We start from the raw sequence: 101653 nt of genomic DNA, 5'->3' as shown, positions 1-101653 counted from the left end.
CATTGATGAGTTGCACAAATTTTCTTTGAGCCGCATCTGTTTCACATCATTTGGAGGTAACAGCTTACCCTTTTACTATTTATGCTTATGGTATGTTGCCAATGCTTATGCTTTCGCTTTACCCTACGCAACAGGTTAAGCAACATCTTAAGCAGTGTAAATTCATACATTTGGGATTCTTTTTCACATTTTTCTCCCTAAAAAGCTTCATTATAAATATCATTTTGAGCTAATTTTGGAATTCTTGAGCTTATATTGATTTAATCCTCAATTGTATAAATTTCATTAATTGAGCAATTCACACAATTTTGCCCATCTTTGCATTCATTTTAAACATTGAGGACAATGTTTCATTTGAGTTTGGGGGTGAGGGAAAAATTTTTGCAAAATTTTTAAAATTTTTATTCATTCATTTATTGCATTTCATTCATCCATATATAGATAATTCATACACTTATATATAAACCTCACACATGTCTATACCCAAATACATACATTTGCATATAGTTTTTCATATAGATTACACTTAGTTTTAATTCGATTTATGCATTCATTTTAGGATCATGCATATCATAAAAATAAATTTTTTACCTTATCCTTAGAGGATTGAGAATTGCTTTGAAGAGCAATTAAGCTTACTTTTAGAAGGGTTTGATGGATTGAAAGTTCTAGATAGGTGTAAAGTTATTAGATTCTTGCTTTGGTTTATATCTTCTTAGCCAAGGGCCACCCAATCAATTGCATTGACTTTTAGTGCTTAGAGAAAACTTTAAGGTAAGAAGTAGCTAATTGATGTCTCACCAATCCTAGAACAATCTTCCTAAACCTTTCAAGGCGAAATCATAGCATACACTTGAAAAAGAAATGATCTAGGCATTCTTTGAATTTTAAACCCATATCTTAGCCTTAGCCAACTTCACTTAAAAAATTTCGCTTTGGAACCAATTTGAGCCTACATTTATCCCTCTTATTCCTTTGGAACCCACATCAATGCCTAGCCATAAACCCAAACACTTACCTACCCTCCATGAGAATAATTCTTTGAGTGATAGATACACTTAAAAATAATAATAATAATAATAATAATAATAATAATAATAATAATAATAATAATAATAATAATAATAATAATAATAATTAGTTGGGAGAAGTGACTAAAATTAAAAAAAAAAAAAAAAGCCAGCAAATTCAATTATGGTATGTAAAGTAATTCACCACCCAAGTACACAAAGAAATGAGTTTGGGGGTGAATTGAAAGGGACAATTGTAATTCAAATTCAATATTATTTATGTAGTCCCTCTAAAAGCTTCAAAATTATATGCTAGTATTGGTGAATAGTTGTAAAGTTCCTTCTCCCAAATGATTCAAAAAAAAAAAAATTTGTGTGTCTTGATCTTTTAATAATTTGATTATTCTCATATTTTGTTACCCTTATCCTTTTCTTGTTAGCCACATTATCACCCCTTAGCCCCACTACAACCCTTGAAAGCCCTTTTGATATTTTGATGGTGTTTTGCTACATTAGTGGAGATTGGAATAGGAGAATTACCTATGGGATTGTGATATCATTAATCCATTCATTTACTTCCATCATTATTTAAGACACTTTAGTTTATGAATTACCCTATTGTCTATTTAGGCACAATTATTCCTTGTAATTGATTGGTTTGGGCCTGATGATATGGATAGTTGACCCAAGGCTAAGCGGTGATAACTTTGGTAAGGATTGAATTCTTTGCATCTTGAAAGTGGCTATATGGTTTGTTGGTGGCTAAAAGTAAGTTTGAGAGTTTGGATAAGTAATTTTCATAAGCTTAAGGTAAGGTACCCCAAATTGCAATAATTGTTTTTAATTTGCTTGAGGACAAGCAAAGGTTTGAGTTTGAGGGAATTTGTTACACTCATTTGATATAGGCATTTTAGGGTAGTTTTGCATCCATTTTGTCCTCATATTTTAGTGTATTTTATGTTTTTAGCTTTATTTTATCTTATTCATTAACTTTAGATACTTTATATTTGATTTTTGTGATTTTTGTAATTTTTGTTTTTTTGATAGGATTTTGTGGCAAATCAAAGATCAATGAGTGCAATAGGAAGTGATTTGAAGAGATTTGGAGTTCTTTAAGCATAGAGGAAAGTTAAAGAAATCAAGCCTTGAAAGAGCAAACCAGCCGAAATTTGCTTGAGGCTTTGCTTAAGATCATGCTTAGGGTAAAGCGGCAGTGCTTAAGGTGCAGTACAAGTCAAGTAGGAGCAGAAAAGTCCATTTTACTCTAAGTCTGTCGAGATTTGCTAAAGGTCTGCTTAACCTTAAGCAGACAGTGCAACTAGAGGCTGAAATTTGCTAAGAAGCTGCTTAGGGTTAAGCCGAACCCTAAGCTGCATCGCCTAACGTGAAAGATGTCACGACTTGGATAATTTTACACCTCATTTCCTATCCACTCCTTGGCTCTTATTTACTTTTAGGGCAACTTTTTGGGACGATATAAATTGATCATTTCCTTATTTTTGCCACAAAAAAAAAAAAAGAGGGAAGGGAGGAAAGACAAAAAAGGAAAGAAAATTTAATAGAGAGAGAGAGGAGACGCCATTCTCTCTTGGCGAGGAGCTGCTGCACCAGTTTTGGAGCTCCAGAAACCAGAGATTTTGGTTTTTCTACCTGGGTTTTTCTATTTTAGTCCTTTTATCATGTTTTTCTTTACTCTTCCATCAATATTTCTTGTAAATACCATTATGAGTGAGTAATCTCTTTAGATTTCAGAGTTGGAAAATATGTTTTAGATTGATTTGTGGATTTGTACTGGGTATTTCCTTATTTTAAATAAATATGAGTTTTGATTCCTTCCTTGTGTGCTTGATTTACTTGCCTAATGTTGGTACCCATTGGGTATTGTATTAATATTTGATTGAAGGACCAAAATGTGAAAGTCATTGATAGATAATCAAGGATTGGAACTTAAAATAACCTAGATTTAGAAATAAACTAGGATTTTAAGAGGAATTAATTATTGGTTACAAAACTTAATGGGTTTTAAAGTAATCAAATAACATACGAAAGTAGGTTTGGTTATTTTAGAACACACTTTGGTTTGCTTGAAAAAGATATCAAAGGAATTTAGAATCAATTTCCTTCAAACTCTATTTTTCCCTAAAATTGAAATGCCCAAGACAAATCCCAATTAATTTATGCATAAACCCCAACTTTGGAATCATTTTTACCATAATTAGACTTTCATTTAAATTACCCATTGTTAATTTAGTTTAATTGCGAACTAGAATTAGAATTTATTTGTTTGCTCCTTACCCATTTCAATTAGATTAATCAATTTACCTTGCTCATTTACATTTACCATTTATTCATTAATCATTAGCCCAAATAATCGCTTCATTCATAGTTTGGTAATCAAACAGCAAATCCTCGTGGAAACGATACTTGATTCATCACTTTATTACTTGAGACGACCCGTATACTTGCGGATTAGTCACATCAGTTATAAATAGCTTATATGTTAGATAGTATAGAGAGAGAATTCTTATATTGTTAAAATATAAAAAAGTGAAGAAATGACAAAAGTGAATATGTATAGAATTATATATATATAAATAAATATATATTATTCTATTATAGCACTTGGCACGTATATGTGTGAAATAAAATAATTATATTATTATAATTTTGGTAAATAAATTACGAACAGATGTATTTATTAACAAGTAGATATGTTTATTAATAAACAAATATTTCAATTCTTTACAAACAGTCACAATTATTTATGTAAGTATCTGTTGATTAATAAATATGTCTATTCTATACAAACAGTCACAACTATTTGCATAGGTATCTGTTAATAAACAAATATGTCATTTACATAAACAGTTGTATCAATTGGAGATGGATAGAAGTGCCTATCTAGAAAATGTGCCATAACTTTTAATTCTTTATAAATATGGATGAGGTTTTCAATCCAGTAATATACTACTTTTACTTCTTCTTCTTTTCTTATAGTCTCTTTAAATTTGGTTCGTATAAAGAGTTCTTAAGAAAAATCTTCAGGAGTTGCTGTCTATAGATTTTAGGCTTTGTTGTATCTTGGAGGTATATTGCCATAACCTTGCAGCAATCTAGTGGGGATAATTAATACCTTAAAGATAATTATTCATCACACCTCAAAATCTATTCTACACTCACTGCCTCAACATTATCTATTCCACATAGCATATTATATTTACTTGAAGTAGGTCATCATGTTGTTTATGCTGCACATGGTTAGATTATTAGTGGTGCAGTGCTCCATGATGGATCAATTAAACAGTAAGGAGAATAGAGTAGAGAGTGGAAAGAGAGAAGATAGGTTAACTAGGGTTAACTTTTTATGCCGTGTCATGTTTATAATGAAAAAGTCACATTGCACATCAGATTAGACACCATTTTCTTAATTTTAATTTTTAATTTTGAAATTTTAAATAATTAATACAAAATTATATATATATATATATGTCATGAAAAGTTTAGATTTTTTGAGTTATTAAACTTTTTTTAGTTTTATTTAATTTTATTTAAGTTAGAGTTATAATCTTACTGTTCTCTTCTATAATATCTAGCCATTGTAAATATTATAAGGTCACAATTGACCTTCTTAAAGAAACTGCAAGAAAATCTGCAATTACAAGCAACCACTTAGTGGTAATAATAATGTAATCGATCCCCATTTAGGCTTTTTCGTGGACTTATATGTAATGACCAAGAACATATATTCTATTTAAAGCAACAAAACATAAAAGTCTCTGCAATCGAAAATTAAAATCTTTAAATCAAAGATCACTTTATCCAAAGAAAACAAATTCTTATCCGGTTGATGAATTCATTCATGACGAAGCCATGGGAATGTTAGGGGATAATGCTATATTCGATCTCTCCTATATTTGTCATTATCGACAAAAATATATCCGAGCCTTCGTGTCTAACTAATCAAGCAAAAATGTAAAAGTAGAGATGCATGCCGCCCCAGCTGGTATTATACTCTATATAACTTGTAAGTGTGGTATACCCAGGTGAGTGAGTCACTTCCAAATCCCAGCTAGTCTTCCATTGCCTTTATCTCTTAAGTCATGGAGTGAGGGACAGCTCATAAACCAACTGAGCCCTTACTGGCCAGATTTATAGTCCTGTTTGAAAAACAAAGGAAATTAGGAGTTAAAATGTGGAAATTTTATTTAAATTATGTCATACCTTTCCTAAAATCATATGGATTAATCTAACAAGTCACACTCAAAGTCCTTTTCGGTTAGCATGTTTTGTCAAAAGTTGAGCATTTTGGAAATGTCTATCAACTTGAATTTAGTCAGATGTCATATGTTAAATTTTTTTTGATTCTTTTAATAAAATTTGTATTGCTTATAAAAAAACAAGTCAGACTGACAATGAAAGGATATATACATATTCTTATTATTTTAATTGGGAAAGTCTTACCTATAATTAATTGTTTTGCATTTTATCGATAAATAATTATCAAATAATATGAGTGATATATATATATATATATATATATATATATATATATATATATATATATATATATATATATATATACACACACTAACTCGTACTTGGCACTCAGCGGCGAAGCCATGTTGATCTAGGGAGGGCAATTGCCCCCTTACTTTTCTTTAAAAAAAAAAAAAATCTACCCAAAATATTAAATTTAAAAATTTCCCCTTAAAATTTAACTTAAATAAAAAAATAAAAAAATATTTTAATTTTATGTATATATCTAAGTACCTAAATTTATTTTCTCTATTCTCAATTTTAATTTTTGTTGTTAATATAATAATACATAAAAATATTGATAATTTGCATCATAATTTAAAATTTATTAATTCTAATGAGTAGGTAACTTTTTGTAATTATCATTGGTCCTTAGAATCGTTAAAATCCACATTATTAAAATTATATTATTGTTTTTTATCGAAATTTACTTTTATTGTAATTTTGGTAAATCGTTATTATTATATTTGGTTTTTATAATTATTAAAAATCATGATAATGTAATCTTATATAGATTTTTTTAGTTAGATTTTCTCTTATTATACTAACAAGAAATATTATTTATTACATTTTCATCTTATACCATTATAATTAATTTTAATTTTGAAGTAGACAAAACTGATTTTTAGTTTAACAATCAAATAATTTCACATATATATTATTGTCTCAAACCTTTGATTTAATAATCGAATAATTTAACTTTCTTATTTAGAGTATTTTAGAACATAAGGGTAAATAAATTTTAACTATGAAGTTATTCTAAACATGAGTTATATATAATTCAATTGAATTTTATATTTTAATATAAATTTTGATTATAGTAATGTGTCAAGGGGAAATAAATTTTCAATTTCTTTTAAATCAGATTAAAAAATATAAATTTAAACTGAATCTATAAATTTTTTTTTTCTTTAAAAGTTTACCCCTTACTTTTAAATCCTGGTTTCGCCATTGTTGACACTCAACTATTGATTGTTTCCATCTGGTAGACTTAAAAGAAGCAGATAAATAAAGATAGCATATATTTCATATATTCTTGTTAGATAATTGAGCTTTTACATATCGAAGTGATGGTTCACTAAAGAAAACGTACAGCAGGCTTTATATCCGAGTAGAAACTTTTGGGAGGAGCATTTTGGGGACTATAATTTAACCATTCTGATATTGGACACGGCAGCAAAATGGAACATGTTGTACTTGTTCAATGGGAGACATTATTTCAAAAACAAACTTGGGAATGTCTCTTTTTGTTCATGATTGATGGAAGCTAGGTTACCTCCCTTACAAAGTGGAGCAGTTTCATCTATATATCCACAAAACAAAACAGGATAAGAAACCCTATCTCCACTATACTGCAAGCTCCATATATGTTTCAACCAACTGTCCATTTCAATTTTTTGGCATATAATTAAGTAGCTAATGGACTGTCTTTTCATGGGTTCATATATATCACTACTAGCTAGCTTGTTATTCATGTAATTTGTTCCTGCATGGCCGGCCCCCATCAATATTGGGACCTTAGTTTACTATTGGCTGCCACTTGTTTTTCTTTCAACTACGTGACAATGCACAGGAAGACAAAAAAATTTTTTGCCCCTTTGTCTGGGAAGTAGGACGATAGGCTCCATTAACTAGCAATTAAGTTGGGCATGACTTGTAAAAATATGTTATATTCAATAAAAGATTTTTCATTATTAATTTTTATGACTTGTGATATAAGCATTTCATATAGTTATTTAGGTTAAGTTTCATAGTTATTTTATTCTTTTATTAGTCTTTTTTTAGTTAATTTTTTATAATTGTCAATTTTTGGATTAATTAGTAATTTTGTTTCAATTTGTAGATAAAATGGTATTCTTGAATGACTAAAAGGTAATTGTGCAAGTGAGAAGTAAATTTCAGATCCAAAAATGCCAAAAATGAAGCCTAAAAATTGAAAATTTTGAAGGCTGCGAAAAGTTGCATAAAGAGCTACATAGCCTACGCAATTTGTGTCCAGAAAATACAAGAAATTCTTAAGCTGTCAAAAGTTACATGGCCTAGTACATAGGCTATGCACCATCTTATGCAAGAGACCGGAGAAATATTGCAAGCCTGTCGAAATGTGCATAGCTTATCCACCTTCATAGAAGATGAACTTAAACCTGCCAAAACTTGCATATCTTCATGCATAGGTTATACAATAGCCTATGCAACTGATCAAAAAATTTTCTAGACTTGCAAAAATGTGTATAACCTTTTGCATAGCTTATGCACCTGCTTATGTACCTTCATGAAAATTCTTTGAAGCTTACCAAAATGTGCATAAAGACTTGCACGGCCGTGCAAATTTGTCTCTACTTATTTTCTCCAGTTCTAACTTTACATAAGACACTGCATGGGCACAATTCTAACTATGCACTCTCTCATGAATTGGATAACGGAACAAGATTTTGTCATACATGTATGACCTCACCACACACTATTTTTAGTTCATTTTAGGGTTTATGTCAGGGGATATAAAAGCATTATTACCTCATTTTTGCTATAAGAATAAAGATTTGGAAAGAAGGAGAGCAAGAGCCGACAACCTCGTTATTTCCATCTGAAGCTTCGATTTTTCTTCATTTTCCACCATTTTCTGCATTTTCTTCATTGGGTTTCTTTAGTTTTAGCTTTCTTTTCATTTTTTACTTCTTTTTTTGCTAGAATATTTACATTAAACATGAATAGCGAGTAGTTTTTTCTAAGATTTTGGAGTTGGGTATGTAATATTTAAGATATTTTGTGTATTTAAACTAGTTAGACCATATTTTATGGTTATTATGAAGTTTTATCCATGTTTTGTGTGTATAATGATATTCTTAGTATAGGATCCCATTAAGTTATGTTCTTAATCCTTGGTTAAAGCACCAAAAGGAGAAAACTCAGTAATAGATAATTAAGAAATCGAACTTAATTAACTTAGATCTAGAAATAGACTAAGGATTTAGAGAATTAATAAATTGATTAAAAAACTTAATAGGTCTTAGTTAATTATAAATTTCGCGAAAATATGATTTAATTAACTAAGGCACTTTTTATCTCACTCGAAAGAGTTTTCAAAAAATTTGAGAATTAATCTTCTTGAAACTTATAATTATCATATGTTTGGCTAACCAATCAAAATCACAAAATAGTTTAAATATAAAATGCAAAACTTTGGAATTACCTTTTACCATTGTTAATTGTTTTTAAGTGCTTAACACCTTTATTTTTGGCATATTTCATTTAACTCAATTTATTTCTTATAATTTTAGTGAATTTTCCTACTCAAGCAATTTCTTTATTAAATTTGTAAATATACATTTTTAATTCTCAACATTTTCATTTAATTAGTTGTTAGTCCAAATTTAGTTTAGAATAATATATTTTTATATCAAATATAACTTTTCTATACTACGTGAATGGCTCGTACACTTGCTATTGGGCCACATCAACTTGTAAAATTTTGACACGTCTCTATTTTGACTAATTTTTATATGAACTTATCATTATTTTTTAAAAATTAAAAAAAAAATCTAATTATGATTAAAACTTTATTTGCACAAAATATAATCATTAAAGTTTGAAGTCATATGTTATGAAATAGAAATATGAAAATACTAATATAGTTTATAACAAAGCTAAGGAAAATTAATCTTGCTTTTTGTTTTGAGAATGTAATTAGGAAAATTTTACTTGAAAGATTCAATTAATATGAGTTTAACTTGAATTGTTTAGTAGACAAAAGGAATTCTTTTTATCTAATTTCAAACTATTATAAATTAAAAATATAATATATATGATAGAATCCACCCATTAAATATATGGATTTCATATAATTATTATATCTTAGGTTTCTTGAATTTCCAATGACAAAAGATGTTGTAATAATTGAAGTGAAGCACGTGCATGGTTTATTAATAACAACATGTGAAAACCTAATATAAGAGAGTGAGGCTACAAACCTAGCCATCTTTGAAAAGAAAATTTGTCGTCAAAAAAATTATGGAACGCAAAGAACTAGCCATGTATAGTCCCTTGTCACAAGCAGGATGACACGCATGTGTGAGCTTTAGCTATCGCCTTGCTATTCCCTACGCTACATGAACAGACAGAAAACTCTTTCCACAGTCTATTCATTTCAAATGAATTTTAACTGGTTAGTATTCATTTGAAATGGATTTCACTATTCAATATGACAATTTAAAATGTAAAATTTATTTTAATTTTATATGGATTATGTTTCGTATAATTTCATAATTGAAATTCATTTAATTTTCACTTTCTAAATCATCCTCCATTGTAAAATTAAAAATTTATAATTTTTTTCTTCTATCAAAAAATTTAATAAATTTATAACAATTAGCAATACATATAAATAAATTAATAATAATATCATGCGAAATTCTAACCCGGAGAGTGTCAAGGACTATTGGAATAGTTGAATCTTGAATTTGAAGTTACCTCAACCAAAGTGGTTTAGCTTTCTCCCTGAATCTGATTTACAATGCAAAAATATAAAAAAAATTTTGGAGGGTTTCAGTGAAAGCTACATCTACCAACTACAAAGAATTCATTACTACCTGATATGGAATTAAGGCATATGTGACTTCGACGATTGACCATTAATTTACAAAGCTAAGCTAGGCAAGTCTTTTGAATTGAGGAGTTGTTAATTCCCTTTGGAACTTTGAAATTTTGCAATTCGTGCTTTGTATTTTATACATGATTACTTGTCCTTCTGCTGTGATGTTCCAAGATATACAAGACAGGAGATTCGTGAAACCCAAGTCAACTTTTGCACATTGTGGTATAAATCTCATAACGACACAGTCTAAAACCAAATTCAATGGCAAATATACATATAAAACATAATTAGAATTCTTTTATTTTGCAGAAAATATTTCTTAAAAAATATTTTTATATTTTCTAATATTTAGAACACTTAAAAAATAGTTAATAGAAAATATTTTCATGATCAAAGAAAAAATTAAAATATTTTTTTAGAAAATATTTTTCTCTTTTCAAAAGATTAAATTATTTTCTATATTTTGACAAGTTTATGAAAATATAAATACACTTATACATGGATAACATAAATACATATATGAATTTAACATTACAACTAAATAATAAAAAATATTTTTCATAAACAAATTTTTTTACAAGCAAAATTTTAGAAAAAACTTAACCTCTAGCACTATAACTTTTTATAGACAAATAATTTTCCACGAAATAACTGAAGTCTAATTTTCTTAATTCCAAGTCAAAAAGAATCGCTGAGCAACCTCATAAACAGTAAGCAAAGTTTGGGTCTGCGACTTGTTTCGTGAAAGAAGAAAATTGGATACTAGTAATTATGAGCGTGCAAACAAATAAGGAAATTATATCTACCTCAATTAATTAATTTCTTATATAGTCAGAGGGTGGGCATTCCAAATTTCCAATCCCAAGAAGTCATATTATTTAAAGAAAACTGTTGAAAAATTATTGATGAGAACATGCAAGCTTCGCCGCCCCACGAGCCACAAGGCCATCGCTTCCAAAATTGGCAAAAAGGAGAAGAATTCCATTTATTGTGATTCAATATTTCTGTTATGGTTTAATTGAATTGATAGATATTCCAATTTAAAAGGAGAATAGATGAAATGAAGTGGGAATTTCGGATTCAATTTGTACATATTAGGAGAGGAAACCCATCATTAATTATTTCACTTCCAAAATTAATTGACCTGTGAAATGCGTGGAACACGTAGAAGAACTTTGAAAGTTTTTTGGTTTGGCTTATATATATATATATATATATGTTGCCACGGTTGGTGAGTTGGTCAATGTTAATTGTATGGCTTGGTTTAGTCAATATCAGGAATTAATAATAATGATAATAAAGAAAGTTGGATTTTGGACTTGGCCATCTTGGAGTTCATATTTGGAAGTCAATTCCAAATGATAATTAGGCTTAGTTAATTGATAACCTATTAACCTTTATTCATTTGTTTGTGATAATAAATGTGTAAATCATTACACAGTAACACAAGAATATCAAAATCACTTGCAATACACAACCAAAACAGTATGCATAAAATTATAAGGCAAGTTATATAATGCACTGTGTTGCACTTAATGGTCTACTTTCTATGAAGTTTGTTTAATAATGCAAATTAAACAAGGCCTTAAATTAATTTAATCTAATTGATATCTGAACTCATAGTTTTATGATTCTAAAGACGTTAACAATGAACCAAATTTAGTTAATGATTTATCCTTTTACCATAGCAACACAGGGGGGTACCCGACAGAAACCAGACTATAATTAGGACCTAAGCGAAGCAATTCCATGGGAGCCAAGAAAAAAGAACAGGCTGTCTTAACGACACTAGGACAGAAACTTCATTTAGTCCTAGGTCCCATTATATTTGTCCCGGCGATGCTTGTGTCTATCCCAACATTGGTTTGGCTGTTTTCACTGCTTCACAAGGAGACAATAACCAGCTCCAGCATGCACACTTGGGTTCACTAAGTCAAAGATATCTCGTTGTGGGTAATCTGATTACTTGCATTTTGTAACAAGCAAGCAGGGCCATGCATATATTCTGCCTTTTTGCCTGTCCAATCCCCATTCCAACTGATTTTTCTGCCAATTTTGCTTCACTTAAACTTGAAAATCTAATAAGACAATCTTCACTTAAACTTGGAAATCTAACAAGACAATGACAATGCTTTCACTTAGGACTTGGGACAGGTTAATACATTCACTAGAGAAAACATCAGAAATTCTGAAAGGGGATAGGGACTGTCAGGACTTAGGACTATTAGCCTGTTCTACAATATATATATTGCAATTGGCTTAAACACTCAAATGATTGTACACATAAACTTTGATAATAATTCAATATTTTATATTATTAAATTGATTTAAATTTCTTATGGTGACTTCATTGCAATAAATCTCTTGATCGTGGATCTTGATCGTTGATGTTATCATCAAACTTGGTTAGAGATTACATTTTCCTCCTGGTGGATGATATGAAGTTGGTTGAATTATAAACATTTACTGTAGAACTAAAGAGGAAGCCCTTCGGCATTTCGCCACCAAAGAAATTGCTTTTCGCACGGAACTTGATAGCTGTTACACAAGGAGCTCAGAATCCTTCCCAGCCATGCGTCAAGCAGAAGCATCAGGCGAAATGTCTCATGCTCGACTACTTCTCTTTTGACTTGTGAACTAATGGAAAATTGAGTTGTATTCAAAGATTCCTCAACTTCAACAGCTAAACAACCTTCTGTTTCAAAAACAAAAAAAAATTACAACCCTTGATGAACTGTGAAAAAGCCTAAGTTTAGCTCAGAATATGGTTCCACGCGATGCTGCAGAGATAACAGTGAAGAATACAATTTCATGATGGGTTGGAATACAGGATGAAATGAAATCAATCGAACAAATATCCTTCGAGATTTTTGAATTACTCCAGATAGAAGCCTCAAAATTTTTGGTATACTAGTACCAATGACCTTCAGTTAAGTCAAAGAAATTAGGTAGAGAAGTCTCTTTTTTCTGCATATCAAAATTATGTAGAGAAGAGAAGTTAATTATGCCTTGACGTGGAAAACTTGGCAACCCGAGTTGTATGACTTCTTGGTTGCAGCCTGCTCTAACTTCTTAAGAGCCACTTCATTTTCTTCTAAGCTTTTCTGGATGAAGTATCATGCCCACCAAGTTGAGCTCCTCAATTTAGCCTGCAGAAATAAAAGCTTTCTGCATGTTTTCTCACAGTAAATGATTTTCAATGATATGAAAATTGATCATAGATAATTTTCCAGCAATTCCAGATGCAGGAAGGTAGGAAATCAACACAAACAAAAATCAAATTCTAGATTTCTCATCTTCGGAACTTCATGGAACTGTTGGCGTGAGTTTTCAATAGGAATAGATTGGAGAAATTATAGGATTAATCAGTGTAAATCATTTTCCTTCTTTGTATTAAGATCCCTACTTTCAGGGGTCAGCCATATTTTTTGGCCTTAGATCACGTATAGCCATAAAGTAGTTTTCCACTATCTTCTTTGTTGTACCAGAATATATGTACTCAACTCTGTAATTGTGAATATATGAAAAAAAGTACTTGTTAACATGGTATTAACATGGTATCAGAGCAGGAGATCTAGGACCTATAGACTGCTTGCTACAATTAAAAAAAAAAAAGAAAGAAGAAGGAAAAAACCAGAGAGAAACACGTGAGAATGAGTAAAGAAGGGGATCATACTCCCTTGACTCAAAACTCCTCTACTGGAGATTCCCTTGCAGACATGACATCTCGATTATCCCAGATGATGAATCAAATCCCAACCATAGTGAATCAAGAACCCCTCGCCACACCGATTGGCGTTAAGTTGGATGGCACCGACTATGCTTTATGGTCCCAAATTGTTGAGATGTATATTTCAGGCAAAGACAAATTGGGACATGTTAATGGAGATTTACCACAGCCTCAACCAACGGATTCAACATTCAAAAAATGGAGAACTGATGTTGCAATTGTGAAAGGGTGGTTGATCAACTCAATGGACCCTGCCTTGATTAGCAATTTCATTCGTTTACCAACTGCAAAAATGGTATGGGATTCCATTGCTACAACTTATTTTGATGGAACTGATACATCTCAGGGGTATGACTTACGTAGACGGGTGACTAGAATGAGACAAGCTGGGGGATCTATTGAAAAATTTTACGATGATTTTCAAGGCTTATGGAGAGAAATCGATTTCCGTCATCCAAATCCAATGGAATGTGCTGTTGATATACAAAAATATAATTCCATCATACAAGAAGATAGAGTCTATACCTTTCTCAATGGTTTGGATGATCGGCTTGACAAGGTCCGAAGTGATGTGTTGCAGCAGAAGCCATTCCCAACTGTTGAACAAGCTTATGCTCAGATCAGATGTGAAGATATTAGGCAGGCTGTAATGATAACAGGCTCAGGCTTGGAAGATACAACTGGTGTTGTTATGGCTTCTAAAGGAGTAAAATTGGGACAACAATACTCATCTTCAAAATTGGGGTCTCTCTCTATGAGTACTGGTAAACTCAATACTACACTCAAGGCTAAAGTAAAATCAGGAGGAGGATGCACTCATCGTGGAGGCAAGAAACATACCCGTGAAACTTGTTTCAAGTTACATGGATAGCCAAGCTGGTGGGATGAACTCAAAGTTCAGAAACAACAAAAAATTGCTGCATCTAATGGGGGTCTGGAAAAGGCTGCCTTGACAACTGTTGAACCTCAATTATCCTTCACTTCAGAAGTGGAATCCTCAAGTAATTCAGCAACTCTCAATGATCAAGGTAACCATGGACAAGCTTTACTTAATTCTAGCAGACAGTGATTGTGATTGGATAATCATCTCAGGGGTAACTGACCACATGACATTTGATGCAAATGATTTTTCAAAGGTCACTCAACCAAGGCGAACAACTATTGCTAATCCCAATGGTGTCACTTATCCAGTAACAGGGGCTGGAACTGTTGCTTTATCATCCTCTCTCGCCTTATCTCTTACTTTACTTGTTCCCTCTCTCTCAAATAAATTATTGTCTGTAAGCCAAGTCACTGCATAACTAAATTGTGTGGTACTCATGTATCCTACTTTTTGTTTGCTTCAGGATATTCCTACCAAGGACATCATTGGGCGTGGTACTAAGAGGGGGGGCTTATATTACATGGATGACTTGAGCCTGGGTAGAGCAAATCATGTGCATCATACAACGTGCATTAAAGAGAGGCAAATCTTGTTATGGCATTGTCATTTGGGGCATTCATCATTTGGTTATGTGAAGCACTTGTTTCCAACTTTATTTTCAGATTTGCATAACTCGGACTTCAAATGTGATACTTGCATTTTAGCCAAGAGTCCTAGGGTATCTTACCCAGTAAGCTTGAATAAAAGTGATGTTCCTTTTGCTTTAATCCATTCAGACGAATGGAGCCCGTCCCCAATTATTACTTCTTCTGGCACTCGTTGGTTTATGACATTTGTAGATGATCACACTCGAATGACATGGCTATACTTGTTAAAACATAAAGCTGATGTCTTTAATGTTTTTAAATCATTTCATGCAATGGTTCAGACTCAATATTCAGCTAAGAGTCAGATTTTCCGTTCGGGCAATGGTGGTGAATATGTCGACCAACAATTTCAAGCTTACTTCAAAAATCATGGCCTTCTACATGAAACTTCATGTCCTCAAACCCCACAGCAAAATAGTATTGTTGAGAGGAAGAATCGAAACATCTTAGAGACAGCTCGTGCACTATTAATTGGAGCGAATGTACCAAATAGGTACTGGGATGATGCAGTTGCTATAACAGTACACTTACTAAATAGGATGCCCTCAAAAGTCCTCAATTTTAAGACTCCTTTACAGGTGCTTTCTAATCATGTTTCCTTGCCTACTGTTTTGTTGATCCCTCCCCACGTTTTCGGCTGTGTTGCTTTTGTTCATTTTTAGAAAAACCAACGAACTAAGCTGGATCCGAGCGTTGTCTGTTGCAATTTTTTAGGATATGCCTTACATAAAAAAGGCTATCGTTGCTATAACCCTAGCACTAAGCGCACATATGTCACCATGGATGTTACTTTTGTTGAATCTGATAGTTTTTTTCCATCTCCAATATCCAATTCACCTCTTCATGGGGAGAGGTGGAATGAAGAGCAAAATTGGACTGATTTTAAATGGCCAAGATTTAAATATGATTTAGCACTAGGAATTTCAACACTACAAGAAATTTCAGTAGAAACCAATAATAGAAATAAAATGGTAGCTGGTGGGGAAACAATTGGTGATGTCGATGTGTCTCCAATGTCTCCAAGAGTTGATTCTATGTTATCTGAATCTGAAGAAAAATCTCCCCACTCTTCAATACCTGAAGTCCCATCTCACGAGAATATTTATGATATAAGCTCTCCCACCACTACATCCTCTCATACTAACAACTTGGAATTATCTGTTGGTTATATTCTACCCCTCAGGCATAATCGTGGCAAGCCACCAAATAGATACTCTCCTGATTTTGAGGAAAGAAGGACAAAGTATCCCATTGCAAATTATGTGTCCACTCAAAAATTGTCAGAACCTCTCAAGGCTTTTGTGCACACCTTATCCTCATGTCATGTTCCAAACAGCATACAAGAAGCTTTAATGGATGCAAAGTGGGTTAAAGCTATAAAAGAAGAAATGAAGGCTTTGCAAAAGATTAAAACATGGACATTAGTTCCATTACCAAAAGGAAAAAAGAAGGTGGGGTGCAAATGGGTGTTCACCATTAAACACAAGGCAGACGGATCCATTGACAGATACAAGGCGAGACTCGTGGCTAAGAGATATACACAGACATATGGCATTGACTATCAAGAGACCTTCTCACCAGTGGCAAAACTAAATACTGTTAAAGTTTTATTGTCTTTAGCAGCAAATTTAGACTGGCCGTTGCATCAGTTTGATGTGAAGAACGCCTTTCTTCTTGGTGATCTTGAAGAGAAAGTTTACATGGATATACCTCCAGGATACGTTACATCATCTAAGGCTCAAGTTGCGTGTAAGGTACAACAAGCACTGTATGGATTAAAACAATCCCCCCAAGCATGGTTTGGTTGATTTAGCTTGGCAATGTAAAAATATGGCTACCAACAGAGCAATTCTGATTACACTTTATTCCTAAAAAATCATTTTGGGAAAGTGACAGCTCTAATAATCTATGTAGACGACAAGATTATTACAGGGGATGACTTGAAAAAGATCTCTAAACTTCAAGAGAAATTGGCAACTGAATTCGAAATGAAGAATCTTGGAGGGCTCAAATATTTTATGGGAATTGAAGTAGCAAGATCAAGACAAGGCATATTTCTCTCTCAAAAGAAATGTGCTAGACTTACTTTCAGAAGTGGGACTTTTAGATTGTAAACCGACAAACACACCAATTGTTCTGAATCACAAACTTGGGAAATGTTCAGATCATGCACCAACAAATAAAGAGAGGTATCAAAGGTTAGTTGAAAAACTCATTTACTTATCGCATACACGCCCAAATATTGCTTATGCGGTAAATGTTGTAAGTCAATTTATGCATCGCCCTAGCAAGTTTCATATTCGGATTCTTCGTTATTTAAAATCCACTCTTGGAAAAGGGCTTATGTTCTCCAAGCATAATCATCTAAACATTGATGGTTACACAGATGCTGATTGGGTAGGGAACATTTCTGATAGGAAGTCTACTTCGATCTACTTCAATTTTGTAGGAGGAAACCTTGTTGCATAGAGAAGTAAGAAACAAAAGGTAGTAGCATTGTCCAATGTTGAAGCTCAATTTCAAGGAATGTCTAAAGGACTTTGTGAGCTACTTTGGCTTAAGAAGCTAGTAACTGAAATTGGTTTTCCTCCTAGCTCTGAGATGAACCTCTTTGGTGACAACAAGGCAGCAATTGACATTTCGCATAATCCAGTCCAACACGATCGTACCAAACACGTTGAGGTAGATCTTCATTTCATCAAACAGAATCTTGAGGCCAAGATAATTCGATTTCCATTTGTTAAATCTGAGGACCAGTTGGCAGACATACTCACACAAGCTCTCTCCAGCAAAAACTTCTACAACTCACTTGACAAGTTAGGCATTCAAGACATGCATCCATCAACTTGAGGGGGAGTGTTGGCATGAGTTCTCAATAGGAATAGATTGGAGAAATTGTGGGATTAATCAGTGTGTAAATCTATACTTTCCTTCTTTGTATTAAGATCCCTACTTTCAGGGATCAACCATATTTTTAGCCTTAGATCATGTATAGCCATAAAGTAGCTTTCCATTATCTTCTTTGCTGTACCAAAATATACGTACTCAACTCTGCAATTGTGAATATATGAAAAAGAGTACTTGTTAACAGGAACTTCCAACATTTTATTCACAAGAGGTAGGTATTGTTCCCTTGAGCTTTGTGAAATATTTACTCATGTTCCACAAAATTCCCTAAATCCATATGTTCTAAAACATGCATGGAGAAAATTTTCAATGCAATTCCAGTAACTCGGAACTTTGATGTATATATGCATCCATTCTTTCTACACAATATTTTGCAATACATCAAAAACCTATGTATCCACTATGCAAGCAGTTTCAGGCAAGGACCACTAAACTTGAATTAAAGACTTATACCGCTTTCAGTTTTCAATATGCACACCCTATATGTCACGACCCAACCTATGGGCCGGACCGGCACTAGGACCTGGGGCAGCATAAAGCCCCCGAGGCCCGTAGTAAGCCTTACTGTTCTCAAATCCATAACCAGGCCCACAATTTAGGCCCAATATGCATATAAAATAATTTAAATCAAACTGTTATAATTTCATTTCGGGCCAACTTAGCCCAGAAATTTTTTTTTCAGAAACTAAAATCAGGGGAGCTCAGCTCAACCCTGTTATCTCATTTACAAACTGTTTAAATACCATACAAATCTTCATTTATTAATCTCAAAAATTTAAATTAACACAATTTCTAACAAGGTCCACACTATTACTAACACATGCGGAGTTCTAGATTTTAAATTTAGAAAAGATAGTAAAACAATTAAATAATCAACGTTAAACCTGCGAGGAAGAAAACAGGTTGCTCTGTAAAATAACTCCTCCTGTGGCCTGGAAAAATATTGAACAGGAGTGAGCGTTCGACTCAGAGAGTAAAATATCAATTTTAACCATAATCTCTATGACTATCTAAAGCTAATGCACCCTATAGAGTGAAATGCAACATCAACAATAATTTCACATCATAACAGCAAAAAGGTAATTTGAAGCACTCACACACCCAGTAATATCAATCATAATGTATGGGAGCTGATCCCCTATACAGCTCTCTTAGATCCAACCTCTGCCAACGAAGAACTCAAGCCGGACTTTCGCTTAATAAATCAAATCGGGGTCCCAGCGAAAAACTCAAGCCGTGTCTACCCCGAAGGACCGAGTCCCAGCGAAAATCTCAAGCCGTGTCTACCCGTCCTATCCATAGCCAACACCACATCACACGCACGTCAACGCACGCACACTGCTCCAAATTACCACAACAATATCCATGACACTTTAACAGTTATGAATGCAACATAAATCGTGCCTAGAGTTTAACTACATAGATATATGCATATAAGTGATGCATGAGCATGCTTGAATATATAATAATATCGAAATTACAATTAAAATAAATATTTTACTCACAGTACACCGATGACTATTGTGGCTGCTGGATGCAGAAAAATAGCTGATCTCGATCACCTAATAGTTAAATTATAAATTTATTAGTACTAAATTAAGATAAAACTCTAAAGAGGCAATAAACAGCCTAATTCATGCCGAAAATCCGGCAGAGTTTCCCCTATACCTAGGACCTACCCAACCTGCAAAAAGGCTCAAATAACACTTCTAAATTCAACTCATATCTCATTATCATTATATGGCCCCTCCTGGGCCCTCCAAACTAAGCAATACTCAAAATCTTAAAAATTACGTTTTAGTCCCTATAATTGACATTTTATAAAAATCTACTCAAATAAGCTCTAAAAATTCTAAAATTTTGTCCCGTGGTCCTTAATAATATTATAAGACTATTGCAAAATGAATTAAAATTTTCTAATCACCCATGAATATTTTATTCAAGAATATTACTCAATTCTATAAGTTTCCAACAGCTAACATATTCTTAATTCAACTCAATTCAATATTCACATTTTTAAACCTCCATCCTCAAGCTTCAACCAATTATATAAAATTTAAATATCTTAATTTCAAATAATTTTATATGCCCATATGCTAAAAATCTAACTAAAATCCATCTATATTTTTCAAAAATATTCTACAATCACTCAAAAATTCAACAAACACCATAGAACATCTCCAAATAATTTTACTTTCATCATATATTTTTCTTAGAATTTTTCTCCAATTTTTCCTGTTTAAGAAACACTGTATTTATGCTCCACAGACAGAGAAATAATAAAAATTGTCTTACCCGAAGTTTATCTGTATCTCAAAAATTTCAAAAATTTATGAGGAAGCCTCTGAAAGTTGAATCATCTCCATAGTCCACCGGAGCCACCGCTGGAACCACCGCGCACGATGGCCGGCCACCGTCGCCGGCGACATTTGCCGGATCTGATCATACCACCATGTTCCTCTCCTCTTCCTCAATCCATAGGTGGTCTCGGATCGTCGATCCAACGGTCAGATCGTTCTAGATTTGACGAAAAAGCTTAAAAAACCCGAAACTTCTCTCCTCCATATCTCACTCATCCGACCTCCATTTGCTGCAAAATTGGTATAAAAAAAAAGGTCTCGGAACAAGCTTTTTAACGCCACCTGAATCGCCTCGATCGGATGTCGGATGAAGCCGGAATCGCGCTAAAAAGTCGCTGTCCGCATGCGCTCATTTTCTCTCTCTTCTCCCTCTCTTGCCGCCGTTTCTGGTGGTCTGGCCGTCGCTGAAGGGTCGCCGGCCGGCTGGGGAGCCGCTTGGGAGGTCGCCGGCCGGTCACCGGAGAAGGAAAGAAGAAGAAGAGAGGGATGGAGAGGAGAGAAGAGAAAATTGGGGGGGGGGGGGGGTCCGCCTGATTTTTTTTGAATTTTTTTTTTTTTAATAAAGTTGGCTTTGACAGTGGAAACCCACTGTCACACGCCAAAATCCTTTTTTTTTTTTTTTTTTGTTGTTACATTCTTCCTCCCTTAAGAAAAATTCGTCCTCGAATTTTCGAATAAACAAAGAAATAAGAAAAAGAAGATTATTAGAACAAGTACAATCATTACTCCTCCAGCTATGCAGAGATTGGTAAAACATTTATTCTTCAAATTACTCGTATATTATATATGACATTCTACCGCTCTCTGATTCTACTATAATGTCCTATTTGTCATCATCTCTTTCTAGAGGGCTTTTATCTTGTAACTATTCATTGACTATTTTTTTTTTTCTGACATTTCAAGTATTCGTTATACCTCACTGTTCTTGACTTAATGTCTCATAACTTCAATCAACTTTGGTGCTTACCTCACTTTTATTACGCCCCAACATGTCTTTTGGTGATTTCAGTCCTCATTCCTTTGTCTCAATAATCTATGTTTCCCCAATGACATAACTTATGTTCCTTATTCCATGGTATCCTATGAGTAGCTTTCCTGTAGCACCTAATCTAGGCATCTTGTTTGAGATCTTCACTCTTCTTATGACCTCAGTGGTCAATACCTATAAATCTTCTCACTCCAATGATACTTCAAAATTTTTTTTTTTTCTCTTTTGTGTCATTACTAAGATACTTAGACCAACCTCTATCCATCTTATGTAACTAGTCAGGTAGAGTCTCCTCCAAGGGCCAAGTGTATCATCTATCAACATTGGAAAGTAAACTGGGTCTCTCCTTCTAGGTAACAAAAGTGTTTATATTCCCTGACAACTCAACCCAATGCGACTTTATCAATTCTCACTCCTTCTCTGGAATGGAAATATCTAGACTTCTTCCTATAGCTCCTTAGTATGTGGCCTACTTCTGACACATTGGCACTCAGATCGAGGCTCTACTACTCCTTTAATCTATCATCTCATAATAACTTGTTTTAAACATCTCTTAGTGTGTTCCTAGCATACTATTCCTCCTTATCCTCATCATTATAACTAGCTCTACCGAGCTTTCTTCCTATTCTTTAGATCTTATCCACTTCCTTTTCATATTTCTGCTATTGTTGATATCTTTTCAACCTGCTGCAGTTATTCCTAAATCTTAATCCTATTTCACCCTTACACCTTTTCCTTCAAGAATGTCCATCCCATCATCAACTTTAACTTTCACTTTATTTCTTAGTCTTATCTTGATTACTAGTTCTATTACTTCGGGAATTCTAACCTTACGATTTACTCCTACCAGCACATTCTTCACCTTTTGTAACACTTATAATTAACCATAGAAAATTTTTCTTGTATCCTCTTTTCCCAACTTAACTATCAAAACATTATCATTCCCTACCAGCCTTAGTAGGAAATTGCTCATCCTGGATGAATAGGAGCCCTTGAATTATAAGTTCCATCTGAACTAACAAGGTTGTGGAAAATGTGTGCCATGCCTTAATTCTAAACAAAATACTTCATGTGTTCATTCTCCTTAATATAATCACATATACTGCCTATAGCTTTCCAAACTTCAGCCTCAACTTTTTCCATTAGAAACAATTTCATCTATTGAAACTCATCCATAAATAGTACTTCCTCTAGCTCATAATTTAAAACGGTTGCAAGCCTTAGTAGCTAACTCCATTTGACTCCTGTCACTATTCTGATCGTCCTTTCATACTTAACACTAGGTACGTACTTACTGTCATTCTCATATCAGAAAATTATGTATGAATTGGTGCCTACCAAACTCTCAAATAACTAGGTCTTCTTGACTCAGTCTCTGTTCCTTATATAACCTTCTAGAACCAAAAGCACAAACTAAACTTGAAAAGAAAGAAAAATACTCTTATATTCAACTATGCCCGATTGTTCATATAATAATGTTTAACCTATGTTTCTTGGTTTTTCTCTCCAACTTTCATTATCTTCTAGCACAATTGTGCTCTACCTATAAGGTATCATATGCATGAACCCTTTACCGTACCATTGTCCTTCCTGACATAATATTTTAAAATTTATTAACTTTACTTATACTCGACCTATGATTCATATCTATCATCATTTATATTGTGCCATTAACTTTTGTTGATTCCTGAAAGATTTCTCTCACTAATAAATTCTTCCAACACTAATTCCACCCTTATCTATGGTCATTAATTTGATCCTTGAACTTTCTAATGATTTATAACCACCCATACTTGTCACTTCTCGTTCTACCCCTACTGTTGTTCTGTCGTTATTGCTTCACTAAAAAGTAATTATGTTGGTCACACTAAAAATGTTTGCCTGACATTCATAATGAACCTCTAACTACCTTCTCACTATCTCAAAAGTCTAACTTAAAGCCTCTGTGTCATTATCTATCATTCTTTTCCTCTCATCATCCCTTTTTAATCCCTTAGATTAACTTTTATTCAACTTACTACTTACTAACTTCTTCTTCTCTGCCTAATTAGATAGTCCGCAATATCATCGCACACCCTCTAGCTTTTGCTCATTATTATTGTATTCCTCGCCTAATCTTCTTGATACTGTTAACAAGTTAAAAGAATCTTGCCCCATTGCTATCCACTTCACTTTAGAAATAGAGAATAGATAGAGTATGATCCAATCATGAAACTCCAAGCTCTATAATTTAGCCCTTGGCACTACCTCAACTACATCATACTATGAGTATCACATTACTAGATTCCATATCTCCATCACTATTCTCACTAATGTGGACCCATTTTAGGTTTTCCATCCTTGTCATTCACCTTGCCAAGAATAACACTTAGCCTACCCTATATCTTAACTTTATTCCTTTTATTATGCGCTCTTCAGGTTGTCCTTCCATTTATTTCCTTTGTCTTACCCAAAATAGAACTTGACCATTCCATCCCTGGTTCCATTCTTCTCCCTAACATGACAGCTGTACCTGCTAACTATATCTTTCAGAGTCTCTACCACGTTATTACATATCTATGCTACTCAGATTTGGTCCTTTGACCACTCTAGCTAGTACTTTCACTGACATTTAGATTATATTGCATCTGCAATCAATTGTCCAAACCTTCATCCTGCACTTTCTCTATCCATTGGCCTTCTATAATTTATCTTCGCTAATTTATTTCTCTTAACACTATTATAATTAGATTATACTATTGTTTTGAACAGTATGAAGTTAGAAAGGAACTCAGGAAATTGCAGTCATACTTTTATTGCATGATCTCTATTCTTATCCTTTAGCTTACATAATACTCTTACTACCTCAAGAACTGATTCTGCAGTAATTTTATTTATTTGTTATTATTATTATTTTCCATGTTTACTCAATTAGCCAAAACTTAAGATTCTGGGCACCCAAACCCGTCATCCAATTCAAAGGATTTACATCCATTGTGATCTGATTATATATGATTCCTATAATGAAACTTGTATCCTCTGCAGGATACCCGAACCAACTTCTCTCTACCACACTCTACAGTCCCATCTGGGGCACTATTTTGTTGGTCACCATTATTAGTAATAACTTTCGATCCCTTCTGAAAAGATAGGACTACACCCTAACTTGCAGCAACAAAGGTACTACATTTACCACCTTGCCCAAAACCATGTCAAATTAATGTCTCTTTTATCATAGCATAGCTCTGTAAATCATCAATTCCTAATTTTGACCTTCTCTAGGTAGTAGGATTGTACTTTATTCCATACTAATACACACAAGGTATACTATTCTCACTAAGCTCTAAGCAAAATGTTTGTCATACTACAAAAACCATCCAAAATTCCATACCGAAGACTAGATGGTCTTACTCTATAGGTGTCACCTTTACTTTGCCGCTAGTCCGAAACCTCTGGTCTGATGGCAACTCTTACTGTAACTCTAGCTCATGCTAGGGTAACTGAGTCACTGACTCTAGTTATCACCCAACTGTGACCTTTCAATATTCTAACTCTAGACCCCTAATCAGGACTTCTCAACTCCTCTGCAGATATAGAACTATGTTCTGGCATAACTGTACCAAAACAGAAGCCATCCGTAAACACCCTCATTATGGAGCACCACGGGGATGCACGTAGCTCTACACAATAATCTCATGTCGGTACTGTAATCTGCAGCTTACAGAGCAGACATCGAGAACATTGTATAGTTACTACGATACGTCCTGACAGACTAGGTCTCTTAATCTCTTATCTCTCTTGAATCTTCTATTATCATAAACTTATTCTGACTGGGTCATCCACTGATGACTGCCAGCAGTGGTATCCTCATCCTTATCTAGGGCAACTATACTTTCAAGACTCACTTTTATGTACTCGTGCCTTGCACGAAATGGGCAAACCATTTAAACCCATACTGACAAAAATATAGTATTTATTGTCGTACGTGTTTCCATGGTAGACCTCAATAAGTTTGCTAAATCTATTTCATGTTTCTATGTACTCCACGAAAATCAAGACACTAACTGAGGTACTCTTATATTTCCCGAGGTATAACGCAGAATCTAGAAACAAGGAATTACAGTAAAAGACGAAACAGAATCCTACACTCCGCATGTAACATCCTAACAAAACTCCTTTTACACTCCCAATTATATTATTTCTCATGAATCTAGAGCCTAGGCTCTGATTCCCCCTTTGCCACGACCCAACCTATGGGCCGGACCGGCACTAGGACCTGGGGCGGCATAAAGCCCCCGAGGCCCGTAGTAAGCCTTACTGTTCTCAAATCCATAACCAGGCCCACAATTTATGCCCAATATGCATATAAAATAATTTAAATCAAACTGTTATAATTTCATTTCCGGCCAACTTAGCCCAGAAATTTTTTTTTCAGAAACTAAAATCAGGAGAGCCCAGCTCAACCCTGTTACCTCATTTACAAGCTGTTTAAATACCATACAAATCTTCATTTATTAATCTCAAAAATTTAAATTAACACAATTTCTAACAAGGTCCACACTATTACTAACACATGCGGAGTTCTAGATTTTAAATTTAGAAAAGATAGTAAAACAATTAAATAATCGACGTTAAACCTCCGAGGAAGAAAACAGGTTGCTCTGTAAAATAACTCCTCCTGTGACCTGGAAAAATATTGAACAGGAGTGAGCGTTCGACTCAGAGAGTAAAATATCAATTTTAACCATAATCTCTATAACTATCTAAAGCTAATGCACCCTGTAGAGTGAAATGCAACATCAACAATAATTTCACATCATAACAGCAAAAAGGTAATTTGGAGCACTCACACACCCAGTAATATCAATCATAATATATGGGAGCTGATCCCCTATACAGCTCTTTTAAATCCAACCTGTGCCAGCGAAGAACTCAAGCCGGACTTTCGCTTAATAAACCAAATCGGGATCAGCGAAGAACTCAAGCCGTGTCTACCCCGAAGGACCGAGTCCCAGCGAAGATCTCAAGCCGTGTCTACCCGTCCTATCCATAGCCAACACCACATCACACGCACGCCAACGCACGCACACTGCTCCAAATTACCACAACAACATCCATGACACTTTAACAGTTATGAATGCAACATAAATCGTGCCTAGAGTTTAACTACATAGATATATGCATATAAGTAATGCATGGGCATGCTTGAATATATAATAATATTGAAATTACAATTAAAATTAATATTTTACTCACAGTACACCGATGACTATTGTGGCTGCTGGATGCAGAAAAATAGCTGATCTCGATCACCTCATAGTTAAATTATAAATTTATTAGTACTAAGTTAAGATAAAACTCTAAAGAGGCAATAAACAGCCTAATTCATGCCGAAAATCCGGCAGAATTTTCCCTATACCTGGGACCTACCCAACCTGCAAAAATGCTCAAATAACACTTCTAAATTCAACTCATATCTCATTATCATTATATGGGCCCCTCCTGGGCCCTCCAAACCAAGCAATACTCAAAACCTTAAAAATTACGTTTTAGTCCCTATAATTGACATTTTGTAAAAATCTACTCAAACAAGCTCTAAAAATTCTAAAATTTTGTCCCGTGGTCCTTAATAATATTATAAGACTATTGCAAAATAAATTAAAATTTTCTAATCACCCATGAATATTTTATTCAAGAATATTACTCAATTCCATAAGTTTCCAACAGCTAACATATTCTTAATTCAACTCAATTCAATATTCACATATTTAAACCTCCATCCTCAAGCTTCAACCAATTATATAAAATTTAAATATCTTAATTTCAAATAATTTTATATGCCCATATGCTAAAAATCTAACTAAAATCCATCTATATTTTTCAAAAATATTCTACAATCACTCAAAAATTCAACAAACACCATAGAACATCTCCAAATAATTTTACTTTCATCATATATTTTTCTTAGAATTTTTCTCCAATTTTTCCTGTTTAAGAAATACTGTATTTATGCTCCACACACAGAGAAATAATAAAAATTGTCTTACCCGAAGTTTATCTGTCTCAAAAATTTCAAAAATTTATGAGGAAGCCTCTGAAAGTTGAATCATCTCCATAGTCCACCGGAGCCACCGCCGAAACCACCACGCACGGTGGCCAACCGCACGTCGCCGGCGACATTTGCTGGATCTGATCATACCATCATGTTCCTCTCCTCTTCCTCAGTCCATAGGTGGTCTCGGATCGTCGATCCAACGGTCGGATCGTCCTAGATTTGACGAAAAAACTTGAAAAACCCGAAACTTCTCTCCTCCATATCTCACTCATCCGACCTCCATTTGCTGCAAAATTGGTATCAAAAGAAAGGTATCAAAACAAGCTTTCCAACGCCACCTGAATCGCCTCGATCGGATGTCGGATGAAGCCGGAATCGCGCCGGAAAGCCGTTTTCCTCTGTGCGCGCATTTTCTCTCTCTTCTCCCTCTCTTGCCGCCGTTTCTGGTGGTCTGACTGTCGCTGGAGGGTCGCCGGAAGGTGGGGAGCCGCTTGAGAGGTCGCCGGCCGGTCACCGGAGAAGGAAAGAAGAAGAAGAGAGGGAAGGAGAGGAGAGAAGAGAAAATTTGGGGGGGGGGGTCCCGATTTTTTTTGAATTTTTTTTTTTTTTTTAATAAAGTTGGCAGTGACAGTGGAAACCCACTGTCACACGCCAAAATCCCTTTTTTTTCTTTTTTTTTTTTTTTGGTTGTTACACTATATCACATTATAAGCTTGTATGTTCAGCCACAATTAAGTCACTTACTGCAATTCCAAACTTGGACACTTCAACAACTTAAGCTCTATGCTGACCAGGAAAGCCTGCGTGTCAAAAACAGAAAGTCATTGAGAAGTTAATACACAAAGGTTTTGATTTTATGTTCTCTATATTAATAGAGATATTATATTTGCCTGTTAACAAGACAATAGGGAACATGTGGTAAGAAAATGCAAAATTTGTCAACGCAGACTAGAGGTTGTTGTTAAATATATCTTTTCTCAATTCAATTAAAAACTTAAGTCCCTGTAGATTTAGGATCAGAATATAAAGGTACAAGTAAATATCATAACACCAGAAACTTGGTAATGAAAGCCTAATTTCTAGAATAGGGCAAGGTTTTCTCAAAGAGCCAGATGATGAAAACCAACATCCATAGTGATGCACATCATCCCATTGCAAGCAAGTGAAACTGTGAAAGTACAAAATGAGAAGTCAAATGTTGGGGGAATTATAATACAAAAGATGGAGTGCTTTTCGCAAAAAGGATATGAAAATTTAAGCGACCATTTTTTAATATTGCAATTCGCAAGAGCTACTCATGAAATGTAGACCTTCAAAAGGCAGGTAAAGATGAGTGATTAGACTCAAGCAAAGAGACAAACCGGGAAAGAGGGTGGAACAAGAATGATTTGAGTTGAAGATACAAGAAAGGATTTGTCTTTAAAACCGTCACCTGAACTATGCCCCAGACCAAGTGGAACTGATGAAAATGGTTTATGTAACCAAGTTGTGATTAGAATTTAGTTTAGAGTGAGTTGTATAAGATGTTGATCACCATCTTTTTCTTAAAAACTTTTCACCATAAAAAAAACCCAGTCCCTAACAAACTCTACAAATATGTATCACAGCTCATTCCCTTGTCCAACATTATCTGATCCTAATCTATGATGAGTAAGGGAAAATAGGGGGTTAATTGGCTAATCTTCTGAACAGGATTTCAATGAACGGAATTAAGTTTTGTTGGTCAACTCTAGCAAACAAAAGAAACCAAAAACTTGAGTGGCAAACATAAAGCTAATAATAACAAATGATTTGAAGTTGTTTTTAAGTGAGGCTAAAATATGCATGTGAAAAAACTCTAGTTAAGTAGACAGCGGAGCCTTATTTTACCTGTAAATATTACAAGTCCCTCAGTTCATACCCTTGCCAAATCTGGAAGAGTTTTGTTGAGGTATCTTGGAGACAAGTAATCCAATGTATCTGATACAATTACAAGAGAAAATGATTTTGGACTGTGAGGAGGACGAAACATGATAACAGCAACCCGCACAGTGCCCTACAGCACTAGAGCTCAGCAGTGACTATCCACATCCTCAATATCATATGGTTTCACACCCCAGGCTTCAGGTTCCTTTTCTTTCAATAATTTAGAAACTACCAAACAAGTATCAGGGCCAACATGCAAAACTTTGCGCATGCTGTCAATATAGGCCTTCTTCAAAACTGGAATCGCTCACTGAACCTCTACCGTGCATGTAAAATCACCTGCGTATACAGACAAAACCTACTCTTCAACTATAATATGCCAAGCATTTCAATCTTTAGTTGACTCAGTTCACAACCCTAGTTTTATGAGTTCAGGTGTAGACTCAACAGGGTTAACTGCTCATAATACAACAGAGTGCAGAGAAAAGCAAGAGCTTAACGAATGAAGTATTCAACCCAATTTCATATCCATCACAAGCATGTATTTTTTGCCAAAAAGAAGAAAAGAAAAGAATTTAAGTTGCATCACATGCATTAAATTTTTACCAGAGACATCATGTAATGCAGCTAAAAGATGCATTTGGTGACCCATAATAATATAAATGTCAAATGGCACCCATTAAAATTTAGAATAGCTAATAAAATCACAAAAATTGAGCATGTAAAATTAAAACTCAACCAGATTTACCTTCAATTCTACTAAAAGCCCGTTTGTCGCCACCAAATCCTCCTCTTATAAGAAAACAAAGTTATTTTCTTCTTTTGTTCGAAGATTGAATTGCATTGAGGCGAATACAAATGCCTGCTGAGCAAGGCGATTACAAGCGAAGGAAAGGTTGTATAAAAACTTGGGGCTAATGCATGTGCAACCCGGTTGCCTGTACTTTTGACATGAGAAAAAGCAACCAAATTGAACCAACTAGCTAACTGATTCATATCAAAGATGACCCTCTGAATCTCTGTTGGAACAACTTGAGAATGAATAGCTTGTATGACCATAAGTGAGTCTCCCTCCAGTTTAACTGCACTGAACCTTCTAGAAAGAGCTAACATGACAGCATCTCTGCATGCGATACTCTCCAGAACCAGGGGATGTAGAATGGAATCATAGAATTACAACACCAAATCCACTGGCTTTCCTTCCCAATTCATCGCAACCACTGCAATGGCACCTCTCCCCCTTCTTTTGTCTACGGCAGCATCAAAATTGAATTTAAGTACATTCCTTGGGGGAGGGGTCCAACCTGTAGGGGATCGACTCAACTCTTCTGGTCTCAGTTGTCGCAATGGGATTTTGCGGTCGCCTGGACGATCACTCACCGAAGTGGGAAAAAGTGAGGAGTCGCCACCTTAGTTTTGAGGGAAACTAAAGAAAACCATTTGAGAACTTAAATTAAAAATGAAACCACTTCAAAACAGAGATTCTAAGTTCGGGGTCCGTAAACGGGTGGGGAAGGTGTTAGGCACCTCACCTCGTCCCTTAATAAGGGTAAGTAGATTTAATTCTGCGTCCTTTACAAATTAGTTAGGAGGGCTTAGGCGGCAATGTTAATCCTTTTGGTAGAAGGAATATTTGATTTTTCACTAAATTTGGATCACCCAGATACATAAGTAAATGAGACAACCTCAGTGAATGGGTGTGAGAATCGGATAAGAACTCTCCTCCCATCTCTTTTAAGTTACTTATTAAAATTTTGAGGGGAGACCGGATAAGAACCCTCCTCCGATCTCCTTTAGAGTTATTTATTAAAATTTTGAGGGGAGACCAGATAAGAACCCTCCTCCGATCTCCTTTAGAGTTATTTATTAATGTTCCGAGTTGAGACCGGATAAGAACTCTCCTCCGATCCCTATTTAATGTTTATTAGAATTTTGAGTTGAGACCGGATAAGAACTCTCCTCCGATCTCTTTTAATAGTTATTAAAATTTTGGATTGAGACCGGATAAGAACTCTCCTCCGATCTCTTTTAAATTAGAATTTTGGGTTGAGACCGGATAAGAACTCTCCTCCGATCTCTTTTAAATTAGAAAGGAGCCTGAAAGGGATTTTTCCGATCTCCCGAATTTTGGTGTCCTAAGAACCTAAGGATAAGGATCCTTAAATTTAAAGAGGTTGGGGATAAGATTTCTCGATGCCTTTTGGCTAGATGGGGAAAACTAGACTCGATTTACCGACCTTCCATGTATTCATTTTACCAATGTCTATTAACATCCGATCTATGCTGTTATGTTTACTTTGGTTCTATTTCGCTTTATGACATCTTGCCGAATTGCTGTTTACGTCAGCCTAATGGTTTGGCTATCTTCCTGACGTGTTATTCATGTTCTCTCTTTTAAAAGAGACCCCTAAGTTGCAGCTACCTACGTTTACCCAACCATTTACATACTACTAGGAGTTAGAAAACTTGTTTTCAGAAATGACGGAGATCAATAAAATGAACTGATCACTAAAAAGATGATTTGAGAGTGACTTTCTTTGGGATTGCTTGTGCAGAAATGATCTTGAAGAAAATCGCAGATGTAAGAAGAACAAGGAAAATGCGGGAAATAAACGTAGACACTTAATAAAACAGTAGCATGAACTCTTACAACAACATTTTTCTTGGGTTCTCTCGTACAAAATAATCTTGAAGAAAATTGCAGATATATGAAGAACAAAGGAAGTGCAGAAAATAAACGTAAACAACAGTATGAACTCTTACCTGTGAGGAGCCGGGTCTACTAAAATAGTTACGGGGTGGCAAACAGGGATGAGACAGTAGGCTGATTAGCCTGAGGGTGGTGTTCTTCGTGAACTGGAGGGTACTTAGCTAAAGAAATGAGTGATATGAAGTTGATCTTGGGCGGTGAAAGCAGATATGATAATAGACTGAAAGTGAGAGTTTGACCAGATAATGAACAAACTGGAAATATAGAGTTCCAGTATTCAAAATCTCTTCAAGAAAACACTTCAGAAAACTAGTTTCCAAAGTCCTTTTAATCAACACTTCTAAATAGCAGAGTAACAAACTAAATGAATTTTCAGAGTTCCTCTTGCTATAATAACAGCCTCTCGTCTGTTTTTCCGTCCGTCCCTTGAACAGTTTTTATGCCGGTATTTATAGGAATCGGGTGCTCTTTGTGAAGGGTCAGGATTTATTTGAGGGAGATGGAGGGTCGAGATCTCGAAGGACATGATCGGAGGTTCAGGAATTAAAGAGAATCGAAATGAATGGTTGAGATCACTCTTCATAATATTTGTCCTTTTCCTCTTCCCATCTGACGGTCTCAAATTTCCTTGTCCGGAACGATCCGAGGGCTAAGAGTGAAAGACGCTGGTATTGTCGTCTTCTCCCTTGATCTAAGGGTTCCGGGTTTGTCCTTACAAGTGGGATCAACGGTGGAGATTGGGATGTACAGGACTGTCATGACATACCCTGGCACCTGTCAGCATTGCGGGCGATTCTTAGGCGTGCGGTGGAGATCTCGTCTGCCACGCTTTAACTACCTCGGCTCTGATTCTGACGACGGTTATTGGGATTTGTCTTATTCTTTTTGTCTTCCGATCCCTCCCCTAGCTCCTATTCCGATCTCTATTATCCCTTAATCAATCTGGATTCGGTCCAAGCATTAATTACATCTCGATTCTCGGCGTCAACCGTTTTCCTTCGACATTAAATGCCCATTTCCCCCTATATATACCCCTGTCGACGGAGACATTTTCTTCATCTGACTTTCCTCTCTTCTTTTCTTACTTTCCCTGTTCTAGCTGCTCCGGTGGAAGTTCTGGCTATAACTGTGGCTTTGATCTTTTTCCGATGAACTTCTTTACTTACCGACTGAAAATTCACGATCCCGGTGATCGAATGACCTTTACTGATGATGGTGAGAGGACTGGATTTGACCGATCTGTATTGCGGACTTTGGTTGTACCGATCTCGAGTCGCTCTACTGAGTTCATTCGGCTTCTCATCGCATTGGGTGTTCCGACAGCGTCTTTCCTCCACATTGGGTGTTCCGACAGCGGGTCGGTTTCGAGTGGTAACATCAGTGACGATGTCTCTCATCTTCATGGGAGTCATAGTCACCCCATCTGAGCTGCACATCTATCCGATGCCAACAGCCGGTCTCCTGGTCAAACACATCTTTTGATTCAGCCACAAGACTAGGCTTTGACATAGGCCTTTTAGATAGGATGTTCCACAGGTCTCTAGAGATCGCCCAAATGATGTAATCAAGAAATGTAATCAGATCTCTAGAGATTGCACAAATGATGTAGTAAGACATTAATTGTAGTCAGAACCCTAGAGATCGCCCAAATGATGTATTTTATTTTCAATGCAATCCGATCTCTAGAGATCACAGAAATGATGTGATCCAATGTTAGTGTAATCCGATCCCTAGAGATCGCCCAAATGATGTAATCCGAACTTTTGAAAATAAAGACTTTATTTTGTCGGTTATCATCTTATTATTTTTGCATTGATTATTTTCCGATCTCTAATGTGGTTATCCGATCTGGTTTTTTACCTGAATGACACTTAACTGATCCTTTATTCAAAATATTTAGCTCATTATGCCGATCTCTAATTAACCGATCTCTGAACATTCAGATATTTGAGAGAAGTGTCAGAACAGCTGTCGAGTTCCACCAATCGATGCGCTGCCTAGAACCTCGCGAGCATTAAATGCTCGGACTAGTATAAATAGGGGTGGGAGGGTTAGCCAGTTGTTCTCTCATTCCATTTTCAATCCTCTGCTCACAACTTCGAAGTTCTCTCATTTTCTCAAGTTCTTCCGACGCCGATCAGACTCCGGTAAGGGCTTTGATCCTCTTGTTAGTTTAAATTCTGTGTTTCTTTTGAAAATGAACGGTGCAGAAGGTCGGAGCGGCGAGCCCTCCTTCGATTCGATTCGTGGTCATCGTCTGAAGAAGAGGCAGTCGGGCCAAGCGTTCAACAAGAACCTCCCAGGGCCTCCGCTCCAACTCGGGGGCGGGTCATACCATCGAGGCTCGCACCTTCTTCAAGGAGAGAGACCCTTCCTATAGACGAGCTTCCGTCGGTTCTTCGAGAATCCGATCTGCAATCGTTTGTTCAAGAATACAATATTTGTCCTGATTCATATGAGTTGATCAAGTGCCATGGCGATCTTCGTGTCGATCACTCTTTTGAAGAGAATGACATGGTCATGGTGTACGAGGAACGATTAAAGGCGGTCGATGTTCCCTCTAGCCGATTTCTATAAGGAGGTCCTAAAACTTCACCGAGCATCCATTGTTCAAATCCACCCCAACTCGTGGCGGATCTTGGTAGCTTTCCGAGGTCTATGCCGAGCTAAGGGAATCAGACCTACGGCTAAGGTGTTCGCCGAGCTGCACAGACTAACTCGCCGAAAGGATGACGAACACTGGTTCTTTCAGGCGAAGCCTCATTGCGGACTCTTTTCCGATCTGCCCTCATCCCTTAAGAATTGGAAGAACCGGTTCTTCATTATGAAGAGTAAAGATCCGAAACTTTGAGGACTTTCCTCGTAGCTGGTGGTACCGAGGGCCCCTTCAAGCACATTACCCACGAGTCAAGAGGAAAGCTTAATAGTGATGGAGTGAAAAGTCGGGCCGCCACTCTAAAATATTCTGTCCAAATGCGGTGGCTGAATCGCACCATTGGACCATGCAATCGATCACCGGCGAGATCGCGAACTTCCGCTCTCGACCTCGGCATTGGTATTTTCTATATCTCGGTTCTCGGGACCTTAGCGATCTCACTAACCTCTTTTACGTGCGGTATGGCGGGTGGTGAGGTTCTAGGAAGCGGAAGAAGGAAAGAGAGATCTCCGGAAGGTAAAGGAGATGAAGCGTTCGAACGTCTTCAAACACCCGATCACGAACACAGGGAGATACAAAGAGACCGCCTCAACCTTCGGGTCCGCCGACCATTGAAGCTGTCAGATCTCCCTCCTAGATCGGAGAGCAGACCCCGCCTCTCTCAGTTATTCCAAGCACGGAAATGGAGCCTTCTCAATCTTCTGGGAGGACCTCTTCTCGTGGCGCTCGAATCGATCATCGCTTCAAGAATAACCTGATCGTTAGGGAGAACTCGATTTTGCCAAAGTCCTGAGATCTACCATCTTCTTTCAAGAGGATCGGGACAGGCTATCCCGGAATGGTCTCGATGATATCTTGACTCGAACCATGAGCTTGAAGGTGGAGTGTCTGGTGAACCAGACCATGGTTCGAGAAAAGATTCAACGTCCAGGTAAGGAGGTCGGGAAGAAAAATCAGAATTGGCTTCCCTCCGATCCCAACTCTCATCCGCCGGGATTATATATCTCAAGTCGAGGGACGGCGAAGTACCATGAAGACCGGTGGCGAAAAGTCTCGTGACTGGCGAAAGAGAACGGGCTCTCGGAGAAGTCCAGCACTTCAGCCAACGAAGCGCTCAGTCGCTCAACTTATAGAGGAGCTTAACGCGAAGGATAAGGAGCTTCTGAGAGAAAGACAAAGAGCTTAAGGAAAAGATGAAGAGATGGTGTCGGGAATAGCCGGAGCCTATGTGAATGCTCATAAGGATCTCTTGGCCGAACTCCAAAGCGCTACCTGAAGAGGACTTCTCTGGATGGATGACTGGCTCCAGGGGCGACGCGAAGATAGTGAGGAGGAACCGAAGGTGAGGGAGAGAGGAGAGTGATCCAAATGTAGATCAGTGGGGTGATCCCACGAATAACTTGTACAGATTATGACATGAAATGAAATGCCTCTTTGTTCAATGAATGATTGTGATCGGAAAATTTTAAACCATTGTTTGTCTGAGTATTTGATTGTATGAGCACAGCAAAACAAAAACTAAATGTGATTATTAATCTAAGTATGAGAGATCGGAAAGCACTTTAAGCATGAGATCGGTAGGGAAGAAATGCTGAACGGAACTTGATTGAAAATTTAACTCGAACACTTAAGATCAGAATCCTCATTAAATCGAACTAAAACTTTAGCTCTTAAAACTTGGAAAGGAGGTCGGCAATAAAGCGGTAGGAAAAGATCTAGTGCCAGTTCATTTTATTTATCAACAGAGATCAGGAATATACTTGACAGGTCCGGAAGTTCGACAACGGGTTTGAGAGGTCGGTAAATGATTTGAGAGATCGGCAAGGCTTTAATGAATATGAGGACTTGGCATTGATTCAATCCTTTGTGAGGAGAGATCGGAAATGTGACCGCCTATCAAAGAGGGATCGGAAACGTGATTAGCTGTTCAAAGAAGAATTTTTATTGATTCTAGGGGTCGGCCAAAATATGGTGTCGACAGCTGCCCCTCTTTACATAATTTCTATTAAAGGAAAATTTTCCGTATAGGAATTATGTAAAGATTCCGACTCATATTTTGGACGATTAGGTGTTTGAAGTTAAGGAACTAAAGCACACCTAAGTTAATGACCTAGAAATAGGCAAAAGAAGTTAGACCCAAATTAACTTGGATCAAAGAATCGGGAAAAATTAAAATCAACTTAGATCAAGGATCCAGAGGTTGATGACAGAAAAAGTAAATTGCAGGAAATTAAAATCAACTTAGATCAAGGAACCAGAGGTTGATAACAGAAATGCAAATTGTATGAAATTTAAAACCAGATAATGTAGATTGCATGAAATTAAAATCAACTTAGATCAAGGAACCAGAGGTTGATAACAAAAATGTAAATTGCATGAAATTAAAATCAGATAATGTAGATTGCATGAAATTTAAAATCAACTTAGATCAAGGAACCAGAGGTTGATAGCAGAAATGTAAATTGCATGAAATTAAAATCAACTTAGATCAAGGAACCAGAGGTTGATGGTGGAAATGTGAATTGCAAGAAATTTAAAATCAACTTAGATCAAGGAACCAGAGGTTGATAACAGAAATGTAAATTGCATGAAATTAAAATCAACTTAGATCAAGGAACCAGAGGTTGATAGCAGGAAATGTAAATTGCATGAAATTAAAACCAACTTAGATCAAGGAACCAGAGGTTGATGGTGGAAATGTGAATTGCAAGAAATTTAAAATCAACTTAGATCAAGGAACCAGAGGTTGATAACAGAAATGTAAATTGTATGAAATTAAAATCAACTTAGATCAAGGAACCAGAGGTTGATGGTGGAAATGTAAATCGCATGAAATTAAAATCAACTTAGATCAAGGAACCAGAGGTTGATAACAGAAATGTAAATTGCATGAAATTAAAATCAACTTAGATCAAGGAACCAGAGGTTGATGGTGGAAATGTAAATTGCATGAAATTAAAATCAACTTAGATCAAGGAACCAGAGGTTGATGGTGGAAATGTAAATTGCATGAAATTAAAATCAACTTAGATCAAGGAACCAGAGGTTGATGGTGGAAATGTAAATTGCATGAAATTAAAATCAACTTAGATCAAGGAACCAGAGGTTGATGGTGGAAATGTAAATTGCATGAAATTAAAATCAACTTAGATCAAGGAACCAGAGGTTGATAACAGAAAATTAAATTGCATGAAATTAAAATCAACTTAGATCAAGGAACCAGAGGTTGATAGCAGAAAATTAAATTGCATGAAATTAAAATCAACTTAGATCAAGGAACCAGAGGTTGATAACAGGAAATTAAATTGCATGAAATTAAAATTGCAGGAAATTAAAATCAACTTACAAGGCAAGTCTAACCCTGACACATGAAGTTCTTTCCCTGACGAAGTGTACTTAACAAGATACCGAAGGCCGACGATTAACGGAAAAGAAGTTGCAAGACTTGACCTATAACCCCATTTCTTCAAATGCCCCTCTTCTGTTCCCGATTTTCTTCTTATTCTATGGAAAGCGCCCTTGCGGGTTTTCACTTTCTTTCCGCCCATTTAACCAGAAGCGCCCTTTCGGGTTTTCACCTCTAGTTTTTTTTTTTTTTTTTTTTTTTTTTTTTTTAACGGACGATTCCCTGCAAATCTCATAATAAAGTACGTGAGGTTATCAATTTTTGAATTCAAATCTTATGGCAAAAATTTAACTAATTAATAGCACATTAAACAAGGATAGTATTAAAAGGTGAGTAAATAGGAAAACAAAAGTAGAAGGAATAAAGTATGACTTTATTATGGCTGAAAGGGAAAGTACAAGGATAAATTTCACATAATCCTTATAGTTGGTTTTGAAGTCTTTTAACTGCCATTATTTCAGGTTCTCTGAAGCCTCCTGTCGTAACGGTCTCCATCCTTGGTTTCATACCCCCTTCCTTATTTCTCCGTTTTGGTTCTTGGGATGCCCTTTCGGGTTTTCACCCCAAGTTTTTTTTTTTTTTTTTTTTTTTTTTTTGGACACCCTTTCGGGTTTTCATCCTTCACTTGTTTATGCATAATACCTCTTGTGATTATCGGCATTCACAGTCTCTCAAACTCTTCGCGTCCATTTGGGTCAAGATCAAGGCTCCTCGAAAATGCCCTTTTAACCACATAGGGTCCCTCGTATGTTGGTGACCATTTGCCGTGGATCGTTTTGGTTTGATGACAAAGACTTTCTTGAGAACTAAGTCCCGGTTTGGAATTCGCGTGGCGACCGCGTTTATCAAATGCCCTAGCCATTCTCCTCTGATATAATTGCCCATGACATGCCGCTGCTAACCTTTTCTCATCAAGCAAGTTTAACTGATCCAACCTTGACTGAATCCATTCTGACTCATCAATTCCTGACTCCTTCAGGATTCTTAGGGAAGGGATTTCAACTTCAATGGGCAATACTGCCTCCATACCGTAGACCAGCGAGTATGGAGTTGCCCCTGGCCGAAGTCCTCACTAAGTCCCAGATGCGTGAAGAGCGTAAGGGAGCATATCATGCCAATCCCTATATATGATCGTCATTTTCCGGATTATCCTCTTTAAATTTTTGTTTGCAGCTTCCACTACTCCATTCATCTGGGGACGGTACGGGGAGGAATTGAGATGCCGGATTTTGTATTGATCACATAATTCTTGAATCTTTGGACCATTCAAGTTCTTGGCATTATCAGTGACAATTTCATTCGGGAGACCATGCCGGCAGATGATGTTGCTTTTGAAGAATTTAAGGAACGTGTTCTGCGTGATGTGAGCATACGACGTTGCTTCGACCCATTTGGAGAAATAGTCGATGGCTACCAGGATGAATCTGTGCCCATTGGATGCCTTAGGATTGATGGGACCAATCACATCGATGCCCCACATTGCAAAAGGCCAAGGTGAGACGAGGTTGAATAACTTGTGAGGTGGTACATTTATCGGATCCGCATAAATTTGACACTTATGGCACTTTCGGAAGTACTCGACGCAATCCTTTTCCACTGTGGTCCAAAAATACCCACGTCGCATGATTTGCTTAGCCATCATGTGTCCATTGGCATGGGTCGCACAATTTCCCTCATGTGTCTCAAAGAGGATTCTCTTTGCTTCTTTCGCATCTACACATCTCGCATGCCGTTGGAGCTCCTCTTGTATAGGGTTTCTCCACCGGGAAGTATCCCAATGCTAATCTCCGAATCATCTTCTTTTCATTTCTCGCTGCCCCCAAAGGGAATTCTCTGGTTTTACAAGAGACCAGATGTCATGATACTGTGGCTTTCCATCGGCTCTTCTTCAATCATAACGCAATAAGTCGCTCATCCCTTGCTTTAATCCTCAATGCTTGAGTTGTCCGCCTTCTTCCATTTGGGCCATAACGGCTAGAGTAGCTAAAGCATCAAGAAATTGATTCTTGTCCCGGCTAAGATGAGTGAAAGAGATTTCCTCGAATTCCTTGATCAGCTCCAGTAAGTACTTCTGATATGGGATCAACTTGGGATCCTTAGTTTGCCATTCTCCCTTGACTTGATAAATTATCAGAGCCGAGTCTCCGTACACTTCCAACTTTCTGATTTTCATTTTAATAGCAGCTTGTAGACCCATCACACAAGCTTCATATTCTGCGACATTGTTGGTACAGTCAAACCTCAACTTGACAGCTATCGGGAAGTGCTTCCCATCCGGAGATACCAGTACAGCTCCGATTCCGTTTCCGGATAAATTGACTGCTCCATCAAAATACATTTCCCATACATCGGCGGGCCCCTCTTCTTTGCAGTCTACTTCATTAATATGCTCGTCAGGGAACTCAAAATCCAGAGCTTCATAATCCTGGATAGGATTTTCCGCTAGGAGGTCAGCGATCACGCTACCTTTCACTGCTTTTCGGGTCATGTAGACTATGTCGTACTGGGAGAGTATAACCTGCCACTTGGCTATCCTTCCTGGCACGAATGGGCTTTCAAATACATACTTGATAGGATCCATCCTGGAGATGAGCCATGTCTTGTGATTCAACATGTAGTGCTTGAGGCGATTTGCTGTCCAGGCTAACGCGCAGCAAGTCTTTTCTAAGGAAGAATACCTTGACTCACAATCGTTGAATTTCTTGCTTAGGTAATAAATGGCCCTCTCTTTTCGGCCGGTATCATCATGTTGTCCCAAAACACATCCCATTGAATTCTGCTGAACTGCCATGTACAGTATCAAAGGCCTGCCTGCCACAGGTGGAACCAATACCGGTGGATTTGACAGATACTGCTTGATTTTCTCAAAAGCCTCTTGACAAACTGAATCCCATTAAGTAGAGTTGTTTTTCCGGAGTAATCTGAAAATAGGCTCAGCTTTGGCAGTGAGATTAGAAATAAACCTCGAAATGTAGTTCACTTTCCTAAAATCTGCGCACCTCCTTTTCTTTTTGGGGATGGCATTTCTTGAATAGCTCGAACCTTGTCCGATCTACTTCTATCCCTTTCTCGCTACTATGAATCCCAACAACTTTCCGATTTAGCTCGAATATGCATTTAGCAGGTTCACTTCAAGTGGTACTTCTGAGCCTTCGAATACCCTCCTCATCACCGAACGTGGCTCTCTTCTCCTGGATTTAATGATCATATCATCCACGTACACCTCCACTTCTTTATGCATCATGTCATGGAATAATGTGACCATTGCGCTACCGTAAGTAGCCCTGCATTTTTCAACCCGAAGGGCATGACCCGATAGCGTAACACTCCCCATTGAGTGATGAAAGCGCTTTATCCTTATCTTCTTCGTCCATTGGGATCCGATTGTACCACAAGCCCCATCAATGCACGAACACCTACCCAATCCCGCAGCATTGTCAACTAGCACATCAATGTGGGGGAGAGGGAAATCGTCTTTCAAGCTAGCTTTATTAAGGTCCCTGTAGTCAACGCACACTCTGACTCTCCCGTCTTTCTTCATTACCGGAACGACGTTAGCCACCCATTGGGGATATTTGACCACTTCCAAGAATCCGGCGTCATACTGTTTCTTGACTTCATCCCGAACCTTAAGCAAAGGTGTCGATTCATTCTCCTTAGTTTCGCTTCACCGAATTGTTCCCGGATTAAGGGAATTTTGTGCATTATCCGAGGGTCCAAACCCACCATATCCTCATAGCTCCAGGAAAACACGTCGAGGAATTCCTTAAGTAGACAGATCATATCTCCCAATTCCTCACTCTCCACTACCTTAAGTTCCCTTTTTACTTCCTCCGTGCCTAAGTTTATTGTGCGCGTTTCGTTTTCACAAGGCATGAGGGAGGGTTCATGTTTTTCATCGTCTTCTTCTGTAAGGTCTTCCTCAGAATCACTTGAAGTAATGGCAGTTATGGGGATTTCAAAATTAACCAGAGGATTTTCTGAATCTATTGGATTATTAGGTGCTAATTGATGAATGGTCCTGAATGAATAAAGAATAGAACATGTTATAAGGATGGAATTTAAAAGGAAAGAAAGAGAGTGTTGGATTTTAAAAAAAATGCGCTATCAATTCATTAATAATATTAATGCCATAAGAAAAGGTCCATTTACAGTATTACACTTGTCACCATGGACAAGTGATCAAGTGTAGATAACCAGAGGTACTTTACTCGATATTGAGTACAGGGATATCCTCCGTTGTCCAGTTGTCAAGCTCCTGCCCCTCAACCACTGGCGAGACTAGGGCCTCATACAAGGAGTCCAGTTGGATGACATCGATGGATGGATCATCGGGTGATTCTTCCGACTTGCTTGATGTTGAATGACCGGTTTGGTGAAGATCTCCGTGATTCTCGGGACTACTCTCATCTTTCCCATCTTCTGGTCAAACCTCTGATCCCGAAGTATTTTCCTCATCCAGAATCGCCCATCCACGAGGGCATCCTCCTCATATCCCAAACCACTACGGCCCACCTTCTGAATAGCCGGTATGGGTTCCACGATCCCTTGTAATGTGGCGCCTAGGCCTTTACCCTCTTCATACCCGTTCTTTGACAGTACTTTGGCCACCATAGCCATAGCCCCCTCCTTCCCGGTATCCTGCAGCTCAAGGGCCTGGAAAGAACTCTCCAACGATTCCTCAGCCGCTTCCACATAGGGAAGTGATTGCGGCTTGGTGACCAGTATGGCTTCTTCGCCCCTTACAGTGATGATTTTGCCGTCCTTAATGTATTTGACCTTCTGGTGCAAAGTCGAAGGAACAGCATTCGCGGAATGGATCCATGGTCTTCCCAACAGCATAGTGTAAGCCGGCTCAATGTTCATGACCTGGAACGTGACATTGAAAGTACATGCACCAACTTGGATTGGCAAGTCAATGTCCCAAAGACTCTCTCTCTCCTGGTACCGTCAAAGGCTCTTACCACCATAGCACTCTGACGTATATATGATTGGTCGACCGGCAGCCTGGCTAAGGTAGCGCTAGGCAGTACATTGAGGGCTGATCCGTTATCGATGAGGACCTTGGCCACTATACAACCCTTGCATTTCACAGTTACATGCAGAGCTTTATTGTGCCCTAAGCCTGCGGGGTCTACCTCCTCTTCAGAAAAGGCTACAAAGCTGGATGCCTGGATTTGTTCTACTATCTTCTCAAATTGCCCCGGAGTAATGTCGGGGTTCACAAAGGCTTGATCGTGATTCTTTGTAAGGCTTGTCGGTGCACTTCCGAGCCAGATCGGTGATAATGATGAAATCCGGCGGTGTTTTTCTCAACTGCTCCACCACGTCATACTCGCTCTGTTTCATTATTTGGAGCAGCAGTTCTTCATCTTCCTTGTGCTCAATAGGCTCTGCTTCCCCTGCTTTCTCAACCTCCTCTTCCGTGTTTCTGGATGACTCTCCCATTTTTACTTTCCCTTTTCTCTTCTCTCTTTCTTCGTTCCCGTAACACCTCCCACTTCGAGTTATAAACTCGACTTCTTGCTCAGGTGGAGAGGATTTTGTTGCAATAACGGGCCGAGAACTGGTTTGGGGAGTAATGTTGCTAGCAGGTCCAGCATAAGTCATTCTGAAGTGCTCGTGAGGAGCGAAACATGGTTTTGGTGGTGCCGGAGGTGAGGCAAGACTAGGAGCGGATGTACTGCTTGACGCTTCCTGAGTGAAAACTTGGAAGTTATAGTTCCAAGGGACAGCGTGAGTATTGGTGATGGAGAGCTGAGGTGGAGTTTGGATAACTGTTACCGGCGGAGAGGCTACCGGGGGTGAGAAGGTGATTCTGGGTTTGGAGGTAGAAGCGTTCTGGCTGTATCCAGTGGTGTTCACTCCTTTTTCCGTCTTCAGCCTTGTCTGGCATCTCAGAACCCTGAGAGACAATAAGTTCCGGACTTCTTGCCTGAACCCCTCACAATCTCGCAGCTCATGGTCAGCTGCCCCTCCATGGTAAGGACACCTCGTACTCTCTTCGAATCCCGCTACCTGAGGGCAAAGGTAGCCTTCTCTTGTTGCTACAGTAAAAATCTCCTCGAAATATGGAACCAGCTCATCCACTTCTGGTGTTGATCCCTCTCCTTTAGACTCTATCATATTTACACCACTGCCCGCATTGTGGTTAGGCAGTGGGTTTGAGGTAACATTGGGGAGGGAACCATTTCCCTCGATCTTCAACCACCCGTTTCGGATTAAAGCGTGCACTCTCCTCCGAGTGCCCCGCGATTATCGATTGAATGCCCTTGTGCCCCTCCATGATACTCACAACGGGCAGTGGCATCATACCACCTGGGATATGGCGGCTGGATTGGGTCTAAGGGGACTGGTACGATTTGGTTTATACCGACAAGGTATCGGTATATTTCACTGAGAATAAGGGGAAGAGGTGGATCAGGGTTCCTTGGAGGTCTCGGGTTGTTTTGCGGTGGTCTTGGTTGAGCTGGAGGAGGAGGTGGTCTTGGTTGGAAATTTGTAGGTGGGGCGTATTGTGGGCGTGGTTGTGGATAATTAGGGAAAGAAGGTGGAATGTTTGCGATGGTCTGGCCATGAGAGGGAGGATATGGCCAGTAGTTATTTTGGGGAACTTGGGGTAATTATTCTGCGAGTGATGGAATGCACATCACTCTCCTTTTTCTTGCCGAAATTGGCGGTCTTCTTCACAGGTTCTCACCAACTCGTAGTCTTCCTATTCTCAGATTAGCTTCAATTCTCTCACCACTTGGATGATATCCGAGAAGTCGTTGGAGGTATTTCCAATCATCAAAGTTGAAGTAGGAGCCTTCAATGTTTCAATGAATACGGAGCAGAGTTCATTGTCGGTCACCGGAGGATATACATCTGCAGCCTTCTCCTCCATCGTTGGGCATACCGCTTAAAACCTTCCGGTCTTTCTGCACTGTGTTCGAGGTCACTCCTTGTGGGTGCTGCATCACAATTGAATTTGTACTGCTTAAGAAAGGTATCGGCTAAATCCTTCCAGGAGTGCAGCTTGCTCCTGTCCAATTGTATACACCATCTCAGAGCTGCTCCGGAGAGGCTCTCGTGAAAGAAGTGAATGAGAAGTCTATCGTCTTCTGTTAAGGCAGACATTTTGGCAATGTAGGTTGCCAAGTGGATGCGGGGATCTGAGTTTTCGGTGTACTTGTCGAAATCCGGAACCTTGAATTTGGGTGGTACCACCACATCTGGCACCAATCTCAGTGATGACACATCGACTGAACCATACATGTTCAGCCCTTCTATAGCTCTCAGTCTTTCTTCTAGAGCCGATAGTTTCTCATTTTCTCTCGCCCTATGTTCTCCTTCCACCGTATGATGCGCTCCTCCAACTGGGAGCTGAGGGGTGGAGTAAACTGGAGGGATCGGGATTGAAGGGTGAGGCTCGGCATTTGAGATAGCCGGGTAATAGGAAAAAGGTAGGTCATTATTTATGGTCACCGGATTGACAGTGACGGTCGGGTCCGGGATTGATGGCTGGAAAGTGAAGGAGGTTGAAGCGTAGTGAGAATCAACCGTTGTAGGAGGTGGGGGAGGTAATGGTAGGTTAGGGTCAGAAGTGGGCCTATTTTGGGACATCTCCCTCATCATCTTCATAAGTTCTGAAACACAGTCTTTTAGTTCGGACACTTGCCCTGTAGGTTCTGTACTTGTTCCTGGTCTTCCATTAGTTTTCTTGTTCGAGATCTTGTTAAGTACACTCGCTGGGGTTGAACCGTGTGCTTGGTCAGACTTGCGTTGTTAGAAGCAATATTGATTTCCTGTGTGGAGCAAAAAGAAAATTTTAAATAAACTTCGAATTTTGCAAAGAAACTAAAAGTCTGATGCAGACGAAGGATCTGATGGCATTTGAGAGCCAGTTGAAATCAGAAAAGGATAATCGCCTCACTCTATCATGGCATCGTTCGATAGTCCGATCATTGCGAATGTGATTGAATGCGCATTTATGATACCTGTTCATATGGCGCATTTCAATTTTTCACATAACCCTAGCGAGGAAGTTCCTACGGGAGTCATACTATTCATTCACAAATTTTGCTAAACAATGATCCAAAAATCACTTCATTAACTGAGTAATTTGTACATCGTATCTTTTACATTGGCCTAGGCTCTGGAAGGTTCTTTATAATAAGATGACATTTTCTGAGATACTCATATAACCTTTCTTCTTGCTTGGCGGGGTCGAATGCTTTCAGAGCGTACTCGGATTCCGGTAATAATTCTTGTTTTCCCCGTGCTATTGTTCTCTCCAGCTGGTCAACATTCTCTTTCAGTCCTTGATAGAGAGCAGCTTGCTTTTCTTTTTCTTTCCTTTCTTTAGCACACTCTTTCAAGATATCGTTGATGAGTAGTGCTTGTTCTTTCAATTCGAGCTTCTTCTTTTTGTTTTCTTGCTTATACTCTTCGATGAGTATCTCTTGGTATTTCATCTTTTCCTGAAGCTTACTATTCCGCACTTTTATTTCTTTGGTCTCATCTTGAAGAGAGTCCTTTTCCTTTTCCCACTGTACCTCTTGCTCCTCGAACCCCATCCTTTCGGCCCTTACCTCTTCCTTAAGTCTTCTTACTCTCCTTTTAAGTTTCTGCTGTTGGTCCTTCAGCTGTTTTATTTGTTCCTGTAGTTGTGAGTTCTCAGTATTAGCCTCTTGTAGTGAGTCACCCAGAAGGTCATTCGTTTCTTCTAATAGGACATCTCGGAGCGGGTTACCGTCTTCGAATTTCACAGTTGAATGTTCTCGGTCTCTGTCAGCTCTCCATTTAAGATAATCGCCCGAGGCGCTTGGGCCCTTAGGCGATCTTTCCATCAGAGTGACGTTTTCCCAAGATTTGCGAGCCTTTTTTAACCCTTCTTCTCCTTTGAGCTCGTGGTAGAAGCAACCTTGGTGGTATTCTTCAATGTTGATCACAGACTGTGTTGAGCCGAACTGCCTCATTACCAATGCCGGAGTGTAACTTGTGTATCCGGTTACTCCGATCAGGGAACACCGACTGAATACCCCCTGTACCGATCAAAACGGGTTGGCTTGGCCACGACTTCCTCCAACAAGAATCATGGCTATTGAAACTCAAAATCCGGTCCCACCATTGTTTTTCATTCTTCGGGCTGATCACTAACCGGATCATCTTCTCAATGGGAGGCTGGTCAAGGTACCAAGTCAATCCTTTTGTCTCCACAGGACACATGTGACTGATAATCCAGAGGTATAACAATTGAGAACAACACTTAAGGGATCCTCTGCCCTGATGCCTGCAGTAGGTAAGGGTTAATAAAGTCTCCGCAAGGATTGCAGGTATTGGATTAATCTGCTGTCTTTCCACCGTCCTGAACACGTCCACCGTTGCAAGTTATGATTCCCAATGGTCCCGGAATGAATCGCACCGTAGATTCCCAAAGCGAGAGCTCAAGCCCTGTCACACTGTTTCTCTTGTAGTCATTGATCTAAACGTTTCTGGAGATATGTCAAATACCAACCATGTGTTTTTCCCTTGGCAGTTTCTTTGGACTTTACTTCTTCTGTGGGAGAACCCAACATATGAGCCAACCGCTTCTGTGTTTGCCTATGCTCGAGGTGTAAGTAAATCCGGTTCTGCAATGAGTATGGGATCCCCAGCAATGCCTGATATTCTTCCATAGTGGGGACCGTATCAATGTCATTGAAAGAGAATACCCCGTACTTAGGATTCCAAACCGACAACATGGCTTTTAATGCCGGGATTTGGACCTTGACTTGCATTAAGGTTGCAATCCTCCCGTACTTCTCTTCAAAACGTACCTTGGCCTGATCGGGAAGCGACCTCCATCCGTTAGACAGACCCTCTAGGCTGTTCATTCTGACCTCTATTTTATTCAGATCTAGCGAAGGTAGCGAGCCAGCAGGTGCCTCGGAAGCATCATTTTGCGAGGGTACCGGACAATGAGCTGATTTGGACCAAAGTTTAGCATTCTGAACCTTTCCTGCCGACTGACTCGAGGATGCCATGATAAAAATGATGCCTATCCTTTTACAGACTCTTGGTTTGGTAATGCCTGTGAGGAAATTCGTTAGTAAGACAAATTAGGGTAATTTTGAATCATACTGTTGACAGAGTGACACGTACACATTTATCAAAGTAGGAAAATGTGTAGGTGTTCTAGCAGGATTCAAGATTACCCTCAAAAGAAATGAACAAAAGGAAATTAAAGCAGAATAGGGTAAGAGAAAGTATGCCCCTTTTGTCCTATAGTAGGGAGACTCCTAACACCGGGTGAGCTCTACCTACCTGGATAGTTCTATCTTATGAGGTAGTTTACTACGGCCTTCAACTATTGTGATAGTTTAGCTCAGGAACTAATTTTCTAAAAGCCACGTGTTCCCAAATTGCCCCTCATCAGAACAAGAGAGCCCATTCTACCCCCGTGATGTTATCGGAAAATTCCACGAGTATCACAAAGGATAGAGCGAGTTTCAATTTGAGCGAAGCCTTCACGGATACTAACGGGTAGAACCCACTGCACCGCTACATGACCCCCTCCTACTTTCCTAAAAGGGTAAGAAAGCCCGGGTTAGGACCATAGTGTGTGAGGACATTGTGTAAGTGTTCGGTGTGTGAAGGGACACCTTTACCTCTTCCCAATTCAGGGGGATTTTATTTTCCCATTTTTTCGTTTTTCTTCCTTTTTTGAAATGAAGAACACTGTGAGAGATAGAACATGCAAGACAAAATAGTTAGCAGCAATAATAATTAACATATAAGACATCGCCGAGTGAGCCCATCTAACTATAATTTGATCGGAAAAAAAAAAAATTAAATCTAATTTTGGACCACTAGACCGGGGTTAAGTCGGTTCGTCCCCAGCAGAGTCGCCAAGCTGTCGCAATGGGATTTTGCGGTCGCCTGGACGATCACTCACCGAAGTGGGAAAAAGTGAGGAGTCGCCACCTTAGTTTTGAGGAAAACTAAAGAAAACCATTTGAGAAGTTAAATTAAAAATGAAACCACTTCAAAACAGAGATTCTAAGTTCGGGGTCCGTAAACGGGTGGGGAAGGTGTTAGGCACCCCACCTCGTCCCTTAATAAGGGTAAGTAGATTTAATTCTGCGTCCTTTACAAATTAGTTAGGAGGGCTTAGGCGGCAATGTTAATCCTTTTGGTAGAAGGAATATTTGATTTTTCACTAAATTTGAATCACCCAGATACATAAGTAAATGAGACAACCTCAGTGAATGGGTGTGAGAATCGGATAAGAACTCTCCTCCCATCTCTTTTAAGTTACTTATTAAAATTTTGAGGGGAGACCGGATAAGAACCCTCCTCCGATCTCCTTTAGAGTTATTTATTAAAATTTTGAGGGGAGACCAGATAAGAACCCTCCTCCGATCTCCTTTAGAGTTATTTATTAATGTTCCGAGTTGAGACCGGATAAGAACTCTCCTCCGATCCCTATTTAATGTTTATTAGAATTTTGATAAGAACTCTCCTCCGATCTCTTTTAATAGTTATTAAAATTTTGGATTGAGACCGGATAAGAACTCTCCTCCGATCTCTTTTAAATTAGAATTTTGGGTTGAGACCGGATAAGAACTCTCCTCCGATCTCTTTTAAATTAGAAAGGAGCCTGAAAGGGATTTTTCCGATCTCCGAATTTTGGTGTCCTAAGAACCTAAGGATAAGGATCCTTAAATTTAAAGAGGTTGGGGATAAGATTTCGATGCCTTTTGGCTAGATGGGGAAAACTAGACTCGATTTACTGACCTTCCATGTATTAATTTTACAAATGTCTATTAACATCCGATCTATCTTGTTATGTTTACTTTGGTTCTATTTCGCTTTATGACATCTTGCCGAATTGTTTACGTCAGCCTAATGGTTTGGCTATCTTCCTGACGTGTTATTCATGTTCTCTCTTTTAAAAGAGACCCCTAAGTTGCAGCTACCTACGTTTACCCAACCATTTACATACTACTAGGAGTTAGAAAACTTGTTTTCAGAAATGACGGAGATCAATAAAATGAACTGATCACTAAAAGATGATTTGAGAGTGACTTTCTTTGGGATTGCTTGTGCAGAAATAATTTTAAAGAAAATCGCAGATGTAAGAAGAACAAGGAAAATGCGGAAAATAAACGTAGACACTTAATAAAACAGTAACATGAACTCTTACAACAACATTTTTCTTGGGTTCTCTCGTACAAAATAATCTTGAAGAAAATTGCAGATATATGAAGAACAAAGGAAGTGCAGAAAATAAACGTAAACAACAAAGATGAACTCTTACCGTGAGGAGCCGGTCTACTAAAATAGTTACTGGTGGCATACAGGGATGAGACAGTAGGCTAATTAGCCTGAGGGTGGTGTTCTTCGTGAACTGGAGGGTACTTAGCTAAAGAAATGAGTGATATGAAGTTGATCTTGGGCAGTGAAAACAGAGATGATAAAAGACAGAAAGTGAGAGTATGACCAGATAATGAACAAACTGGAAATATAGGGTTCCAGTATTCAAAATCTCTTCAAGAAAACACTTCAGAAAACTAGTTTCCAAAGTCCTTTTAATCAACACTTCTAAATAGCAGAGTAACAAACTAAATGAATTTTCAGAGTTCCTCTTGCTATAATAACAGCCTCTCGTCTGTTTTTCCGTCCGTCCCTTGAACAGTTTTTATGCCGGTATTTATAGGAATCGGGTGCTCTTTGCGAAGGGTCAGGATTTATTTGAGGGAGATGGAGGGTCGAGATCTCGAAGGACATGATCGGAGGTTCAGGAATTAAAGAGAATCGAAATGAATGATTGAGATCACTCTTCATAATATTTGTCCTTTTCCTCTTCCCATCTGACGGTCTCAAATTTCCTTGTCCGGAACGATCCGAGGGCTAAGAGTGAAAGACGCTGGTATTGTCGTCTTCTCCCTTGATCTAAGGGTTCCGGGTTTGTCCTTACAAGTGGGATCAACGGTGGAGATTGGGATGTACAGGATCACATGACATACCCTCGCACTGTCGAGATTAAGGCGATTCTTAGGCGTGCGGTGTAGATCTCGTCTGCCACGCTTTAACTACCTCGGCTCTGATTCTGACGACGGTTATTGGGATTTGTCTTATTCTTTTTGTCTTCCGATCCCTCCCCTAGCTCCTATTCCGATCTCTATTATCCCTTAATCAATCTGGATTCGGTCCAAGCATTAATTACATCTCGATTCTCGGCGTCCCGCTTTTCCTTCGACATTAAATGCCCATTTCCCCTATATATACCCACGGAGACATTTTCTTCATCCGACTTTCCTCTCTTCTTTTCTTACTTTCCTGTTCTAGCCGCTCGGTGGAAGTTCGCTATAATCGTGGCTTTGATCTTTTCCGATGAACTTCTTTACTTACCGATCGAAAATTCACGATCCGGTGATCGAATGACCTTCTTGATGATGGTGAGAGGACTGGATTTGACCGATCTGTATTGCGGACTTTGGTTGTACGATCTCGAGTCGCTCTACCGAGTTCATTCGGCTTCTCATCGCATTGGGTGTTCCGGCGTCTTTCCTCCACATTGGGTGTTCAGCTGGTCGGTTTGAGTGGTAACATCGGTGACGATGTCTCTCATCTTCATGGGAGTCATAGTCACCCCATCCGAGCCGCACATCTATCCGATGCCAACAGGCCTCTCTGGTCAAACACATCTTTTGATTCACCACAAGACTAGGCTTTGACATAGGCCTTTTAGATAGGATGTTCCACCTGGTCTCTAGAGATCGCCCAAATGATGTAATCCTCAAATGTAATCGATCTCTAGAGATTGCCCAAATAATGTAGTTAGACCTTTATTGTAGTCCGATCCCTAGAGATCGCCCAAATGATGTATTTTATTATCAATGCAATCCGATCTCTAGAGATCACATAAATGATGTGATCAAATGATAGTGTAATCCGAACCCTACAGATCGCCCAAAAGATGAAATCCGAAATATTGAAAATAATGACTTTTTGTTGCTGTTATCATCTTATTATTTTTGAATGGATTATTTTGAGATCTTTAATGTGGTTTTCCGTTCTGGTTTTACCCGAATGACACTTAATCGATCCTTTATTCAAAATATTTAGCTCATTATGCCGATCTCTAATTAACCGATCTCAACATTCGATATTTGAGAGAAGTGTCGAGCAAATGCCGAGTTCCACCAATCGATGCGCCGCTTAGAACCTCGCTAGCTTTTAATGATAGGACTAGTATAATTAGGGTTGGGAGGGTTAGCCAGTTGTTCTCTCATTCCATTTTCAATCCCCTGCTCACAACTTCGAAGTTCTCTCGTTTTCTCAAGTTCTTCTGACGCCGATCAGACTCCGGTAAGGGCTTTGATCCTCTTTTTAATTTAAATTCTTTGTTTCTTTTGAAAATGAACGGCAGAAGGTCGAGAGCGGCGAGCCCTCCTTCGATTCTCGTGGTCATCGTCAAGAAGAGGCACGGGCCAAGCGTTCAACAAGAACCTCCTGTGGCCTCCGCTCCAACTGGGGCGGGTCATACCATCGAGGCTCGCACCTTCTTCAAGGAGAGAGACCCTTCCTATAGACGAGCTTTGTCGGTTCTTCGAGAATCCGACCGCAATCGCTTGTTCAAGAATACAATATTTGTCCCGATTCATATGAGTGATCAAGTGCCATGGCGATCTTCGTGTCGATCACTCTTTTGAAGAGAATGACATGGTCATGGTGTACGAAGAACGATTAAAGGCCGGCCCGAGGTTCCCTCTAGCCGATTTCTATAAGGAGGTCCTAAAACTTCACCGAGCATCCATTGTTCAAATCCACCCCAACTCGTGGCGGATCTTGGTAGCTTTCCGAGGTCTATGCCGAGCTAAGGGAATCGGACCTACGGCTAAGGTGTTCGCCGAGCCGCATGCACTAACTCACAAAGGATGACGAACACCGGTTCTTTCAGCGTGAAGCCTCATTGCGGACTCTTTTCCGATCCGCCTCATCCCTTAAGAATTGTAAGAACCGATTCTTCATTCTCAAGAGTAAAGATCCGAGCCGCTTTGAGGACTTTCCTCGTAGTTGGTGGTACCAGGGCCCTCGCTCAAGCACATTACCACGAGTCAAGAGGAAAGCTTAATAGTGATGGAGTGAAAAGTCGTGCCGCCACTCTAAAATATTCTGTCCAAATGCGGTGGATCGCCGAATCGCACCATTGGACCATGCAATCGATCACCCGAGATCGCGAACTTCCGCTCTCGACCTCGGCATTGGTATTTTCTATATCTCGCTCGGGACCTTAGCGATCTCACTAACCTCTTTTCGTGCGGTATGGCGGGTGGTGAGGGTTCTAGGAAGCGGAAGAAGGAAAGAGAGATCTCGGAAGGTAAAGGAGATGAAGCGTTTGGAACGTCTTCAAACACCTCCACGAACACTGGGAGATACAAAGAGACCCGCCTCAACCTTCGGTCCGCCGACCATTGAAGTCGCGATCTCCTCCTAGATCGGAAGAGCACCCGCCTCTCTCGATTATTCCAAGCACGGAAATGGAGCCTTCTCAATCTTCTCGGGAGGACTCTTCTCGTGGCGCCGACATCGATCGATCGCTTGAAGAATAACCTGATCGTTAGGGAGAACTCCGATTTTGCCAAAGTCCCGGATCTACCATCTTCTTTCAAGAGGATCGGACAAGCTATCCGGAATGGTCTCGATGATATCTTGACTCAACCATGAGCTTGAATGTGGAGTGTCCGTGAACTGCACCATGGTTCGGGAAAAGATTCAACGTCCAGGTAAGGAGGTCGGGAAGAAAAATCAGAATTGGCTTCCTCCGATCCCAACTCTCATCCGCCTGGATTATATATCTCAAGTCGAGGGCGGCGAAGTACCATGAAGACCACCGCCGAAAAGTCTCGTGACTGGCCGAAGAGAACGGGCTCGTGAGAAGTCTGCACTTCGTGCCAACGGCGCTCGGTAGCTCAACTTATAGAGGAGCTTAACGCGAAGGATAAGGAGCTTACAGAGAAAGACAAAGAGCTTAAGGAAAAGATGAAGAGATGGTGTCGAGAATAGCCGAGCCTATGTGAATGCTCATAAGGATCTCTTGGCCGAACTCCCAAAGCGCTACCCTGAAGAGGACTTCTCCTGGATGGATGACCTGGCTCCCGAGGGCGACGGCGAAGATAGTGAGGAGGAACCCGAAGGTGAGGGAGAGAGGGAGAGTGATCCAAATGAATATCAGGCTGGCCGTGATCCCCCAGCCGAATAACTTGAACAGATTATCACATGAAAAGAAATGCCTCTTTGTTCAATTAATGATTGTGCTCGGAAATTTTTAAACCATTGTTTGTCTGAGTCTTTGATTGTATGAGCACAAAGAAACAAAAACTAAATGTTATTATTAATCTAATTATGATAGATCGGAAATCAATTTAAGCATGAGATCTGTAGTGAAGAAATCTTGAAGTGAACTTGATTGAAAATTTAACTCGAACACTTAAGATCGGAATCCTCATTAAATCGAACTAAAACTTTAGCTCTTAACCCTTCAGAAAGGAGGTCGGCAATAAAACTGGTAGGAAAAGATCTAGTGCCAGTTCATTTTATTTATCAACAGAGATCAGGAATATACTTGACAGGTCCGGAAGTTCGACAACGGGTTTGAGAGGTCGGTAAATGATTTGAGAGATCGGCAAGGCTTTAATGAATATGAGGACTTGGCATTGATTCAATCCTTTGTGATGAGAGATCGAAAATGTGACCGCCTATCAAAGAGGGATCGGAAACGTGATTAGCTGTTCAAAGAAGAATTTTTATTGATTCTAGGGGTCGGCCAAAATATGGTGTCGACATCAGTATAGAACTCATCAAAATGATTGAGAGCTGTTGCTAAAGTATCTTGAGGAGAGCTCTGAGAATTCCTGAATACAAACCCATTTCTACTCTTCCAAATATGCCAAAAAATAAACACCACCATCTGGATAAATTGCTTCTTATCCCTTTGATTCCGAAGGGGAGCTACTAATTCAGACCAACAATATACAATTACAAAGTTCAGCCAATGCATTTAAAATTATGCTAATTGTCAGTAAATGAAATTGTTATTTTTGTCGCTTTAAATTTTTGGATATGTTTTCATGGGTCCGAATTTGTAACTAGATCTGAAAGTTTCGCACTGCGACCCAATTGGGATAAAAAGTGAGATCTGTGGTGGTAGTATGGACCAGTAAAAATATTGTAATATTCTATCCTTTGCTGTAAAGTTGTGAGATATTCAGAAAACATACTGGGATTAGGGTTTGAGAGTTCTGATTGATTGTATCTTACTCTTTTCATCATAGTGGAACATTTTTCTCTTGTCTTGCCCGTGGAGGTAGACCTTACGGTTGAACCACGTTAAAACCTTTGTTATTCTTCTTCTCTTTTCAATACTGTGTGATTTTGCGATTTGTGTGTGTGCCTTAGATTTGCGTGCTTGTTATAACAAACTGGTATCAGAGCTTTGAGCGCAAAACCTAGGGTTTACAGATGATGTCGTCTTCAACGAAGTATGAGATGGAGAAGTTTGATGGTGGATCGAGTTTCAGTCTGTGGAAGATTAAAATTAAATCTTCTTTGATCCTACAAGGTCTATGGAAGGCAATCGAGGATAACTTTCCAGAAGATATGAAAGAGGCGGAGAAGGCTGATTTAAAGGAGAGAGCATTGAGTGCGATTTTCATGAACGTAACTGATAATGTCCTACGCGAGATTGCTGGTGAAAGCTTAGCATCTGCGGCATGGAAGAAATTAGAGGAGTTATACTCTGCCAAATCGCTGACCAACTGCCTGTATCTAAAGAAAAGACTTTACAATCTGAGAATGAGCGAAGGTACGCCCATTAAAGAACATATGTATGAATTCAATTCAATCATTATGGATCTAAAGAATATTGATATTGAGATTGATTGTGAGGATCAGGCCCTTATTGTGTTATGTTCTTTGCCACCCTCCTATGAAACTTTTGTTGATACTCTGTTGTATGGGAAAAACAGTATTTCACAAGACGATGTTAGTAATTCTCTAAAATCGAAGGAGTTGAAAAAGAAATTTCCAGATAATAGAGAAAGATTTGAGGGGGAAGGTTTGGTGAGCAAGGGAAGAACACATTCAAGGGAGAGTTCTTCCAGCAGGAAGAAATCTAAGGCCAGATCTAAGTCAAGAATGAAAAAGACCAACTGTTTTGAGTGCGGAGAGCAAAGTCACTACAGGAGAGACTGTCCCAAATTGAAAAACAAAAAGGGAAAGCAACCAGAAAGTTCTGCGAATGTGATTGATAGTTTTATTGATTCTAATGGTGATAACAGTGCTGGAGAAATTTTATCCGTGAGTTCAGATCATGGACAAAATTCCTGGATTCTTGATACTGGTGCTACTTATACAATGTGTCTACACAGAAACTGGTTTGTCACTTACAAACAGATGAGTGGCAAGGTGTTTCTGAGCAATGATCGTGCATTATCTGTTGAAGGAATTGGTAACATCAGATTGAGGATGTTTGATAGCGTTGTCAAAACTATAGAGTGTTGGCATATTCCAGGACTAGAGAGAAACCCAATTTCTCTTGGGACACTTGACTATCATGGATTCAGATACCATGCAGATAATGGAGTTCTCAAAGTGTGCAAGGGTTCTATGGTACTCATGAAGAGCAATTTGGTTTCAGGATTATATTTTCTTCAGGGCAGTACAGTTTCAAGGGAAGCTGCAGTAGCATCCGAAAGCAATAATCAAAATCAGACTCAATTGTGGCATATGCGTCTTGGTCATATGAGTGAAAGAGGATTATCTGTGTTAAGCAAGCAGGATTTGTTGGACGGGCAGAAAATAGAATTTATGGACTTTTGTGAACATTGTGTGTTTGGCAAACATACCAGGGTGAAGTTCGAAAAAAAGGCAGTGCGCATGACCAGAGGAACGGTGGATTATATCTACTCAGATCTATGAGGTCCTAACAGAATCCCTTCCAAGAGCGGTGCTAGGTACTTCATGACTTTGATTGATGATTACTCTCGGATGGTGTGGGTGTATTTTCTGAAAACAAAAGATGAGGCATTTTCAACCTTTGTAAAGTGGAAAACAATGATTAAGAAGCAGACAAAAAAGAAGGTCAAGCGTCTTAGAACTGATAACGATTGGAATTTTGCAATCGTGAGTTCGATGCATTCTGCAGCAATGAAGGTATAGTGAGACATCGCACTTGTACAAGGACACCACAACAGAATGGTATTGCAGAACGCATGAACAGAACGCTTTGTGATAAAGCACGAAGCATGCTCTCACATTCAAGATTGGGAAAGGATTTCTAGACTGAAACAATTAATATAACCTGTTTCTTGGTTAATAGATCTCCATCTATAGCTATTGAGTGCAAAACTCCTTTTGAGATTTGGTCTGATTCACTTGCTGATTACTCTCAGTTGAGAGTATTTGGTTGCCCTGCTTATGCTCATGTGAGAGGTGGTTAGCTTGAGCCGAGTGCTAGAAAATACATATTTCTAAGGTATGCATCTGGAGTGAAAGGCTACAGGTTGTGGTGCAATGATCCAAAGTCTCCAGATTAATTATCAGCAGGGATGTGACATTTAGTGAGTCTGCTTCATTGAATAGTCCGAGGGAGAAGTTAATAGCAGAATCAGATCACGATGTCAGAGAACAAGTGGAGCTTGATATTGATACATCAGCAGTTCAGTCCAGTGATTCAGAGGATGAGGTGCAAGATCTTGATCAACAAGAGGATGCACCTGAGCAACAGCAACAGGAACCATATAGCATTGCAACTGGTAGAGAGAGAAGACAGATTAGACCACCACAAAAATATGCATATGCAGATCTAGTTGCATTTTCCTTGTCAGTCGCTAAAACAGTTGATGTGCATGAACCCAGCAATTATAGAGAAGCTATTTCTTGTTCAGATGCAGATCAGTGGGTCGGTGCTATGAGTGAAGAAATTGAATCTCTTCCCAAAAATCAAACTTGAGAGCTTGTAACATTGTCTAAGGGACAAAAAGTGCTAGGTTGCAAATGGGTTCAAGAAAAAGGAAGACACTACAGGAGTTGAAGCACCTCGATATAAGGCACGGTTGGTAGCAAAAGGCTTTACTCAGAGAGAGGGGATTGACTTTAATGAACTGATTTCTCCAGTTGTGAAGCACAGCTCTATCAGAGTCTTACTTGCTATGGTTGCTCTTCATGATCTAGAGCTTGAGCAACTAGATGTGAAGACAACATTTTTGCATGGTGAGTTGGAGGAGTAAATTTATATGAGTCAGCCTGAGGGATTTGTCATTCCAGGTATGGAAAACCGTGTTTGCTTGCTTAAGAAATCTTTATATGGTCTGAAACAATCTCCTAGGCAGTGGTACAAAAGATTTGATACATTCATGATTCGTAATGGCTTTAATCGTAGTTCATATGACAGTTGTGTGTATCATAAGAAGCTTTCAGATGATTCCTTTGTTTATTTGCTGTTGTATGTGGATGACATGCTTATTGCTGCTAAAAGCATGTCACAAATTAACATTCTGAAAAAGCAGTTGAGTGATGAGTTTGAGATGAAGGATTTGGGTGCTACAAAGAAGATATTGGGAATGGAAATTACCAGGGATAGGAGTGTTGGGAAGGTTTTTTGTCTCAACAGTCAACAAGCCTATGTTAAGAAAGTGCTTAAGCGTTTCAACATGAATAATACTAAGCCTGTAACTGTTCCATTTGCTGCCCATTTCAAGTTATCTGCAGACATGTCACCAAAAACAGATGAGGAGATGAAGCACATATCTAGTGTTCCCTATTCAAGTGCTGTTGATAGCATCATGTATGCTATGGTATGCACCCGACCTGACATTTTACATACAGTTAGTGTTGTGAGTAGATACATAGCGTATCCTGGGAAAAAGCATTGGCAGGCAGTGAAATGAATTTTGAGGTATTTAAAGGGTACTACAGATGTTGGTCTGACATTTGACAAGGCCAAGATGAGTGATTCAATTGTTGGCTATGTGGATTCAGATTTTGCAGGGGACTTAGACAAGAGGAGATCTTTAACAGGTTATTTGTTTACTCTTTTTAGAAGAACTATCATTTGGAAAGCAACATTGCAAGCTACAGTTGCTTTGTCTACTACATAAGCTAAATATATGGCCTTAGCAAAGGCAATAAAAGAAGTTTTATGGTTACAAAGTTTGGTGGGTGATCTTGGGTTGATACAGTACAAGGCAACAGTGTTTTGTGACAACCAGAGTAGGGGTGTGCAAACGATCGATTCGGTTCCGAACCGAACCGAACCAGATAAAATCGAAAATCAAAAATTTTAAAAACCGAACCGAACCGATTGATAGGAGAAAACCGAACCGAATCGAACCTATAATTTTCGGTTGGGTTCGGTTTTTCAAACAAAAAAAAATTTATAAAATTTCATATTTTTAAAATTAAATCTAAATAATAACAACAATAAAACAAAAAAAATTAGAAATCAAAACTAAAAAATCTTTAGGTTCGGTTTCCTTTGATTTCTTCGATTTGGTTCGATTCAATTTGATTCGATTTTTTGATTTCCTATATATATTAATAATTTTTTTGATTTTTATGAAAATAAAATTATCAAAATTATAAACCGAACCGATAAATTTTAAAACCAAACCGATTGAACACACCCCTAAACCAGAGTGCAACACATCTCACAAAGAATCAAATGTACCATGAGCGAACTAAGCACATTGATGTCAGATATCACTTCATTCAGGACATTGTATCTCAGGGGACTGTAGTTGTGCAGAAAGTCTCTACACATAATAATCCAACAGATATGATGATCAAGGGAGTCCCAATCAACAAGTTTAGGCATTGCCTAGGCTTGGTTGGTATTTGTAGTGCTCAGTAATGCCCTTGCGAGGGCATATGGCAAGACAGAGTGTTTTTGTGGTTATTTTGTTGATGATTGAAAGAATTCAAGCCAAGGGGAATAATTATTATTTTTTGTGATTTTGAATTTTTAGATATTTTTTTTCATGGGTCCGAATTGTGACCCGACCTAAAAGTTTCGCACTGCAACCAAATTGGGATAAAAAGTGAGATCTGTGGTGTTAGCGGAGAACACGGGCCAATAGGTCCAGGCCCGAAGCCCATCACTGATTTTCTTAGGGGTGCGAGGGCAACACCCCGTGGTATAGACTAGTATAAATATTGTAATATTCTACCCTTTGCGGTAGAGTTGTGAGATATTCAGGAAACATACTGGGATTAGGGTTTGAGAGTTCTGATTGATTGTATCTTGCTCTTTTCATCACAGTGAAACATTTTTCTCTTGTCTAGCTCGTGAATGTAGACCTTACAATTGAACCACGTTAAATCTTCTATTATTCTTCTTCTTTTTTCAATACTGTGTTATTGTGCGATTTTGTGGTAGCCTTAGATCTGCGTGCTTGTTATAACAGAAATATACAGTTGCAATTGACTAGACCTTGACAGCTTGATATATATGAGCTACAGAATGAAAATGAAATTTGCAGCAAAAATTTGAACTGCCAAAACTATATTTCATGTTAGATTAAGCATAACAAGAGTAGAGATGACCAATGGCTGAGGAGAGGGAAATAATGACGTTTTGCATTTGGAAAGTTTGGATTGAGAATATCTATCTTGCTGTCGTTAATTCTAGTTCTTTACTCATCAATTGAAGTCAGCAGAGTTACTACTCTTTAGCTAGTGACATGCACAAATTTAATTGTTGAGAAACATACCAACAAAGTATAAAATATATAAACAACAAATTTGGATGTCATTTCTAGACAAGTGCACTAGTTATTACTAACTTAATATAAGGGAGAGAAATATGCTTGTTAAGAACACGAGCCTCTTAACAAATAGGCAAAAACAAGAAGTGAACCCCGAAAAGCTTCTACAAAAACTGAGATAACACATCATACTCATATCCACTGATCACCTCCAGATAATTATTTTCAAGCAACAACTTTGAAAGAGCAAAAACTCAAAAAAAAAAAAATTTGAAAGCAGTCAAAAGAAAGTAGGTAAAGAATACATTACCAGGACAATAAGAAGAACTACAAAATAGGGTGCAGTGCACAATTTGGCATCGAAGGCTAAGAAAGCGGCTCCTCCTCCCCCTCCGCTGTTTCCATATCTCCGAGAAGGGTGGTTCCCCGGCCTCCTTGACATGGCAGCAAATTTAAGACAAGCCTACAAATATACTCTGTTTCAACCGTAGAAGAGTTAGGATTTAATTTCATGAACCTGGTGAGAGTGACCGTAGAAACCTCGTACTTGGGCACCTGAGAAAAAAAGGCCTAAACAATTAAGTCCAGATCTTCTTCTTCAGCTTCTTCAGCGAGTCGTGATTCGACGTTTTTGGAAGCGAAAAATTAGAATGCGAGCCGGGAAATGAATATGGCGCGTTCAATACCAAACAGAATTCAGCAGATGGATTGGATAGAGGAAGTGCTGAACCATCGGTTAACCACGTGGTAGATTCAGGAGCGTTCGTTGAAGGAAGCCCATAACTAGTCCAGCCCAGTCCATTGTAACACACATTCTGTTAAATTACTCCAGACTTCAGTTTATTGGGCTCAACATGAAGCCTGAGCCCAACCATTTATATCAAATTTTAGGAATAATTAATTCATAAATAAACTACAATCGTTATTAAAGTTGGTGAGAACCTGTCTTCTTCGAAATTGATTATAATAATTCCTAAGAATGCTTGGTTGGGTCAAGAATGAAACTGTTGTGTATTATGTGATGGACAAAGCGATGGAAGGTGGGTCACCTTGACGTCTGCAACATACAATCATGTCCATACCCAAACCCAACTGCCCCATAATTATAAGAATTTATCTAACACATATGACAAATTAATCCATCAAATTTCCAAAAAATAATTGACTATGTATGTTAATATATGGTACAGAGAATCGGATTTTCTTTTCTTCTTTGTATATCCTTGCAAAACAAAACAATGTATGCAATGTCCAGCTCACATTGATGTCTATACTTGTGCTGCCTTCAAAATATTCTTCTACTCCACAGTAAGAGGCAGTGCCATCCTTGTTCAGAGTTTCTGTTCCATGGAAGTAGCCTATAATATTAGGGTATGTGTAAATATTTATGACAAAAACCTTACCTATACCATATTATTGAGCAGTTCTCATTTATGACATCAGGAAAAGGTTACAGTTTAAAAAACAAGGGCTTTCGATGAAATAGGGTGAGTTAAATGAAGATAATTATGCTGCCTGATTAAGACAAAACGAATTGAAAGATTCAACATATATAATCTATATGATTTGGACCTAATTCACAACTAAATAGCAAAAAGTTAATTAAAAAAATGTTTTTTTTTTTTTTTTGAATGAGTTGAAAACAAAAGAGATCAATAGAAATGCAGGTGAAGGGTGAGCTGGACTTTGTTGCATATAGTTTTTAGGTAGAAATGACCTGTATGGTTGACGGGTCTCCAATACGTTACCAGCTGTTTTGAACACACCCAACAAAAAATGGAACATGCCCCAATCAAATTAATAGATAATGTGGCAGTCCCACTCCCTCCACTTGTTTTGGTGGGACCATTACACCCCTTTATTTTTTTTCTTTTTAATTGCAAAAACGAGCAAGTGTAACAGAGGATGAATACATATACATATTTATTCCCCTTTCTTGTCAGGTTTGCCATCTTAACGATAACTGAGTAATTGACAGTTTATTTCGTTGATGGTGAATGAATCGATCACTGTCATAACTCATAAACCCTATAACCTATAAATAAAGCCCATTTACCCTTCGTCACGAAGACCTCAAAAAGTTAAATCTTTCATTGTGGCGTATGGAAATTTGCCTTTCAGCTGCTTCCCAACCATAAATGAGGCGGAAACAATCTTGAAAATGGGTTATGGGCCAGCCTCAATATCAGATAAAACAAACTACCATAGCCATGTGCATCCAATTATACTTTCAGACGTTTTTCTGTGCGCTTGGAAAGCAACTATAGTGAACAATGAACTTAACAATCTTCATAAACTCTGATCTAATGGCGATTTATGAAAAATGTTCACTACCTACCTACTACCGCATACCCATTAACTTGAAATTGTTTTGCAGGGAAATTGGAGGGAGTAAATCAGTACTCGGTTAAAGATAAGCTAATCTTATACGCATGAACATCCATTCCCATGTACCCAAACACTGAGGTTAACTCAGAACTTGAAAACGTTTTTGGGGTTTTGAATACAAGCTCACACACTTAAGAACATGAAGTAAAAAGACCACCGAGAAAACAAGAATTCCCTATAATTTGGTGTAGGTGAGGGATTAAGAGGTAAAAAGTGAGAAAGTAGCAAATTAGAGAAAATTGGAAGAAACGTAGACATCAAATTGGCACTAGAGCATATTTGCCTTCAGGATCTGGAAAAACCAAACCTGAGCTGAGATTCAATTTTTCTTGTTTTGTACATTCCTGGAAATTTAACTACAATTGAATTAACATGTCCGGAGTAATGGCAGTAATCCTGCATAAAAAATGCAACTAAAATCCCTGTTTGACGTTTTAACAGCAATTTTTTTCTTACAAAAGAATTGAAGCAAAAACAAAAGAATGAAAAAACCAAAAAGAAAAAGAAAACCCTTACACATAATCAAGAGCATTGATATTATGTAATCTTTCTCTGAATCCCAACTGCAGTCATTCTTTTGTCCACTTTTAACTCTAATCTCTTATCACATCTGGGCAGAATCGTGTATTTGGGGTTCTGGAGGGCGGAGGCCAATGACGAAAAGGAAGCATATTCTCAACCAACTAATGATCCCACAATATAAGTTTGTGTTCAGTGATGAATATTTTCATATTCGGTGTGCATCTGTGTTGCCTACACTCAACTATATATGATATAACCCCTACAATCCATCATATATCCTTTCACTGAACCTGCTCACCTATCAAATCAAGACCAACCAGCAGGAACGATATTCCTTGAAACAGCAAGAAGTAGAAATGGATCCCCTGAGCAGACAGAAGACTCCTTGCTGAAGCTGTTAAAAGCAGAAAAGCCAGCGCCAGCTCCTTCGTATATATCCTATTATGCTTTCTTTTTGGAGCCTTTTTCTCCTGCAGAAGTTCTTCTTTCATTTCTACAAGATTTGGAACTGAGGCAACTCTTTGATGATTTGGTTCTTTTTGAGCCAGGGAGACGAGATCACCCTCAGAAGAGCGACCAGACTTCTTAGTAACAACCCATTCGTAGGCACTTCCAAGCTGGAATAGACCAGAGATCATGGCATTGAACTTGGTTACTGACATAGTGTTCTCAAATAGAAGGTAAGGGACAATGAATGGGAAGGATTTTGGTGCTGGGAGGATATTGAGAAATGACATGGTGGCTGGAATGTAACAGACAACCCATGCTGGTAGCTCAGCCTCTGGTATGAACATTGTCATGGGCAAAATTATGCAGAATAGGGTGAAAGAATAAAAGGGTAGGATAAGCTTTCTGAGAAGAAAGAAGAGAAAGATCATATTGAACTTCTTCCATATGCTAATCTGCAAAAAGTCGAAAGGAACAAATTAGCAATTGGAGCCAACAAAAATGGGGAACTTGTAATCACAGATAATATAAAAGCTCCAGGAAGTATATACCTTTGATCGAATGATAGCAGGCAAACAGAGCCTAAACAACTGCATTGGTCCAGAATGCCATCTGTGCTGCTGCTTTCTATACGCCTCATATGATTCTGGCAACTCACACTGGCACTGAACATACGAAGGAACTAACAATCATTCTCATATAAATCATCAATTACTTGTATCTGTGAGATATTCACAGAAATCAATGATAAAAAATTTCACTCTGATGGATAAAAATAAAATAAAATATGTACAATTATACCTCAACGTCATTTAGGAAAATGAATTTCCAACCATGAAGATGAGCACGGACAGCAATATCCATGTCCTCAACAGTAGTTCTCTCTAGCCACCCACCAGCATCCTCCAGAGCCTTTATCCTCCACACTCCAGCAGTCCCATTGAACCCAAAGAAGTTGATGAAAACACCATTCACCTGCTGTTCTACTTCAAAATGAAATGCTAAGTTAATATTCTGCAACCTTGTTAACAGGTTCTCATCCTTGTTCACAAAGGACCATCTTGCTTGAACAAGCCCAAGCTTTTCGTTATCCTGTAAAAAGACATACAACATTCAATTCCAGTCCTTGCCTCTTTTTACTATTAAGCGTATTTACTTAACAAGAAATAAGCTGCTCTGTAAATTTAGTTGCTAGTCCATGAAATAAGAACTCCTACATAACAATAACAAAGAATCAAATACCTTAAAGTGAGGTACTGTTCTTTTTAGAAAGTCGGGCGTGGGCTGGAAATCAGCGTCGAAAATAGCAACAAATTCATAGTCTTTGACATAGCTGCAATTCATTGCAGACTTGAGATTACCAGCTTTATACCCTTCTCTGATTACTCGATGCCTATAAACAATGTGGGCACCCTCTTGCTCCCATTTGTTCACCTCTTCCTTAATCAACAATTGCGTGGTGGGATCATCAGAATCGTCAAGAACTTGAATTAGAATCTTCGATTTAGGCCAGTCCAAATTACACACAGCAGCAATCGATTGTTGATAAACCTAACACGTATTGAAAACAAAAGTGAGACGGTTAAAACCAAAATTAACTTAAAATCCTAGTAGCCAGCTAGAATTTAAGCTAAGCTCAGAATGAACAGCGACCGAGTATAATTTAATCTGAAGTTCAAAATGTGAATATGAATACCTCTTTCTCGTTGCACATGGGGATTTGGACAAGAACCATAGGGAAGAAGCCACTTTCGCCGGATTCAAGGTCGGCAATTGCGTCTTGTTTAGGAATGGGTTTTATCTTCTTGAATCGGATCCAGAAACAGCCCAAGCAGAGAATAAGCCTGTCCAGACTCTGTATAAGGAAGAGCACAATGCACACATTGGCGAGGAATTGCAAGGGAGGAGCGAGATACTCCACGCGAATCAAAACCCATCGAGAATACAAGGAATCGAAAATGTCCTTAAACCCAAACGGACTTGCTAATAGGTACTGCAATTGGAGATGCGGAGCACCAAAATGCCAGCCCTTGAAATAGGCAGCCATCTCAAACCCTAAGAGCAAAACTGAGAGCCATAGAAATACCTTGATGCAAAAGTAGAACCGACCTTTCACTGTTGGGTTCTCATTTTCCCGGCCGCCGTCCACGTCAACTTCGACGTCGGTGTCGGTGCGACCAGAACGGACACGGCGCTTAATGAGGGAGCCAAGGGAGACCATTGCTGAGGCAATGGACGTTAAACAACCGGCGGCCTTATGGGCTTTGAGGAGAAGAACCCAGGTAAGCTGCTTAGCGTTCTTGTTACGGGACTTGTCTCGGGGACGAACCAGCGAGTCGCCGATGAGGAAATCTTCCTCGGATGGACCCTCAAGCTCGACCATTGACCAGTTGGGGTTCTCCATTTTGACCACCACGGGTGTGCCTCTGTGGCCCTCCTTAGCCCACCAATCGAACGACGGTGCCATTGCCGTTAAATTTGGTATTTTGGGTCTGATCTATAAAAATAAACCAGACTCGCAACAAAAGAAAGCGAACGAAAAGCAACAAAACAAACAATCAATATTAGCTCAAAAACTCTCTCCTTTTTAATTTTGTTTTCCCACCTCCTTTATTTCGAACCTGAAAAGGCTATAACTTTGATATCATTGTCAGAAGAAACAGATAAAAATAGATGGAAAAAAAAAAAGACGCGTGGAGGATGAAGAAGAAGCAACACAACAAAAAGCAAGGGTATTCTATTTCTATCCAAGAGAGTGAGACACGGAAAGAGATCTATTCTATTTCTTCCTTCTCGAGTGAGATAAGATAAACTCAAAAATGTCAGATGGGTAAAGAGAGCGCGAGCTACAAGCAGAGAGATGAGTCCAAAAAAGCTCCCATTCAATTACAGCTTGCAATACGGGAACGGAAAGGAAGGAGGAGAAGTTATAGACAGAGACAGAGACAGAGACAGAGATGGAGAGAGAGAGGGTGGTGTACAGAGAGATTTACGAAAAGAGATGCTAACAGCTCAACACGTCCAATTTGATAGTTTATATTTTCTCAACAATAATCCATTTTTTAAAATAAAACAGAAAAATAATATATATATATATATATATATATATATATATATATATATATATATATATATTCATGCAGTCCAGGTGCACAAATGACAAAAACATAAACAGACACACACACCCCCCATGTTCTATTGTCAAAATAATCTGGAGCTTTGCTTCCAAAAAAACAAACACTCCCTTCTTTTTCTCCTTTTCAAACCAATGCTATTACAGAATTACCACTCGAGGCAATCTCTGCGGATTAATTTCCGTTTGTACATGTGGATAGAAAAACAGATCAATCATCCAATCAAATCTTCTTCATTTCACATATACAGCTCAGACCACCACACCACCTTCCTTTTTTTAAAAAAAAATTGGAAATTATATTTCACACGAGGAGCAGAGGAACTGGGTTGTCTTTCTTTTTTTTTTTTACGTGTGAAAATATTTAAAAAAAAATATTAATTTTCTCGAGTAAATGATTACACGCGACAACGCAGATCGAGAAGGATGAAACAGAAGGGACGTCTTATCTAACAAACTAAAAAACGCGTGCTGATGAGGAGGAAAAATAAAATTACTAGTATTTGTTTGGTAGTATTCAAATATTGATTCGTCTATCTCATGATTATGGAGCAGAATCATTTGGTAAATCATTTATTATTTAATTTTAATTTAAAAAAATTAAAATTATTAATTCATTTAATCATTTTGCATAATCTAATTTATTTTATAATTTTTTTTTTTTTTAAAGAAAACTGGTCAAATGAACCCGACTAGAGGAACTTGTACTACTCTGCCATGAAATCGGCTGATTTATCAAATTTGCCGCTTGAGACAAACAGCGAGCGACCTATTACACGTGATTTGAATCAAGACAGAGTTGACGTGAACGGAACGCGCTTCGGACTGCAACTACACATGTAAAGTTTTACCTTTTATTTAGTCTATTATAATGAGCTTGCATGTAAATGGTCTAAATTATCCTCTGTCCTTCTGTATAGCACCGACAAATTCCAGTCAAAAAGGGCGAACTTGGACGAGGGATAATTTTGGAATATCTCCTGGCACCAGATGAGGTAACAATTATTGTAAGGGAACTATCTTTGCGATTGTGGCTCTTACCTTCGTCTCTTGCTACTTTCACTCCAATCAATTTACTTTAGAATCTGATCCAGGATCATGATTTGTTTCCACCGTAGAGTAGTATCAGGATTCATGAGGCTTAGTAGTATATTATAGTGAACTCGATGTCACATTTCAAAATTCAAACGATAAAATTAAAAACTATATAGGGGATTAAAAAAAGACACTGCAAAAAGTGAAACAATAGGACATGTGGCGAGTTAGAGGGATAAGGGGCAAAAACGACATTTTGTTAGGGAGATACAGTTGTAATTTTCACAGAATTTTATTTTATAAAAGCGATTCCTCGGTGGACTACAAAAATGACAGCCGTGAGATCATTGAGACACGTTTGGGGTTTAGAGAAATTTTTGGGTGGGAGAGACCGCACGTGAGATGGGGGAGGTGGTATGAGAATCTGACACGTGGTGAGATTGTGGTCCCCAGATACGCGACACAATTTTTAAGTTTTGAACAGTCTAGCCTACTCATCGCAGCTGGCTATGGCGATTGTCGCGTCGTGCACTGCCCACAGGTAATAAGCGCAATCTGCGCTCCTCTGCCACATCATCACCCGTTTCTCTACAATTTTTATAAAGATAATTTTTATTTTTAATATACATGCCCATAAAAAAATTTACCAATTGGATTCATTAAAATGAGAATATTTATGAAATATAAAAAGAAAAAATAAAAATTAATAAATAATTAATATGCAAAGATAAGTTTATATGTTTAGAATATGAAATTAGTCATTTATTGATTGAATAAAATATATTTGTACAGTCAGTCAATTTTTTTAAAAAACATAAAGACCCATTTTGATTTAAAATAGATTGGGTGTATAATTGTAGATTGAGGAGCTTAGAGATTCCTAATGATAGTGTGTGGGCACTTTGTGTGGGAGATGTGTTCATGTGGGTCACTAAACACACTATTACTACACTCATATTTGCATAATACATAGCTAATTGACTTTAATGAAAGTGATAATTGGAATTTTTAAAATTATAATATAACCTGTCCAGTTGCTAAGAGGACTATATTTTATTCCGCTCTAGAGAATAATCCATGCCCATTTATTCACACACACCTAACCTTTTTATCATATATGATACAATATAATTAGGGGCCTACATATGTCATTTTATTTTCTTGTGTTTATTGGTCCCCATGAAATATCTATAATTTTCCATATAGTGAAACAATAAAAGAATATTTAAAAACTAAAAAGGTAAAGCAAACATATGGAGAGCTGTCATCCATGGTATTATTATTATTATTATTATTCTTACTTCCGCAAAATAATCCATAGTTTTCCCTTTTTTTATGTATATTTAAAAATAATTAAATTATTAAAAGGGAAAATTTTTAAAATTAAAATTATAATAATTTATAAAATATTTAAACTGCAGTTTAGATGTCACTCTTATGAATGTAAGGAGAAAACGTGCACACCTCTTTTGAGGTGTGGTTTGCATGTTTTTGGTTTCTCATATTCCAATTGTCCTTTGCTCTGTCTTGCCGCTGATGAGTCTGACTTCATAGAATCTCCAAATTCATTCACTAGGCTCCTTTCTCTTCTGGTTTATTTAATAGGAATTTCTATACTTATTTTTGTCAATTTAATTCATTTATTTTTTTTTATTATTGTTATAAATAGTTTGTATGTTAGACAGTATAGAGAGAAATAATTTTTATATTATTAAAATATAAAAAAATGAATAAATGATAATAGTAAAATATGAATAGAATTGTATATATATATATAATTTAATATATATTATTTTATTATGGCACTTGGCACGTATATGTGTGAAATAAAATAATTATCATATTGTAATTTTCATAAATAAATTACGAACAGATGTGCTTATTAACAAGTAAATGTCTGCGCATGTTAATTATATACAAACAAATAACTATTTGTATATGTGTGTTTTAATAAGCAGATATATCTATTACACAAAAAAATATCTATTGATTATAGAATGATGTGTCTATCTAGAAAATGTGCCATGACTTTTCATTCTTTATAAATATTGATGAGTTTTTCAATCCAGTCATATACTACTTATACTTCTTCTTATTTTCTCCTAATCTCTCTAAATTCGATTCGTATAAAGAGTGCTTAAGGGAAATCTTCAGGAGTTGCTGTCTGCAGATTTTGTTTGTTGTTGTGTCTTGGATATATAATTATATAACCTGCAGCCCAAGTATGTATGGCAACTAATACCTAAGAGATAGATTCATTCACACCTCAATGCCTATTCTACACCCACCTTTAAAAAAATTTTTATTTTAATAATATAAATGTGTCTTAGTTTATTTAAAAAAATAAAAAAGTTGAAACTGACTTGATTTTTTTAAACAAATAAATTATGTTCAGAAGGAAAAAAGAGTAAAAAAAAAAAAAAATGAATAAAAGTCATATTCTCAACAACTCATCAGATAGGCTATAAGATTTGTTTACCTCTGTGAAATTTCCAAAAAAAAAAATTTTTAAAATTATATAATACAATAAAAAAAAAAAAAAAAATAAATTTCTCATTATGAAATATTTTGAATTATAAATACTTGATAATATGCCTCATATTGATAGTCCATGAGTTTGTATTATTTTTTTCAAAGTTTAAGGATTGGAAAAGTGTAGTAAAAAAATCAATTATTAGAAGAAATATAATAGCATATCATACTTATAGTTTGAATTTAGAAGAAGAAATTATACTATATGCGACTTTTTTTTTTTCTTAAAAAAAAAATAAAAAATACACATTAAAAAGTTTTTTATGTGATAATTTATCTTTATGTTAATGACATGCTTATAATTAAAAGAAATATAAGGTTATATTATGATGCTAAAGCTCATGGTGAATGTGTTAAAGAAGATAATAAGATTTATGTGCATAAGTCAAAAAAACACTTTTTGTATGCATAAATCCTAATTCATATTGATTGTGTCTATCACTAACTAGGTGGGGATATTGTTAAAAATATTAGTGATAGAAAAAAAAAATTTGTCTCATTTCGAAAGAGTTATGTTTGTTTATTAAAAGGTATAAGTGAACAGATGTAATTATTCTAAGAGATACAAAGTGAACGATTGTATTTATTCTAAGAGGTATAAGTGAATGATTGTATCTATTCTAAGAGATATAAGTGAACAGTTGTATATGTTCTAAGAGGTATAAGTGAATAGATGTAATTGTTCTAATAGATAAAAAGTGAACGGTTGTATCTATTGTAAAAAGTATAAGTGAATAAATATAATTGTTCTAAGAGATACAAAATGAATGGTTGTATCTGTTATAAGAGGTATAAGTGAATGGTTGTATCTATTATAAGAGGTATAAGTGAACGGTTGTATATGTTCGAAGAGATACAAATACTTTATAAATAGTAGTCTGGAACAAAAATCTATTAACTTTTCTTTTTTGTCTCTTCTCTTCATTTTTACCTACAATTAACATTATTATTCTTTAATTTATTATTAAAAGAATTTTAAAATTGTTGTCTAGATTTATATTTTGATTATTATCCTTGAGAGATCTGCCTAAAACTACCTAGCTGTAACATAGTTGGGGTTTTACTCTTTGTCAATTTCATTATATTGAGGGAAGCAAATACTCCATATGATATTTATTATAAATTTACTGTAAATTTTGGTAGAATAATTATTCAAATTGAGTGTGCTATTGCTATTGGTAGCTTAATATATGTTATGCATTGCACTACTCCTAATATTGCTTATGCAGTATGTAAATTGTCAATATATACTAATAATCCCAGTGTGGAATATTGGAAATAAATTTCAAGGGTTTTTTGATATTTAAAAAAAGGAAGTATAAACTATAAATTATTCTGTGATAAATTTCCAATTATGCTAAAACCATATAAAGAGTTGTATCCATGCAAAGAGTTGTGTCCCTTAGCCAAAAGATGTAACTAAATAAAAAGATGCAATTCTTCTTAATAGTTACATGTATAATGAATTTATTGGCCAAAAAGTTGATACATTTTGAGTAGTAAATATAAGAGCCTTACAAGTCATTTGTAAGAAGTGACAAAAGGACAAATGAGTATGCATTTGTGTGTATATACAAGTTTAGCTTGGTTCTTTATTGTTGGATACTCTCATTTTAAATAAGTTATGGAGCAATTTATTTATGCAAATAAGGTACATATCTAGACTGTAAATTATTTATGCAGTTCATGTTATAAATATATGATTATATGGTTGATTAGTGAAACAAATATAGTGGAGATCCTAGGGTTATACAAATGCCAATTGGATAAGTAGTATTAAGGATAATAAGTCAACATTTGGTTGGGTGTCCACCTTAGGTAGATGTTATATTTCTTGGGCATTAAATAAATAAACTTGTATAACTCATTCTACGGTGGAATCCGAATTTATAACTTTGGCGAATGTTGGTAAAGAAGCAGAATGGCTGAGAAACTTGTTATCGGATATTAAGTTGTAGCCACAACTTGTGCCATCTATTTCTTTATATTGTGATAGTCAAATCATGATGGTTAAAGCTTATAGTAAAATATACAATTGAAAGTATATACATATAAGCTTAAGACATGAAAATGTAAGACATGAAAATGTAAGACAATTAGTCTCTAATGGTATTATTACCATGTTTATGTTAAATCATATAATAATCTAGCAAATTTTTTAATAAAATGGCTCTCGAGAGTTATGATCATAAGTACATCTGCTGATTATGATTTAGAATATTTGATGTGGCCCAACCGCAAGTGCACGGGTCGTACAAATAATATAGAAAAGATATCGTTCCCACGAGGAGTTGTGTTAATGATTAAATTTTTGATATAAAAGTTGACTAAATTGAACTAATTTTGAAATTAAAGCAATAAATTGATGGGTATTGGAGTATGAGATCTATATGTGCAAAATTAATAATCTATCCAATAATGTATTAATTAAACTAAAATTGCATCAAATTGAAATAAGCAAATTCAAATATGGCAAGATTTAAATTGGCAACTAATTAAATTCGATTAGAAATTGACAATGATAAAAAGGCGATTCCGGAGTTTGGGATTTCATATTCGAGCTATTTTAGGATTTTAAATTGGTTATCCAATCTTGCGGAACTTACGGGTTTTAAGGAGATTAATTCTTAAATCCTTTGAATACCCTTTCGAGTGAGACAAATAGTGCATTAATCAATCTAATCCTACTTTCGTGGAGTTATAATTAATTAAGACCCATTAGGTTCTTTAATTAATCTGTGAATCCTCTTAATCCTTAGTCTATTTCTAGATCTAAGTTAATTAAGTCCAATTCCTTGATTATCTATCACAAGGTTTTCTCCTTTCGGTGCCTCAACCATGGATTAAGAACATCACTTAATGGGATCCTACACTAAGCATGTCATTAAGCACACAAGAAATGAATAAAACTCATTAAGACCACAAAATATGGATTACCCAATCAAAATCCACAAAATATCTCAAATATTACAACCCTTACTCAAGAATCAAGATAAAACTACTCACTACCCATAATATTTACAAGATATTCTGAGTTTAAATGGAAATAAAGCTTTAATCTAAGCTAAGAAACAAAAAGCTCAACACTAGAAATGTAGGAAAAATGTCTAAATCTGGTTAAAAATGGTGTGGAAAATGATTGTGACTCTTCAGTTGCACCTGCTCCTTTTTCTCTTCTTCCTTTCTTTCCTCCTTGTCCTCCCCCTTTTAAAATGGGAAATGGGGCTATTTATAACATTTTCTGACATGGAGCCCTAAAATGGTGTGTTTGAGGAGAGATTTTCTGAGGGAATCTTCTGCCAGCTCATTAATGAAATCTTTGTGGGACTGCATAAGTCATGCAGTCCCTTATGCAATTTTCGGCTGGTTTCTGGCTCACTTATGCGAAACTACATGACCAGGCGCATAGGTTATGCACAATTTCGTGAGATTGCATAAGGGGTCGTGAATCTGCATAGGCCATGCACTCTCCTTATGCTGCACAATTCGGCAGGTATTGAAACAGTGATTCTTCTCTTTATGCAGATCTGCATGGCTTATGCGGCAAGTTATGCGCAATTTGGCCAATGCATATTTCAACTTTGAAACTTGTTTTTTGACATCTTGGTTGTAGAGATCACTCCTCAATGGCAAAATTTCTTTTTAATCCTTCCAAAACACCATTTTTCCTATAAAATAAAGTAAAAAAGTACAAATTAATCTATAATTGATAATTATGAAAAGCTAACTAATTAATTAATGAAATTAGCTAAAAGTGACTAATAATCAAATAAAATGGCTATGAAATTAAACCTAAATGATTATGCAAAATGTATGCATCAAATACCCCCAAACTCAAGCTTTTGCTTGTCCTCAAGCAAACTTTAAAATGTAATGCAAATTTTTTTAGGGGTGCCTTATCCAAAGAGCTATGAAAATCACCTATTAAAGTAACTTAACACACCTTTAGCCATACCAGCAATCCATATACCCATCCTTCAAAATGCAAAGAATCTAATGCTTATCCAAGCTTTCACCGCTTAGCCGTCAAGTCAATTATCAATCAAAATTTCCAAACCAACCAATCAAAAGAGAGAGTCTTGCTCAAAAGGAATTCTAGGACAATCAATAGGCAAAGTGTCCCTATATAGAATGATGGAATTAAATGAATGAATGGATAATTTTCCAATCCCATAGGCAAATTCCCTACTCCTATCTCCACTAATGTAGCAAGTACTATCAAGAGATCAAAGGTCTTTTTAGGGATATAATGGGGCTATGCGGTTCCAAATGAGGCTAAGAAGAAAAATGGGTAAAAATGATTCAAAGCATGAGAATATTTTCAATCTTGACAACATAAGGTACACTTCTTATTTTATTATATTATATTTTTTTTCTTTTTCTTTTTTTTTTATATATATTTATATGGGGGAGAGAAATACACAATGAGGATTGTCAAGTGCTAGCATAGTTTACAAAACACATAAAAATGGAGGGACATTTTGATACTTTAAACTTGTGTCTTGCATTTTCTTTTGATGATTGTCCCTAAAATTGCCACCCCCAAACTCATTTCTTTTAATACTTTGGGTGGATTTCTTTCGTTTTGAATGACAATAGTGAAAAGCACATATACTAGCACTTTTACAAGATGACAAGCATTTCTTCTCCCTTTTATTGAATTTTTTTCTTTTTTTTTTCTCTTTTTTTATGTACCTAATGTTATAAATAATTATTCTCATGAAAAGGGTTGGAGTGTTTGGTTCATTGGCTAGGTAACAATAAGGATTTCAAGAAAAATTAGGAATAAAAAGGCTCAAGGGGTTTGCAAGGGTCAATTTTAATTAGGAAAAGGGCCAAAAGTTTAAAATGAGAAGGTTTAAATCAAAGAATGCCTAATCATCTCTCTTTTCAAGTACAAGCTGGTATTTCGCCTTGAAAGGTTTAGAAAATTTATTCTAGGATTGGTGAGACATCATTTGACTATCTTATATCCAATAACTCCCTCTAAACATTCCAATCTCTAAAGGACTAGTTGGGTGACTTTTTGGCTAAGAAGATATAAGCAAGGGATAGACACTTCAAAACCTTGCACCTCTTAGGAAACTTTCAATCCACAAACCCAACTAAAGGTAAGTCAAATCACTCTCACAGATAACTTTTCAATACTCAAGGGATTTGGCAAAAGATTTTAATGCATGATGCATGATTCCTAAAAATGAACAATGCATTAACTAAATGGAGGAAATCTATTTGTCTATTTGTGTGCAATGTGTACAATTTCTAAGTGATGTATAATGTGTGTGTAAATGTGTTATGTATATGTATGTAAGGATGTATATGTAAAATATTTACAATATATGTAAATGGAATGGGATGAGATGTTCCTATACTCAAAATGTAAAAAAAAATGTAACAAAAATCAAAATGCACACCCCCAAACTCAAAATTAGACATTGTCCTCAATGTCTCAAGCAGTGCATTATCAAAACTCAAAGTAAAGAGCAGTTACCAGGAATTGTGAAATTTAAGAGCAAAAAGAAAGAGTTACCTGGTATAGAGCAGATGAGAATTCAAGAAATAATGGGGATGCATAAGAAGCTGCACAGGTTATACAGAGTAAAGTGCTGTCCAGAACAGGTGCATAAGGGGGGGGTGCATAAGCTGTGCGGTTCTGCATGAGTGGCAATAAGGACTGCACAGACTATGCAAAACATTTGCATAAGGGAATTCACAGCCTGTGCAGTATATTCAAAAGCTGCTGCATGATGAGTAGCAAGGAAAAATGTGCAACCACCAGTAGAAGCATCCAAATATAAACAATGTATGGACAAGTATGCACAAAAGGGCAGTAAAGGCAATGAAAATCAATGAAAAACTAATGTAATAGCCATCCAATAGAACTTCAAGAAAAACAAAATTCAAAACAAACTAAAATTGTTTGAACATATCTACAAAGAAAAACTCCTAAAAGTTTGAACAAAAGTAAAACAGAAACTAATCTAATCTATTATTTTGCCCTTGTCCAAAGATGTTGCTAAGGGGCTGGTTGGAGCTGGTTGCTGTCGAAGTGATGGTGCTGGAGGAGGTGATGGAGGTGGAGGTGGCATTCCCAGAAAAATCATGAGCTGCTTCATCATCTCCTTTAATTCTTTCTGCTTGTCTCTGGTTTCCATGACAAAATCAAAGAGTTGATCGTGACGATCCTTGAGGGTATCAAGACCAGATTCAAGCTTTCTATCCACAAAGTATATATCATCACTAAGCCTTTCAAGATAGGTAAATAAGGCTTTAGTGTTGAAGGCAGGAGGGCTGTGGATGAAGAGGGTTCTGCTGCAGAAGGTGTGGGCTGTGCAAAAGCTGCTGGGGTGTCCTGTGCAGACTGAGGAGGTGGTGTAGGTTCAACAGGGTGCTGTTGGGCTGGTGGGACAGATTGTCCCTCTGGTTGTCTGATGGGTTCGATTTACATTTGCGGTTGTGCGAGGTCAGAAGGTGGCAAGCTGAATCCAGTTTTGGATAGGTGTGTAGCATCAAAATATAGGGTGTCTACAAGTGCTGGTATTGGATGCTCTTCCGGATTAAAACCAAAATGCTTGGCTATGACAGTTATGAGCCCACCCAAGACAATGTCACCTATGGATTTGGTAGCAATATGTAATACATGCTCACAAAAGAAGTAACCAGGAGAAACCTTGACCTTGTGGAAAGCACAACATAACATGAATAATTCAGATTTCCCAACAGCACCAGAACTAGTCCCTCTGCCCAAGATAGTGCTAGCAATAAGCCTATGGATAAATCTAAGTGCAGGGTCTAGTATTTGAGAAGTTTTGGATATGCCAGCAGAAAAAGTCTGAGCTTGGTTTGTGATAATTCTCCAAAACTGAGCAGCATTCCAAATACCTTTGTTTGCTACCTCTACCCCTGTATATGGTACTCTAAATAGCCCATCAATTGCAAACCCAAGAATGCTATGAAATTGGTCCAATGATAACTCCCTATTTTGCCCCAAACATCTAAATTTCATAGTTGGCTTATAATCTACGTCATGCAATTTCAGGGTAGCAGAAAATGAGGAAATAAATTCCAAAACTAAAGCTGGATAAACTATTTCTTGCTTATGCACAAATTCCATCCAACCCATGCCATCAAGGTATGCAACCACATTATCAAATAAACCAAGTGATTGGAGAGAATCTGCAGAAATATACCTAGTGGGTTGCACCCTCCTTTCCTTAAGTCTCTTAAAGGTTGCCTTTTGAGTTGCATCAGGAAGGGGCCAAGGTAGTTTTGATATCTATGATACTGCTGACATTTGCTTTTTGCTGGAAGAGGGTGATTTGGCTTGTGTGGAGGCTGAAGTTTTGGGGTTTTTGGGTGGAGGCTCTGACATTGGGGTGGTGGGTGGTTCTTTGCGTTTTGAGAAAGGAGGTGCAGAAGCTATGGGTCGGGTGGATTTCAACCTGATTTTTCTCTTGTAAGTGGCTGTGGGAGGTGGTGGAGGGGTTTCTTGTGGAGGAGAATCTGGGTTAGGAGGCCGCATTGACAGGGGCGAAACTTGGAGAGGGGAAGTTTGAGGGGAATGAGGAGGCGATTCCATGGGTCGTCGATGGTGAGAAAGGAGGAGGTGAGGAGGAAAGTGAAAGATGCAGGGAGAAGTTAGGGCAAATGCGGCGAAAATAGGAGTGGAGAAGAAGGGGAGAGGTAATGCCGAAATAAATGGACGTGGGGGGAAAAATAAGTGAACAGGAATATCGGGAAGTGGAGGTGGGAAAATGGGTGCCGAAAACAAATTTTGATTTGAACAGGGCATGTGTTAAGGCTGCATAAGGGGAAAAGTGGGTGTGCATAACTTATGCACTCTCTTATGCAGGTTTCGGTGGAAGATAAACAGTGTGAAAAACTGATCATGCAAGAGTGTATAGCTTATGCGCTAACTTATGCAAGTTTCGGCCTGTTTTGGATTTCAGAGAAATAGGTCATGCGGAAGTGCATAAGCTATGCGCTCTCCTTATGCAGGTCTCGACAAGTTTTGAAATTCAGAGTTGGTGGTTATGCGGAAGTGCATAAGTCATGCACTCTCCTTATGCAAGTCTCGGCAGGTTTTGGTTTTTGGAGAGTGTGGCCATGCGGAAGTGCATAAGTTATGCACTCTCCTTATGCAGGTTTTGGTGGAAAGAGAAAATGCAGGATTTGAAGTCATGCAGAAGTGCATAAGTCATGCGCTCTTTTTATGCAAGTCTCGGCATATATGAAATTTGACAAAATGTGGCTATTCAGAGTTGCATAAGCTATACTCATCCCTTATGCAGTTTGCAACAGAGGTGAAAAATGGCAAGAATTGTGGTTATGCAGGATTGCATAAGCTATGCACATCCTTATGCAGTTTTTAGCAAGATGAGAAAATGGCAAAATTTGTGATCTAAAAGCTGCATAAGCTATGCAGTTGCTCATGCACAATTCAACAAGATTGAGATTATAATTGAAAATGATTTGCAAGTGTGAAAAATATCCTAAAATGAAGAAATATAATTCTATGAAGCATAAACCATGAGAAATTGTCACAAAAAACACATCAATATATACAAAATCCATCAAAATTGCATCAAACAAGCTTGTAGAAATGAATCCTGCATAAAAGGCATTTGTGAATCATGCCATTTCAACTCAAATCCTGCAAATCAACATTTAGCACATAAAGACTCAATAAAATCTGCATAAAGTTGCATCTATCCACAAATGAGAATGGACTCCCCAAGTTTTGCCAAGAAAATGCAATATGTCCACCTTGAATCTCACAACCCAAATAAGCTCAAAACTACAAAGATGACTCACTTACCACCATATTAACATTATAAGCACAAATACTTAAAAGTTACACACCCAACCTCACCCAGAAATATAAACCATGTGCTGCAGACCCTTCTTTGCTGCAAATTTCATTTTTTTCCTCTGCATAAACTAGGTAGCAAATCTGCACAGGATATGCAGCAAAAATCAATCAATTTTGGGAGAGTTGAAGGATAAAATATCAGTTAAGGGTCACTCCCCAGCAATTTACCAACCTTCCTCCATTGAAATACATCTACAAGGGACAAGATTCAACAATGTCAAAAATTGAATTTGGGGAGATTTAAGATAAAAAACAAAAGTAATGTAAATAAAAGTAAATCAACAAAAAGGAAAATAAAAGAATTTGGGATGCCTCCCAAGAGGGTTAATTTATAGTCCTTAGCTGGACTCTTCATGCACTTCACTGAAAAGAGGTGAGGGATTTGAGAGCTTGTAACAGCTTGCTCCCTTTATTGGGTCTCCAGTTATGTAATGTTTCAATCTATGCCCATTGACCTTAAAATTCCCAGATTTTTCACTCCAAATTTCAATTGCTCCATAAGGGAAAACCTTAGAAACTCTATATGGACCAGTCCACCTTGATTTAAGTTTTCCAGGGAACAATTTCAATATTGAGTTGAACAATAAAACTGAATCACCCTTTTTGAATTCTTTTTTTCTAAGATGCTTATCATGTCAAACTTTAGTTCTTTCTTTTTAAATACAGGCACTTTCATAGGCATCCATCCTCAATTCTTCAAGCTCATTAAGTTGCAATAGCCTTTTCTCACCAGCTTGCTTAAGATCAAAATTCAAGGTCTGAATGGCCCAATATGCTCTATGTTCTAACTCCACAGGCAAATGACAAGACTTACCATACACCAACCTAAAGGGAGTAGTTCCTATAGGGGTTTTGTAAGCAGTCCTATATGCCCATAAAGCATCATCTAGTTTGACAGACCAATCTTTCCGAGAATTGCTCACTGTTTTCTCCAAGATATGTTTGAGTTCTCTGTTAGAAATTTCAACTTGTCCTGAAGTTTGAGGATGGTATGGGGTAGCTATCTTGTGCACTACACCATACTTCCTCATTAAGCTCTCAAATTGCTTATTACAAAAATGTGAACCCCCATCACTAATTACAGCCCTAGGAGCTCCAAATCTACTCAAAACAAATTTCTTCAAGAATTTCACTACCACTTTAGCATCATTAGTTGGAGTTGCAATAGCTTCCACCCACTTTGACACATAGTCAACCCCAACTAGGATGTATCTATTACCATATGAAGGAGGAAATGGCCCTATAAAATCTATTCCCCAGACATCGAATAATTCCACTTCAAGAATATCATTTAGGGGCATTTGATCTCTTTTTGACAAATTTCCACTCCTTTGACATTTATCACATTCCAACACAAATTTCTTCACATCCTTAAAAAGATTTGGCCAAAAGAAATCAGCTTGCAAAATTTTACTAGCTGTTTTAGAGATTCCAAAATGTCCTCCATAATCAGAAGCATGGCAATGATGCATAATACTCTGTGTCTCCTCATCAGGAATACATATTCTTATTAAACCATCACAACATCTCCTAAAGAGTAAAGGATCATCCCATCTATAAAATTTTTCCTCATGCAAAAACTTTTTCTTTTGTTGCCATGTCATTCCTAGAGGTAAAACTCCACAAGATAGATAATTCACCAAGTCTGCATACCAAGATAGTTTAGCAACAAGAGAGAAAAGTTGTTCATCCAAGAAAAACTCATCAATAGGGATTTCATCCATTTCTTCATCATCCAATTTCAGCCTACTAAGATTATCTGCAACTACATTTTCAGCTCCCTTCTTATCTTTAATCTCCAAATCAAACTCTTATAGCATCAGAATCCACCTAATGAGCCTAGGTTTAGCCTCCTTTTTACGGAGTAAATACCTAATGGCTGTATGATCTGAAAATATAACCACCTTTGAGTCAATAATGTAAGGTCTGAACTTTTCCAATGCAAAGACAATTGCTAAGAATTCCTTTTCAGTTGTTACATAATTTGTTTGAGCCTCATCCAGTGTTCTACTAGCATAATAAATAGCATAAGCCTTTTTGTCCTTTCTTTGACCAAGAACAGCTCCAATTGCATAGTTGCTAGCATCACACATAATTTCAAAAGGTAGGCTCCAATCAGGTGGTTGCATGATTGGTGCAGTGATAAGAGCTTGCTTCAACCTGCAAAAAGCATCCAAACACTCTTGGTCAAATACAAATGGTATGTCATGACTTAACAAATTAGACAAAGGTTTGGCTATTTTAGAAAAATCCTTGATAAAGCGTCTGTAGAACTCGGTATGTCCTATAAAACTTCGAATTCCCTTGACATTGGTAAGAGGAGCCATATTCTCTATCACTTCAACCTTGGCTTTATCAACCTCTATTCCTCTGTTAGATACCAAATGTCCAAGCACTATCCCTTCTTGAACTATGAAATGACACTTTTCCCAGTTTAACACAAGGTCAGTATCTGCACATCGCTCCATTATGTCTTCAATGAAATCTGAGAAGATTGCCATCATGCACCTTTGAAAAGTGGCTGGTGCATTACACAACCCAAATGGCATCCTCCTGAGCTGAGAAGGAAGTTGCTTAAGTTCTACCTTAGGTGCATCTTCTTCCTTGAATGATGGTTGCTTAGATTCGACTTTTTCCTTTTGTGTAAGTTGAAAAACTAGGGCAGAAATGAATGGTGGACTTCCCTCTAAATGTTGAGCATATGTAGCCACATGAGGGTTGTCATAGTCTATGCCTCCTCCATGAACCAAACAATTTTCAAGTGGATCTTCTGGATATTTCTTTCTAAAGTGTTCTTCAACCAGCTCATCAATAATATCAACTCTCAAACAAGTATCAGCTTCAGAATGATGCTTCTTCATAGTGTTATTAATATTGAAAACCAATTGATCTTCACCAACTCTAAGAGTCAATTTTTCTCCCTTAACATCAATCAATGCTCCTGCTATAGCTAGAAAGGGTCTTCCCAAGATGATTGGGATATTAGAATCCTCCTCCATGTCCAAAATGACAAAGTCAACAGGTATATAGAACTTTCCAACCTTCAGAGGCACATTCTCCAAAATCCCTTCAGGATACTTAATTGATCTGTCAGCTAACTGAAGAGAAATGTGGGTTAGCTTAAGATCTCCCATGTTGAGCTTCTCATAAATGGAGAGGGGCATGAGGCTAACACTAGCCCCTAAATCACATAAAGTTTTTGTAGAACATGATTCCCCAATGTGGCATAGAATTGAAAAACTCCCTGGATCCTTGAGCTTTGGAGGAGGTTTCCTTTGGAGGATAGCACTACATTCCTCAGTTAAGGCTACAGTCTCATGGTCTTCAAGTTTCCTCTTGTTTGAGAGAATTTCTTTCAAGAATTTTGCATAAGAGGACATTTGTGAAAGGGCATCAATAAAGGGCACATTTATGTATAGCTTCTTCAAAACCTCTAAGAACTTCCAAAATTGCTTATCAAGCTTGGCTTTTTGAAATCTTTGTGGAAAGGGAAGTTGTGGCTTGTAAGGCTCTGGAGGTATATACTTCTCTTCCTTCTCTTCAATTTTCTCTTTACATTTTTCTGCACTTTCTTTCTCACTTTCTTGTTTTTTACTCTCATCAGTTTCTTTCTCATTTTCTCTCTTCTCACTATTTTCACTTTTCTCATTTTTTTACAACTTTCCCACTTCTTAAAGTAATAGCTTGACACTGCTCTCTTGGGTTTTCTGGTTGACTTGGAAGTTTTCCAAAAGACTTGGTACTTGAGAAAGATGATTGTTGTGCAATCTGATTTTCCAGCATTCTGTTATTTGTTTGCATCTGTTCTAGCCTTGCTTTCATCTCTCTCATCTCCTCATCATGCTTAGTTTGGTTAGCAAGAATCTGTTGTAATAAAGCTTCTGTAGTGGAACTTTGTTCTTACTGTTTTGGTGGAGGTGCAGGATTCATGTTTCTCTACTGAAAATTAGGCAATGGTTGCCTATTTTGCTGATATGGAATTCCTTGTTGCTGTTGTGGTTTAAAATTCTGATTTGGAACTTGACTTTGCTGATTTCCCCATGAAAAGTTGGGATGATTCCTCCAAGTTCGATTATAAGTTTGAGAGTAAGGATTCCCCATTTGCTTGTTTCCATAATTACTAACATATGCAGCTTGCTCTTCATAGTCTACTCCACAGCTGGTAGTTCCCTCTGCATAAGCAACTTGTTGTGAACTTCCAGATGATGATGATGAACTAACCAACATACTTAAATATTCCATCTTCTTAGCCAAGACATTTGTAAGTGCATCAAACTTTGCATTAATCATGTTGAATGGATCGAGGTCATACATTCCAGTAGCTTGCCTTTTTTTAGTTGGAGCTGGTCCTCTTGGACTACTCCAAAGATGAGTATTCTTTGCAATTTTCTCCAATAGCTCATAAGCTTCATCTTCATGCTTCATAATAAATTCTCCTCCTGTTTGAGCATCAATAATCCCTTGTAACACCCCTGATTTTTTATATATTATTATTTATCCTCAGTAAAATATTAATTTTAATTGTAATTTCGATATTATTATATGTTCAAGCATGCCCATGCATCACTTATATGCAAATATTTATGTAGTTAAACTCTCGATTTATGTTGCATTCATAATCATAGCATGCCATGGATGTTGTTGTGGTAATTTGATCAACTCCCATATATTATGATTGATGTTAGTGCTTCAATGCATTTCACAATTCTTTGTTTCAATTCTTTCATCACCTCATGTCTTCTAATTCTTTCTCTCAATTTCTTCTTTCTTTCTTTAGTTTCTTTACAAAATTTCTCAATTTCAGGATTGAACAATAAGGATGTGTCACTTGTGCTTCTAGCTCTTCTCATAAAAGATTAAAAGTACCTGAAAAAAAGAACAAACAAACACAAAATGAAAAGATAACAAAGATAAAACTAAAAACAACTAAAATAATCAAGAATTCAATCTTAAACAAACAACTCCCCGGCAACAGCGCCAAAAACTTGATGTGGCCCAACCGCAAGTGCACGGGTCGTACAAGTAATATAGAAAAGATATCGTTCCCACGAGGAGTTGTGTTAATGATTGAATTTTTGATATAAAAGTTGACTAAATTGAACTAATTTTGAAATTAAAGCAATAAATTGATGGGTATTGGAGTATGAGATCTATATGTGCAAAATTAATAATCTATCCAACAATGTATTAATTAAACTAAAATTGCATCAAATTGAAATAAGCAAATTCAAATATGGCAAGATTTAAATTGGCAACTAATTAAATTCGATTAGAAATTGACAATGATAAAAAGGCAATTCCGGAGTTTGTGATTTCATATTCGAGCTATTTTAGGATTTTAAATTGGTTATCCAATCTTGCGGAACTTACGGGTTTTAAGAAGATTAATTCTTAAATCCTTTGAATACCCTTTCGAGTGAGACAAAGAGTGCATTAATCAATCTAATCCTACTTTCGTGGAGTTATAATTAATTAAGACCCATTAGGTTCTTTAATTAATCTGTGAATCCTCTTAATCCTTAGTCTATTTCTAGATCTAAGTTAATTAAGTCCAATTCCTTGATTATCTATCACAAGGTTTTCTCCTTTCGGTGCCTCAACCATGGATTAAGAACATCACTTAATGGGATCCTACACTAAGCATGTCATTAAGCACACAAGAAATGAATAAAACTCATTAAGACTACAAAATATGGATTACCCAATCAAAATCCACAAAATATCTCAAATATTACAACCTTTACTCCAGAATCAAGATAAAACTACTCACTACCCATAATATTTACAAGATATTATGAGTTTAAATGGAAATAAAGCTTTAGTCTAAGCTAAGAAATAAAAAGCTCAACACTAGAAATGTAGGAAAAATGTAAGAAAAGAAAGAAATCTCCAAATCTGGTTGGAAATGGTGTGGAAAATGATTGTGACTCTTCAGCTGCTCCTGCTCATTTTTCTCTTCTTCCTTTCTTTCCTCCTTGTCCTCCCCCTTTTAAAATGGGAAATGGGGCTATTTATAACATTTTCTGACATGGAGCCCTAAAATGGTGTGTTTGAGGAGAGATTTTCTGAGGAAATCTTCCATTAATGAAATCTTTTAATGAAATCTTTGTGGGGCATAAGTGCTCACTTATCACTTATGCGAAACTACATGACCAGGCGCATAGGTTATGCACAATTCCGTGAGATTGCATAAGGGGTCGTGAATCTGCATAGGCCATGCACTCTCTTTATGCTGCACAATTCGGCAGGTATTGAAACAATGATTCTTCTCTTTATGCAGATTTGCATGACTTATGCGGCAAGTTATGCGCAATTTAGCCAATGCATATTTCAACTTTGAAACTTATTTTTTGACATCTTGGCTGTAGAGATCACTCCTCAATGGCAAAATTTCTTTTTAGTCATTCCAAAACACCATTTTTCCTACAAAACAAAGTAAAAATTACAAATTAATCTATAATTGACAATTATGAAAAACTAACTAATTAACTAATAAAATTAGCTAAAAGTGACTAATAATCAAATAAAATGGCTATAAAATTAAACCTAAATGATTATGCAAAATATATGCATCAATATTCCATTAAATTTACTACTGATGGGAACCCTACTTTATAGTATTATTACTAAATAAAGTTTAAAGGCTAACAACAAATCATTAGTAAATGTTGTAATTAAGTACTTAGTGTACTAATGTAATGGAATGAGGATGAGTATTTATATTCTTAATGAAGTTTAATATTATTACAAAAGAAACTCCACCTATATGAACATAAGAAGTGGTGCCGCTTCAACAAAAGTGAGAATAACTTTTGTAAATGCTCATGAAAACAGGAGGCAGCATAAGGTCATATTAGTGTGAACTTTTTAAGTCGAACTAATTGATTCGTGTGTGTAGTATTTTCAGTTCTATTTAATAGGAATCTAGGTTTAAGCTAAGGCCACCATGAGTCCTTTAGAACTTTGAAATACTTACACTAAGGAAAAGTTTAAATCGAAAGATATTTTTCTTTATGCATGAAATAATGGGATCTAACAATACAAACTAAGTGGAGGATTGTTATAAATAGCTTATATGTTAGACAGTATAGAGAGAAAGATTTTTATATTGTTAAAATATAAGAAAATAAAGGAATGACAATAGTGAAATATGTATAGAATTGTATATATATATAATTTAATATATATTATTCTATTATGGCACTTGGCACATATATGTGTGAAATAAAATAATTATTATATTGTAATTTTCGTAAATAAATTACGAACAGATGTGTTTATTAACAAGTAGATATCTGTTAATAGACAGACATATCAATTCTATACAAACAGTCACAATTATTTGTATATGTGTCTGTTAATAAACAGATATATCTATTCTATATAAAAAGTTATAACTATTTGTATAGGTATTTTTTAATAAATAGACATGTCTATTACACAAACAGTTATATCTATTAGAGATAAACAGATATGACTATCTAGAAAAAATGCCATGACTTTTCATTCTTTATAAATTGGATGAGTTTTTCAATCCAGACATATACTACTTCTATTTCTTCTTATTTTCTTCTAATTTCTCTAAATTCAGTTCTTATAAAGAGTTCTTAAGGGAACTCTTCAGGAATTGCTATTTGCAGATTTCAGGTTTTGTTGTATCTTGGAGGTATATTGCAATGACCTTGCAACAATCTAATAGGAGCAATTAATACCTTAAAGATAGTGATTCATCACGCTTCAAAGCCTATTCTATACCCACTATCTCAACAATTATTAAAATATTTGAGAGAAGAATTATGTGTATATTAGGAAAAAAAAGTAAAAAACTTTCATTTATTGTAAAATCTTTTTACTCAGAGGAAAGTATGGATAACAGTCGATAAAAGTCTACACATTGAGTTTATCTTAAAAAAAAAAAAAAGGAAGGTTAAAACTAATAATATAATATTGTGAATTGGGTCAAATTACTAATATACGAAATAAGAAGGGTGTAATTAAACAAATGGCAAAAGTAGGATAATAATAATAATAATAATCTAGAAGGTGACGGATGAAAACGGCTAATAATCAAATTTACCAAGTCAACTTTGTTTTGGACATTTTAAGTTAAAAATGGAAGCTTGTAATGCTTGCCAATCCAATGTTATTGACTAATGAAATTCAAGATTTGGTCTAAGTACCCAATACATCATTTGCTTGAGATTCCATTTGGCAGGCTTTAGGTGGCGATGAGCTGTGCTCCATTCTTTGCAATCAAAAGACAGTTTTACCATTTTATATTTTACCAATAAAATATTAGTTCTGTTAGTACTGTATAGAAAAAAAAATATTATTTTAAATATTATTAAAAAGTATTCTTATTAGTTTGATATTGATTATATAATTTATAATCAAATTTAAATAATGTATGTAATTGCTTTTTATTGTATTTTTATGTTGCGGTCTAAAATACAAAATTAGAAAATAGAAATTATGTGTCGGTGGCATGCTCTAAAGTTCTCATTTTTTAAAATATGAAAAGAGCCCAAGGAAACCAACAACCACACTATATCCAAATAGTCCAAATCTTTAGCGCAATCATTGGCATGTAGAACTGGAGGGTGGAGACCCTCTAGAATTTTGTTTTTTTTTTTTTTTTTGTATTTAATCTTGCAAATTCAAATATTTCTTTTTCTTATTATTTTTTGATTATTGACATCAAGCTCACATATTTATAAATTTACTCATAAAATGTATTATAATATAATTTTCTTTGCGTTGATTGATGATATGATTTAATTTGTTGGTTCATGAGAAGTTTCTTTTCTTTTTTTTTTTTTATTATAATCTGAAAAGAAATAAAGACGGACAAGCTGACTCTCGACAGCCTGCACAATAAATCACAAGTTCATGGACACCATTTTTTTTCTTTTACATGATTTGAAGATACAAAGTTTGGTTCATGAATTTGATTGTGGCAACTGACAACAGAAAAACGCAGATGCAGAGGTTAGAATATGATAAGATTAGAAAATGGATGGGCTGGGATCGACTAGGCCACAGTCACTACCCAATAGCAAATCAGGCTAAACCAGCGTCTCGGGTTATTTCATGGCCTTTTTTGCCTTAAGAAACTCATCTTATCCCGAACCCAGAAATAATTATTTGTTTTTGTGGTTGGGCAAACCTATGAGGCCCAGTGAGAGTAGCTCTGTTGACACGAAGGATGGTAACTCAGTGATCCAAGTGCGGATGTTCACTAAAGGTGGTCGACCTTCTAAGGCTACAACTATATGAGACTGACGCGCTGTTGCACAAGCCTTTGATCTTTGCTCTCAGTAGACACTACAGCCTCATTGAGAGCTTGAGAAGATCAGCAGTGTGTTGAAGAACTTGCCGATCTCTGCCCTTCCGGTTCACCTGGCCTCTCGCGTTTTTTAGTTCGCAGGCCTATGAGCTTTGTTTTATGAGTTAGGGCTGATTGGCCTCCAGATCTGTCTTTTCCTGTCTTTGTGGCCTTGGGCCTGTATTGCCATTTGCATATTAATGCATATTTATCTTATAAAAAAAAAAAAAAATGCTATGAAGCCTAGCGTACTTACGCTCATGTAAGCTTCACGTTGAGAAATTTTTATTTCATTGAAATTTGACTTGGCTATCCCAACATAAATTGCCCAACAACTGTCAAATTTAATCCACATGTAGCTGATCCAAGCGGTCTTTACAGGCTTAACTGTGGAGGAACAGAAATTCATTTAAAGTTTACAACTGTCAAATTGCCTATGTCCAGCTTGATGGAGCAATTTCTCAATGGATCCCAAGTAAGTCTGGTAGCATAAATTAGCCACATGCAGGCAAAGAGATTGAAGAGTTTTGTTCATTTCCTGACAAGTACATCACTACGATGAAACTTGACTGCTTCAATGTATAAGAATGATAAGCCCCAACATTCAAATGATGAACTGGAACTCTTTTCATAGTTAGACGTCCTATATTGGTTGTATTTGCTCTGTTAGGAAGACAAGTTATCGTTCTCCCTCTCAGGTCAGCTTCCAATTTCACTTTCAAAGTTGAAAATGCTGTATATATCACTACATATTGCCGCTGTGCTACATGAGACAGCCAATAGTATCATCACCCATGATTTTATTCTGTCATTTTTTGTTGCAATTCCGTGGGTGTCCCTACAAAGCAAACATCAATTAGAACCTGCTAAAGTAATATGCCTACATCAAGTTTAAGCAAAGCAGTGCGCATGCTATGTGTGCACATGCTTGCATTGCATCGCTCATTAGTCAATAACAACAAGGTTCTTAGTCCTGTGTAAAACAAATCATTGGAATTACTTTCTGCAATTTGTGGATATTCAGAAAAACATGAGGTCTTATGTTGATGTCCTAATGAATATCATTCAGGTTTAAGAACTAAACTATGAAAAGGACACCTGAAGATTCTCAATCAGAACCATAGGCCAGTTGGCTTCAAGTTCTTCAGTCAACTAATCTCTTAGAGGGATACTATTTTGATGATTTTCATATTTAAAATTGCTGGTTGTGATGTCAGAAAGTAATTCAAGGTATTCATATAGTTGCTCACCTTAGTGCAATGGCCGCTGGAAAGATGAAACCAACAGCGATAGCAGCTGTCGCTCCAGTAAACTGGAAAGCATCCCAGATGTTAGGCACAAAATTGGCTCCCACAAAGATAAATCCCATTAAAGCTGCAGTTATTGAGAAGAATCTCCTGTTGTCATATGCAATGGGAATGGCATATGGAAAGAGAAGACCATCCAGGTTAAGGCGAAGGGAGAAAAACACAATTGGGAAGACAAGCATCAAGTGGATGCCATAGCTCACTCTAACCACATCATCAAGCAGTGAACTATACGGAATTCCAAGGTCACCATCAAAATTGGCAAGTACATCATCCAGTGTTTGGTCACCAAAAAGAAGAACTCCAAACAAGCTGGTAGCAATATAGACAGATGAGCATAATGTGAGGGATGTCCGCACTATTGACTTCATCTGGGTGGGGTCTTTCAGTTCATTCTCTATAGGGTGAACTGCAAAATGTGTTTGAATAAGCATACAACCAGGGAGTTAGTGGAAACAAACAATCATGAAAAACAACCAATGCCTTTATGATGCATAAGAGAATGTCCATTTTCCAGGGCGTTCTAGCAGCTCAAACTAGAGATGAGCACTCAATTTCTGGATCAATCATAGATGAGCAATATCAAGATCGATCAAACATAGATGAGCAATATGCTTGTGATGGGCTTTAATTAAAAGAAATTTTGATGTCCAGTTAACAGCTCAACTTGGAATATGCAAATTTATGCAACTAAATGAACTCAATGAACAAGACTTTCCCCACCCCAAAAAGACCAATATATCATGAATGTTGATTTTATATGAACTCCATAATATTAATGGACTATAATGCTCTTTGTTTGAAGTTGAAGACACAAGCAAATCTAAGCATTTAAGTAGAATCAACTGATATTCAGAACTTGAAATACAATTAAACCAGATGATAACAGCCCAGTGTAATGAACTAGCCATAAAACATGATCCAGATTCCATTAACTTACTGTTGTGGTGGCATATGTAAGCAGTGACTAAAACAGGTATAACTGTAAAAAGCTTCCAGAAAGATGCTTGATCATTGAGTTCGGGCACCAAACGTGGCATTCTGATACTTCCTTCTATTAATTTAACAATTGCCACTCCAGCAGTGATTGCCACAAATACAATAGCAAGCCCCACCGATAATGCTGATGTGTATCTCAATGAATCTAATTAACAAGACCAAGAATAGAAGTACAGAAACTAGTCACTGTTTGTTCCAATTATTATGCTAAATAACATAGAAAACTAAAAGAAGGATGTTCCATTCATTTCTAATTTCTATTATATACGTTTGAGAGAGGGACAACAAGCTTACCAACGCGTTTGAATGAAATGAGAGGAGCGAACACAAGAAGCGTGGTTAGCAGCAGCAAGACAGAACGTGAAGTAAAGCAATGCTGACCCAGCCATTTTTCCATAACACCCGAATGGCGGACCCCATCTGACGACGTCCCGGCTAACACATCACCTGCCACTCAAAAACAAAAAAAAAAGTTCATAAGGCGGACAACAATTGAGAAAATCCTAGACATTCCATGAGAACACCCTCTAAAACGTGTTAACAGGTTAAGCCTAGATGACCTGTCGAACCAAGATTACGACCCAATGCTAAAATGGCAAGCAGCAGAAATTTAATTTTAATACACATTATTATTACCAAATGCATAACAAGCTTGGAAGGAGAATTTCTTACCGATTATGATCATGTAGACGATGAGCATGCCGAGGTTGTTAATGACGATGCACACTTGGGTGAGGGTCCGGCCGAGCCCACCAAACGTGTCGGCGACGACGCCGGAGTACGTGGCGGACTTGGAAGCTTTACCGAATCTTAGGATCATGTCGATGGAGGACTCTGTTAACATGGCTCCCAATACAATCATTATAATACCTGGAATTAGCCCCAATTGCTTCACAGTGGACGGAAGGGCCATGATGCCGGCACCAACGATGGTGGTGGATAGGTTGAAAACGGCGCCGGAGAAGGAAGCGCCGGAGAAGCCAACCTCGAAAGGCTCGTAGTCGTAGTGCTTTTGAGGCAGGAGAGGGATCCTGGGACTCCGGCGGTATTTTCGGTCGTTGGAGGACAAAACGGTCATCTTGAGACAGTTGGTAGTTGGAGCGTGCGTGTGCGTTGGCTGAGAAAGAGGAAACGCGTGACTGGTTCGTGAGGAAGGGGATTTTATATGGCGTGTTGAAGGACAACTTTCACGCGGGAGTGGACGTGGAGACCATTACAATGGCCAGAATCAATCCAACGTTGAAATGTGGAGATTGACTAAGCTATGGTTTGCCCGTTGGACGACTTTTCTAGCTTTCTCACCTCATAGAGCCGTTACTGAGAGTACAAGAAAATCGAATTAGGACGAGACGCCTACCACCTTCCTTTTGTTTTTTAAAAATGGCAATTATTAGCTAGAGGTTAGTGATTGGAATATTCAAAAGCAAAGCTCATGCCATGGAAATTTTTGTGTGACGCTTGTAAAATAGTTGCAGGCGAACTTGTCATTTTCCTTAATATACAGAATGAAAAAGAGCCACATAAGTATTTGAAACAAAATCATCAATTCTTCGGCTTTAGTTCTTGAACTAGCCTGGGCCAAACCTTAGTCAACCTTAAACAGCAGCAGCCTAGCCTTGTAAGTGACGGCAGTGGTTTTCAAAGGCTCAGCCCACACCATGATCCCCATTTCAGTCCAACTGGCCATTGGTCGCGAAAACTTAATTTTTATTTGTGGAGCTTCCATTACTTAACCATCGCAAATCAAGGCCCAATACGCTTCAACTCATACTACAGCGTCTGAAAACACCGAACTCCCGCCATTGATTTATTTCATTTTGATCTTTTTTTTAAAAAAAAAAAACAAATTTTTGAGTGTCCTGGAAACTAAGAAGTCGATATTGACCTTAAACGCACCATGAGTAATCTGACTTTTACTAGTACCATTAGAGTTGACTGCTGTTCAGAAACTTCTAACTGTGGATTCAAATTCAATGAAATAATAAATTATGCATCTTAATAGAGGGTTAGAAGAAGAAGATGGACAACTTTTGATAAGTCTTGAAACAAAATTAGGCATCGTAACCTAGATAGCATGAAAAGATAGCAATATGTGCTAGACACCTCATAGCTTGTAGGATTAGGAAGGGTCTCGGCTAAAATCTATGCTCTTGACATGATTTAAAATCATTGAACATATTAAAACATTGAGTACATGATTTAAAGATGAACCACTGTATGCAATATTTAAGCAATAAACTATAATTCACTTCGTTCATAGTCCACAAGCCAGACAAGAGTATCAAGGCACTTCTATACTCATCTTTTAGTCAGCGGACATGGAATATTACAAGATTACAGAGTTTACGGGCAATAAAAATTATTGAGCACATGCATTATCTTCAGGCATGACTTAATATTGTACTTGATTGAAAGCCAAAAATTGGGCAAATAAAAATTTAAAAGAGGGTTAACATTCATGAGATGAAAAATAAGTCTTACGGACATCTATAATTTAAAGACAATAATCTTACAAGTATCAGTGAAAGTCACAGCATATTCAACGTTTTCTTTTTCTCTTGCTGTCTCTGCTTGTATTAGTCTTCGAGTTTGGATCCGGTTTTGAAACTATCAACTTGGACCACACAGCAGAACTCCACAAGGCCCTTTCTACATCTGATACTGTGAAGTACTCCCCATTTGAACTTAATTCCTTTTTTTTTTTTTCAACAAATAAAATGCCAGGTAGTGAGATGAGGAACACACAGAAAGCATTTCCATTCATCAAACTTTAATTAATCCACATATGATGACCCATACATGCAAGGTAGAAAAATATCATTTCATCAACCATCATGAGGCAAACAAACACCTAATTGAATAATTAGAGCTGAAAATCCCAAGGAATTTGCAGTTAGATCTTTAAATTATTCTTCACAATATTGCTCTTCAGAGAAGTATCTTGGGCTCATCACATACTTTTGGAAGTTAGTATCCCAACAGAATATGCCTAGACTATCAACAGTTCATCTCAAGAGACCCTGCCTAAATTACCTCTGACTTAGCCAGGCATCAGGGAACTTTAATGATCCTCATTAAAGGTAGCAATATTATCTTCGTTGATGTCTAAGGACAGCTTCACAGCACCCAAGTGACACATGGCTAAGTGTCCAATTACATGATCCAAAAGTTGACTTTCAATTCATTTTTGAAGTCTGCATTCTAGGGGAATGGCATTCTCCTAAATGAATTGGTCAACAGCCAACTCAACTCAACTCAACTGAACTAAGCTTTTATTCCAAAAATTTGGAGTCGGCTATATGGATTCTCTTTCTCCACTCTAAACGATTTTGGGTTAAATACTCGTAAATGTGTAATGCTTATAGGTCATGTTGTACTACTCTTCTCCGAGTCAGTTTAGGTCTACCCATTCTTTTCTTTCTATCCTCTAACCTAATGTGCTCCACTTATTTAAATGGAGCCTCCGTATGTCTACGCTTCACATGACTAAACCACCTCAATCTCACCTCTCTCAACTTATCCTCAACTGGCACCACTCCTAACTTTTCTCTAATACTCTCGTTACGGACTTTATCTAATCTAATATGACCACTCATCCAGTTAAAATTTAATCATGCAATTTCATTTATTCATTCATAGTGATTGAAATCAGACTTACAAATAGGTTGACATTCTTTGCCAAAGAAATAAAGGCCAGCAACCTTCCTAAAGAGTTTAATCCAGAAAATGAATTTTCAAAAGTAAAAGCCACAAGCAGACAGTATGTCTAGAAAGGAGTACTATGAAATGGAAAGCCACAAACAGATTATACCAGTGAGTAAAGGATGAGTCTTATCCATTGTTATTAAAAGCTTAAGGCGCACTAAAGCGCCGAGGAATCCTGGAGCCTAGGCGCAAGACGCAAGGTGCAGGCACGCGCCTTAGCGAGGTGAGGCACAAAGTAAAATATTTAAAAAATCCATAAAAGTCAAATAAATGTGATGATTTTCATTTTTTTTTCTTTGGCATATATCATGAATTTGATTTGCTGGTTTGAGTTTAAATGGTAGTCCTTTTTGCCAATAAAAATGCTCGCTAAAGATGGAAATAAATAAGGCATGCCTTTCTAGAACATTGTGCCTGAAACAAAGGCACACACCTAGGCGCATAAGGCGCTAGGGTTCGAGCCTGGTGAGCCTTGAGCCTGAGGAGCGCTTTTAATAATTATGGTCTTATCATTAACAAAGAATTTCCAGGAAACACGCACAAGTAGAAATTAAAGGAAGGACAAGTCCAAAATTGATGATCATTTGAACATGAAATACCCGCATAAGCATCTTAAAACCATGATTTTGTTTGGATTATATTCAATAATTCAGCTAAGAAAAAAACATTGCATGATCCAAGAAAAGACATCAACCTAAGTTGAAAACAATTTGATCAACAAGCTTAAGCATAGGTCCCCCACCATCTCCATCCCCACAACAAGTTAAAGAACAACCATGAAAGCAGCATTCTCCAGGGACCATCTGAGGACTTCTCAACCAAAAAATTTCCATGTAATAGAAGTTAACAAGACAGCTAAGAAAGTAACATTCTTGAGGAGATATCATCTGAAAATGTCCTCAATAAAGAATATTACTTCAGGGAAAATAGAGCCCTTGTGATACAGCTTAAAGCCACAATAATTAATCAACCAAATAGTGGGTCATGTAAAGCAATATATTCCCCAAAAAACAAGAAGTGATTATAAATAACGACAGAAATTTTGATTAGAGAATATGCTAAAAAAAAAGAATAATAAACAAGGAAATTAATTGTACGATTACGATGTAAAGCAAAATGACACTGACCTTAGATTTACTTAGTAGCTTATCCGTGAATAGAAGATACTGCTTCAACGTATAATCTTTTGATGTACCCAGAGCTGCTTCCATAGCCTTTCAGCATCATCCAAATAAACCAAAAACAGATTACTCAAATAGAAATAAAACAACAATCAAAACATAAACCCTAAAGATACCTCATCAGACATGAAAGGTGCGACATCAGGCGCATAGGCAGCCAAAACGGCGGAGGCAGTTGCCGGACCGACGCCTTTCAAAACCGTAAGCTGAGAAACAGCTTTCCTTAAATCAGGAAGCAATTCAAACGCCTTTTGAGAAGCAGATTTCACTAACTCCTCGTCCAAGGACGAGACGAAGTCCAGCAAGCGGGGCCTCAAGCAATCAAATGTACAGAAATTCATCAATTAACTATAATAGATATGTTAGAATCTATAAGAGAGGGTGAGAGTGCAGTTACCTCCATTTTCCACGGGAAAGCTTCCATTGCATGAGCTTGGAGAGCTCAAGAGTGGTTATGTACGGCTTAGGGTTTCGCTGATGAAGGAGAGAGGGAAGTTGGATTCGGTAGAATTGGTCGAGAGAAACGAGATTGGGTTTGTTGAGAGATTCTATGCGAGCAGGATAAGAAGAGAGGGCCTCCTTCCAGGAACTGATATCGGAGCTCCTAAAATCCATAATCACGGGCAGTACCTGAAGCAGTGGCAACCCGCCGGAGTATTTTTAAAATTTAATTTCTTCTCTTGATTTTTCAGGTGGACTTGGCGGGTGATATTCTTGATCATTAGACGATGGGCCTAGTGTCCATTTCCCGTAATAGGGCTTCACAATTAGATCACTATTAAAATTAAATTGAATTAATAAAAATTTGAAAAAAAAATTAATTATTTAATATTTTTATTTTAATAAAATTAACAATTTATCCTTTATTTTAAAAAATACATTAATTGATTATGTGTTTTTGTTATGTTTACTTTTTATTCTTTTCATTCAATTTAAATTAAGATTTTTTATTAGTTAATATATTTAAATGAAAGAAAAATTATCATTATGGATATTAAATAATTTAAAGTTTAAAAAATAAATAGATTATATAGTTATATTTTTTAATATTATAAAATTAAAAAAAAATAAATAAATATTTAAAATGATTAGATGGACTAAAAAGTAAATAGAATAAAAATATAAAAATTAATTAATATATTTTTTAAAATAAAATGATCAAATAGTAATCTTTTTAAAATAAAGAGGATGAATAGCTCTTAAATTTTTTTAAAATTCAAGTTAATTTAATTGAATAATCAAGTGATTTTTGAATTTAAGACTCTATTTATTTAATGAAAAATAATATTTTTAGTTTTTTTTAATATTTAGAGCATTTAAAAATATAGTTAACAAAAAATATTTTACAAATAAAAAAAAATAAGTTATATTTTATTTTTTAAATTTTAATAATTTTATTAAAATGTGAATATATATATATATATATTATTAATTTAATATTATAACTAAATAATAAAAAATATTTTTATATAAATTATTTTCTATAGAATAAATAAAACCTAAAATCTAATAATGCTAACCCAACTTGTTGCTTGTCTTCTATATATCCCCTAGGCTTTAAGTAAGTTCTGCAATGTTTGAGAAAAATGGAAGTCCAGAGTTGATCACTTATTTCAAATCACATCTATAAAAATTGACAGAAATCAAACCCTTTTTCTTGTTCATAAATAAGAAAAATGAAGAAAACAACAAAAAGAGGGGGAGGTGTTGATATTGATATCAAACGTGCCATTGTAGAAAATTAACGTTAGCAGCCTAACCCTAGTGCAAACATTTCTCGATTGACCAGCTCGCTCGATCCCTATTCCACCCACCGATAACCATTTTCAAGGTTGATTTGATTATTACATTTTTTTTAATTTAACTTCACAATAATTATATATATATATATATAATCTCAAAAGCCAAAAATCTCACGCCTCTTGAAAGTCAGAACTCTTATTTAAACTTGAGATGAGATAAACAACCCATGACTACAAATTGTGCTTTAATTTAATGATAAAGGGCAGTCTTGAGAAGCATGAGTGTTAATATTTAAATTTTATTACAATTTGAAGATTTAAAAAAAAATTAATTTAATTGATTTTCTTTTAAAAATATCTTAAATTTAAGTATTTTATTTATTTATTTAAAAATTAATCATCTTTATATTTATAATCAACTGATTATTATATGATCCATTAAAAAAATTTAAATTTAATAAACATAATTAATATCGCTTTCGATATTAAAAAAATCAACCCATGATTACTCATCTTGTTTCGGTTGATTACTAGGCCATTAGGGGCCCTTTTCGTGTTGAAATGAGTAATTTCAATTCATAATTAAAGGGATCGAAATTATAATGTATGGTCTCCTTGATTCAAATTTTAATTATGATATGATTTCGGTAATAAAATTTAATCCAGCTAATCAATTTTAGCTTATTGTTTAAGATTAATTTTGATTTATCTAATATTTTTAGTTGATTTTAATTCTAAGTTAAATTAATTTACACGTTAGAATCGGGACTAAAATTAATTATATATATTTTTATAATTTTTGAATATATTTTATAATTTTAATGTAATTATTACATCACTAATTTTATAAATTTAATATATATATATATATATATATAAATTTTAAATTTATGAAATTAGTGATATGATTTTAGTCACTAAACTAAATATAGTTAGACGATTTAATGTTATATTTTATAAAACTTTATGCATAATTGAAAGTTTAAATTATTATATCATATAATAAAATAATAGAAAAATATTTTTATTATTAAAATTATTGCATATTTATTGATTTTAATTTTTAATTTTAAAGCAAAATTAAAAAAGATAAAAATAAATTGAACAATAACTCAATTTCAACTCGAACTCTCGTAAATGAGTAGGCACATTAGCAACATCGCCTCAATTTTCAAGTCAAATCAAGTTTGTCGCCTGCATCACCACTCTATACACCCAATTAATAAACAAATATGTTTCTTTCTAGGATTAACCATAATTAATTTTTTCTTTAAAAATAGGTTTTGCCTGTTACTTAGTTGACTTAATCTCACACAAATGACAACTACTTCTATGCAAATTCAATGAAGAGTGCAAAACTAACCAAATAAACATTTGTTTGTTTCCCTAGAATTAAAATATGGCAAATTACATTTGACATTTGATAAAAATTACATATTAATCTATATTGTTTAAAATTTTAATAATTAAATATCTATTTAATTTGCATATTTGAATCAAAATTAATATTGAAATTAAAATCGAACAGAATTGAAAAAAGAATGATAAACTTTCATTTATGTTTGATTTATTGTGAAAAATAAATCAAATTCTTTCTTAAGGTATTTGATTTGTATATATAAATTGCATAATCAAAATCAAACTTATTTTGTACTTAATGAAAATCAACTTAAAATTATTTATTTTTTCTATATTTTTATATTTCTTTCTTTTTAATTTTAATTATTATAAGATAATATAAAACAATATTTTTTTTATTTTTTAAATTTGAATTAATTATAATTATAATTATAAATTTTATTTAATTATAAGTAAAAATAAACATAATATATTTTATCCTTTTACTTTAAATAATTAAAGTTAAATATATTCAAAATTTTATTTAATTCGTTTATATGAAATATAAAAATTATATTTTTATTGTGTTTCATTTTAATTATGTATGATTAATTACAATTATAATCCTTAATTTTAATTATTTATATAAAAAATATAAAAATAACAGTTTTATATTTTAATTATTATTATAATTATTTTATTTTTTATTTTAATTAATAATATAAAATATAAAAATTAAAACATTCTAACAAATACTTAAGTAACATTGAGCATTTAGTTTTCAACAAAACAATCATTCCTATGTTTGGTTCTCAGTTTGACAAGAAAAATAATGATTCCCTTAATCGGTGGGAATCGAATTTCCTAATTTATTGGGAATGAAAATGAAAAAAATAAATTTCTAAACACCCACAAAGAAAATCATTCTCATTATTGAGTGAAATTTTTGTAAACCAAACAAGGCCTAAGTACTAACTTGCTTACTTATTTGTTACTGTCACGAGTCATTACCCTCTTTGATTAACTACTGCTTTAATTTTTTTATTTTTATGAGTTTTCTTTCGGTTTTAGATCTTCAATGATCAATATTGACATTAATATGATCTATATATATATAGAGAGAGAGAGAGAGACATACGCACTGGATCATCTTTATTGTTAAATATTTGAAGTTAAATTTAAAATTGCAAAAATTATCGAATGACATTCCTCGCATCATGTAGAGATCATTCACGTGAGTGTCCTCATAACAGCAAAGTTAGGTCTAAAGCAATAATTTAAAGCCAAAACGGGTAGAGAAATGCTTAGAAGGCGAAGGCATTGACCAGACTGCTAATTCACGCAGTATTTGCCCATCGATTTTTATGCAAATTGGAAAAATAATCATACTATTTATTATTATTATTATTGTCAATTAACCAAAATATTAATTAGTATTAATTAATCAGCCCTACCACGCATCCACCAAACATAAATCTTAAAGCCACAAGGCTGACATACACATTTTACAGTGTAAACCACATCTTCATCGTTGACAAATAAAGAGTGTCCGCATCAAAGTTGGTAACAAGTTTTTAGGCAATATTCATAATTGAAATTCTTATTGCAATTAAATGTCTATGTCCCTAACATATTCAACTGCCCCATTGGCTTTTGATTATTTGACTGTCTCATTTTTTCAATTTTTTCCAGAGATATTAAGGTAAATTGTTATCTTAATATGCTACCTAATATTTTTATTATATCATTAATTTCATTGTAAATCCCCAACTAATAACCAAGTCAAGAAATTAATTTGATTTCGACTAGTCGCTAGACTTGTGGGTACTTTTAAGTTTTGCATTTATGCTTGATAAAGATTTTGATTTAATCCTATAAAAAAAATTCCATAATTTAGTAGCTAACGTGCTAAAATGCTAATCAAATAAATAATTTCAAATATATATTTTTAATAATAAAATAAACTATTAAATTATTTATCTGATAATATAATATAATGTACGTATCATATTTTAATTTATGTGCAATACT

At 36.5% G+C, this 101653-nt stretch overlaps 3 protein-coding genes, 1 long non-coding RNA gene and 1 pseudogene across 4 annotated transcripts; all 5 read right to left on the bottom strand.

Annotated features, from left to right (window-relative positions):
• Positions 1-12838: 12838 nt before the first annotated feature.
• LOC110669838 (probable pectin methylesterase CGR2) lies at positions 12839-61822 on the bottom strand (annotated as a pseudogene).
• On the bottom strand, positions 19045-20914 carry LOC131171302 (uncharacterized). The gene is made up of 3 exons (XR_009141939.1): positions 20600-20914; positions 19810-19866; positions 19045-19236 (listed from the first exon to the last, which is right to left on the bottom strand). It is a non-coding gene; the product is annotated as an uncharacterized LOC131171302 (long non-coding RNA).
• A 1924-nt stretch (positions 61823-63746) lies between the features above and the next one.
• Positions 63747-67466, bottom strand: LOC110669823 (probable xyloglucan glycosyltransferase 12). The gene is made up of 5 exons (XM_021831640.2): positions 66150-67466; positions 65696-66004; positions 65255-65545; positions 65005-65118; positions 63747-64908 (listed from the first exon to the last, which is right to left on the bottom strand). Exons 1-5 carry the CDS (start codon positions 66918-66920, stop codon positions 64288-64290), a joined length of 2106 nt encoding a protein of 701 aa, XP_021687332.2. The 5' UTR covers positions 66921-67466; the 3' UTR covers positions 63747-64287.
• A 22147-nt stretch (positions 67467-89613) lies between these two features.
• LOC110669849 (amino acid transporter AVT6A) lies at positions 89614-93146 on the bottom strand. Its single transcript, XM_021831684.2, has 5 exons — positions 92329-93146; positions 91951-92103; positions 91598-91801; positions 90601-91066; positions 89614-90188 (listed from the first exon to the last, which is right to left on the bottom strand). The coding sequence occupies exons 1-5, from the start codon at positions 92732-92734 to the stop codon at positions 90050-90052; spliced, it is 1368 nt and encodes a 455-aa protein (XP_021687376.2). The 5' UTR covers positions 92735-93146; the 3' UTR covers positions 89614-90049.
• An 898-nt stretch (positions 93147-94044) lies between these two features.
• Positions 94045-97272, bottom strand: LOC110669857 (uncharacterized). The gene is made up of 4 exons (XM_021831695.2): positions 96940-97272; positions 96659-96854; positions 96489-96575; positions 94045-94348 (listed from the first exon to the last, which is right to left on the bottom strand). Exons 1-4 carry the CDS (start codon positions 97155-97157, stop codon positions 94196-94198), a joined length of 654 nt encoding a protein of 217 aa, XP_021687387.2. The 5' UTR covers positions 97158-97272; the 3' UTR covers positions 94045-94195.
• Between the last annotated feature and the right edge of the window lie 4381 nt (positions 97273-101653).

Source organism: Hevea brasiliensis, chromosome 12, assembly GCF_030052815.1.
Source record: "Hevea brasiliensis isolate MT/VB/25A 57/8 chromosome 12, ASM3005281v1, whole genome shotgun sequence".
NCBI lineage: Eukaryota > Viridiplantae > Streptophyta > Magnoliopsida > Malpighiales > Euphorbiaceae > Hevea > Hevea brasiliensis.
Note: the sequence above shows the minus strand (reverse complement) of the source record. Positions and strands in the feature narration are given on the sequence as shown.

Coding starts and splice junctions, on each gene's coding strand:
- LOC110669823 (XM_021831640.2), bottom strand. CDS start 66,920: ATGGCACCGTCGTTCGATTGGTGGGCTAAGGAGGGCCACAGAGGCACA. Junction 66,005..66,149: donor CCATGTGCAACGAGAAAGAG/GTATTCATATTC, acceptor AATACGTGTTAG/GTTTATCAACAATCGATTGC. Junction 64,909..65,004: donor CTGCTATCATTCGATCAAAG/GTATATACTTCC, acceptor GACTTTTTGCAG/ATTAGCATATGGAAGAAGTT.
- LOC110669849 (XM_021831684.2), bottom strand. CDS start 92,734: ATGACCGTTTTGTCCTCCAACGACCGAAAATACCGCCGGAGTCCCAGG. Junction 92,104..92,328: donor CGTCTACATGATCATAATCG/GTAAGAAATTCT, acceptor TTTGAGTGGCAG/GTGATGTGTTAGCCGGGACG. Junction 90,189..90,600: donor CCAGCGGCCATTGCACTAAG/GTGAGCAACTAT, acceptor TTTGCTTTGTAG/GGACACCCACGGAATTGCAA.
- LOC110669857 (XM_021831695.2), bottom strand. CDS start 97,157: ATGGATTTTAGGAGCTCCGATATCAGTTCCTGGAAGGAGGCCCTCTCT. Junction 96,576..96,658: donor CACCTTTCATGTCTGATGAG/GTATCTTTAGGG, acceptor TGATGCTGAAAG/GCTATGGAAGCAGCTCTGGG. Junction 94,349..96,488: donor AGCTACTAAGTAAATCTAAG/GTCAGTGTCATT, acceptor AAAAAAAAAAAG/GAATTAAGTTCAAATGGGGA.